Here is a 144,179-nt window from a genome sequence, read left to right as displayed (position 1 = left end):
TTTGCTGCAGTACACATTGTAGATGGTGCATATTGCAGCAACAGTGTTACAGAGGGTGGCTATTAAGCCCAGCAGCAGGGGTGCCCATCAACTGAACTGCCCTGGATGGTGTTGAGTTTCTTGAGTGATGTGGCTGCACCCATCCGGGATATTAGAGACTATTCCATTGCACTTGTGATTTAAAACTTGTAGATGGTGGAGAGGCTTTGAGGGGTCAGACTCAGGAGGTGAGCAGAGTACCCAGATTCTGCTTTTCTATTTTAGTCCCTGTGTTAATATGGCTGGTCCAGTTAAGCTTCTGGTCACTGTTGATGGTGCGGATCTTGGTGATTGTGATGCTGTTGAAGGTCAGAAGGAGGTGGTTTTCTCTTGTTGGTGATGGTCACTGCCTAGTATTTATGTGACACAAAGCTTACTTACCATTTGTCAGGTCAGGCATTGCCTGCATCTTTGTGTGAGCTAAACTGACAATGTGGAAAATTGCCCAGGTATATCCTGTCCACAAAAAGCAGGACAAATCCAATCTGGCCAATTACCACCCCATCAGTCTACTCTCAAAGTGATGGAAGGTGTCGTAGACAATGTTATCAAGCAGCACTTACCAATAACGAGCTCACTGATGCTCAGTTTGGTTTCTGCCATGATCACTCGACTACAGACCTCATTACAGCCTTGGTTCAAATATGGTCAAAAGAGCTGAATCCCAGAGGTGAGGTGAGAGTGACTGCCCTTGACATCAAGGCAGCATTTGACCAAATTGTAGCATCAAGCAGCCCTAGTAAAATTGAAGTAAATGGAAATCAGGGGTAAAACTCTCCACTGGTTGGAGTCATACCTAGCACAAAGGAAGGTGGTTGTTGGAGGCCAATCCTCTCGGCCCCAGGACATTGCTGCAGGAGTTCCTCGAGGCAGTGTCCTAGGCCCAACCATCTTCAGCTGCTTCATCAATGACCTTCCCTCCATCATAGGGTCAGCAGTGGGGGTGTTCGCTGGTGATTGCACAGTGTTCAGTTCCATTTGCAACTCCTCAGATAATGAAGCAGTCCGGCCGGCATGCAGCAAGACCTGGACAACATTCAGGCTTGGGCTGATAAGTGGAAAGTAACATTTGTGCCACACAAGTGCCAGGCAATTACTATCTCCAAGAGATGTCTAATCACCACCGCTTGACATTCAACGGCATTACCATTGACTAATCCCCCACCATCAACATCCTGGGGGTCACCGTTGACCAGAAACTTAACTGGATCAGCCACATGGACCAGCACATAAATACTGTGGCTACAAGAGTAGGTTAGAGGCTGGGTATTCTGCGGCGAGTGTCTCGTCTCCTGATTCCCCAAAGTCTTTACACCATCTACAAGGCACAAGTCAGGAATGTGATGAAATACTCTGTACTTGCCTGGATGAGTGTAGCTCCAAGAACACTCGAAGCTTGACACCATCCAGGACAAAGCAGCCTGCTTGATTGGCACCCCATTCTTCATCTTAAACATTCACTCCCTCTACCACCGGTGTACCGTGGCTGCAGTGTACCATCTACAAATGCACTGCATCAACTCGCCAAGGCTTCGTCGACAGCACTTCTCAAACCTGTGACCGCTACCAACTAGAAGGACAAAGGCAGCAGGGACCTGGGAACATCATCCCCTCCCAAGTTCCCCTCCAAGTCATACGCCATCCTGACTTGGAAATATTATCGCGATTCCTTCATTGTCACTGGGTCAAACTCCTGGAACTTCCTCCCTAACAACACTATGGGAGTACCTTCACCACACGGACTGCAGTGGTTCAAGAAGGAAGCTCACCACCACCTTGAGGGCAATTAGGGATGGGCAATAAATGCCTTGTCGGCGATGCTCACATCCCATGAATGAATAAAAAAAACACTGGAATTGTCAGCAAAGGGCCCATTCTGGACCTGATGATGGAATGTGATCAATGAATCAGGTGAAGATGGTTGGGCCAAGAATGCTGTTCTGAAGAACTGTTAACAATGTTGTGGGTTTGCATTGATTAGCCTCCAACAATCATGACCACCTTCCTTTGTGTTGAGTATGATTCCATCACTGGAGAATATTGCCCTTAATCACCATTGACCTCAGTTTTGCTGAGGACTTCTTTGTGCCACACTGTCAAATGCTGCCTTGATGTCAAGGGCAGCTATTCTCATCTTTCCTCTGATGTTCGGCTCTTGTTATCACGTCTGGATCTAGGTTGTGATGAGGTTGGAGCTGAGAGGTTCTGTCCACACGAGCTGAGCATCAGTGAGCAGGTATTTGGAAATTGTTGCCATTTGATTGCATTATTGAGGACTCTTGATTACTTTGGGAGGAGGCTGATAGTGCAGTATTTGGCTGAGTTAGAATTGTTCCTTTTTTGCGGATGCGAGATAACTGCATTTGTCATGTAGATGACCATGTCGTAACTGGATAGAAACGGTGGAGCAGCTACTTTTGGTGTGCAAGTCTGTAGCGCAACAGCCTGGATATTGCCTTCACTTACATACATATAGGCATTTCGAAAACTTGCATCGTTTTAAAGAAATAGCTAAATGTGTCCATGTTCAGTTTAAGGCTATATTACATTGAGTGGTTCTGTAAATAAAGCTGAAACCTTTAAGAAGATATTCTGCATTAATACAACATTCACACAGCTAGGTAAATTTAGTAAGAATTGTAAAATATCACACAATGACACTCAACCTTTTTCTAGGCTTGGAGATGCAAAACTAGAGCTTTGTAGTTTGGAAAAGTTAATTGTGTGTTCTATTGTCACTGCCCAATTTTAAACAATATTCTTTTACAAATAAAAACTACTCCCATACTACTACAACAAAAAAACTACAGTGAGCATGTTTAAGGTTACATAGATTGAAATGATCATTATGTTGCTAATGACACCTCATTGACCTCTGCAGCTTTCAACACTGCCAACCACACCACCCTGCCTAACTGTTCTCCTTTGTTATCGAGCTCCATGAATCTGCTTCGCATTATCTGATTGTAGCCAGCCCATTTCTAGCAGTGGCTTCATTTCCCACCCAGACCCCACCATCATCATCTGCAGACTGTCTGAAGCACCTATCCTTGGCTTCTTCATCTTTGGTGGTAATATCCACAGACATGGGGTCAGCTGATCACTAGTGATACACAGTTTTCTTGCCTTTTGACTGTCTCCAACCTCCAGTCTTGGGTGAATCTTAACTTTCTCCAGCTAAATATTGAATTGACTGAAGCAATCAACTATGGTCCCCACCACAAATTCTGCTTCCTCAACACTGCCGATGTCTCTCTCCTCAACCATTGTTTCATGCTGAACTAGATTGTTTGTTTGCAAGCTGAGTATCCGGTCGACTCCGAACTGAGTTTCTGACCCTGTAACCTTTCCATCACTGAGACCGCCAACTTCTGTCTTTGTAACATAATCTGTCTCCACCTAAACGTCAGTCCACCTGCCGTAAAAGCCCTCATGTTCATTTGTTACCCTCGGACTCGATTACAGCAGTGTTCTCCTTGCTGGTCTCTGAACCACCACACTCCTTAAAATCCATCAAATCTCGTATTTTACCCCGCACCAAATCCCATTTGCTCATCTGCTCCTGTCACTCACCTTTATCGGCTCTCCAAAATCATCCAATTTGTTTTGAATACTATGTACCTTGCTGTACGAACAGTTTAAATTGTTTTTATTTGTTATTCCTGTATTTCTTTTAAGTAGTTATTGTACCTTAATTCTCCAAGACATTATGCAATCTCTGGCCATTCGTGTTATCCTTATTCCTTCCTTTATATTTTCCTTTACTCTTTTCCTGAGAGTATATTTCCACAGCTTCCAGCTGACCCAGCTATGGTGACGCCAGAGTCTTATGACTTTATGACTGCTCAATATGTCAACATCACTAATTACGTCTTGGCAATGAACATCAGAACCCTCCCCTTACAGCAGTTTACCATTGAAATTTACATTCCCAACACTATTTTCCTAATCACCGAACAATTCTCCCTTGGGCTCCATTTGCAACAGGTACTTAACCCTCCGCATTCATTTCACAAAGCTCAAACTGGACCCTGTCTACCTGTAGTTAGTTTTTTTTATTCGCTCATGGGATGTGGGCATCGCTGGCAAGGCCAGCATTTATTGCCCATCCCTAATTGCCCTTGAGAAGGTGGTGGTGAGCCGCCTTCTTGAACCGCTGCAGTCTGTGTGGTGAAGGTATTCTCTCAGTGCTGTTAGGGAGGGAGTTCTGGGATTTTGACCCAGCGACGATGAAGGAACGGCGATATATTTCCAAGTCGGGATGGTGTGTGACTTGGAGGGGATGGTGTCCCCATGCGCCTGCTGCCCTTGTCCTTCTAGGTGGTAGAGGTCGCAGGTTTGGGAGGTGCTGTTGAAGAAGCCTTGGCGAGTTGCTGCAGTGCATCTTGTAGATTGTACACACTGCAGGCACGGTACGCCAGTGGTGGAGGGAGTGAATGTTTAAGGTGTTGGATGGGGTGCCAATCAAGTGGGCTGCTTTGTCCTGAATGGTGTTGAGCTTCTTGAGTGTTCTTGGAGCTGCACTCATCCAGACAAGTGGAGAGTATTCCTTTACACTCCTGACTTGTAGATGGCGTAAAGGCTTTGGGGAGTCAGGAGATAAGACACTCACCGCAGAATACCCAGCCTCTGACCTGCTCTTGTAGCCACAGTATTTATGTGGCTAGTCCCATTAAGTTTCTGGTCAATGGTGAGCCCCAGGATGTGGATGGTGGGGGGGGAATCTGCAGCACTTCCTCCCCTGCAGCCTCTACTACCAAGGAGGGCAAAAGCGGCTTTTTCATGAGAACTGACATTAAGGAAACATAGAAACATAGAAGATAGGAGCAGGAGTAGGCCATTCGGCCCTTCGAGCCTGCTCCGCCATTCAATGAGATCATGGCTGATCATCCAAATTCAGTACCCTGTCCCTGCCTTCTCCCCATATCCCTTGATCCCTTTAGCCTCAAGAAATATATCCAACTCTTTCTTGAATATATTTAATGAACTAGCCTCCACCGCCCTCTGTGGCAGAGAATTCCACAGGTTCACCACTCTCTGGGTGAAGAAATTCCTCCTCATTTCAGTTCTAAATGGCTTACCCCTTATCCTTAGACTATGACCCCTGGTTCTGGACTCCCCGGCCATCAGAAACATCCTTCCTGCATCTAGTCTGTCCAGGCCTGACAGAATTTTATAGGTTTCGCTGAGATCCCCTCTCAATCTTCTAAACTCCAGTGAGTATAAGCCCAATTGACACAATCTCTCCTCATACGTCATTCCTGCCATCCCAGGTATCAGCCTGGTGAATCTTCGCTGCACTCCTTCCATGGCAAGAACGTCCTTCCTCAGGTAAGGCGACCAAAACTGCACACCGTACTCAAGGTGCGGTCTCACCAAGGCCCTGTACAACTGTAGCAAGACATCCTTGTTTCTGTACTCAAACCCTCTCGCTACGAAGGCCAACATACCATTTGCTTTCTTAACTGCCTGCTGCACCTGCATGCTTACCTTCAGCGACTGGTGCACAAGAACACCCAGGTCTCTTTGCACTTCCCCTTCTCCCAATCTATTGCCATTCAAATAATAATCTGCCTTCCTGTTTTTGCCACCAAAGTGGATAACCTCACATTTATCCACATTATAGTGCATTTGCCATGTTACTGCCCAGTCACCCAACCTGTCCAAATCATACTGGAGTTGCACGACATCCTCCTCACAGCATACCCTCCCACCTAGCTTTGTGTCATCTGCAAATTTGGAGATATTACATCCAATTCCCTCGTCCAGATCATTAATATATATTGTGAACAGCTGGGGTCCTAGGACCGATCCTTGCGGTACCCCACTAGTCACTGCCTGCCACTCGGAAAACGACCCGTTTATTCCAACTCTTTGCTTTCTGTCCGCCAACCAGTTCTCTATCCAAGTCAATACCTTGCCCCCAATCCCATGTGCCTTAATTTTGCACGCTAATCTCTTATGCGGGACCTTATCGAAAGCCTTCTGAAAGTCCAAATACACCACATCCACTGGTTCTCCCTTATCTATTTTACCAGTTACATCCTCAAAAAATTCCAGTAGATTAGCCAAGCATGATTTACCTTTTGTAAATCCATGTTGACTTTGTCCGATCCTGTCACTGCTTTCCAAGTGCTCTGCTATTACATCTTTTATAATGGACTCTAGCATTTTCCCCACTACCGATGTCAGGCTTACCGGTCTATAATTCCCCGCTTTTTCTTTACCACCTTTTTTGAATAGTGGGGTAACATTAGCTACCCTCCAATCCATGGGTACTGTTCCAGAGTCTATTGAGTTCTGGAAGATGACCAGCAATGCATCTACTATTTCTAGGGCCACTTCCTTAAGTACCCTGGGATGTAGATTATCAGGCCCTGGAGATTTATCGGCCTTCAGTCCCATCAATTTTCCTAACACCATTTCCCGACAAATACTGATTTCTTTCAGTTCCACCCTTTCATCAGACCCTATGTTCCCCGGCATCTCTGGGAGGTTATTTGTGTCCTCCTTTGTGAAGACAGAACCAAAATATGTATTTAGTTGGTCTGCCATTTCTTTGTTCCCCATTATAAATTCCCCTGATTCTGACTGCAAGGGACCTACGCTTGACTTCACCAATCTTTTTCTCTTCACATATCTATAAAAGCTTTTACAGTCAGTTTTTATGTTCCCTGCAAGCTTACTCTCATATTCTATTTTCCCTTTCTTAATTAATCCCTTTGTCCTCCTTTGTTGAATCCTAAACTGCTCCCAATCCTCAGGATTATTGCTTTTTCTGGCCAATTTATATGTCCTCTCCTTGGATCTTATGCTATCCCTAATTTCCCTTGTTAGCCACTTGAGTCACCTTTTTTGTTTTATTTTTGTGCCAAACTGGGATGAACAAATTCTGTAGCTCATCCATTCGGTCTTTGAATGTTTGCCATTGCCTATCCACCGTCAACCCTTTGAGTGCCATTCCCCACTCAATCCTACCCAATTCGCTCCTCAGACCATCGTAGTTTCCTTTATTTAAATTGAGGACCCTAGTCTCTGAGTCAACTACTTCATTCTCCATCTTAATGAAGAATTCGATCATATTATGACCGCTCCGACCCAAGGGGTCTCGTACAACAAGATTGCTAATTAATCCTTTCTCGTTACATAATACCTAGTCTAAGATGGCCTGATCTCTGGTTGGTTCCTCAACATATTGGAAATTGAAAACTTTCTAAATTATTTGACAATATTGAAGGGGAAATGTTGTATCACAATGGGCAGTGTACCACAATGGTTTTGAATAAAATTTTGGACAGAGAGAGTACTGACTCGTTTGCACAAAGATTATAAGGACTATTGAATGGGAAATAGAAGCGCTCGTCTGAGTTCCACGTTAAGGCGCGTCATTGGGCAGAGGATAGTGAACGTTATTCTCCCTATGGAAGTGTTTGATGGTGACACTGTGGTCAAAGTGGACAATTCCTTTGCATTAATGTCTTTCACCTTTGTGAATACGAAGAAAAAGTGAATGATTGTTGTCTGGTAAATCTTGACTGAGAAAAGGTGTCCATAGTATGTGATTGTTGGCAATAATGGCACATTTGTGAGAACAGGAAAATGCCCTCATTATCTGAATTTCGGTCAGATTCCATGCCTTTGGAGACAGCAGATAGAAGGAAATCCCCACTGTCCCTGAGAATTCTATGGATACAACCAATTAGAATCCAGGTTATCCCGTTTATCAGAGAAAGCTAGCCAGTCAGGTACCTTCGATGTTACAATAAAGGGAGCATGGAACCCACGTTAAAACCAAGGAAAATAAAAGTAAAAGTAAACTTGGATATTAAGGGAACCAAGGGATATGGGGATAGTGTGGGAAAGTGGAGTTGAGGTAGAAGATCGGCTATGATCTTAATGAATGGCAGAGCAGGCTTGAAGGGCCAAATGGCCTACTCCTGCTCCTATATCTTATGTTCTTATAAGCAGAACTTGCATTTATGAAGCACTTCATAATTTCCTCAGGATGTCTCAAACTGCTTCATCGCCAATTAATTACTTTTGAAGTGTAGTCACTGTTAGGTTGGCTAATGTAGAAAGATCCCACAAATCAAAAATGAGGTAAACGAACAATTAATCTGTTTTTTGTGTAGTCATGTTGGTTAGGCCAGGAGAACACGCTGTCTTAAAATAGTGCATGGGATCTTTTTCTAAGGTGAGTGCTATCCAGTGAACCTAGCCGATACCTAACTGGTTCTTTATTTGTGTGCCAAGTCATCAGATAGATATGGATGAGGAAGGCTATTTGGCCTATCCAGGGAAAAAAACAAACTCCTCACATCGGAGTATCCAGCTGTTTCTTAATTTCAGAGTATTTGCCTCCACCACCATACCTGGAAATCCAGTCAAGAGGCCTTAACTCTGTGAGGAAGTATGTCCTCATTGTCCTAAATTAGGCTTTCTCTAGTTTAACCTGTGCTCCTTATCTTAATTTAAAGTTGAGTTCTGAATTTGCCTCTTTTTTAAAATTAGGTTCTCAAGAAATACATTCACATTTTATGAAGGTCTTGTACATATGTACATTCATACATATATTTTATGAAGCTTTTATAGGAGTACATTCACTCTCTCTCTCTCTCTCTCTCTCACACACACACACACACACACACACACACACACACACACACACACACACACACACACACACACATATTCTATAAAGCCATTGTATGATTTAAGGATGCATGCAGGCTCACATTTTATGAAGCCAATGTATATTTAGGTGTACAATTACACATATATTTTATGTGTACATTCCATACATAGTTTATGGAGTCGCTGCGTACTGACTACACAGTGATTGCAGGAAGAATGTATTGCATCAGGCTGCTTGCATTGGGAGCACTGAAAGTCAGGGGGCTGAGGAAGCTTCTTTGGCCTAAGGTTTTGTAGTAGGTTAGGCTTGGGAACAGTGGGAAAAGGGTTCTGCCCACTGGTGGTCACGTTGGTTGGGGTTGGTGACCCCAGTGGGCAGATTGCTGTGCAGAGTGGATAATTTTGCTCAATGGGTCCCAGACTGCCTGGTATTTTCCCAGCTCCAGGTAGAGGGCAAAAAATGACTTATTCTGACATGTTTTAGCCACATGTTTGTTGTGGGTGGGGCTGCATTCTGTCAGAGAGGGAGAAAGCATAATCTTACAGCTAGTAACATCATCTTGTTGCAGAGATCCTTTCCCTCCAAGGTGCAGGCCCAAGGAGCACTGAGCTGGGTTCTCTGGGATTGTGAGACCAGTCATCTAAGCAATCTCCCAGACTGCTGTCCAGAATGGCTAGATGAGGGGCATGGCCAGAGTATTTGCAGGAGGATGACACCCTCTCAAAGATTTTTGGTATGGATGGATAGAATTTGTGGAGTATGTATGGGTGCAGTGTACGCAATGTATGGTTTTTATATTGGCCTTCGTGCATTTTTCTGAAAATGTGGAGTTTCGTGTCTGACTCCACACATTTTGCCACTTCTGCTCCTTTAACCATCGGCCTGAGTTATTTTCCCAGGCATCCTTCAAACTTTCAGTTCCATCCTTAATCATTGAGTTAAGAATGGGACAGAGTGGAGATGTATCTACAAGAGGCTGTTGGGGAGTGGCTCATGCTGAAGTCTCCAAAGTATCGCAGGGTTCTGGAGTTAATGCTTCATCTGGAGATAGTTGTTCATGTCAGACAAGGTCACATTTGTTAGCTGGTGGATGGCCATAACTGGCCCTCATGGAAGAGCTGGCGTAATGTGGTAATCCTTTTCTCATGCCAGGTTCTGCATCCAGCTGAGTTAAGTCCTTCTGGGAACTCCCCATTCTTCCATATTGGGGAGAAAGCTGATAGACCCTATGCGATCTTTAGAGAGGCACAAACCTGATTCCAGGCTGAATTGTAGTGATAGTGCTTCCTGCTTTCGGGTTTCATTGGCGGGAATATTAATTGTCCTGACTTCCATAGGTTATGTTGGCTAGGGAAGAGATCAGGCCAAAATCACTGGTCTGAGCTGCCCAATAGCAGTATTTGACATTTGGAAGACTTGAGTCCTCCCTCTTGTTTTGGGAGCTAGAGGCTTTTGAGGTGTATTTGTGGCCTTTCTCCACCCAAAGGAACTTGGAAATGCAACTGTCCAAGTTGTGGACTATTTGGGCTGGACCCTTGACAGCAGCAGGTGAAGTAGGTCGAGGATGTTTATCTATACTGTGTTCATTTCAAGAGTAACATCAGCAGGTTGTTCCATCTGGTTAGGTCAATGTATATACTAATGGGGGGGGTGGTGGGTGGAAGAGTTAAGGGTTGAAAGAGTTCCTTTGGTTCAGGAGTTTTGGTATGATGTGTATGCCAAGGTATCTGAAGCCAGCTGCTGAATATGCAGAGGGATGGGATTCCAGTCACTGCCTGGGAAAATCTTGGGTAAGGGAAATGTCCCCTTTTTTATTGTAGTTAAGTTAGTAATGGAGAATTGTCCAAATTCTTTGATTTGGATGATGTTCAGGAGAAAGATAGTTGGGTTGATTACACAGCACTATCTCGTCAACATACAGGAATATTTGTTTACAGTCCTTTGTTTTTCCTTTGGTGTCCTTACCCCTCTTTGCTGCATGATCGTGTTGCTTGGTGACATGGAGTGGGCCAAGGGTCATGTTCCAGGAGGGAGATCATGGACCTTCGCATGGGGAGTGAGAGATTGTGAATCACGAGATGTCAGGATGTCTGCCTTTTCATAACAAAAAAAACGTTGTTTTGGGGACACCTTCAGCTGCTGAGGGTGTGGGAGAATTGGGACTGCAGAGTTTATCATGGCAGGTCAGATGGAGGGGGTGACACACCAGAGGCTAAATAGCGCCGGACCAGATTTCTCTTCAAAATGTTTTTATATTTAAAAAAAATAAAGCAAGTCACCTTTCCGCTGAGCTACTGGCATGTTGCTTACCGAACAGGAAGGCAGAGTGCTTGCTGTCAGGCCCTGGATTCTGGTGTTTCCCTATGAAAATCCTAAGAGTTTGGAGACCAACAAAAATCATCAGTGTATAGGTTGTGATGTCAGCAGAAGTCTCCAGATTTACTTATTCTGTACTGCTCGCTATCTTCTGTACTGCTATAAGATTATCTGTCATCTCTTGTGAATGCTGAAAAACCCAAGTTTCTCCAGTCTTTCCTCATGACTCAGATCTCTAATGCTAGGGATCAGTGTTGTGGTGCGTCTCTGCACTGCTTCCAGGGTTTCAGTGTCTCTGTTGCATCTCAGTGACCAGAACTGGACCCTGCACTCAAGGTGTGGTCTGACCAGAACACTATACAGTTTATGTATCACTTCATCCCACTTATACTCTACTTTTTGGCTACAAGATAAAGTGGTTGTTTTCTAATCAAGAGAGGAAGATTGGAGTAAAAAAGCTTGGAACTAAAGTCTAGGTGAACAGAAGTAGCCCCTTTGCTCAAATTAAGCTGATTTCCTGGGCAATTCTGGACTGCTAATGGACAAGGGAAAATAAGATTAAGTGAATGAGTTTGGCCTTGTAAAAGAGCAGGGTGTGTTTGAACTTCATTGCTTCTCGTCGGCTCTATAAATTCAACTGTTGTGAAAGCTAGAATACCAAAGCAGGAATGACTATACCCGAGACTTGAAAGGACCCATGAAACCAAATATTGCCACTCTGAGTAGAAGATTCAGGTACAAGGTTTGCTGTCTGCCTTGTTATATAGGTGTACTTTGTATCAACTCAACTTAGAAGATTGTGGGTTCAAGCTGTACTTCAGGTCTTCATCTATGCAAACAATGCAGTGCAGTATTAAGGGAATATTGCACTGTTGGAGGCACCATGTTTCAAAGGAGCCATTAAACCGAGGCCCTATCCGCCATTCAAATGCATGTTCAAGATCCCTCGGACCTATTTGAAAAAGAACAGCAAGTTGTCCTCGTGTCCAGACTAACATTCCCTCAATCAGCAGCACCAAAACTAGATAAACAGGTCATTCGTCCTATTGCTGTTTGTGGAAGTTGCTGTGTGCAAATGGCTGTCGTGTTCACCTACATAATATGTGAAATGTTTTGGAATGTTATGTTGCAATGTGATAAAGCACTATGTTAATGCTACTTCCAAAACTCCAGAAGTAGAGACCAGGAGAAATAAATAAAAGTAGGAAATAGATAAGGAATCCATTGCCTTTTTGGCTGCAGAAGTCCAATGTAACATAGGAGTATTTGACACCCTTAATAAGAGAAAAAGGATTTTGATTGATTTTAGAAGAACATAAAAGGAGCAGTTCACGGTTGTAGGTAATAGCTGATGTATTTATCATATTATTGATGATTATTAATCATCTGGCAGTGCTCTCTGACTATATACGCTGTGCCTATATACATCTCTTCACTTCACCTGACGAAGGAGCAGCGCTCCGAAAGCTTGTGATTTCAAATAAAGCTGTTGGACTATAACCTGGTGTTGTGTGACTTCTCATATTATTGAGATAGACACAGGCACAATCTCTGAATATTTCCGGCCAGCTTAACTGTACAGACAGTTTAATAATCTGTCAGGTAACCATGGCAGTAGAAATTAGATCAATTTATTTAATGTGCAGCATGCTAGAGTGAATTTCTGCTTGCACTTTCAGCCTTAAATCTAATAACAGCATGAATACAGTGCTGCCTCAGAATTGAGATGTGATTGATGACCTGAAGAAACAGTCAGAACCAGGGTTACTTCCAGTGTTTCCTTTAAGCTGCACAGCCGTGCAGAGCTCTGCAGCACTCACACAGCTGGTTCACCAGCTTTTAAATAGGAAAAAACATACATGCGTGGTATTTTGAATGGGCCACGCACCCAAAAATAAAATTAACGGGAACATTGGTTACTACCCCTCGAAGAAGTAAAACTGGCAAGGGTGTAATAGTTACTGTATAAATCTAAGATTGAATTAAAGCTAATAAGGGGTCATGCAGTTAAGAACAACATTTGTATTAATTGGCTGTATTGAGGACCAGGGTTTTCTGTGCTATAATTTGGGAACGGCACTGGACAAATATATACTGACCGGTATGGGGAAGTCCTGCTTTTTGTACCACGGTGATCATTAATTTTGCTTCCTATGGCCGCCATCCAAGAATCTTTTACATCTGGGTGATTATTGTAAGACTTTAATATGTAGCCAAAAATGAGATGCACACTGCAGGGTTCCAGGTGCACAGATTCCTCCTAAGGTCTGTAACTCTTTCAGAAGTTCCAATGCCACTGCTATGGACTCGGTCAAGGGAAGTTAACCTAAAACTGAAGAGTACAATAGACTAATCTTGATTCTAATATAAAGCACTAAATTACCAAACGGCTGGGTTACTTAGGTGGCTTTATTCAGATTATTGGATAATTCATTTTTTTTCAAAGAAAAGGCGACCAAGACTGATCAGTAGATTTGATTTGGAGGGATTCTGGAAATGGCCTTCTCATCCTGTGCACACATCTCTCATTATGTCATGTGGACTCTTGCATGTTGGTATTTATGTTACAGTAAAGTTGAAAGGACTGAGGTTGGTCCTAGTGGAAGTATTTAGGTATAGATCGAGCCGTTATTTAAAACAAAAATGTGTTCATGGAAGAAAGGAAATGGCAAACTTTGCTTTGGCAGCTCTACTGTAACCTACCCCGAGATTGTTTGCCACAAACTCTGTTTACTTCAATGTTGGAGTGCAGCAGAAACTGGTGTGTTATGGACTGTGAAGAGCTTTTGGTATGATGTTGTTCTGGTACATCCAGTACTGTGTGTGTGTGTGTTTCCCCCCTCTCCATAGATGCACGCCACAATGCTTAGTTTAAATTTAGAAAATTGAGCAATATCTCTGCAATTTATGACAGCAATTTGGCTTTCAGTCCGTCACATGTAAAATACATCTATTGCTCCACTCTGTTTCTTTTTAAGAAAAGGCAAATCTTCAGTTGCAAAGCTTTTTAAAATACTTGTATCAACTTTCCCGCCATAATGTCAACAAAGAATTATTAAATGTACCAGGTAAGTCAGCCATTGGCTTTAGATATATTGGTCTTGGAGGGGGAGCAATGCAGATTCATCCAGAATGATACTGGGGATAAAAGGGTTAAATTATGTGGACAGGTTGCATAGACTAGGCTTGTATTTCCTTGAATATCGAAGATTAAGGGGTGATCTAATTGAGGTGTTGTAAGATGATCAAAGGATTTGATCGGGTAGATGGAGAGAAACGATTTCCTCGCGTGGAGGAGTCCCGAACAAGGGGGCATAAACTTAACATTAGAGCTGGGCCATTCAGGGGTAATGTCAGAAAGCACTTCTTCACACACAGGGTAGTGGAAATCTGGAACTCCTTCCTCCGCCCCCAAAAAAGCTGTTGAGGCTAGGTCAGTTGAAAATGTCAAAACTGATTTTTGTTAGACAGGAGTATTAAGGTTTACGGACCCAAGGCGGGTAGAAAGGGTGAAGATACAGATCAACCATGATCTAATTGAATGGCACAACAGTTTCGAGGGGCTGAATGGCCTATGCCTGTTCCTATGTACCTGTGACATTGGCATTGAACAAGTTGGGTGTTTCATTAGGTTGTGATGATAAAACACTATGCGCATTACAGCATTTTTATTATTGTATTCATTTGAATCTCCATCTCATCTTGCCCTCTGATTCCACTGTCCTCTTATCCTCTCTAAATCTCTCCCTCCATGTAAACTCTCCTGCCCGTATTCATGACCACTCCCTCGATGTTGCCATGTCCTCTATTTACATGGTATTGATCACAGACATGGCCATCTCCGACCACTTTATTGTATCCCTTACCACTCTCATTCCCTTACCCTCTCTTCAAAACCCATTACCTTCTGCGTCTGCCCCTGGAAATGCCCCCCCCCCCCCCCCCCCCAAGTTAGTTACAGCTGCACTAACAATTTGAGCTGCCTAGCCTTTAGCTCAACATCACCATGATACTTATACAGCTGTCGATCTGCTCGAACACTTGATTTTCTCCACCTTGCTCTCTCTCATCCTGGTTGTTAACTCTAGTATGGTCCACCTGTTTGCTCCCTTAAGTCCAAGGATCGTGGGCTTGAGCGTATCTGGTGCTCAGCTGCTTTAGCTGTCCAATCCAAATCTGTGGCCCACATCAAGTGCTATCGGGCCTCGCTGTCCTCTGCCAGAAGTGCCCACCACTCCAGGATCACCCTGGAGGACAACGAACCATCAGTTTCCTTTCTCCATTACCAACCGTCTCCTGAAACCCCTCTCCCCTGCCCCCTCCACCCTATCCTCCACTAACAAGTGTGAGAAGTTCATGGACTTCTTTGTCACTAAGATTGAGACTGTTTGTTTAGCTGCCTCTGCTGCTTCTACCCCTGAGCCCATATCTGTCTCTAGTTTCTTTCTCAAGCCCTCTCTAAGCTCCCTGAGATCCACCTCCTGCTCACCCCCCCGCCATTCCCACTAAACTGCTGGCCACCCAGCTTCATTTCCTAGCCCTTATGCTAACAGACATTGTAAATGGTTCCCTCCCTTTCAAAACTGTCATCAGAAACCCTTCCTCATTAAACCCATCCTTGACCAATGTTCCCTCTAATTTTTTTTGGCCGGCACTGCCCTTTTAACGGGCTGGGCAGGCCATTCTAAATTCCGCACATGCGTGGTTTTTCTATTTAAAAGCCGACCCACAGGCTGTGCGGGACCTGCAGAGTGCTGCGTAACCACGCAGCTTAAAGGGAACATTGCCCTTGACCCTCTGTTTTTGCAAACTACCATTCCATCTCCAACCTCCCTTTTCTTTTCAATCTTTGAACGATTGTCACATCCCAAATCTGTGCCCATCTTTCCACAATTCCATGTTTGAATCGTTCCAATCAGCTTTCCATCCCTGCCACAGCACTGAAATTTACACTATCCCATCCTTTCCTCCTTGACCTCTGTGCAACCTTTGACACGATCGATCACAGCATCCTCCTTCAGCTCCTCTCTGTGGAGCAGCTCAGTGGGATTACCCTCGTTTGGTTCCACTCTTAGCAATCCAATTGTAGCCAGTGCACCTCCATCAATGGCTTCTCCTCCAACCTCTGAAATGTGACCTCGGTGTCCCACAAAGATCTATCTTTGACCCTTCCTCTTCCTCATGTTGCTCCTTAGTGGCATCATCTAAAAACATGGGTTCAACGTTCAAATATACACTCACAGCACCCAGCACTACCTCCACCACCTCTCGCGACTGTCTGCGCTGTCAGACGTGTGTGTGATATCCAGTCTTGAATGAGCCACAGTTTTCTCCAGTTAAACACAGGGAGGACCAAATCAATCATCTTTGGCTGCCGCCATAAACTTTGTCTACTTGCTACCAATTCCATCCCCCTCTCCAGCCGTTGTCTCATGCTGAACCAGACCAACCTTGGCGTCCTATTCAGCGCCAAGCTGAGTTTCTATGTCCCATATGCTCTCCATCACAAAGACCATCCAATTCCACTTCTGTAACATCACCCACCTCCGCTCCGGCCTCAGCCTATCTGCTGCTGAAACCCTCATCCATGCCTTTGTCACTTGCAGACTTGACTATTCCAATGTGTTCCAGGTTGGGCTCCCATCCTCTGCATTCTGCAAGCTTTAGCTCAGAAGGGGAGAGGATGTTTGGGGTGATTGAGGAGTGGACCAGGATGGCGGAGGGAAGGGTCCCTTTGGAATGCTGAAAGGGATGGGGAAGATGTGTTTGGTGGTGGGATCACACTGGAGGTGGCGGAAAATTATCTGTTGAATGTGGAGGCTGGTGGAATGAAAGGTGAGGACAAGGGGAACTCTATTGTGGTTCTGGGAGGGAGGGGAAGGGGTGAGAGCAGAAGTGCAGGAAATGGAACGGACACGGTCGAGGGCCCTGTCAACCATAGTAGAGGGGAAACCTTGGTTGAGGAAAAAGACATATCTGAAGCACTAGTATGGAAGGTGTGCGGCCTGTACAGGTCCCACCTCCCCAGAACCGGTCTCAATGTCCCAGGGATCTAAAGCCCTCCCTCCTGCACCATCTCTCCAGCCACGCATTCATCTGCTCTATCCTATTTCTATACCCACTAGCTCGTGGCACCAGGAGTAACCCGGAGATTACTACCTTTTGAGGTCCTGCTTTTTAATCTCTTTTAAGCTCCCTAAAATCTGCCTGCAGGACCTCCTCCCTCTTTCTACCTATGTCATTGATACCGATTTAGACCACGACCTCTGGCTGTTCACCCTCACCCCTCAGAATGTTCTGCAGCTGCTTAGTGACATCCTTGACCGTGACACCAAGGAGGCAACATACCATCCAGGAATCACATCTGTGGCCGCACAAACGCTTGTCGGTTCCCCTAACTATCAAATCTCCTATCACTATTGCTTTCCTGATCTTCCTCCTCGCCCTCTCTTCTACCCCCCCGCCACCCCATTTACAGCTGAGCCACCCATGGTGCTGTGGAATTGGCTCTGGCTGTACCCCCAGAGGAACCATTACCCTCACCAGTATTTGTACTGAATACTGGTTAAGAGAGTGAGATGGATTCAGGGGACTCCTGCACTACCTGTCTGTCTGACAGTCACCCATTCCCTCTCTGCCTGCACACACTTGCGCTGCGGGGTGACCACCTCCTGAAACGTGCTATCCATGAAGCTCTCAGACTCACGGATACACCGCAATGACGCCAGCTGCCGCTCAAGCTCCGAAACCTGGAACTTGAGCTCCTCCAGCAAATGACACTTCCTACACATGTGTTTGTCCAGGATACGGGAAACATCCTGGAGTTTCCACATGGCACAAGATGTCCATTCCATGGGACCAAGGTGCCCTGCCATGCCTCTACTTAAGTAACTTTAACAGAAATAAACTTAAAACAAAAAACAGTCACCAGCTACTCGCCAATCAGCTCCTTCCTTTGTGCTGATGTCCTCCACTCTGCTTGCGATCCACTCCATTTGCGATTTACCCAGCTCTGTCTCCAAGCTCTCTTGAAGCTTCATGGTGATACATATATATTTTTCTTTTATAACTTTAATTGCAGTAGAAAAAGGTTTCGCAGCTATCAGCAAGACAAAAATAAATCCATATGGATAGAGATAAAAGATAATAAAGGATCAATCACACTAATAGGTGTAGTCTACAGACTAGTATGTTAATAGTGGAAGGGAGATGGAGGAAGAAATATGCAGACAAATTAGGGAAATGAGTAAAAAAACATAGACTAATATTCATGGGGGATTTCAACTACCCCAATATTAATTGGACAGAAGAGGTAGGTAAAGGGGATAAGGGAATGGAGTTCCTACAATGTGTACAGGACTCCTTTCTAACACAATATGTAAAAAGCCCAACAAGGGCAGATTCGCTATTGGATCTAGTAATGGGGAATGAACCAGAGCAGATAAGGGAAGTAAAAGTAGGGGAACATCTAGGCAATAGTGACCATAATATAATATGCTTTAAGATGATAATTGGGAAGGACATAAGTATGACGAAAACCAGGGTAACAGATTGGAGAAAAGCTGATTTTGAGGGGCTGAGAGTAGAACTTGGGAAAATGAAATGGGCAACAATTTTGGCAAACAACGATGTAGAACAGCAATGGGAAACATTTAAAACCGCGTTCAACAGAGTGCAGGAAAAATATATTCCGCTAAAAGGAAAAATCAAACTAAACACTAATGAGACTCCATGGATGAATAAAGCCATAAGGGAACAATTGAGGGAAAGGAAAGAGGCATACATTAAGTACATAGACAGCAGGGGAGTGCATGATAAGGGAGAATACGAAGAGATTAGGAGAGGTAAAAAAAACCAATTAGGAAGGCAAAGAGGAACAATTAAATTACCAAGGAACATAAAACAAAATAATAAAATATTTTACAGGCACATCAATAAAAAAGGGAGGTTGGGATGGGAATAGGGCCTTTAAGGGATAGATAAGATAATACCACAGGTAACGATAGAGAGATGGTAGAGATATTAAATAATTATTTTGCTTCAGTATTTACCAGGGAGATAGAACAGGTGGACATGACATTGGATGATGAGATTAGTAATGAGATAAGTAGATTTAAAATAAAACGGGATATATTAAATTAACTAATCAAACTCCGAAGATAAAACAACAGAAAATGCTGGAAAAACTCAGCAGGCCAGGCAACATCCGTGGAGAGAAATTAGAGTCGACGTTTCGGGTCTAACCCTTTTTCAAAACTGGAAAGGAAATGAAATAGATCGAAAGGTAGGGCTGGGACAGAACAAAAGAAGTGAAGAGACATTAAGAGGTATTCAAAACGAGACGAGATGGTAATAGGACTAGTGGAGACAAAAGACGGCTCAGATTAGGTGTGAAATGTACTGGCAGAATGAGACAGCTGCCATGTGGGAGAGAGGAAAAAAAAGGAAGGGGGCGGGAGGAAGGGAGAAACCGCAAAGGGGTGGATAAAAAATATAAGTAAAAATGTAATAGGGGCCGAGGTTATGATCTGAAATTACAATTTTTACTTATCTTTTTTATCCACCCCTTTGCGGTTTCTCCCTTCCTCCCGCCCCCTTCCTTTTTTTTCCTCTCTCCCACATGGCAGCTGTCTCTCATTCTGCCAGTACATTTCACACCTAATCTGAGCCGTCTTTTGTCTCCACTAGTCCTATTACCATCTCGTCTCGTTTTGAATACCTCTTAATGTCTCTTCACTTCTTTTGTTCTGTCCCAGCCCTACCTTTCGATCTATTTCATTTCCTTTCCAGTTTTGAAAAAGGGTTAGACCCGAAACGTCGACTCTAATTTCTCTCCACGGATGTTGCCTGGCCTGCTGAGTTTTTCCAGCATTTTCTGTTATTTAGGATTTCCCGCATCTGCAGTACAGGAAACTTTGTTATATCCGGCACCGACGGGACCGAGCTGTTGCCGATCTATCAAAACTGCCGGACATACAAAGTTAATGTTGAAGCATACGGAGATTTTCATCTCCGTATCTGACAACAAGCACTGTTGCTGAGCAACAGCTTCAAACAGTCGGCCCGTACCTTGGAAGCATCTCTGTAGCTTAGCAACAGCTTCAGAGAGACTTTCCAAAGCCTGACTGTTGGGGAAAAAAAAGCCACGAGAAGAAAAACAACCTAACAGAACGGCTCCTGATTTCTGCTGGTAGATCGAGGTTTCCGGACATACAACCTCCGGATAAACCAAAGTCTCCTGTATTTTGCTATCAGAAGATAAAACCCTTGGTCCGGATGGATTGCATCCATACATTTTAAAATAATCTAGGGAAGAGATAGCAGAGGCATTACTACACATATTTAATAATTTGTTAAAAAAGGTGTAGTGCCAGAGGACTGGCAGATAGCTAACAATACCTATATTTAAGAAGGGGATAGAACATGTCCAGGGAATTATAGACCAGTCAGCTTAACATCGGTGGTAGGAAAAATAATGGAATCCCTACTGAAGGAGAAAATAGAAGAACATCTAGAAACCAAAACCATAGTAATGAATAGTCAGCATGGATTTCAAAAGGGAAAGTCTTTCTTGACCAACCTCATTGAATTTTTTGAAGAGGTAACAGAGGGAGTAGACAATGGTAATGCAGTAGATGTAATTTATCTCGATTTTCAAAAGGCCTTCGATAAGGTACCTCATAATAGACTGATGAACAAGTTGAGAATGCAGAGTCAGAGGACAAGTAGCAGCTGGCTTTAAGACAGAAAGAAGAGAGTGGGGTAAAAGGTAGCTATTCACAGTGGCAGAAGGTGGTTAGTGCTGGGACAACTGTTCACAATTTACATTAACGATTTAGACTTTGGAATCAAAAACACACTTTCTAAATTTGCGGATGATACCAAATTGGGGGAGATAGTCAATGCTGAGGAGGACTGCAACAAATTACAGGTGGACATTAATAAACTTACAGAATGGGCATATAATTGACTAATGACGTTCAACACAGATAAATGTGAGGTAATACAATTTGGTAGGAAGAATAGGGAGGTCACTTATTACGTCTAGGTGGGGTAGAGGAACAAAGGGATCTCGGAGTAAAATACACAAATCACTAAAAGTTGCGACGCAGGTTAGCAAGGCCATAAAAAAGCAAACCAAGCACTAGGGTTTATTTCTAGAGGTATAGAATTGAAAAGTAGGGAAGTTATGCTAAACCTGTATTGAACCTTGGTTAGACCACACTTAGAGTACTGCGTACAGTTCTGGTCGCCATATTATAAAAAGGATATAGAGGCACTGGAGAGGGTGCAGAGAAGGTTTCCAAGGATGATACCAGAAATGCGAGGGTATACATATCAGGAAAGGATGAACAGGCTGGGTCTCTTTTTTCTCTTGAAAAAAGAAGGCTGCGGGGTGACCTAATAGAGGTCTTTAAAATTATGAAAGGTTTTGATAGAGTGGATACAGAGAGAATGTTTCCACTTGTGGGGAAGAACATAACCAGAGGCCATCAATATAAGATAGTCACCAAGAAATCCAATAGAGAATTCAGAAGAAGCTTATTTACCCAAAGAGTGGTGAGAATGTGGAACTCGCTACCACAGGGACTGGTTGAAGCGAATAGTATAGATGCATTTAAGGGGAGGCTGGACAAGCATATGAGGGAGAAGTGAATAATGGGTTATGTTGATAGATTTAGATGAGGAAAGATGACAGGATGCTCGAGTGGAGCATAAACACCAGCATGGACTGGTTGGGCCAAATGGCCTGTTTCTGTGCCATATATCCTATGTAATCCTCTAAAAATGGCCTTATCTGTGATTCACATGTTGGGAGTAGCGAGTCCACTTACACGTGCTTACAGGGAAATGAGAGAGTTTGAACTAACTTGTGTTAGAATGCTAACTATTCCCTCAAAGCCATCAACTGGGAATGGAAACAGAAAATGCTGGAAATAATCAGCGTGTTAGACAGTGTCTGTCGAGAGAGAAACAAGGTTAATATTTCAGGTCGATGATCTTTCATCAGAACTCTGAAGATGTGAGAGATGAACAGCTTTTAAGCAAACACTAATACGATAGTAAAATACTGCGGATGCTGGAAATCCGAAATAACAACAGAAAATGCTGGAAAAACTCAGCAGGCCAGGCAACATCCGTGGAGAGAGAAACAGAGTTAATGTTTCAGGTCGAAACCCTTCAGAACTGAGAAAAAAGCAGGAAATGAAACAGATTAAAAGGCCAGTTTGAGGGCTGGGAAATGGGGGAGGGGATGAAAGAACAAAAGGGAAGATCTGAGAGGTGAAGAGACATTGAGATATTCAAGGTGAGACGAGATGGTAATAGGACAGGTAAAGAGACAAAAGATGGCTCTCGATGAAGTGTGAAATGCACTGGCAGAATGAGAGACAGCTGCCATGTGGGAGAGAAAAAAAGGAAAAGGCACAAACCAAAAGTGTGGATAAAAAATATATAAAAATATAATAGGGGCTGAGGCTATGATCTGAAATTGTTGAACTCGATATTGAGTCCAGAAGGCTATAAAGTGCCTAATCGGAAGATGAGGTGCTGTTCCTAGAGCTTACGCTGAGCTTCCGTGGAACAATGCAAGAGGCCGCGGACGGTGAGGTCTGAGTAGGAATGGAGCGGTGAATTGAAATGACAGGCGACCGGAAGCTCGGGGTCACCCTTACGGACTGAACGGAGGTGTTCCGCAAAGCGGTCACCCAATCTGCGTTTGGTCTCCCCAATGTAGAGGAGACCGCATCGTGAGCAGCGAATACAGTATACTAGATTGCGAGAAGTACAAGTAAATCGCTGTTTCACCTGGAAGGGGTGTTTGGGGCCCTGGACAGTGGGAAAGGAGGAGGTATAAGGGCATGTGTTGCATATCCTGCGCTTGCACAGGAAGGTGCCGGGCGAAGGGGAAGGGGTGCTGGGGGTGATAGAGGAGCGGACTAGGGTGTCTCGGAGGGAGCGGTCCCTACGGAATGCTGAAAGGGGAGGGGAGGGGAAGATGCGTTTGGTGGCGGAAATGGCGGAGGATGATCCGTTGAATGTGGAGGCTGGTGGGGTGAAAGGTGAGGACAAGGGGAACCCTATCATGGTTCTGGGAGGGAGGGGCAGGGGTGAGGGCAGAAGTGCGAGAGATAGAACGGACATGGTCGAGGGCCGTGTCAACCACGGTAGAGGGGAATCCTCGGTTGAGGAAAAAGGAAGACCTGTCAGAAGCACTGGTGTGGAAGGTGGCATCGTCGGAGCAGATGCAGCGGAGACGGAGAAACTGGGAGAATGGAATAGAGTCCTTACAGGAGGCGGGGTGGGAGGAAGTGTAGTCCAGGTAGCTGTGGGAGTCAGTGGGCTTGTAGTGAATGTTTGTCAATAACCTATCCCCAGAGAGATGGAGACGGAGAAGTCGAGGAAGGGAAGGGAAGAGTCGGAGATGGACCATGTGAAGGTGAGAGAAGGGTGGAAATTGGAGGCAAAGTGAATGAAATTGCCTAGTTCAGGGCGAGAGCAGGAAACGGCACCGATACAGTCATCAATGTACCGGAAAAAGAGGTGAGGGAGGGGACCCGAGTAGGACTGGAACAAAGAGTGTTCCACATATCCCACGAAAAGGCAGGCATAGCTAGGACCCATGCGGGTACTCATAGCAACACCTTTTAATGTGGAGGAAATGAGTGGATTCAAAGGAGAAGTTGTTCAATGTGAGAACAAGTTCAGCCAGGCAGAGGAGAGTGATGGTGGATGGGGACGGTTGGGCCTCTGTTCAAGGAAGAAGCGGAGTGCCCTCAGGCCATCCTGGTGGGGGATGGAGGTGTAGAGGGATTGTACGTCCATGGTGAAAAGGAGGCAGTTGGGGCCAGGAAACTGGAAACTGTTAAAGTGGCGGAGGGCGTCAGAAGAGTCGCGGATGTTGGTGGGAAGAGACTGGACAAGGGGAGAAAAGATAGAGTCGAGATGGGAAGAGATAAGTTCCGTGGGGCAAGAACAGGCTGAAATGATGGGTCTACCAGGGCAGTCCTGTTTGTGGATCTTGGGAAGGAGGTAGAAGCGGGCTGTGCGGGGTTGGGGAACTATGAGGTTGGTGGCAGCGGGGGGAAGATCTCCAGAGGAGATGAGCATTTAAGCAAATACAGATTCGGAAAAGTGGGGGTGGGGTGGTGGTGGCGGCAGGAAAAGAACAAAAGGGAAAGGTCTGTGATGGGATTAAGGGGAGGAGTGATTAAATGACGAAAGATTATGGTGCAAGGCTAAAGGAGGTGATAATGAGACAAGTATAGAAACAAAAAATGGAGGAGGTGTAAATGGTTACAGCAGAATAGCAGAGGAGGTAAGAAGCATGGAAAATCTGGCAAAGAGAAGGCTTCCATGGCCCAGGAATGTGACGGACAAAAGGCTGGTAGACTCCAGGGGTCTGGACTACCTTGCCGAAAGGGGATTCACCACCCACCAGCCCACGCCTCCACTTCCAGTGGCTCTGGTGCAACCATCCTACATTTCTAGCACTTGCTGTCAGAATGGAGTCAGGCTGTTTGCAAGGAAGAAGAGCAGATTGTTTAATGTGATGATCAGTCACATCCTTTAGCAGTTCCTGGCTGTGCGAGATCTGGATTGGGTGTGAGCTCCTGTGCTCCGAATGGTGTCTTGTTGAATGTGCTGCTTTGTGTCTTTTGAAACCAGCTGTACTGACAGTTGGTTTGAAGACCTATTAATAGTTGGGTAGTTTTTTCGCTACTTGTTTGACCAGTGTATCCAAGTCACAGGAGCAAGATGAAACTCCATGGGGCTTGGTGCTCATTAGGGTTGCAAAATTTCAGGAATTTTTAAAAGAGGAAACTTTCCATGGGAATTTTCAGGAATTTATGGGAATTTTGAGCTTTTTGCACACTGATGGTTTTTGTCGCTGATCCTTATATTATTTTTGTCACCTAAATAGACATACTGTTCCATACAAATAAAAACAAGCTTTCAAAACTTTATTTAGGTTATAATTTTGTACTTTATTGAACCCCCACAAAAAGACCCATCTAAAATAAAATAAACATCTGACAAGACAGCGTCATCTCCTTCAATCTGAGCAATTGCAGATGCTACTGGTGAGAGTAGTTTAAGGCTGCTAACCACTCTCTCCCAAAACACATCATCCAGCAGTATTTTCTTGATGGTGGTTTCCATATCCCCAGGCTGGGATATTGCCATTTCTTGCAGCGACTCCTTACCCTCCAGAAGGCTGTTGTACATTATGACAACGCCATCCCATCTAGTGTTGCTGGGCAGCTTCAGTGTGGTGTTCTTGTTCTTTGTCATTTGCTTGGAGTTGTAGGTTGCTGCAACTACCTGTTTTCTCCTGACATACTTAACAACTTGCTTGGCTCTTGTACAGCGTCTCCATGGTTCTCAAACCCATGATGTACTTGAGGAGCAGGTTGAGCCCATGAGCTGCGCACCCAATAGATGTAATATGAGGGTAGGCCTCCTCCACTTGAGCCCAAGCAGCCTTCGTATTCGCAGCATTGTCAGTAACTACTGCAAAGACTTTTTGTGATCCAAGATCGTTGATGACCGCTTTCAGCTCATCCGCAATGTATGTGCCTGTGTGTCTGTTGTCCTTCGTGTCTGTGTTCTTGAAGAACACTGGGAGAGGAGTGGAGACGATGTAGTTTATGATGCCCTCCCCTCGTACATTTGACCACTCATCTGAGATAACTGCAACACAGTCTGCCATCTCTATCGTTTCTTTGAGCTTTCCTTGGACTCTGTTATACTCAGCCTCCAGCAAATAAGTAGACAAAGCATGTCTGGTGGGAGGACAGTATGCAGTGCGAATAACATTGAAAAATCTCTTCCAGTACACATTGGCGGTGAGCCTGTCGCATATACAGCTTGAGCAAGGCACTCATCTGCATTCTTCTGGCTATGGTTATCCATTATATCAAAGAACCTTCCAAGTGGGCCAGGAGTTGCTGATGATAAGGAGCCTGATGCTGAATGTGAACCATCGTCTTCTTGAATGGAAGCAGAGGAACTCTGGGCTGACTGCTGTGAGCTTTGAGTGAAGTTGTTGCATTTGGATAAATGCTGCTGCATCTTTGTGGCATTCTTTACATATGGCTTTGTACAGTGTTTGCACATGTACACAGTCTTTCCATCTTTAATGCCTAGGATAAAATGCTTCCACACATCCGACGGTAAACGTGGCATTGTTCTATGCAGAGAAATAAAGGGCATTCGTCTCTGTGTCGAACTGCGGTCGATCAGCACGATTGCAACCGGGTGAGTAAATTTTTCCTGATCCTCCATGTGATGGAAGCATGACCTATGCACGCAGGATGCTACATCACCAATAGAGGGAGCTAATCGCTCATCCACTCATCCAACCAATCAGGACACATTTGTTCACAGTCACACACAAAACTTGTAATTATTAAAACAAGCCAAGTAAGAAGATAAACATATATTGATTAAGATCTTCCTTAATAATTAAGATCCCATCTCTGTTAATTTTAAGAGGGGACCTGTGGGGGAAAAAAAAATGAAAGAAACACAAAAAAAATACAATATTATGCTAGCATGTGCTTTTTTGGGCAAAATTCCCAAGCTAAACTTCCCGTGGAAATTTACCGGAAACTTTCCACCCCTTCGCAACCCTAGTGCTCATGTCCATCCAAAGTTAGTTAAAGCATTCTGAAAGGAAAGGGACCCTATACGAACTCTGACATGGTTTATTTTGCACTTGGAAGATATTACATTTGATTAGAAATTAGTAGTTTTACCCTGATTTATATGGCCTGTCAGTGTGGTGTTATTTTCTTTGGCTATTGGAGAGATCTAAATTGGATATTGGACAACCTGTATTTATTCCGGTATAAGCCACTGGTGAATGCATGGATTGTCCGCCCTGAGACACTGTATCCCATTCACAACCTGCATATGGTCAACTTTAGATTCAAAAGAGGTTGCGGGCCTGCCTATGGAACTTTATTTTTAAGGTGGACGTGAATAAAGAGTGTTGGAGAAAAGCCCCGTGCATAAGAGGCAAAGCTGGAGCTGAAGGAATTGGGATTCTTGTTGCCTGCTTATCAATATCCTCAGAGCCTTGTTTAATTTAAGAATGTATGTGTTTCTTAATCTAATAATTGTTCTTTTAACACTTTTTTACAGATTCCCAAGGCGTGTCTTCAGTTCAAACATAGCCTGATATTGTAGTTGGTCCATTATATTGTGACAACAATGGAGGCTGACTCTAAGAAACCTGCCACTGATTCCCTGAGACTTAAGAAGGATATCTCCTTGCTGCATGGAGTTTGCCTGATTGTCGGAAATATGATTGGATCAGGAATTTTTGTTTCTCCCAAAGGAGTTTTGATACACAGTGGTTCCTACGGCCTTTCATTGATTATCTGGGCAGTGGGAGGAATATTCTCGGTGATTGGAGCACTATGCTATGCAGAACTTGGAACAACTATAAAGAAATCTGGAGCAAGCTATGCTTACATACTGGAGTCGTTTGGCGGTTTTCTGGCATTTCTGCGCCTCTGGACATCTCTGCTAATTGTTGAACCAGCATGCCAAGCTGTCATCGCTATCACATTTGCCAATTACCTGATTCAGCCATTCTTTCCTTCCTGTGACCCACCTTATTCCGCTGTGCGATTGATGGCTGCCTTTTGTATAGGTGAGGAGCAAATACTGAATCAAGTACAGGAAACTTTGGTTTATCCGGAGGTTATATGTCCGGAATACTCGATCTAACGGCAAAAATCAGGAGCCGTTTTTTTTAGTTCTCGTTGCTTTTTTTTCCCCAGTCAGGCACTGCAAGGTCTGTAGCTATAGCAACAGCTTCAGCTAGAGATGCTTGCAGCTGCCTGTTTAGAAGCTGTTGCTAAGCAACAGTGTTTGTTGTCAGATATGGAGATGAAAACCTCCGTATGCTTCAACATTAACTTTGTATGTCCGGCAGTTTTGATAGATCAGCAACAGCTCAGTCCCGTCGGTGCCGGATATCACAAAGTTTCCTGTATGTTGTGAAACTGAATTCAGTGAATATGATAACTTGTGGGCTGGCATCAGAAAAAAACGACCATTAAACCTGCTAGATTGTCGCAAAAACACAACTAGTTTATTCATGTCCGTCAGGAAGGGGAACCTGCCTCCCCAGTCCTGTCTGGGCTACATGTGATTGCAGTCCCATTCACTATGTAGTTGACTTTTAATGCCCTCTGACGTGACCTAGTAATCCACTTAGTTGTAAAAATATAATTGTTACCAGGAAAACGAGGGCTGGTCAAAACTGCGGCCTTGCCAACATCGCCCATATCCTGAAATAATTTTTTATTTAAGTGATCATTCTTTGTAATTAAATATGGACTTGTCACTGAATTATATTTTGTAAAATAACATGAACTTGCATTAGGTCAGAAAATCTAATGATTTCACCCAGGGATTTTATAGGATGTAAGGATCAAAACATTAAGGGTAAGAAATTTATAGACTGACAGTATTTCAATGTAGGAGTTCTTATAAATGTTGTAGTAAAGCCTAACAAGAGCATTGTCCTATTGTCAAATAATAATCCATTATTTTGTGTTTTATATATGCTTACTGGTTGCTTCCAAATTTGTTCCTCTATCTCTATTTGGTGGCTTATAGTATACACCCAGCAGCGTAATAGCTCCTCTATTGTTCCTTAATTCTAACCAACTAGATTCTGGGCTAGAAATTAGTTATAGCCAAGAAATGAGCAGAGTTTAGACTAAAAATGGTTAAGTAGCGCCACCTGAAAATCGTCTAGAATGCACGCAAAATTCGATTGCAGTCATGATTCTAGTCTAAAAACTCAAGCTCATTGGCGTTGCACTGTAAAGCTGGACCAATATCGGGGGCAGTCTAATTGCAAGTCATGATTGCCACGGGCTTTTTTCACTACTTAAAGGGGAGGTTCATTGATGCTGCAGCACCTCATTCTCATCATTGTTGGGTGTGCAGCTGCCCCAACAATCCTAAGAAGAAGCAGAAGGAGAAGGATCAGTTACTAACAAATCGTGATGGCAGATCGTCGCCCCAGGGAGAGAGCCCGGTGGTTCTCCGATGAAGGTTTGGAGGCTTTGGTTTTCGCAGTTGAGAGAAGGTGGGTGGTCCGTACCCGCCAACTGGCAGGAGGCCCTCGCCACAAGTGTCCCGCACTACGTGGAGGGAGGTGGCACAACACGTGACGGGCAGCACTGTGGTCCCCAGGACCCGCACACAGTGCAGGAAGAAGTTTAACGACCTCACACGGGTGGTCAGGGTGAGTGAAGGCTTCAACAAATGCTACATACCACCATCTCTACCACAAGCTTCACACACTGCCCAAAGCACCACACCCCCAGCATCAATCTCTCTACCAACACTCACACCCACATCTCATACCTTGCACACAGTGACAGTTGTTCAACTATGGCAGGCACATCACCCAAGCACATTGCTCCACACTTACACACTTTCCTTTCTCTTGCAGGCCAAGGTGGCTCACAACTGGAGGGAGCAGACAGGCGAGGGCCAAGTCCACATTGAACAGCTGAGCCAGCTGAAGAGTTGAGTGCTGGAGATCATTGCGCGCCAGGTCGTCGGCACCGTGGCCACCGGTGACGTTGACCCCCTTGGGGACAACAAGGTATGTTCATCCCTACTCCTTCTCACATCCCACTTCCCTCTCAGCCCAAAAACATTTCTCACTTTCAAGCTACTCGTGCTTTATGCATGCATTTCTGCCTTCCTGCCCCCCTCTCCTCACCATAACCCGACTCTTGTGTCTTTCTGCTTTCCGATAATCCGCAAGCACCTGAGTAGTCTGTCCCTGAGGGCACTGCAGAGAGGGAGGAGGAAGACGACACCGTGTCACTACACCTGTCACTCGCAGACACCAGCTCAGATACGGGGACTACACGTTCTTTAGAGGCTAGCATAGTAGCTGGATCTGCACAGGGTGAGGCACCAGGCACGAGTGGGCTGCAGCAAGCCCAGGGGGAAAAGGGTAGCTCGGGGCCAGCTCCCCGGAGGGCGAGTTCTGCTCCACAGGACTCGGATGAGGATCTCGATGGGAAGGCCTTTAGAAGAACGGTGATGGGCATGCACACGGAGATTATAGGTGCAATGGCAAGGCTGCTGGTGACCCTCTCGGTAATGGTAAGGAGCGTGGAGAAATCTGCCTCCAACATTGCATGGGGCTCTGCGCAGAGCATGGAGCCCATCATTTCCAGTCTGCAAATGATGGTATCCTTCCAGAGAGGTGATGGCGCACATGATGAGCGATGTCGCAGCTCCATTGCCGTACAAGTGGAAGCGACCCAACATCTTAGTGCTGCAGCGGAAGCTCAGACTGCTCTCATGCAGTCTCTGCTTGCTGCCACCCAAGCTCTGACTGTTGCCATTGTGGCTGGGTCTACCACCATCGACTGGGGCTTTCATGGTGTTGCAGCAGGCCAACAATCTGTGCTCCAACAGATTGCTAGGAATAGAGTTCTGACGAAGTGTCATCGACCTAAAACGATAACTCTGTTTCTCTCTCCACTGATGCTGCCTGACCTGCTGAATATTTCCAGCATTTTCTGTTTTTATTTTTATTATTTATTATTGCTAGGAATGCTGAGGTGCCACCCCAGGGAAGTGGCAGTGGGCCAGTGGAGCAGGAACCTGCTGTCCTCTCTCAGGGTGAGAGCATTCCGGTTCCCACCATTGCCACTCCGCCATTGTCCTTGCTGTTGCCTGTCATCCAGCCAACCCAGACTGCTGCCGCATATGCCGAGGTGGTGCAGTGAACAGGCGGGCCTTCGAGGTCCAGAGCTGATCGAGGTCGTCCTGCAAGGCCATTTGGAGTCTCCCACATGGAAGCTCAGCAGCCTTCCACCAGCTGTGCTGGAGCCACTGGGGGTGCACTGCGTAGGAGCACTAGAGTATGAAAAGGCGCACGAATGATCGGCACTAATGGATTGTACAAGGGTGATTAGTTAATAGTGGTTTATTAATCGTGTTTGGAATCTTTTGTGGTCTCTGTCATTGCACCCAGGAGGATGCGGTGATACGGCCTGTGACCGCGATGGTATGATGGGGATGTGGTGAGCAACAGGGATTTGGGGTTTCATTCATTCGAATCGGAGTCTGATAAGCTGGTCACGGACCGCCCGTCCAGAAGGCCGATTATCTGGCTGCCTCCTCCACCTCCTCCTCCGGTGGTCCGCAACCCCTGGTGGCAAGGGCTGCGCCCTCTTGATGGCCAAGTTGTGCAGCATGCAGCAGACCACCACGAAATGGGACACCTGCTCTGGCGAGCACTTGAGGGCTCCTCCTGAGCGGTCAATACAGCGGAACCGTTGCATCAGTAGGCCGATGCTCTGCTCTCATAGGAGTGCTGGGCACGAATGTTGGGATGGGGGGTGGTGGTGGCGGTGCGGAGTCATGAGCCAGGTGGAGAGCGGATAGCTCTCCTCTCCGAGCAGCCGGTGCGGTGCAGGATGAAGGCATCGTGGCTGCTACCAGAATAGCAGGCATTGACATTGAGGATTCGCTGTGTGTGGTCACACACCAACTGCACATTAAGTGAGTGGTAGCCTTTGTGGTTACAGAAAATCTCAGGATTGTTATGCGGTGCCCGCAAAGCTACATGGGTGCAGTCGATGGCGCCCTGCACCATGGGGAAGGCTGCTATCCTGGCAAAGCTGCATTTACGCTCGTCCTGCTTCTCTCTGGTGATTGGGAAGCCAATGTAGTCCCTTCTGGTGTAGAGAACCTCCGTGACCTCCTGGATGCAATGATGGATGGCAAATTGAGAGATGTTAGCTATGTCTCCTGCTGCAGACTGGAAGGATTCGCTGGCGAAGAAATTGAGGGCCACGGTGACCTTGATTGCCACTGGGAGAGCTGTGGTCACCCTGGTCTGAGGCTGGAGGTCTGGTTGCAGGAGGTGGATGAGTTCTGTGACCACCTCCTTAGTGAAGCGGAGCCTCCTAATACACTGCTCCTTGCTTGATTGGAGGTAGGAGAAGTGCTGTTGGAAGACCCTCGGAGGGTAAGGCCTCCGTTGAGCCCTGATGGCCCTCCTTGTCCTTCTGCGCACATGTTCCCGTCTTTCTCGCTGCCTTCGCTTCCTTCACTGTTGATCCTGGAGGGCGACTGCCAGTACAGCCCCCTTGACTTTTAGCAAGTGTTGTAGCTTGAAGTGTTTCAAACATAATGAGGGAGTTTCGTACTTGCCAGTGCACTCCCTGATACTAAATAACCTTGAAAGTAACCTCTTGCAGTAGCAGGAATTAGCACACAGCCACTCAAACTTCAAAACCTTGTCAGGTCCCAGTGATTGGTGAGGATCCCTGACGTAATAAAGACTCACTATGCACTTGGTTGTACATAAAGCAAGGCTTTAATCGACTTGTAACAAAACATGGAGGTCTAGTTAGTAGTCACTAGCTTCCTGTTTCCAGATTGTCTCTGGCCAAGTTGGGCCCACGTCCGAGTATTTATACTCCTCGGATGGTGCCCTCAGCTGGCCGTTCAGTAGTACTTCCTGAGTTACTTCTTGTAGAAGTTGCGATTTGTGACAATCCCTTTAAATAGTGTTGCTGGAGCCGGCTTCCTGCTGCTGCACGCCATCTCAATCTGTCATTGCTTTCTCCAGCCGGTAAGTTCAATGGCCAAAGCGAAGTTGGGAGATCGGGCATCAAGTGAGCGTTGCACACTCACTGACGTCATGAGCTCCGTGATTGTGATGTCCCTGGTGATTGAGTTTACCGGTAGCGCTACCGGCAAGATGGATGTGGTGTGCTGCTCTGGAACTGCCATCAGCTGGCAGTAGAGCTCTGAACGGCATTTTAGCGCCATCTTGTGGCTCTAAACACATGAATTTCTACCCCTGTCTTTGAACCCTCAAGTACATCATCCCTTTGCATTGCTGTAACAGTATCTTTGCTTAATACTGCCACCCGGTCTCCTTTTTTTCCTGCCCTCTCTTCCCTGAATACATTGTAGCCAGGAATATTAAGTGTCCATTCCTCCCCTTGTTTGAGCTCGGTCTCCGTTGTTGTCACTATATCATAATCCCAATAGGCTACTCGTGCCTGCAGCTCACCAACCTTATTTACCACTCTCTGCAATTACACACATGCACTCTAAACCCATTTTAGTCTGCCTCACATTTCCCCCCCCCCCTCCCCCGTCTGATCCCTCCTATTTCTGAACTACTCTTTATTCTAATGCTGTTTGTGTCTCCCAATCCTCTGTACAGCTTGTATCTCTTCTCTAATGCTTCATCCTGGTGCCCTTCCCGCTGCCAAATTGGTCAATGGCAATAATAATGTCAGTGGTTTAATCTATCAACAGCAAAATTGTGCACTTAGTATGCAACAGAAATCTTAAATGGTGAAGAAAAGTTTTAATTTTTTTGAAATGCTGCTGTTCAAAAAGAGGCATGTACATTGTCGATATTGGAAAAAAAACAGCTACATGCAGTTTAAATTTTGACAACTGCGCTGAAAATCTAATATGTCAGTGATTTAAAATTATGTTCTCATTTCTTTCCACTCAACCACGTTGTTCTTCTCGCCTCCTTTCTCCAACTCTTCACCCTACTGGGGTTGACAACACCAACTCCCAGCATCCTCCTCGCTAAGGGTGAACCCATGGTATGGAACCACGGTGCGGTTTGACCCCAAGCTGATCTTCAGACCCCATATCCTAACCATCACCAAAGCCACTTGCATCCACCTTCGCAACATTTCCTGTCTCTGCCCTTACCTCACCCTCACTGCCATTGAAACTCTCTTTTGTGCTTAATTTCAGTGTTTTTTGAATGCTCCTGAATTAGAACATATAAGAACATAAGAAATAGGAGCAGGAATAGGCCCCTTGGCCCCTCGAACCTGCTCCACCATTCAATAAGATCATGGCTGATCTTGGGCTCAAAGCCATTTCCCTGCCCGCTCCCCATAACCCTTCACTCCCTTATCTTGCAAAAATCTGTCTATCTCCACTTTATATGTATTTAGTGACCCAGCCTCCACGGCTCTCTGGAGCAGAGAATTCCACAGATTTACGACCCTCGGAGGAAATTCCTCCTCATCTCAGTTCTAAAAGAGTGACCCTTTATTCTGAAACTATGCCCCTGGGTTCTAGATTTCCCCACGAGGGGAAACATCCTCTCTGCACCTACCTTGTCGAGCCCCCTCAGTATCTTATATGTTTCAATAAGATCACCTCTCATTCTTCTAAATCCCAATGAGTATAGGCCCAACCTGCTCAACCTTTCTTCATAAGTCAATCCCCTCATCTCTGGAATTAACCTAGTGAATCGTCTCTGAACTGCCTCCAATGCAAGTATATCCTTCCTTAAATAAGGAGACCAAAACTGTGCGCAGTACTCAAGGTGTGGTCTCACCAATACCCTGTACAGTTGTAACAGGACTTCCCTGCTTTTATACTCCAACCCCCTTGAAATAAAGACCAACATTCCATTTGCCTTTTTGATTACTTGCTGTACCTGCATGCTAACCTTTTGTGTTTCATGCACAAGGACCCCCAGGTCCCTCTGAACTGTAGCATTTTGTAATCTCTCTCCATTTAAATAATAATTTGCTTTTTTATTTTTCCTGCCAAAGTGAATAACCTCGCACTTTCCCCACATTATACTCCATCTGCCAAATGTTTGCCCACTCACTTAGCCTGTCTATATCCCTTTGCAGATTCTTTGAGTCCTCTGCACAATTTGCTTTCCCACCCATCTTTGTATCATCCGCAAACTTGGCTACATTACACTCGGTCCCTTCATCCAAGTCATTAATGTAGACAGTAAATAGTTGAGGTCCCAGCACCAATCCCTTTGGCACCCCACTAGTTACTGTTTGCCAACCGGAAAATGACCCATTTATCCCGACTCTGCTTTCTGTTAGTTAGCCAATTCTCTATCCATGCTAATATATTACCCCCAATTCCGTGAGCTCTTATCTTATGCAGTAACCTTTTATGTGGCACCTTATCGAATGCTTTCTGGAAATCCAAATGCACCACATCCACTGGCTCACCTTTGTCCACCCTGCTCGTTACATCCTCAAAGAACTCTAGCAAATTTATTAAACATGATTTCCCTTTCATAAAACCATGCTGACTCTGCTTGACTCACAGACTCTCCTGCTCCCCCCTGCCCTGTACTAAGTCCTGCCCATCATCCCTTTTGCTGCCAACCTTGATATGTTCCCTGTTCCCAAACGCATTGGATTCAAAATCGTTGTCCTTGTTTTTGAATCCCTCCATAGTGTTACTTCACCCTACGTCCAATGCACGTTCCAGTCTTTGCCTTTTCGTCATCTGTCTCTAGCTTCTTGTGCATTCCCCTAACCCCCACCCCAGTTCCTTCAACCCTCTCTCCCTTGCTCTCTTAAACCTCTTCACCTTACAATCTGCCTCCTCAAAGTCTACCTGTTTGAGTATGCTTTAGGTCATCATCTTTAACCTTTTCAGTATTGCTCAGCATCTGTTTCTCCTTTTGTGAAATGTCTGGGACATTTACAAAGTTAAAGATGGTATATAAATACAAGTTGTAGATTTTTAGGATACTTCTGCGGCTAGGAGCTAGATTTGGGATGGCTTGACCATAAAACTTCATGTCCCTGACTCGCCAAGTTTTTTTTTTACAGGAAGGTGCCCAGTGTTGCCTTTTTGTGGGCTGCCCACATTTGACGAATTGTAGACAGGACCTTGCATTCAACCACTCCATCAACAAGCTGCACAGTGTTTTAATGTTATGTTAGAAAATATTCCATTATGAGGGCTTTGATTTGTTATCGCCAAGATCTGCTTGACAGCTTGCATTTTTGCTGCCTCCGTGACATTTTATGCAAAATTGCAATACTATGTTGGAAAATGGCCTGGGCTTGGGATGGAGAATTTGTTTGAAAAGAAGCCCAAGATGGAGTCAAGCTTATTTTTATATTTATGGAAAAAACAGCATTGTGATCTGTTGATGCAGTCTTCTCTCTTCACACTGTGCCCTCGCACACCCCCGCCCCAATTTTTTTTTAAATGTTGCTGCTTACTGCCAAAACATCTAAATGCAATCTAACAGTACGGCACAACAAAGCAATTGTTGTTTTACCTAATGAGAAATATTGTTTCATGGGTAATAGTTATTCAGTTAATTTATAGTGAAACACCTTCCTTCCAGCTAATGCAATGTTCCAGAGGTATAGTGCTGGCATTGGCTGCTAAATTGGGGAAAACAGTACTTCGAAATTCCTTTTCTGAGAAAATGTTATGATGTTTGAGAGCTATATGCAACAGCATTCTTTGGACTGCCTTATTCTATTGAAATTCAATTAGGTTGGGTTAATCTAATGGCTGGGACTAAGAGTTCCAGCATTGAGGCTGACATTTGCACTTGATCTTTTTCCCAGATGGCTTGCCATTGGTATTTTTCTGATCCTGGTAGAGCTGATGAGGGAAAGACTATTTTAGCTAGTAATGCTTCCACACTTGTGCCACATTTCATCTCTTACTGAATGGCTATCGAGACATTACAGCTGATTTTCCAAATTCATGTTGCTTGGGAGCTCTGCCTGCTGGCAAGGCATGTATGGAAATCAGGGACAGCAAGTTATGGACAGTATGCCAATTAGTTCTCTAGGCACAGCGAGCATGTGAGTTCCTCCTTCAGCAGTCCAAGCTCAGAAAATGCTCTCTTCTTGCTCTTTTAGAAGGATAGCCCCGCAAGGTATAAAGGGGTAGAAATTAGTATGCGTTGTGCCTGTATTTTGGGCGTATTACCGGTGCAATGTGTACCATTTTAGCAGTGGGACGGCCTGTGACCAATGTGCGCAAACATCAGTCCCACAGCTAAATTAGTGTGGACAGTTTTTTTTTTTTTTTAGGAGTCTCAGGCAGATGCCTGAAACAGTCGTCAGCAATGTTTCTTGTAGTTTTTGTGTGTGCGCGGTCCCTTTAACTGGCTGTGCGGCCCATTCAAGTTTTCGCGCGCACGGTTATTTCCATTGAAAAGCCAGTGAGCAGCCTGCGCAGGACCTCGACCAATGTGCAGCTTAGCATAATCGTTAGTCGTCGGGCTCCTTAAATATGTTAATGAGGGGCCCGTTGATGGCCCTCTCTGTAAAATCTGTTCCCGATGACCAGGGCAGCTGTGGGGTCTGCTGTTCTCGGGAATCTTCAACAGCAGCCAACAAAAGGTAAGTGTAAGGTGTATCATTTTTTTAAATTATATTTTCTGTGGAGACAGGAAGAGCAGGTGTGCTCCCCCCCTTACTCTACTGTCCTGGCGATCATCCACCCCTGCCCCATTGCCCGATCCAATTCCCCATGAGGGTCGCTGCCAGTGGCCCGACATTAACTTGTCACGTGGGGCGTGCTGGCTGTGGAGGAGTGACCGGCACTGACATCTTGCCCCGAAGGTGTAGATGAGGCCAGAGTTCGATTTTTGGGATGCCCTATGGCCTGTCTGTTCAGCCAGGTGCTGCTTATGCAGCGCTGAGTCTGGGCCCAAAAGCAGGCCCAGATTAATTTCTACTGCAAAAGTACAGGACCAAAAAAATTTGCCAATTTAAGGCCATGGAGCATGTTAATTGAAATAAAAACAGAAAATGTTGGAAATACTTAACAGGTCAGGCAGCATCTGTGGAGAGGAAAATAAGGTTAACGTTTGAGGTCAATGACCATTCATCAGAACTGTTGTGTTTGGGGCTCTGGATGGTGGGAAATGAGGAGGTGAAAGGGCAGGTGTTGTTGTATTTCCTGTGCTGGCATGGAAAGGTGCCAGGGGAAGGGGAGTGAGTGTTGGGGTTGATTGAAGAGTGGACTAAGGTGTCACGGGAGTGCATTCAGGCCCTGGACGGTGGCAAGAGAGAAGAGTGTTTGGGGTTCTAGGAAGGAAGGAGAGTGTTTAGGGCCCTGGGAGGTGGGAAGGGAGGATTAACAGAAAATGTTGGAAACAATTGCTTTTGTTTGTGTGAGCATGCAATTGAATTGAGCTGTAGCTGCAACAAAAAAGGAAATATTCATTGCTAAGTATGTTCTGTTACCTCTTAGGCAGTCTTGGGGTTGTCCATGAGGGTCCCGAACTTCATTTTAAAGGGTGGAAGATGCCTGTGCGTGAATTCTTTTAACGTGGGGTGGCCGTTGCACACCAGCTACCACACAGGCTTGACAGAGCAAGGTCTTGGTCCAATGGCAAGGGGATCCAAGACGATTGGAGACCAGGCTCTGCTACAACGGCCTAGCACACACACACAAACATAATGCTACTGTCCTCCTCCCTCCTTCCCGCAGGTCCTCTCTGCCTGAGTTTCGTAGGATGCATTGTGGTCCTCCCAACCTCGCTATTGGCCCATGCCGCACTTTCCCTGGGCCCCGACCCCGCTGCTGGTTCACGCTGCGCCACTCCTGGACCTTGACCTCGCTGCTGGGCTCGTCCTCGCTCCTGGCCTCGGACATGAATGATGTCTCTCACAGGATCAAATTAGCACTGATATTCTTGCGATCCCTGGCCCCGAGCTCCACTCGCGATCCACTAGTCACTAGATCACTAGTCTAGTGGAGAAGTGTAGTCTTGACAGCAGAGAGGTCTGGGAATTTGGGAGCTCAGTTTAAGTGAAGAGCCAGTGCTCACTGAGAAGAAAGAACAGGCATGGTCAGGGGATGGGCAGTGGGCTCAGGTAACTTTAACCTTGCAGTATGAACTTGCAGTTAGGGATAAAATGCACCCACTATTAGAGCCAGGGGAACTTAAAGAGCAGAAGAGAGGAGACTGGGGGGGAAAAGAGCAAAGGATGGCAACGGATGGCAAAGGAGCTCCCTAGGGAGCTGCCAGCACAGGAGCCATCTTGAAAAACCATCTTGCAATAAGTGATCTTGCAATAAGTAACAGCAATGGAAAGGTTCCAGCAGAGTGTGTTCACTGGCCTAACAAAGCTAATCCCTTTCTGGGTATTCAGTTAACATGTCACTTGTAATGTGCCCTTTCACAAAGTTATGGATAATACCCTCTTATTAACCTCTTTCTAAAGGAAGAAAGGGTAATTTTGTGAGCTTTCCCCCACTCAGCGTGAGAAGCCTCGCTAGATGGGGATCGAACACTAGAGCGGGTTCAGCGACCCAGTGTTCCTGTCTAGTGAGATTCCAAGTCAAGAGCAGAAACACTCAATGTTTTCCTTAATAATTAACAATTAGATTCCAGAGCTGCATAAAAGTTAGAGGGATATATTTTCCTTTGTGCATAAGGTTAAGGAAAAATTCTTCTGAACTGTTATTATATACCAGTGATAATCTGTCAACAGAATATTTCTTTAATTTTAAATATACAGAGAAAAATAATACCCCAAAGGAAATCCAATTAACTTCCTCAAAAAACAAAAGCTGCCTGAGAACGCTGTCATTGCATGTGTCTATTTGAGTTGCATCTATATCGCGCTTCATGATCTAAGGACGTCCCAAAGTTCTATATAGTCAAGGAAGTACTTTTGAAGTGCAGTCACTATTGTATTGTAGGGAAACACAGCAGCTAATTTGCGCACAGCAAGGACCTAGAAACAGCAATGAGATGAAGACCAGATAATCGGTTTTAGTGATGTTGTTTGAGGGATAAATATTGGCCAGAAGACTGGGAGAACTCTCATGCTCTTCTTTGAATATTGCAGTGGGATCTTTTACATCCACCTGACAAGGCAGTTTAATGTCTCATCCAAATATATGATAATCTGAGTGTGGAGTGGACACATTACAAGGGAATCCTTTTACTCAGTCATTGTGGCACCTATTAACAACAACTTCTAATGTAGAAAAAATCCCAAGGTACTTGATAGATAGATATTGGGCTCTGTGAAGCCTGGTAATTATAATTTTTTTTTTTTTTTTTTAAATCAATGAATGGGTCCTTTTAATACATCAGTTGGCTAAGGTAGTGAGCAACTGTGCCCAGGTAAGTCCCAGGATCAATCCCAGGCCTGTGTTGTGTTGGCTGATATTGGCTCGGAGCAGCACTTATAGCCTCTATAATTGGCCTTGATGCTCCAGTTTAGGGCATGGAAAGATTTTGCACAACTGATCATTAACCAGTGACCTCCCTGTTGGAAGTATGTGTGCATTTTGGGTGAAGACGGGATTGGTCTGGGCTATGATGCCGTGGATGCTTGAATCACCTGCCAACGCTCACTGTCTAGGCTTATGCATGTATGCCAACTTGGGCAAGGTACCAGGTGGAACTGTACCCCAGCATGAGATTAGCACCTTCAAGAGAACAGGAGAGAGAAGAACATTGATGAAAAACGGAGGGAAGAACCCTCCCACCACCCCATCAAAAGAAAAAGTTGTCTTTATCTTTAAATGGAGCGCCACGATTGGTAAAGGCAGAATTTCTTCATGATACACCATTACAGTTGAGCTTTTGTGATCCGTTGATGGGAAGTAATGATACTATGATTGACAAGCTAGAGTGACTTTTATCCAAGCAAATTCAGCCAAATTTCCATCCTAGAAGGTAATTGCAGGATAATCAATGTGTGTGTCGGGGGGGGGGGGGGGGGGGTGGGTGGTTGCGGAGAGGGGGGGGGGGGGGTGGTGGTTGCGGAGGGGGGGGGGGGGGTGGTTGCGGAGGGGGGGGGGGGGGGGGGTTGCGGAAATTCCACCACCTAATATCCAACTTTATTTTATTTTTTTAAACTTTAGTTTAATAAAGAGACACATTACTCACTATCTCTAACCTTCTCCAGCCTTGCAAACCACAGAGAACTGTACATTCTTTCAACTCTGGCCTCTTGTGCATCCCCCACTGCCTTCACCTCACCATTGGTGGCCGTGCCTTCAGCCGTCTAGGCCCTATACTCTGGAATTACCTCCCTAAACCTCTCCACTTCCCCCTCCTCCTTTAGGACCCTCTTTAAAATGCACCAAGCTTTTAGTCACCACTCCTAATATCTCCTAATTTGGCTTAGTGTTGATTTTTGCCTGATTACGTTTCTTTGAAGCCCCTTGGGATGTTTTTATATGTTAAAGGTGTTTTATAAAATGTAAGTTGTTGCTGTGAAGAATTATGACGTAGTTCTGGTTATAAAGTCATTAACAGAATACTCAAGTAGTCCCTTTTCTCATCCTTTCAGTGGTTTTATCCTGAAGTATTTTTCTGTAAAGTCCACCATGTATATAATAATTTAAATGAAAAGAACTAGACAAGAGTTTTGAAGGGCAAGGTTTGGCAACGAGCCTTTGGTTTTGATTTCTGATCCTTGTCATTGTGATGAAGATGACAGATAAGGTCAAAAAAACTTGTCACTTAAGGCAAATTATTTCACTGTGTCTATTTTCTTAGGACTGGAGAATGAACAATCTTCCACCTGTCATGTTGTGTGTTTGTTCCACTGGTAAAAATGTAGCTGTTTAACAGATTAAAAGTTTCCTTTTAGTGTGTTAATGCTGAAGGTAGTTTGGTACTAGTGTTCATTAGTTAGTTAGTTAGTTAATTAGTTAGTTAATATATGTTACAAATTGAATGTGCACTAGATACTGTCTTGGGTTCAGTTTCTCTGATCACTCTTGTAAGTGGACCCTATGATCAGGGGTATACTTTTACTGCCCAATATCTGGCCGTACAATAGCATTACCTGCGGGTTGTAACAGTAAAACCTCTCCTGTATTTTGAAATGGCTGGCACTCATTTAGAAAATGAATAACCGTTTCAATGGCTAACCCATTTCACTTTCAGAGAGCCCATCAAACTCCGAACCACTCTTTGTTTTAGCAGCTCCAAGCTCCAGAAAGGTATGCTGGAACTCTTGGGAATTAACCCTTGGTAATCTGAACCTAACTTTATATCAGAAAAATATTATAATTTACATCAAAATTACCTCCCAGGTCAAATAGGTGAAAGTACCAAAATGTCACCATTCTGAAGATAGTTTGGTAATCTATGTTCATTAGTTAGTATGTTAGCTTTCATGGTAGTTTGAGGTGTAGTGTTAATTATCAGCCACTTTATATGAAGAAGCTACTGTAATATCCGAGTAGTTATCGGGCCTGCAAACCACAGTGCAAGTGCTTTCTAAATGTACAAGAATTATAGTTAATGGCCCTGACTGCTTTCAGGAACACGAGATCATTTTTTGATTCTGAATCTGAGAGATAGGGGATGTGATGCGGATGGTTTTTAATGATTTGGCTTCATCATTAATATAATTATGCCAAAACCAGCCTCTCAGTTTGGCAGTAAGCCTCAAGAAAATAATGGAAGTTCTTCAACTTATGAAGGAACAGAGTAACAGTTGGAGGCAAGGAAGCCAGATTCAATTTGTTCAGATTCATTTTGATTTGGGCTTTAGTGCCTTAAACTCTTTGATCTCTCACCCAGTCTGATGTTTTTGTGTACATTCACTCTACATAAGGAGAGCTTTGAAGGAATAGGTTCCCTGACTGCTGTGGAAATGGACACCAGCAGGTCACTAGAGTAACTAGTCGGATCAAATTCATGCACCAGTGCAGAATAAAAATAAAATGCTTATGTTACTAGGTCTCTTCCAGCTACTGACATCAGGAGCTATCAAACATTTGCCATGTCATGATCCATAGGCCTGCACAGAATTGACAAAAAGTAACCAAATCATCATCTGTTCATCTTCCAAAATTTTCCAGCTAAGGTACAGCAAATCTGTCTGCATTGGACCAAAATTATCTGATTATTAAAGACGAAATCTCAGTGGGCCCAACATGGTTTAGGGTATAACCCTTTCAGCTCATATTTGTTGTAAGCTGCTGGTGGGTTGTTTCTTGCTCCAGTCCAAAGCTGTTCTGCACAGTGATCTATGCATCAGATGTTGTTTCCCCAGGCCTTAGAGCTTCATTGGGTATTGGCCTCAAATGGGAGTTTTTTCTCCTTTTTCTGGAAATGTTCTCCAATCCCTTTTTTACCCCCCTTATTGAATTTTTGGGAAAAATCTGTTTTGGAAGATATCCTTTCTAATTTAAAAAAAAAAAACCTGGATAGTATGTTAGCAATGCAGTAATGAAGTAGGAGGAAGCACTAATACAAACAGTAAGCGGGGACTCGCGCTTACAGATGTATGCCTATGCTGCTGGATTGATAGTGTAGATGGAATGGATGGCTGTTTCTACTGTGAATATTGATATATATATATATAGCTACATTCAGGATTAACTATGTCCCTGATGTGCCTTGCTTCCCTAATCATGGCATTATCTCTAGCATATTGGAGGAGCCTTTCACCACCCACTACGAAGAATGGTGTCTGACATGAATCTTGTCATTCATGTGGAAATGACTTATGAAATGATACTGGGTGGCCTGCTGGTGGCGCTGTCCAGGGAGAGTATAAATACTCTGGCATGGGCCCAGCTTCCTCAGGACATTCTTTAACAGGAACTAGTGAAGGGCACAACTAGATCTCCATGTTGAAAAACAGTTGATTAAAGCCTTGTTTAATACTCAGACCAAGTGCCTAGTAGTTTTCTTACGTCAGTGTCCTCTGTCATCTATCAGGACCGTTTCAGTCTTGTGTTGTTTCTATCTCTTATCTTTCACTCTGGGTGTCCAACTTTACGTTCCCCTCGGCTCCTTGGCATGGGTGAAGTTGATGATGTGGTCCTTAATGACTATTGGTGATCTCCTGAAGTAATAAGGGGGAGGGGCCAGGGCCCTCATTCTCAGCTATACAGCAGGCGAGTCCTGCCTGCAAGAAGAATATGAATTCTGGATCACTCAAGGGGGCTAGGTTGAGGAGGAAAGTTAGTGAGGATGAGATGGAGGAATTGGAGCATTATCATAAAATTATAGAATGATACAGCACAGAAGGAGGCCATTCACCCACTGTGCCTGTGCCGGCTTTTGGTAAAGCCTGTCCACCTAGTCCCACTCCCTTGCTGTTTCTCCCTAGCCCTGCAGTTTTTTTCCCCTTCAAGTATTTATTCAATTTCTCTTGAAAGTTACTGTTGAATCTGCTTCCACCACCCTTTCAGGCAGTGCATTCTAGATCTCAACAGCTCGTTGTGTAAAAATAAAGTTTCCTCCTGTCACCTCTGGTTCTTTAACCAATCACCTTAAATTTGTGTCCTCTGGTTGCCAACCCTTCTGCTATTGGAAACAGTTTCTCCTTATTTACTCTATCAAAATCATGATTTTGAACACCGTTATCAAATCTCTTCAGCTTCTCTGCTCTAAGGGAAACAATCCCAGCTTCTCCAGATAACTGAAATCCCTCATCCCTGGTACCAGTAAAGGGAGACAGCCACCATCCTAAAGATTGCCATCTATCGGAAGGAAGGTGACACATAAACCACAGCAACTTCCTCCACTTCCCTGCCCCCAACCAACCGTATTGAAACGAGAAGCAGCAGGGAATGCTGCAAGTGCAACTGGGACGTTGAGGAACAGAGCGTAACCACTGATCGCAACATGAATAGAGTGCATCATAAACAGAGTAGGAAGTTGAGAATTTGGAAAGTGGGACTCTTGAGTACGTCAAACTGAAATTTATAACATTTAGAAGTTAACTTAGAACTTTAAAAACTGCAAGGCAGTTAGCAGTTAAGCAGGTAACAGTCAATCAGCTGTAAGTGATTGCCTGATGGGTGTTAATTATTGTGAGCTGGAAGATGACTGAGCAGTTGTAACTTGGGTGTGACTCGGAAGGTGTCTGCTAAGACACAGAGTAACCACAGGTCACAACGTGAATGGAGTGCATCAGAAACGGAGTGGGTAGTTGAAAATTTGAGTAGGAAGGAGGTGCTCCTTTTACTTAAACTCACTTGGTTTATTTTAAACAAATTAATTTATTACATAAAACTTTAATTAATTAAAATATATAAAACAAAAATATATAGAGATGGAAGTGCAGGAGGTGTGCCGCATCTGCAGCATGTGGGAGTTTGTGGAGAGCAGAGTGATCCCAGGCAACCATATCTGCAGTAAGTGTCTGCAACTCAAGGAACTTCGGCTCAGAGTTGGTGAGGTGGTGACATTGCGATACATCAGGGAGGGGGAAGAGTTAGTTGGACATTTTGACCCAGGAGGCAGTCACACCCCTTACATTAAAGTAGTGGTTTAGATTTGGTTAGTGGTCAGGGACAGGAGGATGTGACCGAGACTCCGGCAGGTAAGGGGACCGCATATGCAGTGGTGGAGGAGTCTCTGCCTTTGCCATTGTCCAACAGGTACGAGGTACTTGCTACCGGTGTGGATGAGAACAAAGACAGGGGAGGTGGGGGAATGGGCAAATTGTCAATGGCACCGTTGTACAGGAGGCCTTTCAAATGGGTGGAGCGAAAAGGAATGTTGTAGTGCTAGGGGGACAGTATAGTCAGGGGATAGATACTGTTCTCTACAACCATGACCGAGAGTCCCGAAGGCTGTATTGCTTGCCCAGTGCCAGGGTTGAGGACATCTCCTCGTGGCTGGAGAAGAATTTTGAGAAGGAGGGGGAGGATCCAGATGTGGTTCACGTAGGAACCAACGACAAAGGTAGAACTAGGAATGAGGTTCTGCTGAGGGGGTTTGAGGAGCTAGGTTACAAATTAAAAAGCAGAACCTCAAAGGTAATAATCTCTGGATTACTATCTGAGCCACACGCAAATTGGCATAGAATCATAGAATGGTTATAGCACAGAAGGAGGCCATTCAGCCCGTCGAGCCCGTGCCGGCTCTCTGCAAAAGCACTTCAGCTAGTCCCACTCCCCCACCCTTTCCCCGTAGCACTGCAAAAGTTTTTCTCTCGGGTACTTATCCAATTCCCTTTTGAAGGCTACAATTGAATCTGCCTCCACCACCCTTTCAGGCAGTGAATTCCAGATCCTAACCACTCGCTGCGTAAAAACCTTTTTCCTCATGTCGCCATTGGTTCTTCTGCCCATCACCTTAAATCTGTGTCCTCTGGTTCTCAACCCATCCGCCAATGGGAACAGTTTCTCTCTATCTACTCTGTCTAGACCTCTCATGATTTTGAGCACCTCTATCAAATCTCCTCTCAACCTTCTCTGCTCTAAGGAGAACAACCCCAGCTTCTCCAGTCTATTCACATAACTGAAGTCCATCATCCCTGGAACCATTCTTGTAAATCTTTTCTGCACCCTCTCTTAGGCCTTCACTTCCTTCCTAAAGTGCAGTGCCCAGAATTGGACACAATACTCCAGTTGAGGCCAAACCAGTGTTTTATAAAGGTTCATCATAACTTCCTTGCTTTTGCACTCTATGCCTCTATTTATGAAGCCCAGGATCCCGTATGCTATTTTAACTGCTTTCTCATCCTGCCCTGCCACTTTCAACGTTTTGTGCACATATACCCCATGGTCTCTGTTCATGCAGCTCCTTTAGTTTATATTGCCTCTCCTCATTCTTCCTACCAAAATGTATCACTTCACACTTTCCTGCCACGTGTCCGCCCATTCCACCAGCATGTCTATGTCCTCCTGACGTCTATCACTATCCTCCTCACTGTTCACTATACTTCCATGTTTTGTGTCATGTGCAAATTTTGAAATTGTACCCTGTACACCCAAGTCCAGGTCATTAATATAGATCAAGAAAAGCAGTGGTCCTAGTACTGACTCCTGGGGAACACCACTGTATACCTTCCTCCAGTCCAGTAAAGAACCGTTCACCACTACTCTGTTTCTTGTCACTTAGCCAATTTTGTATCCATGCTGCCACTGTCCCTTTTATTCCATGGGCTTCAACTTTGCTGGCAAGCCTATTATGTGGCACTTTATCAAACTCCTTTTGGAAGTCTATGTACACCACATCAACTGCATTACCCTAATCAACCCTCTATGTTACCTCATCAAAAACTCATTCAAGTTAGTTGAACATGATTTGCCTTGAACAAATCCGTACTGGCTTTCCTTATCCATACTTGTCCACGTGACTTAATTTTGTCCCAGATTATCGTTTCTAAAAGCGTCCCCACCACCGAGGTTAAACTGACTGGCCTGTAGTTGCTGGGTTTATCCTTACACTAGCTGAAGTAGTTGAAGTCCCCCATTATCACTACCTTTTTGAGGTCCTGCCTTTTAATCTCTTGCCTAGCTCCCTAAAATCTGCCTGCAGGACTTCATCCCTCTTTCTACCCATGTCATTGATACTGATATGGACCACGACCTCTGGCTGTTCACCCTCCCCCCCCTCAGAATGGCCTGCAGCCACTCAGTGACATCCTTGACCCTGGAACCAGGGAGGCAACCTACCATCCTGGAATCACGTCTGCGGCCGCAGAAACACCTGTCTGTTCCTCTATCGAATCTCCTATCATTGCTTTCCCGATGATCCTCCTCCCCCCTGTACAGAAGAGCCACCGTGGTGCTGTGGACTTGGCTCTGGCTGTATGCCCTAGAGGAACTATTGCCCTCACCAGTATTCAGTACTGGTTGGAGAGTGAGATGTATTCAAGGGACTCCTGCACTACCTGCCTGGTCCTCCTTGTCTGTATGATGGTCACCCATTCCCTCTCTGCCTGCACACTCTTGCACTAAGGGCGACCACCTCCTGAAACATGTTATCCACGTAGCTCTCAGCCTCATGGATGCACTGCAGTGACACCCACTGCTGCTCAAATTCTGAAACCTGGAACTTGAGCCCCTCCAGCTAACGACACTTCCTGCACATGTGGTTGTCCAGGACACGGGAAATGTCCTGGAGTTCCCACATGGCACAAGATGTGTATTCCATGAGACCAAGGTGCCCTGCCTCTACTTAATAGACTAATAAGTTTATTTCTGTTAAGTTACTTAACTTAAAAAAAAATAATCAATCACCAGCTACTAATGGGACTAAAAGCTGACAAATCCCCTGGACCTGATGGCCTACATCCTAGGGTTCCAAATGAGGTGGCTGAAGAGATAGTGAATGCATTGGTTTTGATCTTCCAAAATTCCCTAGATTCTGGAGAGGTCCCAGCGGATTGGAAGGTTGTAAATGTAACACCGCTATTCAAGAAAGGAGGGAGAGAAAAAACAGGGAACTACAGGCAAGTTAGCCTGACATCAGTCATCGGGAAAATGCTGGAATCCATTGTTAAGGAAGTGGTATCAAGTCACTTACAAAATTATAACCTGATTAGGCAGAGTCAACATGGTTTTATGAAAGGGAAATCATGTTTGACAAATTTTAGCGTTTTGAGGATGTAACTAGCAGGGTAGATAAAGGGGAACCAGTGATTGTAGTATATTTGGGTTTCCAAAAGGCATTCGAAAAGGTGCCACATATAAGATTATTACACAAGATTAGGGCTCATGGGGTTGGGGGTAATATAGTAGCATAGATGGGTAACTGACAAAAAACAGAGAGTAGGGATAAACGGATCTTTTTCAGGTTGGCAGGCTGTAACTGGTAGGGTACCGCAAGGATCAGTGTTGGGGCCTCAGCTGTTTACAATCTATATTAATGACTTAGATGAAGGAACCGAGTGTAATGTATCCAAGTTTGCTGATCATACAAAGCTAGGTGGGACAGTAAGCTGGAGAGCTTACAGGTAGTTAACAGGCAGTTAAGAGGCTTTTCCCCCATTTTGCGCCTACTGCTGCGGGCTTCCCGATGTTGGGAAACCCCGCCAGGGTAAGTGAGGCGAGCTGTGGGTCTGTTGTACTGTAACTGTAGAAATGACAGCTGCAGAGGTAGTGTGAAGGCTGCAATGGGACACTGGTAAGTATGACAGGTGAGAGAATGTTGGGGAATTTTTTTTTACTATAGTTCGATGCTTTTGCAGGTGACAAGCTGTGATGTGTTTGTGCCGCCTCATCTCATGCAGATGGCTTCTGCAATCTCGCATGCAGCTGACATCTGTTTCATCCTAAGGAAAGAGTCATTAGAGAGCCTGATGCAAGGGCTCACCTTTGGACAGTGATTGTCAGTGTTTGACAGCACTTCAATGCTGTCAAATCATGTCAAAAAATGATGGTGCCTGTCACTTTAACAAAACCGGCAGATGAAGCGTCATGCACTGACGTCATCTGATACCGGCTTTCCCTTAATTGGCTGGCAAGCCCGCAGGGCGGGCTTAACGAGGCCAATCGAGGGAAAATAGTGTCTGTTCATCAGATGTCGCTGGAGGCGGGACAGAAACCCGAAAACCAGCAGTCCCGCCCCGACCTCTGGATCTAAGGTAAAATCCAGCCCAGAGAGTCTGCAAAGGAATATAGATCGACTGAGTGAGACGGCAGTAAGGTGGCAGATGGAGTATATAATGTAGGGAAATGTGAGGTTATTCACTTTGGTAGGAAGAATAGAAAAACAGAATATTTTTTTAAATGGTGAGAAACTATTAAATGTTGGTGTTCAGAAAGATTTGGGTGTCCTCGTGCAAGAAACGCAGAAAGCTAGCATGTAGGTACAACAAGCAATAAGGGAGGCAAATAGCATGTTGGCCTTTATTGCAAGGGGGTTGGAGTATCGGAGTAAGGAAGTCTTGCTACAATTGTACAGGGCCTTGGTGAGACCACACCTGAAGTACTGTGCACAGTTCTGGTCTCCTTATCTGAGGAAGGATATACTTGCCTTTGAGGCGGTGCAGCGAAGGTTCACTAGATTGATTCCTGGGATGAGAGGGCTGTCCTATGATGAGAGATTGTGTAGAATGGGCCTATACTCTCTGGAGTTTAGAAGAATGAGAGGTGATCTCATTGAAACATACAAGATTCTGAAGGGGATTGACAGGATAGATGATGAGAAGTTGTTTCCCCTGGCTGGAGTGTCTAGAACTAGGGGGCATCGTCTCAGGATAAGGGGTAGGCCATTTAAGACTGAGATGAGGAGGCATTTCTTCACTGAGGGTTGTGAATCTTTGGAATTCTCTGCCCCAGAGGGCTGTGAATGCTGAGTCTTTGAGTATATTCAAGGCAGATACATTTTTGGACTCTAGGGGAATCAAGGGATATGGAGATCGGGCATGAAAGTGGAGTTGAGGTCGATGATCAGCCATGATCTTATTGAGTGGCGGAGCAGGCTTGAAGGGCCATATGGCCTACTCCTGCTCTTGCTTCTTATGTTCTTACTCACCAATCAGCTGCTTCCCTTGTGCTGACATCACTTACCTCGCTCCCTGACGGTCACATTCCATCTGGCTGCTCCTCTCGCTCTCCCGCAGGTCCGTTCACATGTCTGTTACCTTAGAGACCTTGGGTTTTGTGGCTCCACTCCTCCTTTTCAGTCAGACGTCTCGACCACCTTCCTCCTCCACCAATTCCTGCACTCACCAAATTCCTCTACTCTGCTTGCGATCCACTCTGCATTCTCCCAGCTCTCTGCTTTTGAAAACTAATGCCTAATATATACCTTTTGAGTGTCAAACAATCTACAACTGCTTAATCAGCTTCTAGCTCACAGCTTTTACTATCTACTGTTAACTGTTAACTGCCACTGACCATGCAGTTTCTTTTCTGTTAGAAGACAAAGCCAAATTCCAATCTGATGATTACTTACCTTGTACTTACCAGTGAATATCTCCTCTCCACTGATTCCTGCGCTGACCAAATTCCTCCACTCTGCTTGCGATCCACTCCGTTTGCGTTCTCCCAGCTCTGTCTCCAAGCTCTGTGCTTTTGCAATAATAAACTAAACCTATAGGAATCCAGGATAGAATGCATGACTAAACAAAAAATAGGAAGATGAGTGATGTCATGTCAGACTAAAGAGAAGTGATGAGTACAATAGGGCTTGTTTCTACTTTGCTTTCTTGACTATGTTGCAACTCATTTCTGCTCGCAGGATATTTATTTAGATGACCATAAAATAGGGACTGCAGTAGGGATAGAAAATTTTAAGTGGAATTGATGGCACATTCTTTGTGGGGCTACGTATAAATCTGATCCCCAGCTTCTCTAGGCATAGGTCTGCCTGACCGCTCCCTACATGCCAATGTGGAAAACTAGCAAAAGCTAAGCAGCAATGTAAAAATAAATGGACAGTTCAGCTCTGAATATAGGCCTATCGCCATTAGTTAGACTGAATATGCAGGGTTTATTCACCCAACATTTATCACTTGTTTAGTGGAAGGCTAGCAAAAATTGTAGGGTTTCCCTCTTTTTGCAAAGAAATTACAAGTTATTGTGGATCTCTATTATTCTCTTTCTAAATCTCATTGTTAACTACTTCATACAGTTCTTGGTGACATTGAGGCACTGTTCTCTCCTTCCTCACTTCACATTATGCACACTTACAGTATCTGATGCAATACCCTGAAGGGAAACTAGGTGTATACACCAACTATTTTATGCCTAATTAAGTTGGATGGGTGGTTGCTATGGATAAATTGTTGATCACATTTCTCTTCCATCAAGTGGAAATCATTTTATGGAGAATCATTATATATATTTTTAGAATAATTAAAGGTAAAATGGAACGTTTCTTTAAGCTTGGTTGTAACCCACAACTTCCCCACTTAGAACTACTTCCTGCAGAGGTACATCAGAGGGAACCCACAGAAATAAACAACTTCAAATAAACTGCAACAAAACACATTTTGACTTAGTTTGACTCTCTTTGACTTGGGGGGGGGGGGGGATTTTTCCCAGCCCTGGGGAGGCAGGTTTGGAGGTGGGACTGCCAGGAAAATAGCAGAATCTGGGGGCGGGTACCCATTCCGCCCCCAACTCGCCTCCGTGCCATCTTCCCAGGAGGTGGGTAGTCGACCCGCACTGGGAGCCGCCTCCCCGAGGCGGTAAGGGGTTTACAGCCACTTAACTGCCTGTTAACAGGCAGTTAAGAGGATTATCCCCATTTTACCCCTGCAAGTGTGGATTTCCCAACGTCTGGAAACCCCGCCAGGGTCACCGAGGCGAGCAGTGGGTCTGAGGGGTGCAAAAGTGCGCTGTAGAGGTGAGTGATGGGTGCAAGTGTGGAGAGGCAAGTGTGTGAGGTGAGTGTAAAATGATAGAAAATGTTTACTTACCTTTGGTTCTTCCTACAGGCTTCAACAGTTGGGGAACCGGCATCTCACCGGCAGAGATGACAGATGGCTGCTGCATTCTCCGATGCAGCAGCCATCTGATTTCTGCTCAGCAGATAGGTTTGATGAGTCTTGAATACACGGACTCATCAAACAACAGAGATTGTCAGTGTTTGACAGCTTCACAGAGCTGTCAAACGATGAGAATTCATCTGTCAAAAATACGCTGACGTCCTCTGTAACCAGCTTTTCCTTAATTGGCCTGCTAAGCCTGCTGGGCGGGCTTAACAAGGTCAATCAAGGGAATATAGCGTGGGTTGGCCAGAAGTCGATGGAGGCGGGACTGAAACCCAACAAGTGGGAGTCCCGCCTCCAAAAGCTCCCCATTGGCAAACTCCTCTGTCAATTTTAATCTGATCACGCTCCTGTGAAGCGCCTTTGGAAGTTTTACTACGTTAAAGGTACTTTATAAATGCACGTTTAACCTTGTTATAGTTGGGTTAAAATATTTGATTGAGTCATGTATTAGGAAAGCAAATACAAGATAAAAGAACAATTATTGGAATTCAGCTGCCTTAGCTTACATTTAAAAAAAAAAAGAGGGCTTAACCTCACCAAGTTCATATTAAAATATACAATGTTGAAATTCTTAGAACTTGATAGCAATAAACCAGCATAAAATTTCCAAATGAGATATAATGGGAAAATTTGTATAATGACCAAGATAAGTGTTGAAGTGTTAGATTCATTTCATTGGCCCGGATCTTGCGGTTGTAATGATAGTGAAACTGTCAGCGTTCACCGTCATTTCCCTGTGAAACTGATAGCAATTTCTGGCGTCCGCACATGCACAGTTAAACACAGAAATCCAGAATTTGCTGTCCATGATTCCCTGCTCCTCCACAGGGCATGCTGTTGAAGACGCCCCCGCCACCCCAGAAGGCAATCTTTAGAAATCACTGAGCTGACGATCATTTTTTCTTTTACGCTGTAATATCATGGTTAAAAAAACACCTGAAAAAGTTGAGCCTTGTTCAATAAGGTGTAACTGGGTTTTTAATGGTGCCATAATTACTGCTGAGCAACCTCTCTGGCCCGGAAAAGCTAATTTTATATTTGTGGAATGTCAAATTTTTCCATTATGATAAAATTATATTTTAAAATATTTTTTAAAAGTTTGATATTTCAGCTTCTACCTTAACCCCATGTGTATATCCCAATCTTTATTTTGCTCTCTATAAAATTTATAAAAAGTGAAGTCAGTGCATTTTACTTCCTGCTTTGCTGTCTGTGAGAATTATTTAATGTGATTGACTGCTTGACCTGCTTGATGACATCACTGTTGCGGGATGCTGGAGATTCCTTAGAGTTGGCACCGGAATCAAATTAACGTCTGGAAAGATGAAATCGACGCCACAGAGATTGCGAGATCTTTGTGGGACGTTTTCTTCGAGGTGAGTGGCGAGTGTCGTCACTTCGCTGCTGAACGAAAAATCTGGACCAATACCTTAGCTTCCACTTCATACGTTGTGGTGGATGCAGCTATCTGGGTAATAGTGATAGGCAGGAGTACTGGAGAGTGAGTGAACCAGGAACAAATGGTTGGAGAAGATAATGCAATAAACAGTCACCATATATTTGACCTGCTTTAATCGTTTTTAAAAATTCATTACAATGAGGGAGTGGGGGCGCGGTATTCAAAGTTACACAATTATTTTTATCAAAATATTTACTTAAAATCCTATGTTCCAACACGACTTTTTTTACAGGTTACAGGAAATAAAATTTAAAAATTGCTTTTTGCACATTCAACTCAGACTATGCATTAAAATAGGAGAACTATGTCCAAGATTATAATGGGGAATTGCTGTGCATTATAATAGGGATCACTGTGTGTTATAATAGGGATCACTGTGTAAATGTTAATGGGCCAAATGTTGCTGTAGTAGGGCATCTAACGGCACCTGCCGTTCGTTAGACTTGCCCTTGCATGTTTAGGTTTGTACAGTTTTTGCATGGCAAGTGTGAGCTGATAATGTGGCAGCGAGGAGAAACTAGGCATCTGGGACCTGAGTGAATAGGGAAAGCAACTGTGTATCTCCTTAACCAATCAGATTGAAGGTTTGTGAAATAAACAGTGCAAGGACTGAGAAGGAAGTGTAAATTAGAATGGGTGAATTCAGTGTCAAATCAAGTACAGCAAGAGAAATAGAGACGGAAAGAAAGATTGATTAAGAGAGAAAGTAAAAAATTTAAACTTTACATTTTTTAAAATCTCCCACAACAATTAAAACCTGAAGGAATGGCACTCCATACTTGTAATAGTTAATTTTCAGTGCCAAAGAGGTTGTTTGGCAGTAGTTAACACTTATAACTCGTGTTCCCTGTAATTTTTTTTGGGGGGTGGGGGGGGGGGCGTGTGGCCCGTTCAAAATGCTGCGTATGTGCGGGTTATTTATTGAAAGGCCGGCAAACTGGCTGCGCGGGACCCCTGGAGCACCGCGTGGCCGCACAGTTTACAGGGAACATTCCTTATAACGTTGTTAAAAGGGTGCTTAGACTGGAATAGACAAGACTTAGCTTTCTCTGGTGAGTTTGTACATGATCAAAACGTTTTGACACTAATTAAACCTTGAAAAGGAAAAATAATTCCTTTGAGAACCTGTGCACAGTGCAATTATTACTTTGCTTAGAAAAGGCACGCTATGATTTAATCTGTAATGCTTGTTTGCCGTAACATTCCTCTCTCACAATGAGTGCCTGTATAAGGCCAGTAACAGCAGCAGAGGACCTTGAACTGCACTGAAGCTTGGCAGGGGTAGCAGATGACCAACAAAGACCAAAGATAACTGAAAGGTCATTGACCTGAACCGTTAGCTCTGTTTCTCTCTCCACAGATGCTGCCTGACCTGAGTATTTCCAGCATTTTCTGTTTTTATTTCAGATTTCCAGCATCCACAGCATTTTGCTTTTGTACCAAAGATAAAACTTGTCTTTTATAAAAAGCTGGTTGGATTAATTGGACCTGAACCGCTTGGTTGAGTTATTATTGTTATTATGTAAATGTTTAGAAGTAGACCTTAACGAGGTGCAAACTACTTCCTGAACACCTGGTCCTGCCTGAAATAGCCAGCGAGTTTAACATGCTGGAAGAGCCGACATTGTAATTAACAATGGTAATGGCAATTTGTTAGTGCTATTTGCCTAACTTAAATGTGGGCTGTTGTATTAAATTTGTACAAAATATTTTTAGGTAACAGTTAAAGTACAGTGTGCAAGTTTTGCGTATTCCGTTCTAGAAAGGACCTTTTAAAGCCATAGTGTGCCCATTGTGGATTCAACAGGTGATGCCATGATGGGCAACCGTAGTTATTAGAAGACAATTAAAATGCTGGGACTGTTTCCACTGGATCAGAGAAAGCGAACAGGATATTTAATAAGAGATTTTCCATATTTGTGAAGGCTTTTGATGGAGTGAATAGGTGAAGACTATTTCCTCTGCTGGGGAGTCAGTGATAATGGGTCATATTTTAAATGGTCACTAAGAGGATGAGGAGAAAAGTTGGGGGAATTTTTTTTACGCAGCAGTTTGTTGATGTGGCTGAGGCAGACACTATTGATTTTAAGAGAAAATTGAATAAATATTTGAAGCAGAGACAGATACAGAACTACGGGGAGAGAGTAGGCAAGTAGGATTAGTTTTGAATCTCTCTAGCATAACGACATGTTTTGAATCCAAAGGTCTACTGACGTTGGTAAACTGTGCCAAAGTGAAATGGGGAACTACTGTGCAGGTGGTGTCCACCTTCGCTAAAGTGATTGCCTTGATCATCATCATCATAGCTGGGATGGTGAAGCTATGTCAAGGTAAATACCCATAACTTGTTAACACATTTCTAATTGTGTTAAAACCACTAGAGTTATGACAAAACCAAATACTGTTTTTTGTGTTTGTAATGTAAGTAAATGTTCATAAAGATTCCAACACTGTTTAAATTCTCTGACATACCAAAGACAAATTGCAGTTACAAGTTACACTGACAGCTGAAGTGTATGTGTCGCTTTCTGTCTGTCTCTGTCTCTCTCTGACTGTCTGTCCCTCTCTGTCTGTCTGTCTCTTTCTGCCTCTCTGTCGCCCTCTCTCCGGGGGAACTTTAACCCCAAAAAATGGGTGGGTTGGGGGCTGCTGGAAAGTTAGTGTTAATAAACTGAATTCCGACCAGAACCTGCCTCCAACCCGCTCATTTCCGGTTTTAATTGAGGCGGGATGGAGGGGTGGGCAGCCAACCCGCTCCCAGAAGGCCGGGTGACCATTTAAATATTAAAATGAGGCTGGCGTGCCTCCGATTTAACCACCATTTTAAATTTAACTGTGGCTGGTCAGGTTTCGCAGGCCTTGGGGAAACCCAATAGCTAATGGAAGGCGCGGACGGCTGGATCCAGGAGGTAAGTGCCTTTACACTTACCTCCTTGATCCTGCGTCTTTGCCTAACCCGCGCGGCCCCCCCCCCCCCCTCATGATCGGAGATGCCCTGTGAGGCTTCTGATCACCTTCCCGCCGGTCCCCCAGCCCCCATGCTATCCAGGAGGCCTCGGATCACTTCTTAGCCTCCTGCAACACCAATGATCTTCAGGCCGCTACCGATGTTCCATATCCCCCCCCCCCCCCCCCCACCCACAATTGTTCTCCAGGCCCCCCCATGTTCGAGTTCGGCCCCCAGCCCTACCTAATCCCTCCTCTCTGCGGCCTAGTACCGCAAGTCTACCCACCCGCAACCAGCCAGCTTTTCCATCTGGCTGGCTGCGGGTGGAAATCAGAGGCCGCGATTTTCCTTACCTCGGTGCGGCTGGGGTCGGTGGCGGGTCTCGGCCCTGCTGCTTGCTCCATTCTGCTCTGGAAAATCAATTTCCGTTGATAGGGCTTGTTAAGCCCGCCCAGCGTGTTTCCCGGTCCAATTAGAGGAAGCGGGTCTGATGACATCATTCATGACGCATCCTCAGCCGGTTTCCTTACAGGGACTATGGCCAACTTTCTTTTGACATTTGTGCCGTCAGTGTTCTACAGCATTGGAGTACTGCAAACACTGACAATCAGTGCACAGAGGAACAGGGCTGCGCCCAGGTCCTCCAATGACTCCCTCCATATGCTTATGGAGGGAGTCCGAGCAAGCAAGGAGGGCCTCTTCCCTTCCCATGGATGGAAGAGACCTCCCCAGAAGACCAACACAGCCTGGTTGCACATTGCAGAGGAGGACACAAGCAGGGATGTGGTCAGGAGGACCTGGGTGCAGTGCCGCAAATCTTTCAATGATCTCAGTAAATCACGAAACATTAGTACAAAGCCACACTCCCCTTCATCACATCCCCATCACTCTGCCTTCCCTACCCTACTCTTGTACATCCTTACTCACACCAACATACCTTGCACCTCCACCCATCCCCTTTTTCTCTCTCTGCATTATCACATCCCCATCTCACTAGCCAGCCCCCTCACTCACCCTCATCATAGTGCAATCATACCAACTAACAACACACAAGGGTAGCCACTTAGGTGTTTTATCCAATGTTCATGTAAAGTTTCTGTTAATGTGCTGTCAAACATTGAAACCTTTATTTTCAACACTTTTTGCGTTCTTGGACAGATTTGTGTGCACCTTTGGAAGTGGCTTAGTGAGTTGCAGTGAATGGTGAAACATAATGGTTCCCCCGCCAACGGCCCCCCAACCACCCCCCCCCCCCCCCCCCCCCCACTGGCAATTGTGGTGAGTGTGAAAGGAATGGCTTGGGTATTGTAGGGATGCTTTATGGTGTTAGTGTGGGGTGGTGCCAACCTGGCACATTATGTGGCAGCCAAGGTGTACAGCATCAAGTGAAGTAAATCTGGCCATGGTGAGGCCTCCCGGGCGGCAAGTGGTCGGGTGCTGATGCCCTGTGTCCTGTGCAGCATCAGTTGATTGTGGAGAAGGGTGGTGCTGGTGTGCCTGGTGCTGTCGGTGTTGGGGCTCATCATGGTCGGATTCTGAGCACCAACGTGAGACAGTATAACGGCACCCATGTTGATGGAATAGATGGCAGGTGAAGTAGAGATGACAGATGCATTCTGTCAATGAGGTGAGAGTGGAAATTGGAAAGCCTGCAGAATCTGTGCTGGAAATGGACTGAGAAACAGCTTGTGGCTGAGGAAAGTGGGAGCTTTTACTGTACATTTGAAGCTGTCAAATAATCAGCTGGAGCAATGGCCATTCAACTCCCGCCTTGGGTTCACAGACGTGGCCCTCGAGCTGTGTGGACCCCGTCGGCGAGCAGTTAAAGTTAAACAGTAAGATTAAAAGCATTATTAAGGGTCTGTCAACAACCTAATAATTGGTTTAATTGGGTCGCCCGCCTCTATGGGTCAGGTCGGATCAGAGATCTCACATTCGTCTGTGGGATAGGCGTGTTGTGGCGGTTTGACAGTGGGTGTCCCGATCCGCTGTCAAGAAAAATCAAATTTCCCACCCGACCTGCCACTGACTGCCCTGGAGAATTCCCACATGAGGTTCCAAATGAAAACCAGGCCCCGCTGTTCAATTCGGCAGGGCCTGCTGGAAACTCATTCGCCTGGGTTTCCCCAACACTTCCTAGACCGCCCCCCCCGCCCCACCCCCTCCCACCCCAGTCCCCGGCCTGCTCCCAATCTGCCTCCCGATTTAAAATTCTGGCCTCTGCGTGTCTCTCGCTCCCGCTCTGTCTCGCTCGCTCGCTCCCTCCTCTGGCTCGCGCTTGTGCTCGCTCCCTCCTCTCTGGCTCGCATTCACTCGCTCCCTCCCTCTGGCTCGCACTCGCCCCCCCTCCCCCTGGCTCGCGCTCGCCCCCCCCCTCCCTCTGGCTCGCGCCCGCCCCCCCCTCCCTCTGGCTCGCGCCCGCCCCCCCCTCCCTCTGGCTCGCGCCCGCCCCCCCCTCCCTCTGGCTCGCGCCCGCCCCCCCCCTCCCTCTGGCTCGCGCCCGCCCCCCCCTCCCTCTGGCTCGCGCCCGCCCCCCCCCTCCCTCTGGCTCGCGCCCGCCCCCCCCTCCCTCCGGCTCGCGCCCGCCCCCCCCTCCCTCCGGCTCGCGCCCGCCCCCCCCTCCCTCCGGCTCGCGCCCGCCCCCCCCTCCCTCCGGCTCGCGCCCGCCCCCCCCTCCCTCCGGCTCGCGCCCGCCCCCCCCTCCCTCCGGCTCGCGCCCGCCCCCCCCCTCCCTCCGGCTCGCGCCCGCCCCCCCCTCCCTCCGGCTCGCGCCCGCCCCCCCCTCCCTCCGGCTCGCGCCCGCCCCCCCCTCCCTCCGGCTCGCGCCCGCCCCCCCCCTCCCTCCGGCTCGCGCCCGCCCCCCCCTCCCTCCGGCTCGCGCCCGCCCCCCCCTCCCTCCGGCTCGCGCCCGCCCCCCCCTCCCTCCGGCTCGCGCCCGCCCCCCCCTCCCTCCGGCTCGCGCCCGCCCCCCCCTCCCTCCGGCTCGCGCCCGCCCCCCCCCTCCCTCCGGCTCGCGCCCGCCCCCCCCCTCCCTCCGGCTCGCGCCCGCCCCCCCCCTCCCTCCGGCTCGCGCCCGCCCCCCCCCTCCCTCCGGCTCGCGCCCCGCCCCCCCCCTCCCTCCGGCTCGCGCCCCGCCCCCCCCTCCCTCCGGCTCGCGCCCCCGCCCCCCCCCTCCCTCCGGCTCGCGCCCGCCCCCCCCCTCCCTCCGGCTCGCGCCCGCCCCCCCCCCTCCCTCCGGCTCGCGCCCCGCCCCCCCCCTCCCTCCGGCTCGCGCCCGCCCCCCCCTCCCTCCGGCTCGCGCCCGCCCCCCCCCTCCCTCCGGCTCGCGCCCGCCCCCCCCTCCCTCCGGCTCGCGCCCGCCCCCCCCTCCCTCCGGCTCGCGCCCGCCCCCCCTCCCTCCGGCTCGCGCCCGCCCCCCCCTCCCTCCGGCTCGCGCCCGCCCCCCCCTCCCTCCGGCTCGCGCCCGCCCCCCCCTCCCTCCGGCTCGCGCCCGCCCCCCCCCTCCCTCCGGCTCGCGCCCGCCCCGCCCTCCCTCCGGCTCGCGCCCGCCCCGCCCTCCCTCCGGCTCGCGCCCGCCCCGCCCTCCCTCCGGCTCGCGCCCCGCCCCGCCCTCCCTCCGGCTCGCGCCCGCCCCGCCCTCCCTCCGGCTCGCGCCCGCCCCGCCCTCCCTCCGGCTCGCGCCCGCCCCGCCCCTCCCTCCGGCTCGCGCCCGCCCCCGCCCTCCCTCCGGCTCGCGCCCGCCCCGCCCTCCCTCCGGCTCGCGCCCGCCCCGCCCTCCCTCCGGCTCGCGCCCCGCCCCGCCCTCCCTCCGGCTCGCGCCCGCCCCGCCCTCCCTCCGGCTCGCGCCCGCCCCGCCCTCCCTCCGGCTCGCGCCCGCCCCGCCCTCCCTCCGGCTCGCGCCCCGCCCCGCCCTCCCTCCGGCTCGCGCCCCGCCCCGCCCTCCCTCCGGCTCGCGCCCGCCCCGCCCTCCCTCCGGCTCGCGCCCGCCCCGCCCTCCCTCCGGCTCGCGCCCGCCCCGCCCTCCCTCCGGCTCGCGCCCGCCCCGCCCTCCCTCCGGCTCGCGCCCGCCCCGCCCTCCCTCCGGCTCGCGCCCGCCCCCGCCCTCCCTCCGGCTCGCGCCCGCCCCGCCCTCCCTCCGGCTCGCGCCCGCCCCGCCCTCCCTCCGGCTCGCGCCCGCCCCCGCCCTCCCTCCGGCTCGCGCCCCGCCCCGCCCTCCCTCCGGCTCGCGCCCGCCCCGCCCTCCCTCCGGCTCGCGCCCGCCCCGCCCTCCCTCCGGCTCGCGCCCGCCCCGCCCTCCCTCCGGCTCGCGCCCGCCCCGCCCTCCCTCCGGCTCGCGCCCGCCCCGCCCTCCCTCCGGCTCGCGCCCGCCCCGCCCTCCCTCCGGCTCGCGCCCGCCCCGCCCTCCCTCCGGCTCGCGCCCAGCCCCCGCCCTCCCTCCGGCTCGCGCCCGCCCCGCCCTCCTCCTCCGGCTCGCGCCCCGCCCCGCCCTCCCTCCGGCTCGCGCCCGACCCCGCCCTCCCTCCGGCTCGCGCCCCGACCCCGCCCTCCCTCCGGCTCGCGCCCGACCCGCCCTCCCTCCGGCTCGCGCCCCGACCCGCCCTCCCTCCGGCTCGCGCCCGACCCGCCCTCCCTCCGGCTCGCGCCCGACCCGCCCTCCCTCCGGCTCGCGCCCCGACCCGCCCTCCCTCCGGCTCGCGCCCGACCCGCCCTCCCTCCGGCTCGCGCTCCGACCCGCCCCTCCCCTCCGGCTCGCGCCCGCCCCGCCCTCCCCTCCGTCTCTCGCTCTCGCCGCTCCTTCCCCCTCTCTCTCTCTCTCTCGGCGCTCCCTCCCCCTCATTCTCTCTCTCGCGCCGCTCCCTCCCCCTCTCTCTCTCTCTCTCTCTCTCTCTCTCTCTCTCTCTCTCTCTCGTGCGCTCCCTCCCCCTCTCGCGCTCTCTCTCTCGCGCTCCCTCCCTCTCTCTCTCTCGCGCTCCCTCCCTCTCTCTCTCTCGCGCTCCCCTCCCCCTCTCTCTCGCGCTCCCTCCCCCTCTCTCTCGCGCTCCCTCCCCCTCTCTCGCGCTCCCTCTCCCTCTCTCTCTCTCGCGCTCCCTCCCTCCCTCTCCCTCTCTCTCTCTCGCGCTCCCTCCCTCTCTCGCACGCTCCCTCCCCCCTCTCTCTCTCTCTCTCTCGCGCTCCCTCCCCCTCATTCTCTCGCGCGCTCCCCTCCCCCCTCTCTCTCTCTCTCTTCTCTCTCTCTCTCTCTCTCTCTCTCTCTCTCTCCCTCCCCCCTCTCTCTCTCTCTCTCGCGCTCCCTCCCTCTCTCTCTCTCGCGCTCCCTCCCCCTCTCTCTCGCGCTCCCTCCCCCTCTCTCTCGCGCTCCCTCCCCCTCTCTCGCGCTCCCTCCCTCTCTCTCTCTCTCGCGCTCCCTCCCTCCCTCTCCCTCTCTCTCTCTCGCGCTCCCTCCCTCTCTCTCGCGCTCCCTCCCTCTCTCTCGAGCTCCCTCCCTCCCTCTCTCTCTCGCGCTCCCTCTCTCCCTCCCTCTCTCTCGCGCTCCCTCCCTCTCTCTCTCTCTCTCGCGCTCCCTCCCTCCCTCTCCCTCTCTCTCGCGCTCCCTCCCTCTCCTCTCTCTCTCTCTCGCGCTCCCTCCCTCTCTCTCTCTCGCGCTCCCTCCCTCTCTCTCTCTCTCACGCTCCTCCCTCTCTCTCTCTCGCGCTCCCTCCCTCTCTCTCGCGCTCCCTCCCTCTCTCTCTCGCGCTCCCTCCCTCTCTCTCTCGCGCTCCCTCCCTCTCTCTCTCGCGCTCCCTCCCTCTCTCTCTCGCGCTCCCTCCCTCTCTCTCTCGCGCTCCCTCCCTCTCTCTCTCGCGCTCCCTCCCTCTCTCTCTCGCGCTCCCTCCCTCTCTCTCGCGCGCTCCCTCCCTCTCTCTCTCGCGCTCCCTCCCTCTCTCTCTCGCGCTCCCTCCCTCTCTCTCTCTCGCGCTCCCTCCCTCGCTCTCTCGTGCTCCCTCCCTCTCGCGCTCCCTCCCTCTCTCTCTCGCGCTCCCTCCCTCTCTCTCTCGCGCTCCCTCCCTCTCTCTCTCGCGCTCCCTCCCTCTCTCTCTCGCGCTCCCTCCCTCTCTCTCTCGCGCTCCCTCCTCTCTCTCTCGCGCTCCCTCCCTCTCTCTCTCGCGCTCCCTCCCTCTCTCTCTCGCGCTCCCTCCCTCTCTCTCTCGCGCTCCCTCCCTCTCTCTCTCGCGCTCCCTCCCTCTCTCTCTCGCGCTCCCTCCCTCTCTCGCTCCCTCCCTCTCTCTCGCGCTCCCTCCTCTCTCTCTCGCGCTCCCTCCTCTCTCTCTCGCGCTCCCTCCCTCCCTCTCTCGCGCTCCCTCCCTCCCTCTCTCGCGCTCCCTCCCTCTCTCTCTCGCGCTCCCTCCCTCTCTCTCTCGCCGCCTCTCTCTCTCTCGCGCTCCCTCCCTCTCTCTCTCGCGCTCCCTCCCTCTCTCTCTCGCGCTCCCTCCCTCTCTCTCTCGCGCTCCCTCCCTCTCTCTCTCGCGCTCCCTCCCTCTCTCTCTCGCGCTCCCTCCCTCTCTCTCTCGCGCTCCCTCCCTCTCTCTCTCGCGCTCCCTCCCTCTCTCTCTCGCGCTCCCTCCCTCTCTCTCTCGCGCTCCCTCCCTCTCTCTCTCGCGCTCCCTCCCTCTCTCTCTCGCGCTCCCTCCCTCTCTCTCTCGCGCTCCCTCCCTCTCTCTCTCGCGCTCCCTCCCTCTCTCTCTCGCGCCCCCTCCCTCTCTCTCTCGCGCCCCCTCCCTCTCTCTCTCGCGCTCCCTCCCTCTCTCGCGCTCCCTCCCTCTCTCTCTCGCGCTCCCTCCCTCTCTCTCTCGCGCTCCCTCCCTCCCTCTCTCTCGCGCTCCCTCCCTCCCTCTCTCTCGCGCTCCCTCCCTCTCTCTCTCGCCCTCTCGCGCTCCCTCCCTCCCTCTCTCTCGCGCTCCCTCTCCCTCTCTCTCTCTCTCTCGCGCTCCCTCCCTCCCTCCCTCTCTCTCGCCCTCCCTCCCTCCCTCTCTCGCCCTCCCTCCCTCCCTCTCTCTCTCTCGCCCTCTCGCGCTCCCTCCCTCCCTCTCTCTCGCGCTCCCTCTCCCTCTCTCTCTCTCTCTCTCTCTCTCTCTATCTCTATCTCTCTCTCTCTCTCGCGCTCCCTCCCTCCCTCCCTCCCTCTCGCCCTCCCTCCCTCCCTCTCCCTCCCTCTCTCGCCCTCCCTCCCTCCCTCTCTCTCTCGCGCTCCCTCCCTCCCTCTCTCTCGCGCGCAGCGCGCGCTCTCTCTCTCTCTCTCTCGCTCCCTCCCTCCCTCCCTCTCTCTCTCGCGCTCCCTCTCTCTCTCCCCTCCCTCCCTCCCTCTCTCTCTCGCGCTCCCTCCCTCTCTCTCTCTCTCTCTCTCACTCTCTCTCGCGCGCAGCGCTCGCTCCCCGTCTCTCTCTCTCTCTCTCGCCCCCTCCCTCCCTCTCTCTCTCTCGCGCTCCCTCTCTCTCTCTCTCTCTCGCGCGCTACCTTTTTCTCTCTCTCTCTCTCTCTCTCGCGCGCTCCCTCCCTCTCCCTCCCTCTCTCTCGCGCTCCCTCCCTCCCTTTCTCTCTCTCTCTCTCTCTCTCCCTCTTGCGCGCTCCCTCCCTTTCTCTCTCGCGCGCTCCCTCCCTTTTTCTCTCTCTCTCTCTCTCTCTCTCTCTCTCTCTCGCACTCCCTCCCTCTCTCTCTCGCGCTCCCTCCCCCTCTCTCTCTCTCTCTCTCTCTCGCGCTCCCTCCCTCTCTCTCTCTCTCTCTCTCTCTCTCTCTCTCTCTCTCTCTCGCGCGCGCTCGCTCCCCGTCTCTCTCTCTTGTGCTCGCACCCCGTCTCTCTCGCGCTCGCTCGCTCTTTCTCGCGCGCGCTTGCTCCCCGTCTCTCTCTCGCGCTCGCTCCGTCTCTCTCACAAGACATAATTGGCTATAATAATCTGCTTTAGCTTAACTTGGACTCTTGCCTGAGTCAGAAGGTTGTGGGTTTAAGTACCCCTCCAGGGAGCATGTAACCTAGGCTGACCCTTTAGTGCTGTACTGAGATAGTGCTGCACTGTTCAAAGAGCTGTCTTTTGGATGAGACATTAAACCAAGTCCCTTTCTACCTGTTCAGGTGAAAGTAAAAGATCCATGGCATTAATTGAAAAGAGCAGTTGGCTATTCTTCCTCAACTAACACCACCACAAACTATCTGGTTATTAATTCATTCATTTGCTTTTCATAGGACTTTGTTTTATTCAAATTCACTGCTCCCTTTGCACCTCAAAAGTTGGTTATAAAGTGCTTTGGGACATGTTGAGGATGTGCGAAGTGCTTTATGATTGTAACTTAATTCCTTTCTTCCTTCTTGATATTGGATGTTTAGGAACTCTGCATAGCACATAAGGATAGATTTTGTCAGGCAAGGCTCTGAGTGCAGAGCTTTGCTCAACTGGAGTTATGGGACTTATTGGCAGTCCTCCCAATCTTCCAGTGATTTTAATCGCCGGAATATTCTAAGTACCACTGATCGGGTTAGCTGACCCCTTGACTTAAGCTGAAAGACAGCCGCTTGCATAGTGCAGTCCTGCACCTGCCTCACCAACTTGCAACCCCATCGCGTCAGGTGCTACGCTATGGGCCTCATCTTGCAAAATTGACCTTGTGGTTCTGAGGCTGGGAAGTGTAACTGTCTCTCAGAAAAACATTGTTTTGTCTTGCTAAAAAGCACATTTAACCGCAAAGGTTTCAGAATCTTTGCCTTGGGGAAGGCTTACTCACCGAATGTGCTGGTTTCCATTTCCTTATACTGGAATTATCTATTGCAGGTCAAACGGGCAATTTCCAAAATTCCTTTCAAGGCTCCAAACTGGATGGTGGAGATATGGCCCTAGCTCTGTATTCGGCATTATATTCCTACTCCGGTTGGGACACTCTTAACTTTGTGACTGAAGAGATCCAAAACCCTGAAAGGTGAGTATCAAGACTTCTTCACAGTTTGTGAAAGCAGGAGCTGGAATTTTCTTTATTATCCCACCTCAAATCAGGCAAAATAGCGACAGAAATGGCTTGAAAATAGAGCAGTGAGGAACTGCTGCACTTCCTTCCCCTGATACGGATTTTGTTGCCTGGTCCATCGCTAGCCGCCTCTTCCGCACCTACTGCCTGTAAATTCCGACAGTGAGGCAGAGCCCAGCTTCCTGGCCCATTTTCTTCCAGCCCGCCTCTCTAATCACAAATTCCCAGGACCACATTTATTGTATTTTTTTTAACGAGACAACTTACCATTTGGTGCCAGTTGCCCTTAGACTGCTTCAGATCCCAAGTGGGACAGGCCCGGCTCCTGCACCACTCTGCAACATCGACTATCGGCGAGAGGGCCTGAAACAGAAGTTTGACTCCTTATTTCCATATACAAGAGGCCTACCTATTTTAGGGGGACGCCTAAAATATTATCCGACCCAGTATCGGTCGGATGTCTTTCAGGCATCCTTTGGGGGCATTAGTCCCTGAAATTGTCCCTTGTTGAACCCGTTTTATGCCTGAAAATGACTACAATGAGGTCCAATTTCTGCTCCAATAGCTGCTGTAGTCTGTAGTGCTTTATCTTGCCTTTTTTTCCCCCATAGGTCAACAAAGGTTAATCACAATGAATTATATTTTTTTAACTCTGTTTGCATTTTGTAGATTTTTATAGCTTGGCTGCATTTCCCACCATTTCTATGTTGGGATCAATGGACATCAGATCCTGTGCTCCTGAGCCCAACTACGTTTGAACCTCCCATCTATCATTCAGATATATCGCTATTTAAAGCAAGCTGTTCATCTTGGGGGAGGCCTGGGGGGGGGGGGAATAGGAAGAAAATAATTAAAAACAGTTTTGAACTTCTTAAATGTATTTTTCGTTCTTTAACATTTTAAGAATATCTAAAATCATATCAACAAAAGCGCCTTCTAAATTTGCAAACCGTTTTTAAGTATTTTTTGGAATTGTAAATTTCAACACTATCAGCTGAAATTTGCAGTGGGTAATAACGGTGAACTAATAGTATTCGCCGTCATTACCCCTCTGAAACTGACTGCAACTTCAGGATGTAGTGCATCTAAACGCAGAAATCTTGAAGTTGCAGTCAATCATTCACTACTCCGACGCAGGCTGCGCTCTGGACACTGCCACCGCCGCCCCGGCCACACCCCTCCTAATAACTGGCCATTGGTGAAATCAGTGAAACTGATGAAAACTTGTGCTTTACTGCGGTAATATCGTTGTTAAATACCCGATTAAATGCGAAGTCTTGTTGGATTAGCTGTAACTGGGGTTTTAACAGTGTATTGACTGCTAAACAAATTTTAGTTTTGTAGAGTGTCAAATTTCTACATTATGGTAAAAAATTGCAATTGTTAAGAAACTTTAAAAAAATTAAAAAATTTTTAAAGTTTGATCATGATTATTTTAAGTTCGACCATGTCCCCATGTGATCGCCTCAATCTTTATTTTGCTCTCTAACATTTTTAAAAAGTTGGGATAAAAGCAGGTTCGCATTTCCTGCTTCCCTGTCTGAGAATTCTGCAATGTGATTGACTGCTCAGACAGCTTGTTGACATCACAGCAGATCACGCAAGGCACTCCCCGTTATATTGCACAGAAATCTCTTGCGCATCAAAAGAGGCAAAAAGCACCTTTGCTTCGCCGCTGACTGCAAATTCTGGGCCTATGTGATTTCACCAAGAACATGTAACTGTTAGTTCCCCTCCCCTTGAATTCCCACGGACATTTTTCCAATAAAAGCTAAAAATGACATGAAAAATTGAACTATTTAAGTAGTTTGATAATATTACCCATGGAGCAATAAGTTTTAGATTTGTTTCTAGGGTTTATGTGTAGTGTGTATTGTGGCTCTTTAGTAGTTTGATGTAAGCAAACTCAAATTACAAGGATCTAAATATATAAAGGACTACACAGGACACAGTCTGATGTACAACTAATAATTACTTTATTACACTGCTACCAAATCAAGGATGAGACAATTTTCAACTTAATCATCATAAAGATCGCAATAATTTGGTTTCTGAGTTCCAATAACTTCATTCTAGTAAAACTGAAGTCAGTGGGAATCTGGGTGGCGGGGGGGGATCTCTCCACTGTCATATCTAGCACAAAGGAAGATGGTTGTGGTGGTTGAAGGTCAATCATCACAGCCCCAGGACATCGCTGCAGGAGTTCCTCAGGGCAGTGTCCTAGGCCCAACCATTTTCAGCTGCTTCATCAATGACCTTCCCTCCAACATAAGGTCAGAAAGGGGGATGTTCACTGATGACTGCAGTGTTCAGTGCCATTTACAACTCCTCAGACAATGAAGCAGTCCATGCCCGCATGCAACAAGACCTGGACGACGTTCAGACTTGGGCTGATATGTGGCAGGTAACATTTGCGCCACAGAAGTGCCAGGCAATGACTATCTCCAACAAGCGAGAGTCTAACCACTGCCCCTTGACATTCAACGGCATGACCATCGCCGAATCCCCCCACCATCAACTTCCTGAGGGGTCACCATTGACCAGAAACTTAACTGGACCAGCTACATAAATACTGTAGGAACAAGAGCAGGTCAGAGGCTAAGTATTCTGTGGCGAGTGTCTCACCTCCTGACTCCCCAAAGCCTTTCCACCACCTACAAGGCACAAGTAAGGAGTGTGATGGAATACACTCCACTTGCCTGGATGAGTGCAGCTCCAACAACACTCGAGAAGCTCGACACCATCCAGGACAAAGCAGCCCGCTTGATTGGCACCCCATTCACCACTTTAAACATTCACTCCCTCCACCACCGACATACTATGGCTGCAATGTGTACCATTTACAAGATGCACTGCAGCAACTCACCAAGGCTTCTTCAGCAGCACCTCCCAAACCTGTGACCCCTTCCACCTAGAAGGACAAGGGCAGCAGGTGCATGGGAACACCACCACCTCCAAGTTCCCCTCCAAGTCACACACCATCCTGACTTAGAAGTATATCGCCGATCCTTCATCGTCACTGGGTCAAAATCCTGGAACTCCCTACCTAAGCACTGTGGGAGTACCTTCACCACACGGACTGCAGCGGTTCAAGAAGGCGGCTCACCACCACCTTCTCAAGGGCAATTGGGGATGGGCAATAAATGCTGGCCTTGCCAGCGACGCCCACATCCCATAAACAAATAAAAATTAAAAAATTCTACATTCAGTTGAACATAGCATGTTACTTAGATAATTAGAGTATCACAACTTTAGCCGATTCAACTTAATTTTGAGGATTACAGTACATGCTTGGCAAAGTTGGCTCTTTTGCAATTTAGACTGCAAACTAATTGATAAATTGTGCTTTTCTTTTTTAAGTCCATCTCAGATAATCTAAAAACCGCCTCTGATCATTATGTTCAATTGCTGTACCTGAACAGTTATCCTCTTCTGCAGTGTGCTTGTTCTGGTTTCTGGGGTGCATCTTCAATGAATCGTCTGAAGTTTTTTTTTTCCTCTTGTCCAATAGCAGTCTTCTTCAAGCTAACCCCTTTCACATACTTTTATGGCTAGACTGTACTTCTTAAACTGTCCCAGCAGTTGGTGGTTTGAACATCTTAATGGGTATAAATTTGCTATTCTCAACTTGTCTTCCAATGGGTGTTGCTTCAGGGTAAACTGATACTACTTCCTGGGCACTTTTGCTGACAGCCATCTGATGAAGACTGCAAAAAACATGCTGATGGAAGGTTTTTGAGTGTTGGCAGATATCTCTCATCCACTATTGTGGTTGCAACCAAGTTCCTATCAAACTCTGGCCTCCCATATCGATCGGCAAATCTATATTTTGCTGCTGGGAATACCCTGTTTATTTAAATCAAGGATACATCATGTTCTGTCTATAGGGAAACTGAAGACAATTTGAGAGAAATATGAGGTGTCAATTGATATACCTCTTACCGTATCTAAAAAAATAACGAGTGGTATCACAGCCACTTAAGGTGTAGGCACTGAGAAGAACAGATATGAGGCCAGAAGGATTAGCCTCTCACAATTTCAGCAGAAACATGATGACAATGAGTGGGTATGAATGTGTCTGTGCTTGGCTTAGTTGTTAGCACTCGCTCCTTTGAGTCAGCAGTTGTGGATTCAAACCCCACTCCAGGATCAGTGCATATATTCTACCAATTGCCCAAATAGGTTGTCAGAGAATTGAAGATATCCACTTTGTTGCCTTTCCATGCAGCATAGGCTACTTCTAGGTTGGAAACCAGCTGAAACAAAGATGGAGAGTATGCTTTTACGTCTAAAGTGTTTTCCATGTTTGACCTTCAACAAAGTACAAGATGATAAGGACTGCAATCCCTTCAAATACTGTCTGCTTTGAATGTTGAAGAACTTTTTCAACTTGGTACAGATGCTTGTAATTTAACTGGTGCTAACTTTGAGTCAGTCATTCTTTGAGCTGCGTGCAAAGCGTTTTTTGAGGTTTACTAGTTCTGAGATGCAGCTTCTGAACAATAAAATAGTGAACAAGCCCTTTGCCCAGCAATTAAATGGATTACAAAAGCAAAATGCTGCGGATGCTGGAAATTTCAAAGATAAACAGAAAATGCTGGAAATACTCAGCCGGTCAGGCAGCATCTGTGGAGAGAGAAACAGTTAACGTTTCAGGCTGATGACCCTTCATCAGGACCCATGTTCTGTAACTATCGGGTACAGGATCAATAGTCTATGGAGGTTTCCACCACTTTAATGATTGGGTATGTTACAATCAACTACAATCATTGTCTCAAAAGTACTTAATTGGCTGCAAATCGCTTTGAGACGTCCGGTGGTCGTGAAAGGCGCTATATAAATGCAAGTCTTTTCTTCGTGAGTATTTTTCTGTGATCAGGAAGTCCTCTTTCAAATGTAGGTTCTGATGAAAGGTCATTTACCTGAAATGTTAACTCTGTTTCTCTCTCCTCAGATGCTGCCTGACCTGCTGAGTATTTCCAGCATTTTCTGTTTTTAATTAAATGGATTGATCAGTTTCAATTCACTCAGATCTTTGATATTTTGAGTGCCTCAGAATCATTTTTTGCAATTTGTATGGAGTCCTAGGGTGTTTATGGTCCATATTTACCATCACTTTTGTTTGCTCTGAGATTGCTGTTATTGGTAAAGCCCATAAATATTTCTCTTCAGTAGAGTGGTTTTGACTTGTGGCATGAAAGAGCCATGCTTTTGATCATCACTGTACATTTGTTCTAGTGTCAAGCCAGACCAAAAACAATTGATTTCCTGTAGGGTTGATGGACAGGGAACTGATTTGTCTTGGATGTACATCAGGTGCCATTGTTGGCCACTCTTGCATTGCTTTCAAATAAGGTGAAAGGCAGGAGCCATGTTGTGTAACTACTGAATCAACAGTCCATGGAGTTTTCCACCACAGTATTGATTGTAACATACCTAATCAACCACAATCATTGTCTCCTAAGTGTTTTTCTGTGATCAGAAAGTCCTCTTTCAAATGTAGCGAATTACATGGCTCTAGCACTAAAACTACTGGAGACTACATGGGATGCCAACCGAATAACGAAGGAAAGTATCTGAGTTATAAGGGTGTTTTTCTTTTGAAGTTTGGAAAAATGATTTGGATGATGTCACCTATCAGCATCATTACATGTCAAAGTGAAAGGTTAATTGCCCTGTGACAATGATGCCCAACAAAAACCATTGTGTAAAATGGAGCTCCCTTTGCTTAGCAATTTTATAGCATAGAAACAGACCATTTGGTGCAACAGGTCTATGCTGCTGTTTATGCTCCATATGAGACTCCTGCTACCTTACTTCATCTCGCCTATCAACATATCCTTCTGTTCCTTTCTCATGTGCTTATCTAGCACCCCCTTAAATGCATCTATGCTATTCACCACAACCACTCCCATTTGGTAGCAAGTTCCACATCCTAACCACTCTTTGGGTAAAGAAGTTTCTTCTGAATTCCTTACTGGATTTATTAGTGACTATCTTCTATTTATGGCCCCTAGTTTAGGACTCTCCTACAAGTGGAAATATCTTCTCTATGTCTACCCTATTGAACCCCTTCATGGTTTCAAAGACCTCTGTCAATTATGAGAATAAAGGAGTGTATGTACCCTGTGGTTAATTCACAAAAGCAGGAACACCCATCATGCTTAAATTATTGACACTAATTGCAAACAACATACCTACCTGGAGGCTGATCATGGAATTGGCATTAAAAATGTTACTTCTTCTCTCCAAGGTAGTCTTTAACTTTATTAAATCTCAATCAAAGCTTTTTGGGGGCTCCAATACAGATAGTTGAAATGCCATTTTAGTTTGAAGTAATATTCTGAATTTGTGTTTGCCGTACTATTTGCTATTCTATACACACCTCTAATATCACCTCTTTTCCTTTTATGGCTGAAAATGCCAAGATTCTCCAGTCTTTATTCATAATTCACATCTCTGACACCAAGGTCATTTTGGCGGCTGTTCTCTAAACTCCATCAATGTTTGGACTCCTTTGTGTCGGACCTGGACAGCACTTGAGGTGTGGTCTGTACAATTTGATTTCCTCTGACTTCACAGTTTTAGGTAAGTAGTTCAGCATTCTGTTCTGTTGATTGCTGTTCTGCAGTGGTCGATGTGTTGAGCATTGAGTCGACCAAGAGTCTTCGATTTCATCAAACTTCATCCTTCATTATTTCAACATCCTTCATTATTTCAACACCCTTCATGGAGTATGTATGCCACCCATTTTTCTTCCCATGTGCAGTACTTGTCTATAACGAATTTCATCTCCTATCGTTTTGCTCATTTACAGATATGCCAAATGACATAAAATAATGAAAACTACTGTAAAACGTAGATAGGAGGATACCCGTAATGCAATGATTCAGTAACGAAAGGCTGCGTGGTTCTATAAGGGAACAATCCTCCCAGACAAACCCCCTTGATTTCTTTTGAGGACATTTCAAATAAAGTAGCTAAATGAACTAACTATAACATGGTCCATTTGGGCTCTCTCCTCTGAGTTCACTGCCCTCCTATCCATCCTTAATCTCTCCCTCCATATAAACTCACCTACCCATATTCACGGCCACCCCCTCAATCTGGCCATGTCAGTGGACTCTACTCCCAACGTGTTAATCACAGATAAGGCCATCTTTACATAAGATTACATAGGATATATGGCACAGAAACAGGCCATTCAGCCCAACCAGTCCATGCCAGTGTTTATGCTCCACTCGAGCCTCCTCCCGTCTTTCCTCATCTAAATCTATCAGCATAGCCCTCTATTCCCTTTTCCCTCATGCTTGTCTAGCCTCCCCTTTAATGCCCTGTGGTAGCGAGTTCCACATTCTCACCACTCTTTGGGTAAAGAAGTTTCTTCTGAATTCCCTATTGGATTTCTTGGTGACTATCTTATATTGATGGCCTCTAGTTTTGCTCTTCCCCACAGTGGAAACATTCTCTCTCTATCCACTCTATCAAAATGTCTCATAATTTTAAAGACCTCTATTAGGTCACCCCTCAGCCGCCTTTTTTCAAGAGAAAAGAGACCCAGCCTGTTCCTCCTTTCCATATATGTATACCCTCGCATTTCTGGTATCATCCTTGAAAATCTTCTCTGCACCCTCTCCTGTGCCTCTATATCCTTTTTATAATATGGTGACCAGAACTGTACACAGTACTAAGTGTGGTCCAACCAAGGTTTGATACAGGTTTAGCATAACTTCCCAACTTTTCAATTCTATACCTCTAGAAATAAACCCTAGTGCTTGGTTTGCTTTTGTTATGGCCTCCTCCTGTCTTTCCTCATCTAAATCTATCAGCATAACCCTCTATTCCCTTCTCCCTCATATGTTTGTCCAGCCTCCCCTTAAATACATCTATACTATTCGCTTCAACCACTCCCTGTGGTAGCGAGTTCCACATTCTCACCACTCTTTGGGGTAAAGAAGTTTCTTCTGAATTCCCTATTGAATTTCTTGGTGACTATCTTATATTGATGACCTCTGGTTATGCTCTTCCCCACAAGTGGAAACATTCTCTCTATACCCACTCTATCAAAACCTTTCATAATTTTAAAGACCTCTATTAGGTCACCCCTCAGCCTTTTTTCAAGAGGAAAGAGACCCAGCAGGTTCATCGTTTCCCTCGCATTTCTGGTATCGCTCTTGTAAATCTTCTCTGCACCCTCTCCAGTGTCTCTATATCCTTTTTTATAATATGGTGACCAGAACTGTACGCAGTACTGCAAGTGTGGTCTAACCAAGGTTCGATGCAGGTTTAGCATAACTTCCCTACTTTTCAATTCTATACCTCTAGGAATAAACCCTAGTGCTTGGTTTGCTTTTTTTATGGCCTTGCTAACCTGCGTCGCAACTTTTAGTGATTTGTGTATTTGTACTCCTAGATCCCTTTGTTCCTCTACCCCACCTAGACTCGCACCCTCCAAGTGATAAATGATCTCCCTATTCTTCCTACCAAAGTGTAATACCTCACATTTATCTGTGTTGAACTTCATTTGCCAATTATATGCCCATTCTGCAAGTTTATTAATGTCCTCCTGTAATTTGTTGCAGTCCGCCTCAGTTGACTATCTCCTCCAATTTGGTATCATCCGCAAATTTAGAAATTGTGTTTTTGATTCCTAAGTCTAAATCGTTAATGTAAATTGTGAACAGCATCTTGATCACTTCCTTGTATCCATCGCGACTCGCATTTCCCTTCTGTGTCTGCCCCTGGAAAAACTCTCTCCCAAGTCATTTACTCTATTTCCCAACTGTCTAAGCTTTGACTCTCCATTCACCACGCCATTTCTGCAGCTGCTGATTTGCTCAATCACACCCTCATCTCCAACTTGGATGCCCTTGTCCCCATTACTCTCTCTCACCCTGGTCGTTCCCCCTGGTGTGGCCCTATCTCCACTCCCTTAAGTTCAAGAGACACAGACTTCAATTTTTATGGTGGACAACTTCATCGCCAGATCTAGCTGGACCATATAAAGCACAATTTTGTCCTTTTCTCCTTGGCCAAAACTGCTTGATATTCCAGGATCATCCTGGAATGCAAAGATAACTCCAACTTCACTCCTCCACTACACACCATCGTAAACCCCCGTCCACTGCACCCTGCCTCCACCCTCCTTTCCAACAACAAGTACGAGGAGCAATGTTTCCTTAAGCTGCGCAGCGCTCTGCAGGTCCCACGCAGCCGGCTCACCGCCTTTTAATTAGGAAAAACTACGCATGTGCGGTATTTTGAATGGGCCGCGCAGTCCCTTAAAACCCCCCAAAAAATGAAAGGGAACATTGGCGAGGAGCTCATGGACTTCTTTATCACTAAGATGGAAACCATTTGTTCAGCTCCCTTCCTCTAGCCCACCAAGTCAAACTTTCCCTAAGTTTCTCTGCCCTAGCCCTGAACTCGTATCTTTCTCTAGTTTCTCTCCTATCTCATCTTGTCCATGAGACCCACCTCCTGCTTCCTTGACCCTAGTCCCACCAAACTGCTGATTACCTAACTTTCTTTCTTGGCCCCCATGTTAGCTGATATTGTTGACGGTTCCCTCTTCTCAGGTACTGTCCCCTCCCCTTCAAATCTGCCGTCATCACACCCCTCCTCAGAAACCCACCCTTGACCCCTCTGACCTTGCAAACTATTACCCCCATCTCCAACCTCCCTTTCTGCTCCAAAGTCCTTGAGCGTGCTGTTGCCCCCCAAATCCCTGCCTATATATTCCAGCAACTCCATGCTTGAACCCCTTCAATCATGTTTCTGCCCCTGCCACAGCACTGAAACGGCCCTTATCAAAGTCACAAATGACATCCTATGTTACTATGACTGTGGTGAGCTATGCCTCCTCATCCTCCTCGACCTGTCTGCAGCCTTTGACACAGTTGACCACACCATCTTCCTCCAATGCCTCTCTGGTGTCCAGCTGGGTGGGACTGTCCTCACCTGGTTCAATTTCTATCTATCCAGTCATAGGCAGAAAATGACCTGCAATGGCTTCTCTTCCCACTCCCGCACCATTACCTCTGGAATCCCTCAAAGATCTATACTTGACCCCCTCCTACTACCCATCTACATGCTGCCTCTCCACCACATCATCTGAAAACCAACATCAGGTTCCACGTATACGCTGATAATACCTAGCTCTACCTCACCACCTCTCTCAACCCCTCCACTGTGTCTGATTGGTCACGCTGCTTGTTCGCCATCCAGTATTGGATGAACAGAAATTTCGTCAAATTAAATATTGGAAAGACCAGAGCCAATGTTTTCGGTCCCCGCACAAACTCTGTTCCCTAGCCACCGACTCAATCCCTTTCCCTGGCCACTGTCTGAGGCTGAAACAGACAGTTTGTAACTTTGGTGTCATATTTGATACTGAGCTGAGCTTCCAACCTCATATCCTCTCCATCATTAAGACCTCCGACTTCCACCTCCGTAACATCACCCTTCTCTGTCTCTGCCTCAGCTCATCTGCTGCTGAAACCCTCATCCTTGCCTTTGTTACCTTTAGACTTGACTGCCAATGCTCTTCTGGCCGGCTATCACTTGGGACCCTCCGTAACTTGAGCTCATCCAAAACTCCACTGCACTTATTCTAACTTGCACAAGTCTCATTCACCCATCGCCCTTGTGCTCACTGACCTACATCAGTTCCTGGTCCGGCAATGCCTTGATTTTTAAAACTCTCAGCCTTGTTTTCAAATCCCTCCATGGCCTTGTCCCTCCCTATCTCTGTAACTTCCTACAGCCCTACTGCCCTCCAAGAGCTCTGTGCTCCTCCAATTCTGGCCTCTTGTGCATTCCTGATTTTCTTTGCTCCGCCATTGACGGCCGTGCCTTCAGCTGCCTGGGCCCTAAACTCTGGAATTCCCTCCCTAAACCTCTCTCTCACTCCTCCTTTAAGCTGCTCCTTAAAAGCTACTTCTACTATCTCCTTGTGTGGCTCTGTGTCAAATTTTGTTTGGTAACGCTCCTGTGAAGCAGTTGGGATGTTTTATTATGTTAAAGGCACTATAAATGCAAGTTGTTTTGGCAAAGTTCCTTCTGAAAGGCTTATAATTACACTAAAACTACAGGACACCAGGATACAACATAAGTGGATAAGAAGTCATTTTAAAAATAAAAACACGAACAGGATACTTGTGAGGGGTATAATGTTAGTTTGGGTGGGAGGAGACTGAAGTCTGGCAAAGGTCAGTGCTTGAACCCCTATTCTTTTGAATTTTAAATGGCCTGGCTTCCGAAGGAGATTGCAGACTGTTCAAACTTACAGACAATACAAAAATAGGGAGAGCAGTAGGGACCAAGGATGTAGTTGAAGATTTACAGAAGAATTGAGACCAGTTGGGTAGGCAAATGAGATTGTCCTACCAGAAGATATTGCACATTGGTTGATAAAAAGAGCAACAATAATGTACAATAAACAGAATAGAATTAGCTTAGAGAAGGAAAAGAATGAGCATGGGGAGACTTGGAAAGGGTCACTTGCAATATCTATATGGTAACAAAATAATTTTAGAAAACAAAGCATATGTAATTTTAGGCCATGTAATCAGCGATTAAGGGGAGAATTTTAAGATGAAAAATGGGTGGGGTAGTTAAAGTTTAAAAAATCTAAATCCCAAATCCAATCCGCCCACTTTCAACTTTTACTTGGGCAGGAAGGGGGGGGCGGGCAGCCAACCCGCTGCCAGGAGGTGGATTAGCATTTTAAATATGATTGAGGTCCTGAAGCCACTGCTTTAGCCTGTTGTGAAGGTTTTATTGGAGCCAGACAGGAATCCCAGGCCTCGGGATTCCTGGTAGCTGCAGCGAGGCGAGCACAGCCTCGGGGAGCAATACTTCTGGGCCAGGAGGAGCGGGAGTGCTTCCTCGCGGACACCCAAGCTCACCCATCAGCAGCCCGCACCCCCCAGGGTCGGGGATCGGATCCCTCCCCCCTTGGACCCCACACCTACCTGTTGCTGCGGCGTCCTGTCCTGTCCAGCCAGCGTTCTCCACCCGACTGGTAGCCAGCCTATCAATTTAGACCAGTTATGTAGTTGGGTAGACAAATGAGATTCAATTCTACCAGAAGATCTTGCACATTGTTAAAACTTCACAGCTACCCAGACATCCCGTGGTCTACCGGCCCCCTACCCCAGCCCTGGGCGGGTCGGAAATTTCAAAATCCAGCCCTAAGTCACAGAAATTATACTGTGGCTTTACAGTGCAGTACTATGTTCAATTCTGGTCTCCATGTCACACAAAAAAATATATTTGGTCTCCATGTCATAAAAAGAACATGTATGGATTGGAACGAATGCAGAGAAGAGAAAAAAGATGTATCTCAAGTGTGAAGGAGATGAGCTGTGCAAAGGTTTGGGAAGTTCAAGCTCTACAGCCTGAGAAAATCAGTGAGGCCAGACCTCACTGAGGTATAGATAAGGTAAACCCAAAATATTATTTGAAAGTAAGTCAGGGTATTGGGACTTGAGGACATGCATTTAAATCAGTGAAAATAAACATTGGACAGATGTTGGGAATAACTTCTTTACTCAAACATTGACAAAATGTTCCTCCCAACCAGGTTACTGGAGTCAAATATTGAAGGCATTCAAAATGCAGTGTTTTGCTAGGATGGGGGAGTCAGGGTACCAGATTGTGCTTCAGTGGTCCTTACGAGCCATACTTCTCTATTTTTAATGTTCTGACACAGATCCGGGGTTAATCCAGGAGCATTCCTGAAATTTGTTGCCCAGTTCCATGGTGAGCAGTGCCTTTACTAACTGAAGTAACTGGGAACCAAATGTACGTTTTAAAAGTTAGCATGCAGAAGCTGCGAAGTGCCCTCATATGGCACAGCAAATAAGCTCTGATAGCACTTCTGACTGATCTTGTGGTATACTGTAATAACAGTTATAACCATTGAAGTTTATAGCGAGGAAGGTGGCCAATTGACCCATTTTGTTTGTGGTGGCTCTTTGCTAGAGCAGTTGAAAATTAACACTAATGCCTTGCTCTCTCCTGCCGTGTATCTTTTATCTGATTCAAATGTTTATTGGCTCTGCCCTTAAATGTAATGGTGTCTGCCTCAACTACTCCCCATTGCAAAGCTTTCCATGCTTTAACAGCTCTCTGTGTAAAGAAACTTCTAACTTCTCTCCTTACTTTCATAGTAATAACTTTTAATTGATCCCTTGCCACTGACTCCCAGCTGGAGCAATTAGTCTTTCCCTAGTCACCCTGCCAAAACTCCTCATAATTTTGAAAATTTCTATTAAATCGCCTCTTGGCCTTCTCTGCTTCTTTGGAAATAGTCTAAATAGCTCAAGCCTCTCCTCATAAGGTCAGTAGCAAAGATGAGAAACTACACAAGGTAAAATATCACGGGGGAAACTGCAATATAAGCACCATAGATTATTTCTGCAGAGTATTTCGCATCTAATTAAGGGGTTCTAGCTTAACTTTACCTTCAGTAACTAACTACTGCAAACAGCTGAGGGACTGGGCGCAAGATGGATGATGAGAGCAGAAGTGGCATGAAAGCTGATGCCTGATGTAAGGACCAATCTAAATAAATTTCATCCCTATAATAAAGATAAGATAAAACAGGAAATTTGAGATTCCAGTGAACTGAGGAATCTTACATAATCTAACATGCTTAATGAGTTTTTTGTCTTGAACAACTTATCTAACCATCTTATTGATCTGCTGTCAGTTAGCTGTTTACAGTAAAGTTAAAGTAGGAATTGTTACGTTATATCACAATAATGTATAAGATTACTTTTTGTAACATATGACACAACATTTCAGCTCGACTGTCAACAGCTTATTTGAGTTGATCGCGTGGACACGTGAAGGTTGTGAGTTCAAACCCATCTTCAGGATTGATTCACAAAATCTAGAATGGCACTCCAGTCCAGCACTGAGGGAGTGCTGTATTGTTGGAAGTGAAGCTCTTTGGATGAGACATTCAATCAACATGGGCATTAAAGATCCCAAGGCACGATTCGAAGAAGATGAGGGCATTCTTGGCTGACATTCATCCATTGACCAACCCCACCAAATGCAGATTAATAGTCGTTGATCTGTTTGTGGGATCTTGCTGTATGCAAAATGACAACCACATTTGCTTAGATAACAGTTGCTCCACTTCAAACAAATTCACAGTACGTGGATCAGTTAATGACTAAGATGTGACAAGGTGCTATATAAATACCAGCCATTCCTTCCTCACAGTACTCCAACTCTGGTTGGGGGCAATCCTGGAGGTTTGATCATGTGACATTCTGACCATGACACTTGATCACATGACATCCGATCATGTGACATCTGATCACATGAATTCTACAAATGTTACTGCATTTAGCTTATAAAGGTTGGATCCCTTGTAGTTGAGTAATATTGCTTGTGGTTACGCAACAGCAGCTGTTATGCAACTGGTTCCAAGAACCAGGAGGTCACCTGTGAGCAGGTGAAGAGGGGAAACCGAGGGGCCACCCCACTGAATGCTGAAATCTGCGATTTCTGAGCCCGCCCAACTTCTGACTCTCCAGCCTCCTCCTTGCTGTCGTGGCTCTCTGCGGGTAAAGTCACTGAGCAGGAGGCTTCTCCAACAGCAGCTGGTGACATCACAAAGTGGGTGGGGGGTTGGGGGACGCACTGCGGCAGGAAATTTAAATCGCTGAATCTCCCGGGCTGCTGGAGGCAGCGCTCGCACCCCCGATTCTGGGAAACTCCCGGTCATTCCAGGAGGGTTGGAAACCCTAATATCTGCATTGACTTTAGGCAGGGTTATCCTACAGCTCTTTTCAGCTGTCATAAATTAGATCGAATTGAGATGAATGAAGCATTTACTGTTCTCTTGCTGTGCTTTTGAATTGCTGTAATTGACAATGAATTTGTTTGCTTTGTGACAGGAACCTGCCCTTAGCTATTGCTATTTCTATGCCTCTTGTAACGGGTATCTACATCCTGACAAACGTGGCTTATTATACTGTCCTGGATATTCCTACCATCCTCCACAGTGATGCTGTGGCTGTGGTAAGTCTTTGTACCGAGTTATTGAGATACATTGAAATATGCCTTTAACAAACATCTTTGGGACTCACGTTAGGTACTGTTATATAGTTAAGTGTTTTTTTTTAATCCATTGGGTTTCTTAAAGAGGGATGTAAGTTTAGTGGTGTTTTCTTAACAAAAGTATGGCTGCATTTTAAAGAAATATATAACTGCTAAAATCAGATTTGTTTTTTTTTTTAAAAACAAATGTCAAAACTTGCCTGCATGTAGACTCTAGTCAAGCCTCCCTCCCTGCTAGGCACTGCCAACACTCAGCATCCTTGTGCGTTGCTGAATGTCTCCATTGCAAATGATGGGGCCTGCATCTAGTCTGGGAGCAACTCTGGAAGTCAAGCTATAGCCTGGGAAATCTGCATCTCCAGCCAGTAGTACAGTTTTTTGAGATCCCATGGCTGCAGATGCACTCTGAATAGTTCGAAGTTATAGCCCCCACTATCTGCAACAGATTGGTCTTCAGAAACTCCTATTGACAACAGCCTAGCAAGATGACAAACAAGGTTACAGTTTTTCACCTTGTAATAAAGAAGGGCATAGACATTAGAAGCAAAATCCAGAGGGACACAGGGGCACTACAGTAGTTATCAATTTGTTATTCATATTGTGTCATCTTTGAGGACCCCAATACTGTATGGCATTTTGACAATTGCTGCTGCGTACTTTCAACTGCTACATCACTATTTTTATTTCCTTTCACCTACTGTACAGTGGGAAAGTAAAATGAACATTTATTTTAAATAAGCTACACAATACCTTATTAAAAATCTTGCATATGGCATGCAGTTACCCATATATATTAACCTTATTTGCTGTGTCATGTCTTTATAATGGAAAACTCATATGCTAAAGTGCCACTGGAAAAGCCTCTAAACATTTTATAATGGGAAAAATCATATATAAATATGTCAACATTTCACCATTGCAGTTTATTGATGAACTAATCCAGTAACTCAAAATGCTTCGTTAGAAATTTTCATCTGCCTTTTATTCCCCTCAGTAACTGAAACTTCGGATATGCAAGATATGGTTTTACAATTTCAAAATAACATTCACAATAATATGATTAAACATATCAACTGATTTTTTTTTGTGTGGTAAAGGAATATCTAATCATTTACAGAATAATGGACAGAATTGTGGAATTCAATCCAAAGCACCAATAAAAATCACAGATAAAAATTAAATTCTTATTCAGCCACTATAAAACATTGGTGTTGATGTACATGAACAGCCCAAACTCTGCATCCTCTGACTATTACATTGTTAAAATATAAGTCCTACCTATAGGTTCATGTGAAATATGGAATTTTCCTAAGAATTGAAACTGGACAGGTCCTAGAATTCACGACAGCCAGCACAGTCTCCTCCGAGTGAAGAAACTGCAGGAAAACCATGATAAATACAGACAGGGAAGAAATAGTGGCAGGGAATCAAATACCGTACCATAAAAAGAGGAAGAGAAATACTGAGGAGAGAAAAGAAAGAAACTGAGAACACTAAACAGTGAATGAGAAATAAAAATATTTAGAAATAAGTACATATGATATAGAGAGAAATTTAAATTAAGGAGAGGCAACAGGAGGAGGAGAAGAAACAGGTGTGATGTAAGAGAGAAAAAATAATTTATATTGAAGAACACAAATCAAGGGAGTGAGACTTTTTTGCAGGCTGTCCAGTGCTAGTGTCCATGTTTCGTTAAGTGTTGGAGTCTGAGCCTTTCTTGGTATGCCCTGGCCCAAAAATACTTTTGAGAACTGCTAATGTGACCAGTGATATTCCCCAAATGTACATACACAGTCCTGTAAACACTCATCTGACTACCTTTTTCTCTAGACAGTAGAGATTATGCTTGCTTTTCTTTGCATCCTCTTCAATGCTTGTACTCCTGAGGTGAAGTCTGCCTAATGCATTACAACACCCCAGCATAACTTCTGTAGACTTCTACTCTCCTATTCTGTCTATATATCCCAGCATTCTATTTGCTTTTTTAATTGCTTCTCCTTATTGTCTTGACATTGGAAGTGATGAGACCACGGTCACGCCAATTGTTAATTCTATTCTCTTCATGGTATCTCTGCATACCTCTTTTTTTGTTCTTGTATTTGTTGCTTTACAGCTGTCCGTATTAAATTTCACTTGCCATTTGAAAACTAATGTAACAGGGATTCATGAAACTAGTATTAATTTCCAGGTCATTTATGTGGATAATAAGCACTGACCCACGCAGCCCTCCGCTAACACCTTCTGACACTACAGCTCCCATGAGTACAATTCTGTTCACTTTTTCATGCAGCCCCATATTCTGCACTGGATTCCTGTGGTTTTTAGTTTGATTAGTAGTCCCTCATATATGACATTGTTACGAAGGCTTTCTGAAAACATCAATAAATTATATCATGAGGAATTTAACTATCTGCTTTATTTGTGACATTTTCAAAGAAGTTGAGGAGAATTGTCTGGCAGGATCTTCCCTTCCTGCATGTATCCTGGCTGCTTTTTAAAAAAATTAAGCCTACTCATTCGAACTAGTGTGCGGTTATGAGTATAGTCAGAAATGGGGATGTTTGCTGATGATTGCACAGCGTTCAGAGCCATTCACAACTCCTCAGATAATGAAGCTGTCCATGCCCGCATGCAACCAAGATCTGGACGACGTTTAGGCTTGGGCTGGTAAGTGGCAGGTAACATTCGTGCAACAGAAGTGCCAAGCAATGACTATCTCCAACAAGCGAGAGTCTAACATCCTCCCCTTGACATTCAATGGTATTACCATCGCCGAATCCCCCACCATCAACATCCTGGGAGTCACCATTGACCAGAAATTTAACTGGACCAACCACATAAATACTGTGGCAACAAGAGCAGGTCAGAGGCTAGGTATTCTGCAGTGAGTGTCTCACCTCCTGACTCCCCAAAGCCTTTCCACCATCTACAAGGCACAAGTAAGGAGTGTGATGGAATACTCTCCACTTGCCTGGATGAGTGCAGCTCCAACAACACTCGAGAAGCTCGACACCATCCAGGACAAAGCAGCCCGCTTGATTGGCACCCCATCCACCACTTTAAACATTCACTCCCTCCGCCACCGGCGTACCGTGGCTGCAATGTGTACTATCTACAAGATGCACTGCAGCAACTCGCCAAGGCTTCTTCACCCGTGACCTCTTCCACCTAGAAGGACAAGGGCAGTAGACGCATGGGAACACCACCACCTCCAAGTTCTCCTCCAAGTCACACACCATCCTGACTTAGAAGTATATTGCCGATCCTTCATCGTCGCTGGATCAAAATCCTGAAACTCCATACCTAACAGCACTGTAGGAGTACCTTCACCACATGGAGTGCAGTGGTTCAAGAAGGCGGCTCACCACCACCACCACCACCTCTGGGGCAATTAGGGATGAGCAATAAATGCTGGCCTTGCCAGCGACGCCCACATCCCATAAACGAATAAAAAAAAAGTATTTCTTGCAATAAATAATGACCTGTCAAACCTGTAAGAATGTTGGGTGTAGATTCTTGGCCCTTGTCAGAACACTGTTGCCATTATTAATAGTTCAAATGAAGCCATTACATTTATAGGTCTTCACATATCAATAATTTATCATGAGTTACAATTATTTTGCAAGAAATGAGGTGACTGAATGATCATAAGGAAGGCTTTTTTTCTGTGTATTACGGGCTTTTTTTATACTGAACACTTAGTACAGAAAATGCTGCCTTTATTTTTTTTTAAAGTACTTCAACCTCCTTCAGTTATCATCATTAGCCCTTCCAAAGAGCCAGCACAGACATGATGGGCTGAATGGCCTCCTTCTTTGCTGTGTGATTGAGTGGCACACACACAGCAGCAAGTACATTATTAATTACAGTAATGCATTCAGTTTTATCCGCGTGGCTTTGGAATTTATGGAATGAAACTGCATTAGATTGAAAACCAAATGATCGACAGGGTAGGTTGTAGCATTGAAACCATAGCCACAGCAGCATGAATTACCTTCTATTGGATATATTACGGAACATACTGTGAATCATGCTGCACTTCATCCTTAGTCCCATGCTAATGTACATATCCGTATATCTTGTATGCCATAGCTCCTTTATAGTCTCATAGGTTTTCTTCTGCTTTTAGTCACACCCTGTTGCTATAGATACTCTGAGGATTTGCAAGTACCTTCAATTAGGTGTATCATCAAGCCACAAACAGTACACTAGCTTTGTGCAGTTTAAAAAAACTGACTAGTGTCATCCTTCACTGCACGGGAGGAGTGTGGAAACAAAAGTGATGTACGACACCCGCCCCACCCCCATTTCAAACTGCTGCAGACCAACCGATTCAGCTGCACCCATGCTGCATCAACAGGCCACAAACAGAACACTAGCTTTGTGCAGTTTTTAAAAAATTGGCAAACCTCCTGTGCACTAAAAGATAAAATATTATATCGGACACCTTGAACCTAAAGTCATGTGGAGGTAGTCAGGAGGTTTCCCAATTTTTTTTTAAAACTGCACAAAGCTAGTGTACTGTTTGTGGTTTGATGATGCACCTAATTGAAGGTTAAAGTACTTGCAAATCCTCTGAGAAAGACTGACATTGAGACTGAGGGTTTGGTCCTAATACTTAGTCGCCCTTGGTTTGTTGGAGCTTAGCCTTGGACTGTGACCCAAAATCTTAGTTCTAACAGTGTTAGAAGGTTTTTTTTTCCTTACTAAGGGCTAGGAAAGCTCATCATAGTTTTATTGGGCAAGAATTTGCGGTGGGTCTGACTGCGTACTCAGAGTATGGCGTCATACCGCCTTTGAAATGGCCCGCAAATTAGGGATTTCTGCATGCGCTTACGCAAGGGCTAAATCCCAAACTTGCGATCTGTTGTTTGCCCAGCAATTGCGTATGGAAAATGTTATGGTTGCTGCAAACAGGCGCAGGGCCTGTTTGAATCAGCGTAAGGGGATACCTCAGGCATGTTTTAACCATTTTCATCTTGGAAATCAGATAGTTTAAATGTATCAAATTAGTTTTTCTTGATTCTGCAAAGGTTGGAGTTTTAATGATGTCGATAATTAATGGCCCAGAAATTCGGGTCTCCACGGGTGAGTACGCACGGGGTACTCACCCATAGGCCCGATGGAAGTGCCGGTTTCCTGCATGCACTGCGCATGCGCGGGAAACCGGCACTTCCGTTCCTCTGAACGAAGGGGTTCAGTGGTCGAACACGTGCGCGGGGGAGTCTGCGCGTGCGCTTTGAACTTACGTTTTTTTACAGGTTTTTCCGTGAGGGTAAGTCTTTAGAATTTAGAAATTTAAAAAGCAGGCGTAAGGCCTGCTTTTTACAAGGTAAGTGGTCAATTAATTAAAATTAAAACATTTTTTCCACAGGTTTATTATTTTTAAATACTTTAAAGCAAGGTAAGTTTATTTTTAGCCCCGTTAGAATATAAAATTATTTTTTTCAAAAATTTTAATTATTGTTTAAAATAGTTATTTAATGTAATTTATAGTTTGTGATTTTTAAAAAATTTATTTGAACGTTTACTGCTATTTTGGGGCCGTAGTATTTATAAGTCTTGACAGCTCTTCCTGTCAAGACTTATGAATGGGCATTTCCCTGCTTCGATTGGCTGCCCGTGGCCCACGTGATCCCAGGGGACGCATCGAACTAACTGCGCCCCTGGGATACGCAAGCACTGCGCGCCGGCAGCTGGGCCAGGCCCCGGACCGGAATTCCACGGGGCCCTACAGCTCAACTGCCGGCGCGCAAGGTAAGTGCAGGTTGGGGGCTTGCACCTGCGGGAAGCCCCCGACCCGAATTTCTGGGCCATTATCAGCTAAATTAAATTTTTACTAACAGAAATAAGATGTAGTGGAGTTGATGGAATAAAACTAATTAGGAATCCTGTAAATTTTAATTCCGTCTGATTACAAGATTCCATTAAATCTGATTACGGGATTAACTTCTGAAATTATGTAAAATCGAATTCTGTTTTCTAATTGGAGGCCCACGTGACCCCAGGTACTCTTCCGCACAGGTGGGATCCGTGGGCCATTCTGCTGCCCTCCAACATGCAGTCAGAGTGCAAGTTTACGAAGGAGGGCCGCCATCACGTAGGTGCATATTCTTTTCACAAGTCTGTGGAGTAGTCCGGAGGTACGCCGCGGACTACAATTTTTGGGCCATTACTTATAAAGATATTCAACAATTTGCTTTTATTCCTGCATGGGTCGGTTCTGTAGGATGTTTTTATTCTAGAACTAAGCATTATTCTAATGGATAAAAGTCACCAAAGGATGTGTTAAGATTGTAACTTCAATGAAAGCCGGTGATTTGTTTCTGTTTCTTGAGCATTGAACTTTTGCAAACAGAAGGTGAAATTCAAAATTACTGATGGCAATATTACTTCAGACTTTTGCAGATCAAGTTCTGGGTTATGTGAAGTGGCTCATACCATTATCGGTGGCAATATCGTGTTACGGTGGCCTTAATTCATCGATCATTGCAGCCTCCAGGTAATTCTGAAGTCAATGGAATTTAAGTTAGGGTGGTGGGCGAAGGATTGCAAACTCAACAACTTGAGAGATAAGAGGTCATTCCTTTCATTTGTTGAGAAACACTTTATATATAAAGAAAGTCTGGCTGTTCAATGAGTTGGACATTGGCCCTTTAAAAGAAAAAAAAAGAAAGACTTGCATATATATCATCTTTCATGACCGCAGGATATCCCAAATTGCTTTACAGCCAATGAATTACTTTTGAAGTGTGGTCACTGTTGTAATGTAGGAAATGCAGCAGCCAATTTGTGCACAACAAGGCCCCACAAACGACAACATGATAATGACCAGATAATCTTTACCCTTTGGATCTGGATTCAAATTCAAACCAAACTTTTACTCTCGAGGACATGAGTGACACTGGCAGGGCAGCATTTATCGTCCATCCCTAGGTGCTTTGGGCTGGTGGTGATGGTGGGTCACTGCTTTCAAATAGCAACTGTTTTTATAACTGAATGGCTTGCTGGGCCATTTCAGAGCACATTGAGTTAATTATATTTCAAATGAAAGTTTCTTTTGCTGCCCGAAGGATCATCTTGAGCAGTCTCAATCCAGTTTCCACAAGTCACATATTAAAAAAAAAAAAGACACTAAATGTTTTTGGTAAATTATGAAGTGATATGATCAAGGATTTAAGATGATATCCTCCCCTTCCCCACGCCCCCACCCACCGCAAAATGTTTTCATCAAATACTAGATGTATTTTGATTACAGGCACACAGTTACTGGATTTGACTAATGTTTCCTAAACTGGGAAGATAAATGTAGAGTAAAGCTCTTCCTCAGTTCTGTACCTTAGGCCCGTACTCAGTAGAGCACCTGTCCACCAGACCAGTGAAACTGTTGCTTGCTTTCAACATTAGCCATCCCACTGGCCTCTCTGACCAATTTATGCCAGATTGTGAGCAATCTTGAGCATGGACTCTTCCTCCCACTCCCTAGTTTAGAGACCCAGACTGGCTGTGTGTCTGTAGTGTATCTTGGAAATGTCTGAATTACAGGGTTGCCCTGCAACGATCATGAAATTGATTGTTTAATCAGTGTTATAGATGCACCGTGAAGTGTTTAAGGTCAGAATGTGCGTTTCTCAAAAACAAAGCAGGATTAGTTAATGAGCTGAAGTCAGAGATGATGATTGTTCTCCATCTGCTGCCAGTTTAATCAAATGAGCTGCACTTTCCATTGATGTGAAAGGAACAGGAAATTAACACTAAAAGATTATTTGGATAAACTCTGTTGGCTGGCTTTATTACTAAATATATCAGTGATACTGGAATTAACTTGGGTACCAGGCAATGTATTTGTGTGTTTGAAGTATTTACCTGAATCTTAAACTTTTTAATATGCAATTAGCAGGTGTATTTCTGGCACATTTATACTGTAAGTTACATCCTTAGTGCATCTTAAGCCCAAGAAAACATTCAATTTTCCATCTCTCACTCGCTCTGGAGATCTGTGTGGCAATGCCTTGTATATTGTGGGTCGGTTGTTGACAGTGGTGCAGGACCTGTCTAGTGCCAATGCAGGTATAGGGTCAACTCAGTTTAGTCCTAATGGTCCCAACTCACCCTAGGCAGCAACTGCACTATCGACCAACAGGTGGAGTGTGGGCTGCTGGGTTGCTCAGTTGGGGGGGGGGGGCGGTGGCGGAATGGGGTTAGAGTTGTAGGTTGCATCCCAGACTGCATCATGGCTGTATACGTGGAAACTTTCTGTATTGGTGTGGAGTGAAGTGTGTGACTTGAGATAAGTAAATATAACAACAACTTGCATTTATATAGCGCCTGTAATGTAGAAAAATGTCCCAAGGCACTTCGCTGAAGCGTAAACAGACAAAAATGGACACTGAGCCAAAGGAGATACTAGGAAGGGTCACTAAAAGTTTGGTTGAAGTAGTGGGTGTAGTGGGTTTTATGGCACAGGGCTTAAACGGCTGAAGATATGGCCACCGATGGTGTGGCAAAGGCAGTGGGCGATGCACAAGCGGCCAGAGTTGAAGAAATACAGAATTCTTGGAAGGTTGTAGGGCTGGAGGAGATGAGGAGGGGTGAGGCCAAGAAGGGTTTTAAACACAATGAAAATTTAAAATTTGAGCTTTTTGGGAAACCGAGGTCAATGAGGGTTAGTGAGCATTGGAGGAGGATGATGGCCATGCTCCTGGTTCTGATCCCACTGCCAATCCTCATCTGGCTCAGGTGGCCAGACTCACTGCCATTTCCACCATCCTGTGGCAGTTTGTGAGAGTAGCCCTCGAGTAGGTCACTGGTCCTCAGCTAAGTGTTAGTGAATATTCCTGTTGTAAGGTAACAGAAAATGGGGGGTGGTGGGGGGGGAGGCACTATATTTTATTTTGTGATGGGTCAATGAGAACAGGGAGCTGAAGAAATGCAAATCCTGTGCAGACACTAATGCAACTGGAATCAGCTCATCCAAATATCAAGCCTTCATATTTTGTATTTCAGTACGGACTACAGATTGATCTACAGCATTTATACAATCTACACAAATAAAAGGAAAACAAACAAACTGCGGATGCTAGAAATCTGAAACCAAAGCCCAAAATGTAGAAAAGATCCAACAGAACATCATACCTGAAATATTAACCTGCCCTTTCTCTTTACAGATGCTAACGGACCTGTTTTGTATTTGCAGCGTTTTCTGATTTTGTTTTGCAATCTATAGTTGTAGTTTGAATGTTACATTTGAATGTTGTTGCTTTTTAATTAAGATAGTGGTGGGGGGGAAATCAATTCCAACAAAGAAGCTTTAATTTTTACAAGTTCGTGACCCTAAAAGAAAATGGCCGTGTGTCAGCTTTTTTAAACTATTGGCTGGTTTTCCAGGCTAGTATATATCAGATTAGAATGGCCCAGCTTCCTACTACCAGCTGTCAGCCTTGACTCAGTGGTAGCCCTCCTGCCTCTGAGTCAGAAGGTCGTGGGTTCAAGTCTCACTCCACAGACTTGAGCACTAGGCTAACACTTCGGTGCAGTACTGAGGGAGTGCTGAGGTATCATCCTTTCGATGAGGCGATAAGTCGAGGCCCCGTCTTCCCTCTCGGGTGGATATAAAAAAATCCCATGGCACTATTTGAAAAAGAGCAGGGGAGTTCTCCCGGTGTCCCAACATCATCTAAAATAGATTATCTGGTCATTTATCTCTTGCTGTTTGTGGGACCTTGCTGTGTGTAAATTGGCTGCCGCATTTCCTACAACAGTGACTGCGCCTCAAAAAATTGTACTTCATTGGCTGCAAAGCGCCTTGGAACATCCTACGGTTGTGAAAGGTGCTATACAAATGAAAGTTCTTTTTTGATCTTTGAAGCTATCAGCTGTGAAATAATTGATTTAAACCTTCTGTAGTTCATTTGGCATTACAGGTGCATGGTAAAACTAGTTTGTGATGTGAAGTCCAGTACTATATTCAAAATACTGCCCTCTTGCTGAATTACATTTTTCTGCATGTGGTTTCTTTGTGCTGTAGGTTAAGTAGGTCATTAAATTGTGGTAAAGCCTGTGTTGGTAGTGTGACACCGGCCCTTATGTCCAAATTGTTGTATTACAGGCTTTACTTTGTTGCTTCACGTGAACGCCACCTTCCCAGTGTTCTGTGTATGATCCATGTTTTTAGATACACTCCAATCCCAGCCCTGTGTTTTAATGTAAGTACAATTTTGAAAATTATTTTTTCATGCTTTATTATTTATAAATGTCAATGGAACTTGTTTGATGCTGTCCAACTGTTAAGTGTGGTAATGGTGATAGAGGCGAAGGGCAGAACGAAACTGAGGTTGAGTCAACCCAAGTTTTTGTCCTGCGCAGCCTCACTACCTGGTTCAGAGGCACACAGACAGAGGAATGGAAGGAGCTGGCCCGCTGCCCTCTAATAATTTAATGCAATGGACCTTACACATTGCTCCTGGTTCTTATGAAAGTCCTGGGCCTAGAAATTCAGTTGTTTGCGCCAGCCGCTAGCGCCTTAGGAGGAGGAGATGTGGGGCGCTAGGCGGCTAGCGGCCGGGCGCAGCGCGATCTGCGCCTCTCCCCAACTTCAGTAAAGATTTAGCGGCGGCGCAAAGCCTTTGCGCGCGCTCAGCTGCGCGCGCAGATCCTGACGTCATTTCATCGTGCAACGCCCTTTGTGCGCCCCAAACCGGAAATTCAGTGGCGCTGGCCTATTGTGCGCCTGGCGCCCCTAGCGACTGGTAGAGGGGAGCGGTTCCCAGTCGCTGCGGGGCGCGGGGGGCGCAAATTAAAGGGCACTCCTCCTGCAGTAGAAAAGGCAGCCATTTTGCAACACTCCTTCTTTGTGAGAGACGGATCTTTGCAGAGAGACAAAGGTAGAGAGCTTTCTGGTTTGGCTCAACACTCGCACAGGTACTTGTGGCTTCAGGCCACAGCTTTGCACTTGTCTTTAACTTCAGAGCCATCTCATTGATTGGAAACATATAATGGGGGCTGCAATGGGTGCAAACGTTGGCCTTCTCCATTGCATTCAAAGGGCTCAGAGACGCCGTGAGAGAGTGGCAGTCATGGCCAGACGGAGAGGGGGCAACAGGCGTCGGCAAAGGAGGCCTTACCCACCCAGGGTATACCGCCAGCAGTTCTCATATCTGCACATGTCTGACGAGCAGTGTGTTCGGAGGCTGCGATTCCGAAGGGCGGTGGTCACTGAGATCTGCCACCTGCTTCGCGGAGATCTGCAGCCACATCTGAGGAGCAGGACGTCTCTGTCGGTGGCAGTGAAGGTGACGGTGTCTCTCAACTTCTATGCCACCGGCTCCTTCCAATCCGCTACTGGGGACATTTCCAACATCTCCCAGTTTGCCGTACATTGCTGCATCCGCCAGGTGACTAATGCCCTTTTCAGAAGGAGACGTCAGTTCATCTCCTTCTCCATGGCCCTTGTCAAGCAGCAACAGCGTGCAATGGGCTTTGCAGCATTAGCGGGCTTCCCCATGGTGCAGGGCGCCATTGACTGCACGCATGTGGCTTTGCGGGCGCCTCTAGAGAATGCCGAGGATTACCGCAACCGAAAGGGCTACCATTCGCTCAACGTGCAGTTGGTGTGTGACCACAGGCAGCTCATCCTAGCTGTCAATGCCCGCTTTCCAGGCAGCAGGCACGATGCCTTCATCCTGCGCCAGACTTCTGTGGCAGACATGTTCCAGGCCCAGCCTCACCCACGAGGATGGCTTCTCGGGGACAAAGGCTATCCTTTGTGCACCTGGCTGCTGACCCCGCTCCGTGCGCCCAGCACCCCTGCTGAAGAGGGATACAATGACAGCCATCAAGCAACCAGGAACATCATTGAGCAAACAATCGGCGTCCTGAAGCAACGGTTCCGCTGTCTGGATCGTTCCAGAGGAGCCCTGCAGTATTCGCCTGAGCGAGTCTCCCATTTCGTGGTCGTGTGCTGCACGCTGCACAACCTGGCTATCCGCAGGACTCAGCCACTGCCACCAGACATTGGAGGACCACCAGAGGAGGAGGAGGAGGAGGACCAGCACAGGAGGGAGGCAGAAAGTGCAAGGGCCACCCGTCGGCGGCTTATTGAACGTCGGTTCTAGGCCCCCTCTCAGGGAATGGCTTGTGCTGGCACAAGATGAATGTAGCCGCTCCACAATCCCTCAGCCGAGCAGGGCAACCAGGACTTCCAAAAGAAAGCATGGACAGTGCGATTTAAGAACATTTATTACTTTGATACCTCTGTGCCCTTCCCACATAACAAACTAATGGAGAGAAGCCCCCCCCCCCCCAAAAACACAAATCGAGCAGTCTCGGCCTTTCCAAAAACACAAATACACCAGTCTCGGCCTTTCAAAAAAACAAATCCACCCTCCCCCTTTAAGAGCTCACAGGCGCCAGAGTGTCTGCCGTCAATCAGCAGCTCGCCGCACCTGCGCTGCGCCCGCCCTCGGGGGTTTCGCCCCGGGCCGCCGGCTTAGCGCCTAATGATAGTCGTGCATCGCCTGTTTTAGCGCAGCAGCAACCTCTTGGGGCGATGCCACTGAATATCGGCGAAGGTGGCGCGAAGTTGCGCCGGGCGCAAACTTTAGCGGCCGCCCGGCTGTGGCGCCCCAAACGTGGCTATACTGAATTTCTAGGCCCTGGTGTTTAAAACAAGTTCTACAATTTTGATAACATTATGACCAAGTCTCATGAAGACATTCTCCTTTTTTTCTCTTTCGTTTTGTTCCACCCCCCACTCTCGCCATCTATTTGACATCCCAATGTCACTGTTCCTCTGCCTAATGCCCTGTGTGTGCCATATCTGTGGCATTGGGGAGGGGCATTAAAAAAAACTGTGGACACCCATAACTCTGGCATCCACTCAGTTTGTACTTGTTTCCTGGGGCGTCCCCGGTGTAGCCAGGAAGGTCCCACCTGACATAGGCATAAGCATTTGAATAGAATGTGAATGAGGCAGGGGTGCAGGCGTAGTCCCTCACACGTCATTTTGCTATTTGGCTCCTGTTTCTGATAGCAAGTCCATATTTCAACCCAAGTTTGGCCTGCGCAGAGCTTCCTGGCTCTTATTTTGAGCAAGCGCTGATTCCCAGGTGGTCACCTCACCTGGCACTCTCCCATTTATATTTAAAACAACTGAACCAGGTAATGAGGCCTGCTTCGGCTGAGGATAAGCCAGACATTTGTGAAAAACATGTACCTGACTTGGGTGGGGGGCGTGCATTTCCTTTTCATTTTATATTGTAAAAGTAGAACCTACAAAATCACAAGTACTTGGGGTGGGTGGCAGTCTAATATTAAGTGGATTTGATGCTTTTAGCAAGTTTAAGTTTCATGTTTGTAAAGTTAATGCTTTTTATTTAGATTGGGTCTATAAGATTGGTGGCAGTCAGAGATACACTATGGTGATGGCCTCACTCCACCCACGTTTATAATTTTTTTCTTTGCATTTTCTCCCAACCCTTTATCTTGGGCTGTGCATTTTCTCCCAACCCTTTATCTTGGACTGCACAATGTGATGTGCTCCAGACCTCTGTCAGTGCCACTGTCTGACTGGTTGCTGGAGAGAGCGCAGGAACAGTCTTTGAGGAATTGCCTTCTGACGGATCCTCCTTCCCTCTGGGATGGACTTGGGCCTCTGCTCCGCACCTCCCCCTGACCCCATTGTTGAGATAGAAAACTTGCCAGGAGGAAAATTGCAGGTGCACATTCTATTGCTGTTGCTTTCACACTTTGCTGTGTGGGAGATACCTGCAAACATTCAGGCACTCCTGGAGACCCTTTGCAAAATGGACACACTCCCAGGCACCCTTGCAAAATGGACACACTCCCAGGCACCCTTGCAAATTTGGCACACTTCTGATGACCCACTGTTTTAACTTCCAAAAGGTGATGCCAGTATTTCAAAGGTAATCTGTGCACTCATTGCAGATCTTCATTACTATACAGCAACAGAAGTTATGTGCTAACAAGCCAACAAACACCGAAAGTACACAAATCTGATAACCTTCTGAGTTCCATCCCTGTTTTGTAAACGTACTGTATTGCTCTGCAGTACACTGTACCATCAGAGGGATATGCTTATGTAATGTGATACAAAATTAGTGAAAATATTTACCTATTTAAAGGAAATAAGTGAATTGTTATCTAACTGTAGAGGACTAACTGATATGGTCTTTACTCCCTGCTTGTCCTTTTTATATTGACTATCATGGTTTTCTTTTGTTATTCAGGGAGCGATGACTTTAATCTATCTCTGCGTAGAAGATATTTACAAACTCATTAATTACTTCAGTTTTAACTACTGGCTCTTCATTGGCCTATCTGTTGCCAGCCAGATTTATCTGAGATGGAAATTCCCAGATCTGCCAAGACCTGTAAAGGTAAGAACATTAGTTAAAAAGGCACTTGCTAATGAAAACCTCTTACTGTTTAGAATACTTTGTCATTATATCCACGATTTTATTTTTAAATTTATTTCCCCACATTTCTCCATCTGTGTGAGTAGCAGAGAACTACTCCAAGGTGCTACCAATGTTACAACGTAACTGGCCAGGCAAAGGCATGTTCCCAGGTACTACCAATGTCGCATTGTAATTTAGCAGCAGAATGTCTATTCCCAAATACTACCAGTGTTACATCATAACTGTCTTGGAGAAGATCTGTTCCCAAATACGACCAGTATTGTAACTGGCCGGGAGAAGATCTGTTTGCAGGTACTATAAATATTACATTGTAACTGCAGGAAGATCTGTTCCCAAATACGACCAGTGTTAAATTGTAACTGGCCAAGTGAGGGTCTGTTCGTAGGCACTACCAATGTTACATCATCAACTTGACACCTTGGCTGAAGGTGGTTGAGAATGATTCAGCCTGGTCATTTGGACTCACGAGCTGGGCTCTGCCACCATTGAGGATGGGATGTTCAGGGAGCCTCCTCCTCCCGTTGTATAGAGTCAACGTTGAGGACTCCCAGACAATGTTCCCCTTAATTTTTTGCAGCCAATTCATAGTTTTGCACATGCGCAAAATTTAATACTGGAAAAGTCGGTCCCGGGCTGCGTAGGACCGGCAGAGAGCTGTGCCTGTGCAGCTTAGAGTGAACGTTGCTCCCAGGGTCCCTCCCCTCTGCCCTCGATTGGTGGGTCTCTCTGCTGGTGGGACAGGACATACCCTGGGATGTTGATGAGAAGTCTGGGATGTTGGCTGAAAGGTATGATTCTGTGAGTATGACTGTGACAGGCTGTTGCTTGACTAGTCTGTGACCGCTCTCCCAACTTTTGCTGGGACTGGTTGCAGCTGAATGGTCCATCTGGTTTTATTTTTTCCCCTTTCTTGCAGTTTCATATAACTGAGTGGCTTGCTAGGTCACTTCAGAGTGCAGTTAAGAGTCAAACACATTGATATGGGACTGGAGTCCCATATAGGTCAGACCGGGTAGGGTACAGATGGCTGGTTTCCTTCCCTCAAGGACATTAGTAAACTCGTTGGATTTTTACATTTCAGCAGCTTCATGGCCACTTTTACTGATACTAGTTTATTATTTCCAGATTTTTTAAAACTGAATTCAAATCCCCAAACTACCGTTGTGGGATTTGAACTTGTGCTCCCTGGATGATTATAGAGTCATAATGGCACAGAAGGAGGTCATTCGGCCCATTGCGTCCATGCCGGCTCTCCGTAGAGCAATCCAGTCAGTCCCATTCCCCCGCTCTATCCCTGTAGCCCTGCAAGTTTATTTCCCTCAAGTGCCTATCCAGTCTCCCCTTGAAAAGATTGAGTGTGTCCGCTTCCACCACGTCCGTCGGCAGCGAATTTCATGTCATAACCACTCGCTGTATAAAAAAGTTTTTCCTCACATCCCCCCTGTATCTCTTGCCCAAAACCTTAACTCTGTGTCCCCTAGTCCTTGTGCCATCAACTAGTGGGAACAACTTTTCCCTGTCTAGCCTATCCAAACCCGTCATAATCTTGTACACCTCTATCAAATCACCCCTCAACCTCCTTTGCTCTAATGAAAACAAATCCAGCTTCTCCAACCTGTCCTTGTAGCTAAGATCCCCCATCCCCAGAACCATTCTGGTAAATCTCCTCTGCACCCTCTCGAGGGCCTTCACATCCTTCCTAAAGTGGTGACCAGAACTGTACGCAATACTCCAGTTGTGGCTTAACCAGAGCACTTTATAAAGATTCAGCATAACTTCTCTACTTTTGTACTCAATACCTCTATTTATGAAGCCCAGGATCCCATATGCTTTGTTAACGACTTTCTCAATATGTCCTGTCACCTTCAGGGACCTATGCACATTAACTCCCAGGTCCCTCTCCCTGCACACTCTTTAAAATGGTGCCATTAAGTGTATATTGCCTCTCCCTGTTCCTTCTGCCAAAATGCACCACCTCACACTTCTCTGTATTAAATTCCATCTGCCACTTGTCTGCCCATTCTGCTAGCCTGTCTATGTCCAATTGCAGTCGATTGATATCATCACTGTTTGCCACACCCCTAAGTTTGGTGTCATTGGTAAATTTAGAAATTCTACTTTGTATTCCAATATCCAGGTCATTTGTGTATATCAAAAAAAGCAGTGGCCCCAGCACTGACCCTTGAGGAACACCACTGTCTACCATCCTCCAGTCTGGAAAAACAGCCATTTACCACAACTTGCTGTTTCTGTCCTTAAGCCAATTCCTTATCCAAGCTGTCACTGATATACCTATTCCATGAGCCTCAATTTTGTTAACCAGCCTTCTATGTGGTACTTTGTCAAACGCCTTCCGAAAATCCATGTAGACAACATCCATTGCATTCCTTCATCAATCCTCTCTGTTACTTCATCAAAAAATTCAACAAGGACACCCAGGTCCCTCTGGACACCAACATTTCCCAATCTTTCACCTTTTTAAAAAAAACTCTGCTTTTCTATTTTTCCTACCAAAGTGGATAACTTCACATTTCTCCACATTATCTTCCATTTACCATGTTCTTGCCCACTCACTTAGCCTGTCTATATCCCCTTGAAGCCTCTTTGCATCCTCCTCACAACTTACATTCCCACCTAGCTTTGTATCATCAGCAAACTTGGATATATTACATTTGGTCCCCTCTTCCAAATCACTGATATATATTGTGAATAGCTGAGGCCCAAGCACTGATCCTTGCAGACCCCACTAGTTACAGACTGCCAACCCAAAAATGACCCGTTTATTCCTACTCTCTGTTTTCTGTCCATTAACCAAACCTCAATCCATGCTAGTATATTACCCCCAATCTCATGAGCCCTAAGTTTGTTTAATAACCTCTTGTGTGGCACCTTATTGAATGCCTTCTGTAAATCCAAATACACTGGTTCCCCCTTATCTATTCTGCTAGTTACAACCTCAAAAAACTCTAACTGAGTCGTCAAACACAATTTCCCTTTCATAAATCCATGTTGACTCTGCCCAATCCTATTATTATTTTCTAAGTGCCCTGTTACCACGTCCTTAATAATAGATTCTAGCATTTTCCCTACTACTGATGTCAGGCTAACTGGTCTGTAGTTCCCCATTTTCTCTGTCCCTCCTTTCTTAAATAGTGGGGTTGCATTTGCTACCTTCCAATCCATGGGAACCATTTTAGAATCTATGGAATTTTGTGATAGAGCAGACCATTGGCATGCTGAAACAACACTTCCGCTGCCTGGACCACTCTGGAGGAGCCCTGCAGTACTCGGCAGAGCGGGTGTCAAGATTCATGGTGGTCTGCTGCATGCTGCACAACCTTGCCATCATGAGGGTATAGCCTTGCTACCAGCTATATGGCAAGCAGCTGAGGAGCAGGAGCATGAGGAGGAGGAGGAGGAAGAGGAAGTGAGGAGGCAATGTAGACAGCCCCTTTCTGGCTGGCCTGTCCCTGAAGAACTCATCCAAGTGCGACACCAGTAACCGCAACCCCGATTCCCCATTCACCAACAGTCCCACACTGTACCTTCCCTTTGTCACAATGGCCACAATGCAAAAATAAAATCCACCACAAAATAAACATACCAAACCAAATTTATAAGTCAAATCATGCCATATTGCATACAAATGTAAACTAATCACCCTTGTGCATTCCTTTAGTGCCTGTCTTCCATGTGCCTTTGCCTTTCCTAGTGCTCCTATGCAATGCTACCCCAGTGGCTGCAGCATGGCTGGTGGAAGACTGCTGACTTTCAGTGGAGAACTCTGCAGATGGCCTTGGAGGATGACCTCAAGTAGTTCTGGGCCTAAAAGGCCCAGCTATGGACTGCGCCATCTCTGGGCGGAAGCACTCTGGGCTGGCTGGCTGACGGACAACAGTAAGAGCACTGGTGAAGTAGCAATGTGGGAGGACGAATGCTATTGTCCTGAGAGAGGACAGCCAGTTTGCGCTCCATGGAGCCACTGCCACTCCCCTGGGGTGGCGCCTCAGCAATCCTGGTAATCTGTTGGAGGACAGATTGCTGGACATTGCACTCAGACATTGGGTGGCTTCTGCTTGTGCTTCAATGGAAGCTGAGACATCAGCCATCAGTCGCTGCATCATGGTTGGGTCCACAAGTGCACTAATGGAATTGCCTATCACTTCAATGCTGGAAATCATGATCTGCAAGCTCTGTGCAAAGCACTATGCCAAGTTAGTACTAGATGCCTCCATGCTCCTTGACATTGCACGCAGGCTTTCTGGCAGACCTGCTAATGCACCAAGCAGTTCATTGTACACACCCATCGGCATTCTTCTGTTGCCTGCCCCTTCGAAGTTCTCATCTGAGTCCTCTGCAGCAGAACCCGTGTGCGACCTCGCTCTTCGGCGAGCTGGCACCTACGCTATCCTTGCTCTGGCTGCAGGCCACTCGTGCCTGGTTACTCACCACATGCAGATCACGCCTTTATCCTATCCTCTCAATTACGCACAGTGTCAGTATCGGAGCTGGTGGCTGCGAGTGTGAAATCAAGTGACAGTGTCTCTTCATCATCACTGTCTTCTTGCTCTTTCACCACTGCCTGGACAGGTTGCAGTTCTTGGGTCTCTGAAAGGAGAACGGCACATGGGTAAGGTTGTGGTGAGGGGAGAGGAGAAAGTAAGAGGTGCGTGCCTGTAAATCAGAAGAGATTGTTGGATGAGGAGGAAGTGGGATGCGAGGAGGAGGATTACGTATGAAGATTCCATCATCGTCAGTGGTTTCAGCCCCACCGTTGGCCACAGCCTCAGCAATGGGCTGCTCCAATAATGACCAGCACCGTCTCTTCCATGGGGGTTAGGACATGCAGGTGCACCTGTCTCCCTCTTGTTAGCTTCTGCTGTCTCTGGTTGTGCGCCACCTTATCCTATAAGGGAGAGGGAAGTGTGTCAGTGAGTGTAGTGCAATGTGTTTGAATGATATGCCTGTCGTGGTTGAATAGCTGGCGGTGTGTGCAAGCTGTGAGATGTGGGTGTGAGGCTTGCAGCAGTGCTAAGTGTGTGAGGGTGAGGTGAAGCTATGAATGTGAGGTGTGAGTCCTGATTGATAGAGATTGTTGGTAAGTGAGTGATGGGGGTGTGGTGAATTGACCAGTGGCTGAGGCTAGTGGTGCAGTTGGTAAGATATGACATTTGGAAAATGCATTCACTGACCTTGACCACTTCTGTGAGGTCATTGAACTTTTTGCGGCACTGCATCCAGGTCCCCAGGGCTTGACTCCTGGCATTGACCTCCACTGCCTTCTGAGCATGTGTCTGGTGGGCCTGCTGGCCCCCTGCAGTTATAAGACATCTTTTCTACTTTCCACCTCCACCACCAAGGCCTCCAATGCAGCATCTGAAAACCTCCCATGTTGTCCCATTCCTCACTGTTTCCCAGGTCAGATTCACTTCCTGCACCACTCCCAGCAGCAGCTCCAGCCACAATAGGTGCAGACTAGCTTTAAGCAGTGCAGGCTAACTTTAACTAGTGGTAGCAAGTTACGGTATTGGCCCACTGCTGATGCATCCAGCCAATGAACAGCGCGGTTAGCGCTGGCTGGACACTAATCTTGCTAATGAGCAGGCAGCACAAAGTTGGCATGCCGCCTGCATTTCAATCAATAGGCACTGGTTAATCGTGCATCGCAATCCCCATGGCGGCTTTCCGGGGTTAGCCAACTTATCCCCCTTGGTGTCTTGCGCTGGTGTTTTTTTGCCATGTGTATCTTTGTGTAACACTAACTAGCGTGTCCAAAAACTGCTGCCATTTGGACTTGTTTACTCCCAGCATAAAAATTCAGGCAGTGACTTCAGGGGAAATGAACTTCAAGTAGCCAGCCTCTGAATTCACCCAGTGCCCATCTTGTTTGAAGTTTTTGTAAATGATCATTTGAAGTGGGCACAGTAATTGCTTGATAAATGATAGCTTGGATCAGTGGGGGCACACCTGCTTTTGAATCAGAAGGTTGTGGGTTTATGTCCCACTCCAAGACTCGAGCACGTAATCTCAGCTGACGCTATTATAGTACTGTAGGAGTACTGCTTTCTTGGTGGTGCTGTCTTTTGGATGCACCATTAAACCGTGGCACCTTCAACCTTAACCAATGTAAAGGATAAGAACATAAGAAATAGGAGCAGGAGTAGGCCAATCGGCCCCTCGAGCCTGCTCCACCATTCAATAAGATCATGGCTGATCTGATCCTAACCTCAAATCTTCTATCACTCTGCATCCACCCGAACCCATGTGATCTCCCGGGAGAGGCGAAAAACCAGATAAAGACCCAATGGCCAATTTGGGAGAAAAAAATCTGGGAAATTCCTCTCCGACCCATCTAGGCGATCGAAATTCTTCCAGGAGATCACTCTGTCCCTATATTTTCTACAGTACTTACCTTCTGTAAAGGCGATCTCCACCCCAGCCAGGAACAGGAATAAAACCATCTCCTGAAATCTAACACAGAATTAGAACACAGTAGGAGCAGAACCAGGCTACACGGCCCCTGGGCCCACTCCACTACCCACAGGGCCATGACCATTCCGAACCTAGACTCATGTCCAATTTCCTGCCCGCTCCCCGTAACCCTTAATTCCCTTTACTTCTAGGAAACTATCTATTTCTGTTTTAAATTTATTTAATGATGTAGCTTCCACAGCTTTCTGGGGCAGCAAATTCCACAAACCTACCACCCTCTGAGTGAAGAAGTTTCTCCTCATCTCAGTTTTGAAAGAGCAGCCCCTTATTTTAAGATTATGCCCCCTAGTTCTAGTTTCACCCATCATTGGGAACATCCTCACCGCATCCACCCGATCAAGCCCCTTCACAATCTTATATGTTTCAATAAGATCGCCTCTCATTCTTCTGAACTCCAATGAGTAGAGTCCCAATCTACTCAACCTCTCCTCATATGACCACCCCCTCATCCCCGGGATTAACCGAGTGAACCTTCTTTGTACTGACTCGAGAGCAAGTATGTCTTTTCTTAAGTATGGACACCAAAACTGTATGCAGTATTCCAGGTGCGGTCTCACCAATACCTTGTACAACTGCAGCAATACCTCCCTGTTTTTATATTCCATCCCCCTAGCAATAAAAGCCAACATTCCATTGGCCTTCTTGATCACTTGCTGCACCTGCATACTAACTTTTTGAGTTTCGTGCACCAGGACCCCCAGATCCCTTTGTACTACAGTACTTTCCAGTTTCTTGCCATTAAGATAATAACTTGCTCCCATGACACTGTTTGGCAGAACTTCCCTGCTCTTCTTCAATGACCTGGCCAATTTTCCTCATTTGACCAACATCACCAAAAATAAAATAACTGGTCATTCATCTCATTTGATGTTAGTGAGATCTTGCTGTGTAGAAATGGCAGCTGCACTTAGTGGCAACGACTACACTTCAGTGATGTGAAACACTGGGATTTCTTGAGGACATAAGGCACTGTATAAATGGGAGTTCTTACTAAAATCTCAGGTTATTTTGTGACTTTAAGAGTTAGTTGCTTATTGGTCATTTAAAATAAAAGGACCGTGTGTGTGGTAAACCACTGTCATACCTGTCTGTGTCTGTATGTGTATTCCACTAGGTACAGGTCTGGACATGCCTCGGCTGACTCCTCCCACTATTCCAGGTATATAAGTGACTACCTCCCAGTCCCTTAGTATTCTGGACGGGTCGACCACTCGAGACAAGACCTTCATTCTTTAGTTAATAAAAGCCTGATTGTTACTCGCTCAACTTCAGTCTTTTGAGTAATTGATGGCGCATCAATTTTATTAACTAAATTTTTTATAATGGAGAAGATCCTCACACCAGCATGCCTGGACCTGGACAGTCGGGAAGCGGACGCTTCCACCAAGTTTGCTCACTGGCTCACGTGCTTCGAGACATTCCTGACTGCCTCCACTGCGGTCGAAACGGATGCGGACAAACTGTCTGTCCTGATCTCCAAGGTGAACCACCGAGTGTACTCAGTCATCCGGGACGCGACCTCGTACACAGCCGCCCTCCAGCTCCTCAAGACCCAGTACACGCGCCCTGTGAACGAAGTATACGCTAGGCACCTTCTGGGGAGTCGCAAGCAACAACCTGGGGAATCGACTGAGGAATACCTCCAAGCACTGTCCGTGCTTGGCCGGGCCTGTGGGTGTAAGGCGGTAACGCCCACTAAGTACACGGAGGAACTGATCCGGGATGCCTTCGTAGCGGGCCACAGGTCCAACTACACCCGACAGCGACTGCTGGAGCAGAGTGACCTCACCCTCGACAAAGCCTCCGACATCGCACTAACGCTGGACGCAGCCTTCCGGGGCATGGATGCCTACTCCTCTGCACCGTGGACGCCGCGGGGAACGACAACCTGGGACACGGTAGGACAGCCCCATAGCACCGTGCCACCCCAGCCACAGCCCAACAACGGCCCAACTGCCGCAGCAGTGTCCCAAAGCCAGACAGCAGTATCCCAAGGCCAGAAATGCTACTTCTGTGGCCAGGCCAAACACCCCAGAGTGCGCTGCCCGGCGAAGAATGCAACCTGCTCGGGCTGCGGGAAAAAGGGACACTACGCCAGCGTCTGCAAGGCCAAAGCCACCCCGAACGCCAGCAGCGCCGCGTGTGGGCCGTGCGAGCCGCCATCTTGGGCCTCCCCAGCCATGTGCGAACCACCGCAGCAGCAGCCATCTTGGACGACTCCAGCCACATGGGAATCATGGGCGCCGCCATCTTGGACACCAGCCGGGACGCAGCAGACCGCCAACCCCCACCCATCTGATACTCGCAGCGACACACCGACCCCTACGCTGGCCTCTGTGACGCTGGACCAAACGAGACCGCACCAGTTAGCTCGGTCCAAAATGGACGTTAAGGTAAACGGCCATGCAATAAACTGCCTTTTTGACTCCGGGAGCACAGAGAGCTTCATCCACCCCGACACGGTGCGGCGTTGCTCTCTCCCAGTCCTGCCTGCGCACCAGCGGATTTCTATGGCCTCCGAGTCCCAGTCAGCGGACATTGGCGGCTACTGCGTGGTGACACTAGTAGTAGACGGGACTGTGTTCAATAATTTTAAACTCCTGGTCCTGCCCGACCTCTGCGCTGCCGTTCTACTGGGGTTGGATTTCCAGTGCCACCTCAAAAGCGTTACGATGGCGTACGGTGGCCCCCTCCCCCCACTCACAGTCCGCAGCCAGCAGCCTCCAAATTGCCCGCCGCGCACTAGATGCAACCTCTCCACACTCAGAGTCCCACCCCCCCCACTGTTTGCTAACCTCACCCCTGACTGTAAGCCCATCGCCACAAAGAGCAGGCGATACAGTGCCGGGGACAGGGTTTTCATCAAAACCGAAGTGGAACGGCTCCTGAAGGAGGGGATTATTGAGGGCAGCTCCAGCCCCTGGCGAGCCCAGGTTGTGGTCGTTAAGACCGGCGAGAAACAACGCCTGGTCATCGACTACAGCCAAACAATAAACCGCTACACCCTGCTGGACGCCTACCCACTCCCCCGCATAGCTGACATGGTCAACCAGATCGCGCAGTACCGCGTCTTTTCGACCATTGACCTGAAATCAGCGTACCACCAGCTCCCCATCAGCCCTGAAGACCGCCAGTATACTGCTTTTGAGGCAAACGGCCGCCTCTATCACTTCCTTAGGGTTCCCTTCGGCGTTACCAACGGGGTCTCCGTCTTCCAAAGGGAGATGGACCGGATGGTCGATCAAAACGAGCTGCAGGCCACTTTCCCTTACCTAGATAATGTGACCATCTGCGGCCATGACTTGCAGGACCATGACGCAAACCTCGAGAAATTCCTCCGCACCGCCCAACTCCTGAACCTGACATATAACAAGGAGAAGTGCATATTCCGCACAGACCGCCTCGCCATCCTTGGCTGTGTTGTAGAACACGGGGTCATCGGTCCCGACCCGGACCGGATGCGTCCCCTTATGGAACTCCCACTGCCCCACTGCCTAAAAGCTCTGAAGAGGTGCCTAGGGTTTTTTTCCTACTACGCTCAGTGGGTCCCCTACTATGCAGACAAAGCCCGTCCGCTGATCAAGTCCACCTCTTTTCCCGTGACGGCAGAGGCCCGCTTAGCCTTCCACCGTATCAAGGAAGACATTGCCAAAGCCACCATGCACGCAGTGGACGAATCCATCCCCTTCCAGGTGGAAAGCGATGCGTCCGACTTCGCTCTGGCCGCCACCCTTAATCAGGCGGGGAGACCTGTGGCATTCTTCTCACGAACCCTCCAGGGCCCGGAGACCAGACACTCCGCGGTCGAGAAGGAGGCCCAGGCTATCGTGGAGGCTGTGCGTCATTGGAGGCACTACCTGGCCGGAAAACGATTTACCCTGCTCACTGACCAGCGTTCAGTTGCTTTTATGTTCAACAACAAGCAGAGGGGCAAAATCAAAAATGACAAGATCTTGAGGTGGAGAATCGAACTTTCCACCTACAATTACGAGATCTTGTACCGGCCTGGGAAGCTCAATGAACCCCCAGATGCCCTATCGCGTGGCACCTGCGCCAGCGCGCAGATCGATAGGCTGAGGGCCCTCCACAATGACCTCTGCCACCCGGGGGTCACCAGGTTCTTCCACTTCATCAAGGCCCGCAACCTGCCTTACTCCATTGAGGAGGTCAGGACCATGACCAAGAACTGCCAAGTCTGCGCTGAGTGCAAACCGCACTTTTATAGACCAGACAGAGCCCACCTGATAAAAGCCACTCGCCCTTTCGAACGCCTGAGCGTCGATTTTAAAGGGCCTCTCCCCTCCTCCGACCGCAATGTGTACTTCCTCAACATCATTGATGAGTACTCCCGTTTCCCGTTCGCTATCCCCTGCTCGGACATGACCAGTGCCACGGTCATTAAATCTCTGAACAGCCTCTTCACCCTGTTCGGTTTCCCCAGCTATATCCATAGCGACCGGGGCTCGTCGTTTATGAGCGACGAACTCCGCCAGTACCTGCTCGCTAGGGGTATAGCCACAAGCAGGACCACCAGTTACAACCCCCGGGGGAACGGACAGGTGGAAAGAGAGAATGCAACAGTTTGGAAGGCCGCCCTACTAGCCTTAAAGTCTAGGGGCCTTCCGACCTCCCGCTGGCAGGAGGTGCTCCCCGATGCGCTCCACTCGATTCGGTCACTGCTCTGCACTGCCACCAATGCCACCCCTCACGAGAAAATGTTTGTCTTCCCAAGGAAGTCCACATCGGGGACATCGTTACCGCCATGGCTGACGTCCCCAGGGCCGGTACTACTGAGAAGACACGTGAGGGCCAATAAAACGGACCCCCTGGTCGAGAGGGTCGACCTCCTCCACGCCAACCCCCAGTACGCTTACATTGCGTACCCGGACGGGCGGGAGGACACAGTCTCCATACGAGACCTCGCACCCTCGGGGACCGCTGTAACCCACTACCCATTACCACCCCCCCCCACGACCCGATATCCAACCCCAGCAGCCGGCTCGCCTTGGACCGTCACCCATGAGGACTACACTCCAGGGCCCCAGCCTACACGGGACGCGACGCCGGAAGCTCCACCACCCCTGCCGTCGCCACGTCGATCACAGCGGCAGACAAGACCTCCGGAGAGACTCCAATACACGAACTTTTAAATACACTTCACCCCGCCGGACTCATTTTTAAACAAGGGGTGAATGTGGTAAACCACTGTCATACCTGTCTGTGTCTGTATGTGTATTCCACTAGGTACAGGTCTGGACATGCCTCGGCTGACTCCTCCCACTATTCCAGGTATATAAGTGACTACCTCCCAGTCCCTTAGTATTCTGGACGGGTCGACCACTCGAGACAAGACCTTCATTCTTTAGTTAATAAAAGCCTGATTGTTACTCGCTCAACTTCAGTCTTTTGAGTAATTGATGGCGCATCAGTGTGAAATTGATGATGTGAAGAATTGCATGGGGGAAATTAATGATTTTTTTTGGAAAAGGGACACAAAGCAAAAAAAAATTAGATAAAGCAGTACTTGTTAAGAGATATATAATATAAAATACATAGTGTGCATCTTTTTCTTTAGCTATCATTTAAAATTTAATCACTTGTAATTTATTTTCCAGCTCAGCTTGTTTTTCCCAATTGTGTACTGCCTGTGCAGCTTGTTTCTCGTGGTGATGCCCCTCTACAGCGACACCATTAACTCCCTAATTGGGATTGCAGTCGCACTCTCGGGAGCTCCAGTCTACTTTTTCTGTGTTTACCTCCCCCCTGAGAAGCGACCCAAGTGTCTTGAAAAACTACTAGGTAAGTTCCACAGATGATTACTGCTTCTCGTGTCCACGTAGTAGGAAGTCTTGTGTCTAATGTGCTTCGTAAACTCTCATTTTGCTATTGTGTAGCCTGATTGGGAGAATCTGACATGGTTGGGTAATGGAGCTTTTGGAATGTGTGTGGGAATGGGTATCTTTAAGTTTAAGTTGTATGTCATTACTAATGAACTCAGGTTATTGTGCACTATGATTCCAAATTTTAATGTGTAATGTCTGTTTTAAAATAGTGCACTTTTCTGTGTGTGTGTGTAATATTTAGTAGTGGATGGTTACCAATAATACAGTACTGAGGAATTCAGATTGAGTGCTAATCTGAAGGATGAAGTCACGGGTAAGTCCCTCAGTTTCTCTATGTGCTAGGTTGATGTAGCAGAGCCTGGTCTCCAGTCGTCTTGGATCCCCTTGCCATTGGACCAAGACCTTGCTCTGTCAAGCCCGTGTGGTAGCTGGTGTGCAACGGCCACCCCACGTTAAAAGAATTCACGCACAGGCATCTTCCACCCTTTAAAATGAAGTTCGGGACCTGGAATGTCAGGACCCTCATGGACAACCCCAACAGCGACAGACCGGAACGCCGTACTGCTATTGTTGCCCGGGAGCTCAGACATTTCGACATAGACATCACCGCCCTAAGCGAGACCCGGCGGGCAGGGGAAGGCCAGCTCAAGGAGCAAGGCGGTGGTTACACCTTCTGGAAAGGCAAACCTGAAGAAGAACGCCGCCTCCATGGGGTAGGCTTCCCCATAAAAAATTAGCTAGTTGGACGTCACAGAGACTCCCCTTGCGGAATAAACGAATGCCTCATGACTCTTCGGTTCACCCTAGCCCAGAACCAGTGCGTACACCCCAACACCGGAAGCCACAGACGACACAATCCCTGTCCCAATTCCCAACGGGTGACAAGCTCATCCTCCTTGGCGATTTTAACGCCAGAGTTGGAAAGGACACAGACCTCTGGGGAGGTGTGATCGGCAGAGAGGGGGTAGGGAAAGCCAACTCCAACGGTACCTTCCTCCTGACAAAATGCTTAGAACATGGCATTGTCATAACCAACACCTTGCTCCGTCGGAGAGACAAGTACAAGGCTTCATGGCAACACCCTCGCTCCAAGCACTGGCATCTGCTGGACCACGTCATCGTCCAAGCGAGAGACCGCAAGGACGTCCGCATCACCTGCGCCATGACAGGAGCTGACGACTGCTGGACAGACCACCGCCTAATCCGCTCTTTCATCTCCATCAATGTAGCCCCAAAACAGCGGTGGCAGCAGAAACAATGCCGCAGGAAAATCAACGCTGGAGCACTCAAAGACCCTGCTAAAAAAAGCCCTATTCAGCCTGCACTTCACAGCCAACCTAACGACTCCCAGTGATTCAGAGACACGGAGTGTCCACAGCGCCTGGTCTGCACTCAAGGCCTCCATAATCAGCACCTGTGAAGGGACACTCGGTCACTCGACCAGGAAACACCAAGACTGGTTCGACGAGAACAAGTAGGAGATCCAGGAGCTAATGAGCTGCAAGCGCAAGGCATCTCTGATCTGGAAACAGCAACACAACTCGAGAGCAAGAAAGCAGCTCTACAGACGCCTGAAGGCTGAGTTCCAACAAAAAACTCGCGACCTAAAGAACAGATGGTGGGTGGAGAAAGCGCAGGAGATCCAGCAGCTAGCCGACAACCACGACGTGCGTGGATTCTTTAGCGCAGTCAAGACCACCTACAGCCCAAGCACCATAGGTCCCACCCCATTGCGGGCCAAGAATGGAGAGGTACTCATCAAGGACAGAGAGGCAGTCAGTGCCCGCTGGAGGGACCACTTCAAAGATCTCCTTAACCGAGACTCTGTCTTCGATGCGAGTGTCCTCAACTCCATCCCACAGCATGCTATCCGCCACCATCTCCGCACAACCCCAGCCCGGCATGAGGTTGAAAAGGCCATCCAACAACTGAAGAACAACAAGGCCTCAGGAGCAGATGGAATCCCCACCGAGGCACTAAAGCATGGCGGAGAAGCACTATTGGCACGAATACATGAACTCTTTTCTCTTATTTGGAAGGAGGAGAGGGGATGCCAGGGGATTTCAGAGATGCTGTAATTGTGATCATCTTCAAGAAAGGTGACGAGTCTGATTGTGGTAATTACAGAGGAGTTTCCCTGCTGTCTGCCACAGAGAAAGTCATCACAAGAATCCTCCCAGTGGCCGACCAGCTCCTCCCAGATTCGCAATGTGGATTCTGCCCAATAAGGGGCACAATGGACATGATCTTCACCGCGCGTCAATTACAAGAGAAATGCAGGGAACAGCACCAACCGCTGTACACAGCCTTCTTTGACCTCACAAAGGCCTTCGACACTGTCAATCGTGAGGGATTATGGAGTGTCCTCCTCAAATTCGGCTGCCCTCAAAAGTTTGTCACCATTCTCCGCCTGCTTCACGATGACATGCAAGCTGTGATCCTGACCAATGGATCCACCACAGACCCAATTCCCATACGGACCAGGGTCAAGCAAGGCTGTGTCATCGCACCAACGCTCTTCTCGATCTTCCTTGCTGCAATGCTTCATTTCACCCTCGTAAGCTCCCCACTGGAGTGGAGCTAATCTACAGAACAAATGGGAAACTGTTCAACCTCCGTCACCTCCAGTCCAGATCCAAGGTCGTCCCACCCTCTGTCATTGAATTATAGTACGCAGACGACGCTTGCGTCTGCGCACACTCGGAGGTTGAACTCCAAACCATCGTCAACACCTTCACCGAAGTATACGAGAGCATGGGCCTTACACTAAACATCCGTAAGACAAAGGTCCTCTACCAACCTGCCCCCACCACACAGTACTGCCCCCCGCTTATCAAAGTCCACAACGAGGCCTTGGACAACGTGGACCACTTTCCATACCTCGGGAGCCTACTGTCAACAAGGGCAGACATCGATGACTAAGTTCAACGCCGCCTTCAGTGTGCCAGTGCAGCCTTCGGTCGCCTGAGGAAGAGAGTGTTTGAAGACCAGAGCCTCAAACCCAGCACCAAGCTCGTGGTCTACAGAGCAGCAATGATACCCGCCCTCCTGTATGCTTCAGAGACATGGACCATGTACAGCATGCACCTCAAAGCACTGGAGAGCTACCACCAACGCTGCCTCCGCAAGATCCTGCAAATCCATTGGCAAGATAGGCACACCAACATCAGTGTTCTTGCTCAGGCCATCATCCCCAGCATCGAAGCTTTGACCACACTCGATCAGCTCCGATGGACGGGCCACATCGTCCGCATGCCCGATACAAGACTCCCAAAACAAGCGCTCTACTCGGAGCTCCGACATGGCAAGAGAGCCCCAGGTGGGCAGAGGAAATGCTTCAAGGACACCCTCACAGCCTCCTTGGAAAAAGTGCAAAAGCCCCACCAACACTTGGGAATCCCTGGCCCAAGACTGCACAAAGTGGACGAGAAGCATCCGGGAAGGCGCCGAACACCTCGAGTCTCATCGCCGGGAGCAAGCAGAAGCCAAGTGCAAACAGCGGAAGGAGCGCACGTCAACCCAAGCACCCCACCCGCCCCTTCAACCACCGTCTGCCCACCTGTGACAGAGACTGTAGGTCCCGCATTGGACTCATCAGTCACCTGAGAACTAATTTTTAGTGTGGAAGCAAGTCATCCTCGGTTCCAAGGGACTGCCTAAGAAGAGAAGAAGTAGTACAAGCTCATCTGCTGAAACCCTGACGCATAGGAACTAGGAGCAGAAATAGACCTTACGGGCCCTCGAGCCTGCTCCGCCATTCAATAAGATCATGGTTGATCTTCTCCCTCAAGTCCACTTTCCCGCCAAATTCCCATATCCCTTGATTCCCTTAGGCCGCGATTTTGCTGGGGCTCAGAGGGCGGGTTTGGAGGCGGGTCAGAGGTTAAAATCGTTTTGATTGATGGCGGATTCCGACCCCCGCCGTCAACCCGCCTCCACACAACTTTGCCAAGTGCCGGCTCTGGGAGTCCCGATCGGACCTGGCACCAAGCGGCGGGAGAGGCACTTCAGGCAGTTAACAGCTTGTTAATTGCCTACATAATCTGATTTTAGCAGGGTCTTGCCATTTTAATACATTTTCAGCGTGTTCCATGCCATTCGCAAAACACACCAGCATATTGCGTCGGGTTCAGCAAGTACCTGACTTCTTGACAGCTGCAGCTCCAGCATAAAAGTGGACCTCTAACATGGCTGACTTTCAGATGACAAAACTTTGTTTTTTGAGGTGTTGGAACACGTTTTGCAGGTCAACTGAGCTTGTAAGTGGTGAAGCTGAGATCCATTTGCACTGTGACCTCCTTGGAAAACCCTCTCCCCACATTTACTGAGCACTTATAACTTTTAGTCCTCAACTGCAATATATACCAGCAGCATGGGAACCATTTATACCCTCTGATCCTGGTCCTCCGATTCGGAGGAAGAGCAGCCGCAGCAGCAGCAGAACCAGGCACAGCAGCAGCACCAACAACAGGAGCGCCAACCTTCTCCTCAGCCACCTGATGCTGTACAGGGCAGAGGGCGTCAGCGCAGGGCTGCACCTCGCTGCAGGTGATACCCCCAACACCGGGTTTACAGGCCGAGAATGAGCTTCCTCAACCTGACTGAGCAGCAGTGCCAAAGGAGGCTGAGACTTTCGCAAGAGGTAGTGGGTGACATCTACACAATGCTGCAGCAACACCTGGAGCCCCGAGGAGCGGGTGGACACCCCTTACCAGTGGCTGTCAATGTCACCACCGCCCTCAATTTTTATGCTTCGGGGTCCTTCCAGGGATCATCAGCAGACATCAGCGGCATTTCCCAATCGGCTACACACATTTGCATCACACAGTTTACCGATGCCCTCTTTGCAAAGGCGCACAATTACATCCACTTCTCCACGGATCAAGCAAGTGTTACCACGCGTGTGGTTGGCTTTGCAAAGATGGCAGGCTTGCCAAGGGTGCAGGGCGTCGTAGACTGCTCACATGTGGCCATTAGGGCACCCGATTACAACCCAGCTGTATTTGTCAACCACAAGGGCTTCCATTCCCTTAACGTCCAGCTGGTATGTAACCACAGGAAGAACATTATGCATGTTTGCGCGAGTTCCCTGGCAGTTGCCATGACTCGTTCATCCTGCAGCAGTCTACTGTGCCTCAGCTCTTCAATCCGCCAACCCAACTTTCCAGATGGCTACTTGGAGACCGGGGCTAGCCCCTGAAGACGTGGCTAATGACTCCGTTGAGGAGGCCATTAAACGAAGCTGAGGAACGCTACAATGACTGCCACATTTCGACCAGAGCCATCATCGAGCAAACCATCGGCTTGCTCAAAATGCGATTCAGAGGCCTCGACAGATCAGGTGGAACCCTACAGTACTCGCTAGCCAAGGGTGTCTGCGCCTCCTGCAGCTGTGCAGGGGCTGAGACGGCCATCTCAGTTGGGTGAGGAATCTGGTGGGGTTCTGACCGAGGGCTTCGCAGTGGCATGCGAGTGTGAGCACTTGGAGAGGAGCCCACACTTCCTTGTTGCTTGCCACCAACATCCCCCTCATGAGTCAGCCGCACTTCAGTGCTAGCAAGTGGCTGGACAGCACCTTGCTGCACATCAGGGGGGCCATGAGGACCCGTCTCTGTACTGACAGTCCTCATAACAAGGACGTCCATGAACCTTTGGTGTCTCTTCTCAATAAATGTCCATCTCTCCTTCATAGCAGACAATCTATTTTGAAGAGTGACCATTTTTTCGTTAGTCTGGCAAATTATGTCCTCCATGGCGGTTGCCACCCTCTCCATGGCGGAACGTTCATGCGCCATTGCTTCCACAATGGCAGTGCTCATGTTAGAGATGGACTGTTCCATCCACTCCACACTTGCAGTTACCCTGGATGCAAAACCTGTCAGAGACTCCTGCACTTGTTCCTGGAGTTCCAGCACCGCTCTCTTTCTGGATGGCCCCAGAGGCACAGGGTCCACATGCAGCTGAGCAGAGCTAGGAGCGCCCTACGTCCTCTGACGAGGACTCTCCACTGCTGTCTCTGTCTCCACCATCTGCTGATGCTCACTTGTGAGCTGTGATACACCAGGTGACAACATTACTCTATCTCGCGAAGGGCCCACCAAGGTGTGCGTATCTCTGCTGGTGTTGGGTGCGCTCAATTCTGCTGACACTGCGCCCTCAGAGGTTGCAGCTTCCTCTGAGGAGTCTTCGGCTCTTCCTCCTGGACAGTGGGGAGGGGGGCTCTCGATGGTCCTGTGGGGGAGTAAAGGCATGAGTTAGACATGTGATATTAACGTAGCAGGCACATCGACTTGTGCAGATGGTCATATGGCATCTGATGGTCATACAGATTGAGTTATCAGTTACTCATGCAATGTAAATGAGAGGGCTGCAAATCTATTCTGTCACCAGCTTGCTCTACTGCACCCGTCTGACCGTCCCCCACTTCCAGATCCTCAGCACCTCCGACGATGTCCAGAGCAGCCTCCTCAGCGGTGGTCAAGTGGGCAATCCAAGGTGGCCCTCCTCCTGTCCTGGTCCTCTCCCTCTTATTGTGGGCTTTCTTTTCCTGCAATGAGGGACACAAGTGGAGTTTGGGTGAGAATATGGAGTGAGTGTAGAGAATCTATAACATAGATGCTTAGAGAGAGACAAAGATGGAATGAGGTGCCAATACCAAGGGCCCTCCCTGTGCGTTGTTAGTTGTTGGTATTGCATAACAGTGAGTGTGAGGGGTGCATAGTAGAATAGTCAAGTGATTCTGTACATAGAGAGAGAGTGATAGTTAAGGGTGCAAGGGATGTAAGGGTAAATTGGAATGTGCAGCAGTAGGTTGACAATGCAGACTGCTGGTGATGAGAGGAGATGGGGAGCAGATTGAAGGTAAGTATGATGTTATACTCACTTTTGCTGAACGTGGCAGATCATTGATCCTTTTCCTGCACTGAACCCAGGTGCGACCACACAAAGACCTGGCGCTCACCTCCTCAGCAATTTGCAGCCAGGCTGCTTTGCTTTGCTGGGGAGGCTTCCTCCATCCGGATGAGGGGAACAGTACCTCTTGGCGCTCTCTCACTCCCTTCACAAGAGCATGGAGGGAGTCATCATCAAATCGGGGAGAGGCCTTGGCTCTTGTAGCAGTCATTTTCACAAGTGGTACACCGAGAAGTAGCAGGAAAGGTTGGGTCCCTTAAATACAGCTGGTTGACAGACATCAGCAGAGGCGAGCAGCAACCCACTGATTGTGCGCGCTACCCGGCCCAGAGACCTTAATCAGGCCACTTAAGGGAAAATCTTAATCCCTGGGCGGCTGAAAGCGGCAGCGGGAATGGAACTCGCCGAACATCAAAGCCGCCTCCACTGAGAAAATCGCGGCCTTAATGTCCAAAAATCTGTCGATCTCTGTCTTGAATATATTCAACGACTGAGCCTCCACAGTCCTCTGGGGTAGAGAATTCCAAAGATTCACAACCCTCTGTGAAGAAATGTCTCCTCATCTCAGTCCTAAATGGCTGCCCCCTTTTCCTGAGATTATAACCTCTAGTTCTATACTCTCCAGCCAGGGGAACCGCCTCTCCGCATCTACCCTGTCAAGCTGTCTAAGAAGTTTAGACTTTTCAATGCGATCACCTCTCATTTTTCTAAACTCCAGAGACTTTAGGCCCATTCATTCTCCGCCATGCCTTTGTTACCTCTAGACTCGACTATCCAGTGCTCACCTGACAGGTCTCCCACCCTTCACCCTCCATGAACTTGAGCTCATCCAAAACTCTGCTGTCCATATCATAACTTGCACCAAGTCCCGTTGGCTCATCACCCCTGTGCTCGCAGACCTACATTGACTCCCAGTCTGGCAAAGCCTCGAGTTTAAAATTCTCATCCTTGTTTTCAAATCCCTCCAAGGCCTCGCCCCTCCCTATCTCTTTAACCTTCTCCAGCCCTACAACCCTCTGAGATCTCTGAGCTCCTCCAATTCTGACCTCTTGTGCATCTCCGATTTTCATCACTCCACCATTGGCGGCCGTGCCTTCAGCCACCCAAGTCCTAAGCTCTGAAATTCCCTCCCTAAACCTCTCCACCTCTACCTCTCGCTCCTTCTTTAAGATGCTCTTTAAATCCTACCTCTTTGACCAAGCTTTTGGTCACCTCTCCTAATATCTCTTTATGTAGCTCGGTGTTAAATTTTGTTTGACAACGCTCCTGTGAAGTGCCTTGGGATGTTTTTACTACATTAAAGATCCTATATAAATGTAAGTTGTTGTTGCACGGTATTGTTGCTATTTAATCAGTTTGAGCCAATACTGTCAGTTTTTTTTGCAGCTTCTGTTGATCACTACCTGAGCTCTGACTGACTGCAAGGTGCTAGTCGGTTGTTACCCCATCAATTGTTCATGTATTGTGTGGGTATCCTGAATCACATCCAACTATGCACCATCACGATGCAGCCAATCAGAATGCTTTTTCACAGGCATTGTGATTGAATTGCAAATTAGTTAATGAAAGGACCCTCTGTGCTGAGGGTTAGCAAAGTGTGCACACTAACTGGAGAAAGCTGCTTCTGTAGATTTGAAACTGCAAGTATGATCCTGTAAGTAAACCCTATAATTAACCAGGTGCAACCCTCTCTCTTATCTATTGCTGTTGATATTTTCTCTCTTTGTTGCTTAAATATGAACCTGATGCACATTTGTTAGAATTACATGTGGCAGGCTGATTTTTTCAAGATAATGGCCCAGAAATTCGGGTCTCCACGGGTGAGTACGCACGGGGTACTCACCCGTAGGCCCAATGGAAGTGCCGGTTTCCTGCATGCACTGCGCATGCGCGGGAAACCAGCACTTCCGTTCCCCTGAAAGCAGGGGTTCAGAGGTCGAACGCGTGCGCGGGAGAGGCTGCGCGTGCACATCGAACTTCGGTTTTCTTTACAGGTTTTCCCGGGGGGATAAGTCTCCAGAAGTTAGACATGTAAAAAGCAGGCGTAAGGCCTGCTTTTTACAAGGTAAGTGGTGAATTAATTAAAATTAAAACATTTTTTCCACAGGTTTATTATTTTTAAATACTTTAAAGAAAGGTAAGTTTATTTTTAGCCCTGTTAGAAAATTAAAAAAAATTAAAAAATTTAAATTATTGTTTAAAATAGTTATTTCATGTAATTTATAGTTTATTTAAAAAATGTGATTTAAAAAAAAAAAAAAAAATTATTTGAAGATTTAGTGATGTTTTGGGGCCCGTAGTATTTCTAAGTTTGACAGCACTTCCTGTCAGACTTATGAATGGAGCATTCCCTGCTCTGATTGGCTCTCCATGGCCCACGTGATCCCAGGGGACGCATCGAACTAACTGCGCCCCTGGGATACGCAAGCACTGCGCGCCAGCAGCTGGACCAGGCTCCGGATCGGAATTCCACGGGGGCCCACAGCTCAACGGCCGGCATGCAAGGTAAGTGCAGGTCAGGGGCTTGCACCCGCGGGAAGCCCCCGACCCGAATTTCTGGGCCATTAGTCCAAAATGAAAATGGTTCCAATTTGTTATTTTTAAGATACTTGCTGTGCAGATACAAAGTTTATGTATTTAGTAACTTAATATGTTTCTGGGATTGAGATCAAACCCTGCTATTAAAAACTGCTGGTTGGTTGATTGATTATTTTTTTTCTAGGTCTCTTCTCTTTGCACACTCAGAAGTTGGCAATGTGCTGTCTAACAGAAAACGATTTTGAAGATGACAAGAAATCATAAACAAAATCTACCTTAAAAACTTCCAGATACATGGCACAAGACATCGTTCATGCAGATACCCAACTCCTATCATTAAAACAACGTGACACAGCACTTGAATTTGATAGACTTAAAACTTGACGATCAAAATGCTGGAGCCTCCACGATGGGAATATTTCTCTTGTATTAATGCAGCTTTTTTTTGCGTACTTCTCCCTCCCCTTTTTATAGAAGAAAATAATAGATTATAATAAGAATAAATATTGGTGCTTTTATTCTTAATTGTCCATTTTCCTCCTGCCATGGAGACTGTTGACTTTGGTCACTCTTTGCTGGGCTGTTAGTGATGTCAGTGACGGTGGCTCTGCAGCAGGTAGTGTGGATGTAGCCTAAAAGCCCAGTGTTGGGAAACCACAGTAAAGCTGGGATCGCAGCCCTGCCTTCGATCTAGTTCCTTTTCTCTCCAGTTTTGAAGAAGGGTCAAACCCGAAACGTCAACTCAAATTTCTCTCCACGGATGTTGCCTGACTTGCTGAGTTTTTCCAGCATTTTCTGTTGTTAATACAGAATCCTTAGTCTGCTGCATGGTTTGTAGGAGTCAGGAAAGTCTGGATTAACTCCTCTGCCTTTTTGAAGTTGCACCCATTGTTGATTTGAGGTGGCACTCCTCTGGGACATTTCGGGACACTCTCCATAATTCACACCATTAGAGTGACCCAACTCGAGGGTCTCAATAGCCACATGAATATTGGCATTTTGGGGAAAAAAAACAGAAGTCCCATTGAATGGTGGCTTTTTAAAATATAAAATAAGGAATGCTTGGCACAACTTTCTTTTTATTGTTTAAACAAATGAACCTACCATTGATTAAATTCTGAATCTATTCAGTCTGGCGTGGTTCTCACTGCGTTTTCCAGAAAGCTTTGTTGAAATAATTACCTGTGTTAGAAGAAGCTACAGCTAGACTATTCTAGAATAATGCCACAGAATGTGAAACGCTAGAAAATTCTGGTTCAATAACCAGAGGAAGAGGTGCAAATAGCAGAGCACCAAATTTGCACAAATATTATGTGACCAGTGGGTTTTAATACATTCCAATATAAAAGAGGGGGATTATATGTAGTGATCAGAGGTTGCTAGTTAGAAGAAAAAGATAAATGTTTACAATGAGCAAATTTCTGACGGTTGAAGTTTCTAAGTAAACTTAAATGCTTTTAAATTGTGACACATCTCTTGATGATCACAGCCTGATCCTGTCCCAATACCCACATAAGTACACTTTCCCCAAGGAGTCACTGCAGTTTGATCAGGACAAGGAGCCTTGGCTGCCTTTTCCTTTCCTTAGCCCAGGGGCACTGAGGGATATTATAGTGTCAACCCCGCTGAGGTCTGCTAATTTAGCACCCTGACTGAACCTATTTATTATAGGATAATCAAACAACGGAAGCTACTCAGAACATCTTGTTTCGCGTTTGATAGGACCTGTATATGTGTAGGGGCTAAAATTTCTCTGCTTAATACAGTAGCAATTGTGTTTATGAAGCTGTCAGGAATGTTGCAGTGGAAGGGCCCAAGCAATTATGGACTATATTGATTTAGTTCAGTATTTTCTGCTGACCTGTTGAGGAATATAGTAGCATTATTACATCTGAAATAAAGTGAGTTTTTTTTTTTAAAGTCCTGTGATGCCATTGCTCAAATAATTCTATATTTTTATATTCAGATTTTACACTGTTTACAGATCCATTTGTACGTATTCTGTAACTGGCCACAGACAGAGATCTTATAAGCGACAATGGAAATCTGTTACTTGGAGTGAATTGTTTTATCGTTCGGAGAGCTTTGTAATAATAGCTTTCGGACCAAATTGGCTATTCATTTATCGTGTGTTCATGTCACAATTCTACAACTTGGGTAAAGTGGAGCAATGGCTAACACCCATTTCCTTATTGTGGGATCCAGTTATGGTACACCCCTCCCCCATTCCCTCCAATCTACTTCTGTATAGTGTTGATGCAAGTTGGTTTTACTGACCTTGCGACAATGAACCACCTGTTGGTTTGGAGATTCATGTGTGCTTGCCGTTGTCCTGTTTGTGCACCTTGGCCAAATTTAGTCCTTGACTTCACATACCAACCTTGGTAATACATCGTCTAATCATGCATTTTCTATTGATCCAAAAGAGAAGTGGCTTTGATTTGTCACCCCATCCAATCCCATCATCACCAGAAATGTGTGTAAAATGGGGACATTCAGTTTGAGTTCAGTGGGCTTCTGCCTGTTTAGGAAATATCGCTGCTGGTGTCTTGAGCTGTATAGATACTGCCACGCATTAGAGTGGTGAATTGTGTGGCATTTAACTATGTGAGTCATGAGGTAAAGCGGAGATTCTTCTCGAGCTGTTTGCAGGTAACTTTTCAAACACAAATGGTCTCTCTGGTTTTCTATCTTATCTTGATGTATAAATTGTAGTTTGAAATATAAAGTGTGAACCAGTGGTGCTACTGCTGTTTGTATTGTAATGCATTCACTTTACTGACACTTGTTCAGAATCCAGGAAAAGGAGACAAGATTATCATTGGTTGTTAATGGTTTTAAGAATTTAGTGCTATTTTTGCTATGTAATTGTATCTTCATGTAGGTTTATCTGATTGCTGTTTGTTATAAAATAATGTTTTTGCTGACTAATCACTTTCTGTAGATGTGTACAAATAGTAGTAAAAGACTGGAGCAGCGTACAACTGCATTGTGTCTTGAGTATTGAAATGGTACTAGCTTTCCTAAAGGGTTATGGTCTTAAAAGTTCTCACTATGGCCCAAGTTTTGACTCCAATGCCAAACTGTTGATATTTAATACAAGTGTTAACTGCTGCCTTTCTCTCTACAGTAATTTTTGAATGTGATTTTCAATTATGGAAATGTAAAATTACAATGGTTCATGCTGGCTGGCTTGCAATTGCTTGCCTTGGCTTTTCCCCTTCCTTGTTTCCTTTCTCCACTATCTTCTCTTGTCCCCTTCTAGCTTTCCATTTTCAGTTGCTTTGTAGACCAGAGTTGAATGTTGTGTTGAGAGGTGAGATGGGCACACAGTCCTTGAATTTGGTGGAGATTAGGGTTGCAAAATTCCAGGAATTTTTAAAAGAGGAAACTTTCCATGGGAATTTTGAGTTTTTTTGCACACTGATGGTTTTGTCTCTGACCCTTATTATCTTTGTCATCAAAATAGACATACTGCTCCATACATATAAAAACAGGCTTTCAAAACGAAATTTAGGTTATAATTTTGAACTTTATTGAACCCCCACAAAAAAGACCCATCTAAAATAAAATAAAATAAAAAGAGCGTCAGCTTATTTAGCCTGTAATTTGTCCTTATTTTGTCCCTTTGAGTCTTCTACTCATTATTGCTCCTCCTGATCCTCTGCAGTGACTCCTTACCCTCCAGAAGGCTGTTGTACATTATGACAACTCCACCCCATCTAGTGTTGCTGGGCAGCTTCAGTGTGGTGTTCTTGTTCTTTGTCGTTTGCTTGGAGTTGTAGGTTGCTGCAACTATCTGTTTTCCCCTGACATACTTAACAACTTGCTTGGCTCTCTTGTACAGTGTCTCCATGGTTCTCAAACCCATGATGTCCTTGAGGAGCAGGTTGAGCCCATGAGCTGCGCACCCAATAGACGTAATATGAGGGAAAGCCGCCTCCACTTGAGCCCAAGCAGCCTTCATATTCGCAGCATTGTCAGTAACTACTGCAAAGACCTTTTGTGTGATCCAAGATCGTTGATGATCGCTTTCAGCTCATCAGCAATGTATGTGCCTGTGTGTTTGTTGTCCTTCGTGTCTGTGTTCTTGAAGAACACTGGGAGAGGAGTGGAGACGATGTAGTTTATGATGCCCTCCCCTCTTACATTTGACCACCCATCTGAGATAACTGCAACACAGTCTGCCATCTCTATCGTTTGAGCTTTCCTTGGACTCTGTTATACTCCGCCTCCAGCAAATAAGTAGACAAAGCGTGGGAGGACAGTATGCAGGGCGAATAACATTGAAAAATCTCTTCCAGTACACATTGGCTGTGAGCATGAGGGGTGAGCCTGTTGCATATACAGCTCGAGCAAGGCACTCATCTGCATTCTTCTGGCTATGGTTATCCATTGTATCAAAGAACCTTCCAAGTGAGCCAGGAGTTGCTGCTGATAAGGAGCCTGATGCTGAATGTGAACCATCATCTTGAATGGAAGCAGAGGAACTCTGGGCTGACTGCTGTGAGCTTTGAGTGAAGTTGTTGCATTTGGATAAATGCCACTGCATCTTTGTGGCATTATTTACATATGGCTTTGTACAGTGTTTGCACATGTACACAGTCTTTCCATCTTTAATACCTGGGGTAAAATGCTTCCACACATCCGACGGTAAACGTGGCATTGTTCTATGCAGAGAAATAAAGGGCATTCGTCTCTGTGTTGAACTGCGGTCGATCAGCACGATTGCAACAGGGTGAGTACATTTTTCCTGATGCTCCATGTGATGTAGCGCGTGCGTGCACAGGTCATGCTTCCATCACCAATAGAGGGAGCTAATCGCTCATCCAACCAATCAGGACACATTTGTTCACAGTCACACACAAAACTTGTAGTTATTAAAACAAGCCAAGTAAGAAGATAAACATATATTGATTAAGATCTTCCTTAATAATTAAGATTCCATCTCTCTTAGTAATTTTAAGAGAGGACCTGTGGGGGGAAAAAATGAAATACAAAAAAAAACAATATTATGCTAGCATGTGCTTTTTTGGGCAAAATTCCCACGCTAAACTTCCCGTGGAAAATTTCCAGAAATTTACCAGACACTTTCCACCCCTTCACAACTCTAGTGGAGATGACTTAGAGACTGAGGAGCATTGGAGTAATGCAACTCTGACCCTCACCTGGCTAGTAAACAAAAGCAGAAACCTTATGTAAGAGGTGGGATGAACCAGTGAGAGATGAGATGAAAGAAGCACTGAATGTGGAGTTAGGGTAGGAGATGCAGGTAGAGACCTCCCTCTCTGTATTAGCACAGGCAACTTGCTTGTATGCAAGTCTTTCCAAAGGAGTTCTGAGGTACACCTCAAGTGTAAGCGGACATTGCTCCATCAGTACAAAATGTTTTTGTATGGGCTCCAGTTTCTGCATCAAATGTTATTGGGAGGAAGATAAGAACATAAGAAATAGGAGCAGCGGTAGGCCATTCGGCCCTTGGAGCCTGCTCCGCCATTCAATGAGATCATGGCTGATCTTCTGCCTTAACTCCATTCACCGGCCCTATCGCCATATCCCTTGCTGCCCTTGCTAGTCAGAAATCTATCGACTTCTGTTTTGAATATACCCAATGACTGAGCCTCCACAGCCCTCTCGGGTAGAGAATTCCAAAGATTCACCAACCTCTGTGTGAAGAAATTTCTTCTCATCTCAGTCCTGAATGGCCTACCCTTTATCCTGAGGCTATGGCCCCTGGTTCTAGACTCCCCAGCCAAGGGAAACATTCTCCCAGCATCCACCCTATCAAGCCCTGTAATAATTTTGTATGCTTCAATGAGACCGCCTCATTCTTCTGAAATCAAGAGAATACAGGCCTAGTTTACTCAATCTCTTCTCATATGACAGTCCCGCCATCCCAGGAATCAATCTTGTGAACCTTCATTGCACTCCCTCTTTAGCAAGTATATCCTTCCTTAGGTAAGGAGAGTCTCACCAAGGTCCTATATAATTGGAGTAAGACTTCTTTACTCCTGTACTCCAATCCTCTTGTAATGAAGCCATTTGCCTTCCTAATGGCTTGCTGCACCTGCACGTTCACTTTCAGTGACTCATGTACAAGGACATCCCAGGTCCCTTTGAGCATCTGCATTCCCCAATCTTTCACCAGTTAGGAAATCTTCTGCCTTTCTGTTTTTTCTACCAAAGTGGATAACTTCACATTTATCCACATTATATTTCATCTGCCATGTTCTCGCCCACTCACTGAACCTGTCGAGATCCCCTTGAAGCCTCTTCGCAACTGACACTGCCACCTAGCTTTGTATCATCAGCAAATTTGGAAATGTTACATTTAGTCCCCTCATCCAAATCATTGATATAGATTGTGAATAGCTGGGGCCCAAGCACCGATCCTTGCGTTACCCCACTAGTCACAGCCTGCCATCCTGAAAAAGACCCGTTTATCCCGACTCTTTGTTTTCTGTCTGTTAACCAATTCTCAATCCATGCTAGTATATTACCCCCAATTCCATGTGCCCTAATTTTGTTCACCAACCTCTTGTGTGGGACCTTATCGAAGGCCTTCTGAAAATCCAAATACACTACATCTACTGGTTCCCCCTTTGTCTACTCCACTAGTAACATCCTGAAAGAACTCCAATAGGTTTATCAATCAGGATTTCCCTTTCATAAATCGATGTTGACTCTGCCCAATCTTACTATTAGTTTCTAAGTGCCCAGTTATTGCATCCTTTATAATAGATTCCAGCATTTTCCCAACTACTGATGTGAGGCTAACAGGTCTGTAGTTCCCTGTTTTCTCTCCCTCCTTTCTTAAATAGTGGGGTTACATTTGGTATCCTCCAATCTGCAGGAACTGTTCCAGGATCTATAGAATTTTGGAAGATGACAACCAATGCGTCCACTATTCCAATGGCCACCTCTTTCAAAATCCTAGATGCTCAAAAAATCCTGTGAAAAGGGCCAAAATTTCATTTCTAAATCCCCAACAAAAGTGGATCTTGAGCACCTAGCACATTGAACATTTTGAGATCACTCTTAAGGTTACATTGGTTTTCTCTTTGGCCACTTAGTGCCTGAAGACATTTGTGTGGTTTGATTGTTTGATTGTGAATCTTACCATGCGTTTAGGTTAGCTCCTTTATTACCACCTGCTAAGGTTGAACATTTGGAGCATCCAGATGTGGATGTCTCCAAACCTCTTCTGTTATTTTTGTTATAAATGTAGACAGAGCCCAATTTTCTGTCACACCAAATGTTTGACATTAAGACTCTACTGGGTGTTGGTGTCTGGGAGTGACTTACGAGGAAATTGTATTTTTCTTGTTTTATTTGTGATGTTCAGTTTCCATGACAGTTTAATGTATGATTGGCCATTTAGTTAGGGTGATACTTTTGATTCTGACAATAGTAAGGTGGTAGAGATTTGGTGAGAGAAGGATGGAGAATAGAAACACACTGGATGCAGGCAGCGAGAGTGAGATTGTGCTAAGACGGGAAAACTGCAAGTTTTGCAGGGAGGATCCGAGTTTCACAGAGATGGGTTTTCTAACAATACAAAAATATTTTTTTGTGCGAGTTTTGATGCTGATGTGTCGGAGTTACTACCAGTTCTGGGAAAGGGATGGAATACATCCTAGTTCCCAGGTAGTCTGATGTAGAATGTGCCCACCTGCTATGAGAGATTAGAGCAAGGGTGTCTAAGCTTCTGCCTTTGTAAGCTATGTAGGTGCATACCATGGAGCCCCTGAGGGCTGCATGTAAAGTTTAAATCCACGTTCCGTTAATTTGTCTATATCTCAAGTTGCTGATGTTAAAAGACCTTGGTGTTCTGATTTAGAATTGATCCACCGACGTCGGTAAGAACATCCATTTCCAAACCTCCAGTCTCTTAAAATTCAAATGGTACAAACCAGTGAATAAGAAATATAACCGCAAATAGGACTGGATTTCCTGAGCTTTGGAGGCTGAGTTGCAATTCATAAAATTGTAATTTTGAGGGGTCCGAAGTCTAAATGCTCAACCCTACCATGTATATTTATGCTAAAACAATTTTCTAGTTCAGTATTAGCCAGTTAGCATTAGCCAGTTAGCATGTAAGTGTAGCAATCTCAGCAGGGTGACTTGGGTCTTCTCTGATCTACAAATAGAAATAACAACAGAAAATGCTGGAAAAACTCAGCAGGCCAGGCAACATCCGTGGAGAGAAATTAGAGTCAACGTTTCGGGTCAAAACCCTATTTGTTATCGTACAAATAGAAATATGCTGCTGCAAAATCTTTTTACTTTATTTCTTAGTAAATGCTTGGAATTATATGGGACTTCAAATTATTGACACGAGGTGGTGGTTTCAGAACGATTTAGAATGTAAACTGCTGCAGTAATTTTCAGTACAAACAGTCCTGTCAATTACTGTAATAGTTTTGTAATGTAGTGGTGTGCTGTTACATGCTGTAGTCCTGCATCAAATAAACCTTTAAACACACATAACGGTGTAACATTTACTGCATATTTTTGTAAAATATTTTAATTTGACAATGAAGATTATATGAATATAAGAACATGCAAGGACAGTGTTGCTAGAATGTTTTATAACTAATCTAATACAATGACTGGATGGTGTGAAGCCAAAGGGCAGGTATTTGGTATTCGTGAGATCCTGATTCAAATTGACAAGGACGGAAACTCCATACTGTCTGGAATTGTCATATTGCATTGTGCGTTGTTGGATACATTGAGAAATGTTGGCTTTCAATTTTCTAGTCCATATTCCATAGGAATAAACAGGCGCCTTTTGGAGTCTCGACCAAGGGTCCTGCGTGGTGTGTAGCCTCCCACGTGCTAGACACAGCTCCAGAATGTGTTGAGTGACTTCTACTTGTCTCAAACTGATTGGATTAACAATTCTTAAATGGCTGATATTCCAAATAATTCATCCTAAACAACATACCAGCTAGCTTGTCTGTCTCTGAGAGGTGGCCCTTTGTTTACCAAATCAAACTTCATAGCGACCACATAATAAACTAAAATCCTTTCCAGGTCAAATAGGTAAAAATCTCAATGTTACAGATCTAAAGCTGTGGGGAACATGAGAGACCGAGACGTAGCTTAGGCTCGGACTAGGTTTGCCAACTCTAGTTAGAGATGTTTCTGGAGGATTCATCGGATGACCTTCCTCCAACCACTCTGGCCCACATTCCCACCATGCCCATCCTCATATCACACTGCCTTCAAATGTCAGTGGGAAAGCAAATAGAGTTCATTACCCGATTGGATAATTCTTGACTGTCAGTCAAAGTCTTTTTTTTCCCCCATGTCCAATATTTTTATAACTAGTAAACAAAAGTACTCAGAAAATTAAATAAAAACACAATTTTTTATTGCCCTTATCATTTCTCTCTTGGGTTGCTTAGAGCAGTGTCCTAGACATTAGTCTTTAATTTCTGGAGACTCCAGGGTAATCCTGGAAGGTTGGCAACCCTAGCTGGGGCAGGACTGGAAGCTGAACAAAGATAAAGGTACTTGACTGGAAGGGAAAGAAAAAAATTACAAATAAGACTATACAAAACAATGGGAAATGCTCAAACAGGAGCTAATTATGATATGGAATAGAAATAGTCCCACAAGAAGAAAAGATGGTGCAGCAAAAACTGGAGCTTCTTTGAAGAATAGAGAAATTAAAATGAGACACAAAAAGCAACTGGAAAATCTAGGGCTAACAACAAAAATAAATCAAATGGAATAGAGAAAAGATAGAGGAGAAATAAAAAGATTAGAAAGGTTCTGGTTTGGGATTCTGGCCACTTTTTTCTACAAATAGGACCCAGCCATGAGCTATATATAAGTGGTGTTTTGGGCAGAAACTTGGCTAAACATGGTAATCTGCCCCAGATAGTCCATTCCAAGTTGTCAAGCCAGTGTTTTTTGTGAGGTGTTTTAAACGTGGGATGGGCTGATTTTTGAAGAGTTCGCGAACAGTGCCCCATTTGTTAGCAATATCTGGTCATTCAGGAGACGTAGCACCTTGGTGATGAGACGTTTCTTTGATTTCTGTTGGTCTTTAAAGAAAGGCATTTTAAGAATCAACACAGGCATCAGAAGCTAGTAAAGCAGCAAGAAGGCTGGGAAAGGAATTACGGCAGAGAAAGGTTGCAAGAGGGGGAAATAACCTTTGCACTCTTGGTAGGACAGATAGCAGAGCGAAGCTACCTTTTTACATTAAGGTACGATTTCTCAAAGTAAGCTAGTGGACTGTGTACTCTTTATTTTTTTGTGACCGTACACAAACAGAAATTGTACCAATTACATCGACTGAATTTTATCGTGTGAGGCGGCACATTTCGGAACAACCGTATATTTATATCACGCTTTTAACACAGTAAAACTTCACAGGAGTGTGATCAAACAAAGTTGGACACTGACACACATGGTGGCTGGAATTTTCCGGGGTGGTAGCAGGCACGACCGATGGCGGGTTGGGTGGGAAAGTTGTTATTTTTGACAGCGGGTCAGGAATCGCAAGAGAAATTTGCTTTCCCACTAGATGGGAAACAATATACTTGGACGAGGGTCCTTCAAGGGCTCCATAATAGTCCAGCTATATTCCACCGACACATGGCCAAGGCCCTGGAGGAAGTAGAATTAGAGGAGGATGGCAGTACGGTGTTGCAGTATGTCGATGATCTACTGATAGCCTCCAAGAACACTCGGGCATGTTAAAGTATTGTCCAAAATTCTGAAAGCACTCCGGGATGCAGGATTTAAAGTAAACCCCACCAAAGCTCAAGTAGGGAAATCAGAGGTAACCTATCTGGGCTATAATATCAGCATAGGCAAGAGGGCCATGCCAGAGGATCGAAAATGGGCCATAAACGATATGCCCAAACCTGTAAATGTAAGGGGAGTGCGACAAGTCCTGGGCCTATTTAATTACAGCAGAAATTTTATTGAAGGGTTCTCACCACTAGCTGCACCCTGAATTGACCAAAGGGGGAAAAGCTGCAGAAGAACCCATTGAATGGACAGATTTACAGGCGGAAGCCTTTACTAAACTAAAACAAGCACTGACTGCCGCACCAGCTTTGGGATTACCCGACATGGGGAGGCCATATATCTTCTGTCACAATCATGGGGGACATTACAGTGCAGTGGTGGCACAAAAGCATGGGGATTACATGAGACCCGTAGCCTACTATTCGACACGAAGATCCCCAATAGTGGCCGGCATGCCAAGATGCGTTGCTGCGATTGATTGTGCACGGTGGTCAGTAAAAGTGAGTGAACCTGTCGTAATGACGGGGGATATTGTGTTACATACACAACACACCTTACACACACAACACCGGACGATTAAAAACCGTCTCAAACAGTCGGAAGGCTGCTTGGGAGGCTGTCCTGTTACCCAAAGATAAATCTATACAGATAATTAGAGACATGAGCCAGAACCCCGCATCTATGATGGAAATGGAAGGAGAGGAGCACTGTTGCACCAGTGAAGAGGAATTAGAGTATCTAGACAGGATCAGGGAATTACCTTTGACGGAAGCAGACGGGGACGGGTCCCGTAAATATGTTAACGGAACACCACGGACAGGTTGGGCCATGGTGACGGGAGACGGCACCGTCCAGAGGGAAGGAAGATTACCAGGGGATAGTTCAGCAGAAGTTGCCGAGTTAACGGCATTGACAGAGGCATTAAAATTGGCAGAAGGAAAACGGGTGAACATCTATACCGATAGCCGCTATGCTTTTGGCATAGTACATGATTATATGGCAGCTTGGAGTAGAAGGGGGTACATCGCCTCGGGGGGCAAACGCATACAGCATGAGGACTTAGTAAAGAAATTGGTAGCCGCCTCAGGGTTACCCACTGAAACAGCTGTAGTGAAGGTAAAAGCCCATCAGCGGGGGAATTCCCCCACAGAAAAGGGAAATAGAGCCGCAGATCGTGCAGCCAGAAAGGCGGTAGAGCAACAGATTGCAGCGGTAAACAAGATCGAAACAGAGCCCGAAACGCAGATAGACATAGCTGCTATTACTGCATTGCCAGAGGATATAGACATATCCAAATTACATAAGGAAGTCTCCCAGGAGGAGAAGCAGCTGTGGGAACGAAGAGGTGCAAGAGAAAGGGCGGGGGGAATATGGAGGAAAGAGCAGCAAATATGTACACCAAGCTGTATACAACAATAATTAATGGAATTGTACCATGGCAGACAACACACAGGTATATCCAATATGTTAAACAACCTCCAGAGATGCTGGTGGTGGCCCGGAATGGACCAAGCTGGGGGCAGATTCTGTAAGCACTGCCACATGTGTGCGCGGTATAACATAGGGAAACCTGTCGAGGTAAAGTGGGGACATCAGCCGAGACCAAGAGGCCCATGGGAGAAGTTGCAGATAGACTTTACTGGACCCTTACCAAAATCAAAGGGAAAAACTTACTGCTTGGTAATAATAGGTGGGTCGAAGCGTTTGCCACTCGAGATTGTACAGCTACAACAGTGGCACAAATAATGGCCGAAGAAGTAGTGCCACGATGGGGGGTCCCGTTACAAATTGATTCAGGCCAAGGGACGCACTTTACGGGAAAAGTCATAAAGGAGACATGTGCCTTATTAGGTGTCAGACAGAGGTTTCACATACCATCACCCTGAGTTCAGGGATGGTAGGAAGAATGAATCGAACGTTGAAACTATCCTTAGCTAAGGCAATAGAGGACACAGGAAAAGGGTGGGCAGAACTACTCCCAAGTATACTAATGAGACTTAGGGCAACTCCGAATAAAACTACGGGGCTGACACCATTTGAACTGATGACCAGACGAGCAATGACACTGCCAGAAGGAGTCGTTACCAGGGGAGAGAATGTAGGGCCCCTGAAAGACAGAATCAAGAGATTTATTAAACAATTATGTACGCAATTACACGCTCTCAGACATGAGGCCAAGGACCAACAGATTATATGGGATCTAGAACAGGATACACGGGACGACCAGAAGGAGGTCCCAGCAATAGGTAGCAAGGTGATGGCAAAAATAATACCAACCAAACCAGGGCTAGCACCCAGATGGTCAGGACCGTACGAAGTATTAATGAACAGTGACGCATGCGCTTGTATAGATGAGTCTGGAACAGGTAAAGCAAGGTATATAAGGGAGCCAATGAGTAGGCCAGAGATGGTGCCTTTGAGGAGAATGAGGAATATGCTCAAGGGTATGAGGAATGGGAAAGGAATCTTAAGAATGGATTCCTGATAGGACTATGTGGAATGATGATGATATGCATCATAATATGCATCTTCAGGCATGTCTGGAGGCAGAGCCACAGACCAAGAGATGAACCAGAGGTACAGCATATTGAATTGATAGAACAAGTAAGAATGGAATAATTCTAACTGACTGGTGACAGTCCATTTCTAGCACAGATTCTGCAGGCTGCAAGTCTTTCCAGCAAAGTCTCCATCCAGTGTCACCTCATTGGAAGAACACTCTCACCATTGACGGAATGCTTCTGTCATCTGTACTTCACCTGCCATCTATTCCATCAACATGGGTGGCCATTTATACTGTCTCAACTTGGTCCTCAAAATCAGACCACAATGAGCCCCAACACCAGCAGCACCAACAACAACACCACCAACCTTTTCCGCAATCACCTGATGCCGCACAGGACACAGGGCATCAGCACCCGACCACATTGCTGCCTGGGAGGCCAGGGATGGCCTCATCGTGGCCAGATTTAGTTAACTTTACGCTGTACACACTGGCTGCCACATGATGCACCAGGTTGGCACCACCCCACACCAACACCATAAAGCATCCCTACAGTGACCTAGCCATTCCTTTCACACTCATCACCATTGTGGGGGGTACCGTTATGTCTCACCATTCACTGCAACTCACTAAGCCACTTCCAAAGGTGCACACCAATCTGTCCAAGACCGGAAAGTGTTGAAAATAAAGATTTTTATATTTGACACCACATTAGCAGAAACTTTACATAAACATTGGACAAAACATCAAACTGCCTACCCTTGTGTGTTGTTAGTTGGTATGTTTGCACTAGGGTGAGTGTGAGGGGTGGCTAGTGAGATGGGGATGTGATAGAGAGAGAGGGATGGGTGGAGGTGCAAGGTATGTTGGTGTGAGTAAGGATGTGCAGGAGTAGGGTAGGGGAGGCAGAGTGATGGGAATGTGATAGAGAGAGAGGGATGGGTGGAGGTGCAAGGTGTGTTGGTGTGAGTAAGGATGTGCGGGAGTAGGGTAGGGAAGGCAGAGTGATGGGGATGTGATGAGTGGCACAGCAGGATACAGTTAAGTGTGGCTTTGTACTAACGTTTCCTGACCTAACGAGGCCATTAAAACATTTGAGACACTGCACCCAGGTCCTCCTGAACACATCCCTGCTTGGGACCTCCTCTGCAATCTGCAACCAGGCTGTGTTGATCTCCTGGGGAGGTCTCTTCCGCCCATCGGAAGGGAAGAGGACCTCCCTGCGTGCTCTGACTCCATAAGCATATGGAGGGAGTCACTGGAGAACCTGGGTGCAGCCCTCTGCCTCTGTGCAGTCATTGTCAGTGTTTGCAGCATTCCAATGCTGTAGTGCACTGACAACACTATGTTAGATGAAACTTCAAATCTAATGTGACCATGATCCCTTGAAAGATCCCGGCTGAAAACGCGTCATGAATTACATCACCAGACCCGCTCCATCTCATTAGGCCGGGTAATGCACTGGGCGTGCTTAATAGGCCCCATTAAGGTAAGTTCATTTTCAACAGTAGGATGGAGCCAGCAGCGGGGTCACGACCTGACATGGACACCGCCCGCACCAGACCCACCCAGGTAGGCAAAATTTCAACCGGTGTATTAGGACAGGTGACAGGTAGTTTTAAGGAGAGTCTTAAAGGAGGAGGGAGAGGTGGAGAGAATTAGGGAGGGAATTCCAGATCTTAGAGCCTAGGCAGCTTGTAGAGAGTTGTAGAGTTGGAGGAGGTTACAGAGATAGGGTGAAGCGAGGCAATGGAAGGATTTGAAAACTAGGATGAGAATTTTAAACTCAAGGCATTGCTGGACCAGTAGCCAGTGTATGTCAGTGAGCACAGGGGTGATGGTTAAACAGGATTTGGTGTGAGCTAGGATATGGGTAGCAGAGTTTTAGATGAGCTCAGGTTCACGGAGGGTGCAAGATGTGAGGTTAAATCCAGAGATAACAAAGGCATGGGTGAGGGTTTCAGCAGCAGATGAGCTGAGGGAGGGGTGGCGACGAGTGATGTTATGGAGGTGGAAGTAGACGGTCTTGGTTATGGAGAGGATATGGGGTTGGATGCCCAGCTCAAGGTCAAATAGAAGGCCAAGGTTGCGAACAGTCTGGTTCAGCCTCAGACAGTGGCCAGGGAGAGGGATGTCATCAGTGGCTATAGAACAGAGTCATGGTGGGCTCCAAAGACAATGGCTTCAGTCTTCCCAATATTTAATTAGAGGAAATTTCTGCTTATCCAATACTGGATGCTGGAGAAGCAGCGTCACAAATCAGAGGCAGCGGAGGGGTTGAGAGAGGTGGTGGTGAGGTTGAGATGGGTGTCGTCAGCGTACGCAAAGGAAGAATAAGTTTTACCATTTAATTCAGCAAAACAGCAAAGGGAAAGGTTAGGATAATTTGTAGAGTGTTTCAGGACACGGAATGACCATTCGGAAACAGTGGTGGAAGCAGAATCCATAATAGCTTTTAAAAGGGATGTGGGTAAACATTTGAAAAAGAGATAATTAAAGGACTCGGGGGAATGGGACTAAATGGATAGCTGATTCAAAAAACTGAGACATGTAGTGGACTGAATGGCTTCCTTCTGTGCTGATAAAATCTATGGGCTGAATTTTCAGCCCTTCCGCCCTGAAAATGGTGGGCAATGACCATCGTTGTGGCCGCAACAATGTTCACCAGGGCCAGCGCTGGCCAGTCGGAGTGGCTCCCGGAGTCAGGTGGTAGAACCATTAAAGAAAAACTTACATTTATAAAGCACATTGCACGACCTCAGGATGTTCCAAAGTGCTTTACGGACAATTAAGTACTTTTTGAAGTGTAGTCACTGTTGTAATGTAGGAGATGTAGCAGACAATTTGTGCATAGCAAAGCCCCACAAACATAATGAGAAATGATTCAGTGACGTTGGTTGAGGGATAAATATTAGCAGGACACTGGGGAGAACTCCCCTGCTCTTCTTCGAAATAGAATCTTTTACACCCACCTGAGAGGGCCGACGGGGCCTCGGTTTAATGTCTCATCTGAAAGATGGCACATTCTGCAGTGCAGCACTCCTTCAGTACTGCGCTGGAGTGTCAGCCTAGATTATGTGCTCAACTGTCTGGAGTTGGATTATGAACCCACAATCTTCTGACTCAGAAGCGAGAGTGCTACCACTGAGCCAAAGCTGACACCATAGGAATTAAAATGGAAATGGGGGTCTGATGTAAGCCAAAGCGGGCCAAGTGATATACAAGGTCGACGCTTAGTTGGGTACAGATGATAGACTTCGAGTGATGGTTCAAAATGGTCCTTTATTCACAGGCCTGGGGAGAACCTTCTGAGACTGCTCTCAGATCCGACTCCACCGATACCTTGGTTCAAGTTTACATTTATACACACAAATTGCATCCCGCCCTCAGGACGGTTGCAAAGCTATCAACGTCTGAATGACAAATATAAAGCATGACATTAATCACATTTCTGTTATCAGTTGGTTCCGGGACCTTCTATGATTGCGGCCTTGGCTTAGTCAACAATCGCCCTTTGTCTCTGGCCCGATGGTTTGTTCAGTAACACGTTTTCTTAAGATAACAGTTCCTGTTCTCGTAACAAGCTCAAGTTACTTCTTTTCTACAAGCGAGTAGATTGTGATTAGTTCCAATCACCCCTGTCTAGACAGCCATTTTAGTTTTGTATATTACAAACTTCCTTTAACCTTGTCTTTCATGTCTTGTTTCTCAACTTTTTGATAGTGGTTAAACATATACAACCTTTTGTACAAGCAAGTCCTTTTAATCGCAACTACGGAGCGGGCGTCCGACATTTTGATCAATTTACTACCTCCTGTTAACGTAATACACATGAACAAAACCTTAAACACAAATTTTAGTTACTTCAGGGTCCTAGGTGCACCGTACATGCTCCAGCCAGTATCAACTGGTGACCCAGCTGAAGAGGACCCAAAAGGTGAGTTGCAATTTATTTTTGCAAGACCAGGAGGAGCACTCCTGCTCCTCCCGGCCACAACTATGCCAGCCTGGGCCGCTGCCGCTCTGGCTTGCCCCCTCTGCAAATCGGGGCTGCCCCCAGGAACCTACCTCCCTCTAGACCAGGGGTCGGCCAGACCGCCTGATCAAATCAAATCAACTTTTATTGTCATTGTTAGTGCACAAGTGCAGTACAACGAAATGTAGGCTTGCGGCTCCCGAGAGTGTACATTTGGATTAAGACATTTAAACATTCAACATACATTTGGCTTGTAGTATATTAACATAAATAAAACCATAATAAAGTGCATTGGCAGATGTGCAGGCTTTAGAGTTTATTTGTGGAGTTCAGTAGGATGACAGCCCTGGGAAAGAAGCTGTTCCTAAATCTGGTCGTACGGGTGCAAATGCATCTGTAGCATCTCCCAGATGGCAGGAGGGTGAACAGACTGTGGCTGGGGTGGGTAGGGTCTTTGATGATGGACCGTGACCTCCGTAGACAGCGTTTCTGGTATATGTGCTCTATGGTCGGTAGCCGGGTGCCGGTAATGTGTTGGGCAGTTTTGACTACCCGCTGCAGGGCTTTCCGGTCATAGTAGCTACAGCTGCCATACCATACTGTGATACAGTTTGTCAGGATGCTCTCTATAGTGCAGCGGTAAAAGTTAGAGAGGATCAGGGGTGACAGATTACATCCCTTCAGCCTCCTTAGGAAATATAGGCGCTGCTGGGCCTTCTTCACCAGAGAGGAGGTGTTGAGGGACCAGGAGAGGTCTTCCGTGATGTGGACTCCGAGGACCTTAAAGCTGTCCACCCTTTCCACCACAGCCCCATTGATGTGGATATTGCATCTGTTCCATCAGTTTACAATGGTGAAAATGCCTCATGTTTGCCATCTTTCCAATCTGACCTGCTCTGCACCTGGTCTCATCTTTCCCAGTTTCTGATCGTTTCTGATTTACTGTATCTACTTTCTCATCATTCAGTACAAAAAATGGACCAGGTTTCCTAAAGTAATTCCTAAAGTTAACACTGAGTATAAAAGGCTTTTGTTTTCACCTTATTCCTCCCTAGTTTCATTGCTTACTCCCCTAAAGGCACTGACTTGTGCTTTGATATTTTTTCATGTGTACTGGCTGCTCTCCAGTATCTCTCCCAAAATGGGCATTCTTTGCAAACGAATCAAGGCAGTGAATCCTTTTCCCACCCGCTGTGCTTGAGCTTTTTTAGTAGAGATCCTTGGGTAGCGACAAGCAGCTTGAACCCCAGCAGACTTTTTCCCTCTCTCTAACCTAATGGCAGCAAGGCCAGCTGTGCTGCACTTATACTTGCCCCATCTATGATCAGCTAGCTTGAACAAGAAAAATGAAGTAATCGAAAGAAGTGCATAGTGGTTGTGCTTTGAGTCATATGTAGACCAGACCAGGTATGGGGTTGCCAATACTCCAGGATTGCCCTGGATTCTTTAGGAATTTAAGACTAATTTCCAGGATACTGCTGCGAGCAACCCAGGAGAAAAAAATAATTGGGGCATTAAAAAAATTGTTTTTTTTAAATGTTCTTTGAAAGCTTTTGTTTCATTAGCTATAGCTATTGGACTTGGGGGGGTGGGGGAAGCAGTTTGACTGACAGTCAAGAATCATCCAATCAGGTAATGAAGTCTATTCACTTTCCAATGGGTGTGGAAAGGCGGTGCGCCGTGAGGATGGTCGTGGTGGGCGACCAATGGAAGGAATGTGGGGGTGGGGCGGTTGGTGCCAGGAGGTCATGTGATGACACCTCCAGGAATACATCCAACAGAGTTGGCAACCCTAACCAGGTAGGATCCTTTAACTGAAGAACATTAATGAATTAGTTGGGTTGTCACAAAATCCAGCTGCTTTCATGGTCATTTTCTGGTGCTTGCCCACAAATTACCAGATTTTTTAAATTCAATTTCACAACTTGTGATGGTGCGATTTGGTTTGCTATGCAGTGCCATAACTATTAGGCTACTGTAGCAATTTTATACATTAGAAGAGATTGAGAAGTAACCAATCTCTTGAGGATAGATTGCATCTATCCCAGGGTGCTGAAGGAGGCTAGGTGTAATGTATGTACCTTTAAGGGGGAGAACTACTTTTTACAGCTCCTGTATCCTGTAGTACCGGCAGTGACCACACCTGTATATAAACCCTGAGTAGTGATCTGTACAGTCAGTTGCAGTTTGAACCCTCATTCAGTAAACACCTGTTGATCGTTCCCTGCAGTCTGTTGTCTGATTATTGAAGGACACAACATTAAGATACACGGATATAACATTGGCGACGACACAGATTCGAACCTACCTGCAACTCTGCATCAACTCCCAGGGATTTGCTCCTGGAGAACAGTGGAAGGAGGTCGAGTCCAGAAGCACGGGCGTCGACCACGGGCAACCGCCCAGTCATCCAGCGGAGATTTGAGCATCGCAGGGGAGGCTGTCGAGAGCCAGGCTTGGCTTTCCAGTCACGGTGGTCCAGCGAAACGGGCTGGCAACAAGTACTGCGCAGACCCTTCCCGGACAGCGGCGGCTAGAGCCGACCGAGCGGCACAGAAAAAGGCCAAGCAGCGTCGATGGGGGAGAGAGAGAGGGCAGAGCGCACAGGGCGCAGCCGGTGTTCAGGACCGAGCGGCGTCAACGGGGAGAGAGACGAGAGAGCAGAGCGCAGCCGGTGTTCAAGGGCCGAGCAGCGTCAACGGGGGAGAGAGGCGCGCAGGAAAACATGAGGTGCTGCCATTGCCATGAGGACCGCAGAGAGCGGCATTGGCAGCAGCGCAGGAGCAGCGCACGAAACCCACAGGGCGTCGCCATTTGCCACGAGGACCGCCGAGAGCGGCGTTGGCAGCGGCGCGGGAGACACCATTTTAAGCCGCAGCGGGGAAGAAAGGAAAGCATGGGAGACGCCATTTTAAGCCGCAGCAGGGAAGAAAGGAAAGCGCGGGAGACGCCATTTTAAACCAGTATAACCACACCCATAAATGCCGAAGAGTGGCAGTATCACAGCGTTCAACAATGAAGTCGAAGATTGGACGACATATGTCGAACACATAGAAGTATACTGCAAGGAGAATGAAGTGCCAGATGACAAGAAAGCGCTGGTATTGTTGAATTCAATGGGTGCAAAAACGTATGGCTTACTACGAAACCTAGTAACCCCAGAGAAGCCAGTAGAAAAGGATTTTAAAAACATAGTGTCAATCCCACAGGACCACTTAAACCCCACACCGCTGCTGATAGCAGAAAGATTTAAGTTTCACAAAAGGGACCAGCATAAAGATGAAAGTAATGCTGAGTATTTAACGGAACTGCGCAAGCTATCGAAACACTGCCAGTTTGGAACGGGACTAGCAGATACTTTAAGGGACAAGTTTGTGTGTGGGCTTCAAAGTGAAGGAACCCAGAAACGGCTTCTATCAGAAAAGGATCTTACGCTGGACAAGGCTTTCAGCATGGCAGTATCACACGAAGCAGCTGCACGGGGCGCTGCAGAGATACAACGGAGACCGCAAGAATATGGCACAAATGAAATGTCATACGGAACAGTGAAGTGCTATCGCTGCGGCAGAACAACACACGACCATAATGATTGCTGGTTCAAGGACAAAGTGTGCAGACAGTGTGGAAAAGTAGGACACATAGCAAGAGTCTGCAGGTCGGGAAAGAAAACCAGCAGCAAGAAATCTCCACAGGAGAAGTACAAGAAGGTACATAAGGTGACGGAGAGTAGTTCAGACGAACAGAAGAGTGATACAGACTCCGGAAGCAAGGAGCTGGGTTGTCTGAAACTACATAATGTGATCAAAACAGAGGATCACCAAACTATCTGGGTCATGCTCAAGATAGCAGGAGTCCAAGTGAAAATGGAATTGGACACAGGATCAGCCCTAACAGTCATAAACCGAAGGGACTACAAGCGGCTATTCTCACATATATCCTTGAGAGATACAAAGATTGTCTTGAAGACGTACACGGGGCAAAAAGTCTACCCCAAAGGAAAAAATGGACCTATATGTATTGCCAGATGGAGGACCACCATTACTAGGACGTGAATGGATCCGGAAGATACAGCTAGATTGGCATTCCATACAAGCACTGACTGTAGATGCCAAAAAGGATGACGACGTCACACCTGGACGACTGTCAAAAATGCTAACTGACGCACAAGAAGTGTTCCAGCAGGGACTCGGAACACTAAAAGGCATAACAGCGACGATCAAAATAGAGGAAAATGCAAGCCCAAAGTTTTTTAAGGCCAGACCGGTACCTTATGTGATCCGCCCAGCCGTCGAAGCAGAGTTGGAAGGTTTGGAACGTTCAGGAGTACTGTCCAAAGTGGACTGGAGCGAGTGGGCTACACCCATTGTTCCTGTAATGAAGAGGTCGTTGAGTAATACGCCTGGGGAACCAAAGAAGGTTCGCATCTGTGGGGACTTTAAGGTGACAGTGAACCCAATCCTTCACACTGTACAATATCCGCTTCCGCGGATTGAAGATATTTTCGCCTCGCTATCTGGAGGGAAATGCTTCACTAAGATTGATCTGGCCCAGGCATACCTGCAAATGGAGGTAGAAGAAGCCTCGAAACAGTACCTCACGATCAACACTCATAAAGGTCTCTACCAATACAACCGGCTGGTGTTCGGGGTAGCATCAGCTCCGGCTATTTGGCAAAGGGCAATGGAACAAGTCCTGCAAGGGATTCCAGGGACCCAGTGTTATTTGGACGACATCCTGGTCACGGGCGAAAATGACAGTGATCAACACGCCAACCTGGAGCAGGTGCTCACTAGATTGAAGGAATATGGGCGCCGAGCTAATCGCCACAAATGCGAATTTTTCCAGAAGCAGATCTCGTATTGTGGCCATGTTATTGATAAAGAGGGGTTACATAAGTCCCCTGAAAAGATTGAGGCAGTAGTCAAGGCTCCAGCACCGGAAAATGTGTCACAACTGAGGTCGTTCCTCGGGCTGGTGAACTACTACCATAAGTTCTTGCCGAATTTGTCTACCGTACTACACCCACTGAACACCCTACTGCAAACGGGGGTACCATGGAAGTGGAGTGACGAATGTAAACGAGCTTTCCAGAAGAGCAAAGCATTGATCACATCAAAAGAGGTGTTGGCTCATTTCAACCCAGCACTACCAATTCGGTTGGCGTGTGATGCATCACCCTATGGCATTGGAGCGGTGCTGTCGCACAAATTCCCGGACGGCTCGGAGAGGCCAGTAGCCTTTGCATCTCGGTCACTAACCTCAGCCGAGCGTAACTACGCCCAGATTGACAGGGAGGCCCTCAGCCTAGTGTGGGGAGTGAAAAAGTTCAATCACTATCTGCATGGGCAGAAGTTCACCTTGCTGACTGACCACCAACCACTTGTCTCCATCTTTAATCCAAAGAAGGGCGTTCCGGTGATGACTGCGCAACGGCTACAAAGATGGTCCCTTTTTCTAGGGGCGTACCAATATGAAATCGAGTATAAGGGCACGAAACAGCATGGAAACGCTGATGGGCTATCACGCCTGGCACTGCCTACTGTGGAGGAAGCACCAGCAGTGGATCCTGTCGAAATATTTCATTCGACTATAATTGAATGCTTGCCAGTAACTAACGCTGGTATAGAGAAGGAGACCCGAAATGACCCGACACTGTCTCGGGTATATGATTTGACGGTGAAGGGATGGCCAGCACATGGCGACTCACTGTTGCCAGCATTCTTATCCAGAAGAGAACATCTGTCAGTATGCCAGGGGACCTTGATGTGTGGATCCCGAGTGGTAATTCCACCCAAGTTAAGGGAGAGAGTGCTCAATGAGCTTCACGAAGGTCATCTGGGAGGGGTGAAAATGAAAAGCCTTGCTAGGGCTTATGTGTGGTGGCCGGGGATCGATCAGCAAATTGAGGACCTGACAAAGAGCTGCTCAGGATGCCAGAAGATCCAAAATGCACCACCACATGCCCCTCTACACCCATGGGAGTGGCCCTCATCTCCATGGCAACGGGTGCATATTGATTTTGCTGGTCCATTCATGGACTCAATGTTTTTAATAGCCGTGGATGCGCACTCGAAATGGCCTGAGGTGATCAAAATGTCCTCCACCACCACGGAGAAAACTATTGCAGTCCTACGGACCATTTTTGCCAGGAACGGCTTGCCAGAGCAGATTTGCTCTGATAACGGACCACAGTTTGTGTCCGAAGAGTTTCGAAGATTTATGAAAAGGAATGGGGTAAGGCATTACACATCCGCCCCGCATCATCCAGCCACAAATGGATTGGCTGAGAGGTTCGTACAAACCTTTAAAAAAGCAGTAAAGGCCATGTGCGATGACGACATTCCACTGCAGCATAAGGTGGACAATTTCCTGTTAGCCTACAGAAATGCGACACATGCAGTCACCAACCAGGCCCTGGCCATGATGTTCTTTAACCGAAGGTTGAGATCTCATCTGGATTTGCTCAGACCAAATGTACGAAGAGATGTTGAGAGTAAGCAATTCAAGCACATCAATGAGAAGCCGACAAGGAGCTTCAATGTAGGGCAACCAGTCTTGGCCCACGACTACCGAACAGAGAAATGGCAACCAGGAACGATATGCACACGGCAGGGGCCACTAATGTACACAGTGGATGTTGGGGAGAACATTGTAAGACGCCATGCTGACCAGATCCGAGAGTCACAGGAACGAGTCAACCCCATGTCTCGGCCATACGTACCTGGTGAGGAACCCAACGTACAGGTCGCATCTACCTCAGAAACAATAGCATTGGAAGCTGATGAATCAACTGACGACAGGGTGTTAGAATCGCCTCCGCACCAAGAGCGAGACACTCGGGAAAGGCGTTATCCAGAAAGAATCAGGAAGCCTCCCCAAAGACTGAATTTATAAATAGACTATTTTCAGTTAATGTTGCATGTTACAAGTGTTAATTGTAATTAGTTTGATATTTAATTGTTAAATGAGTGTTATGGTACTGTTAATCTAAAAGGGGAGGAATTGTAATGTATGTACCTTTAAGGGGGAGAACTACTTTTTACAGCTCCTGTATCCTGTAGTACCGGCAGTGACCACACCTGTATATAAACCCTGAGTAGTGATCTGTACAGTTAGTTGCAGTTTGAATCCTCATTCAGTAAACACCTGTTGATCGTTCCCTGCAGTCTGTTGTCTGATTATTGAAGGACACAACATTAAGATACACGGATATAACACTAGGGAGCAAAATTGTGGACACTGACTATTGAGTCTGAGCGAGCGGGCTACCTGGGAGGGAAACTGTTGGCAAGCAACACAACGAAGGAGAGATGTCAGAATTCAAAGGTGTCACTGGCACAAGGGAGCTGAGAGGTGAGAATCGGGTGAGTATTTGTGGTAAGTTTTTTTTTGTTCTGGTTCAAGTATATTTCTGCTAAGTAGTTCATAGCCTATCTAATAGAAGGAAGTGCTGATTGGTGGGCAGCTGTTGAGTGTTTCTTGTTAAGTTTTAAGTTTATTTCTGCTAAATTACCTCCATAGTCTGGTAAATAGAGGTATGGCAGGGCAGCTAAGTCCTGTGATTTGCACATCCTGTGCCATGTGGGAAATCCTGGACACTTCTTGCGGCCTGGACGACCACGTGTGCAGGAAGTGTCGCCAAATGCAGCAACTCAAGCTCTGGGTTTCGGAGCTTGAGCGGCAGCTGGCATCACTACAGTGCATCCGTGAGGCTGAGGAATACTTGGAAAGCACGTTTCTAGATGTGGTCACCCCACAGCCTCAGAATGTGCTGGCAGAGAGGGAATGGGTGACCACCAGACAGAGAAGGAGGATCAGGCAGGTAGGGCAGGAATCCCCAGAGTGCATCTCGCTCGTTAACTGGTTCACAGTTCTGGAAACTGGTGGGCGTGATCGTTCCTCTGGTGAGTGCAGCCAAAGCCAAGACCACGGCACCACGGGTGGCTCAGCTGCACAGGGGGGTAGGAAGAAGAGTGGAAGAGCAATAGTGATAGAGGAGTCATTGGTTAGGGAAACAGATTGGCGTTTCTGTGGACGTAGATGTGACTCCAGGATGGTATGTTGCCTCCCTGGTGCCAGGGTCAAGGATGTCACTGAGCGACTGCAAGACACTCTGAGGGGGGAGGATGAACAGCCAGAGGTCGTTGTCCATATCGGTACCAATGACATCGGCAGAAAGAGGGATGAGGTCCTGCAGGCAGACTATAGGGAGCTAGGAAAGAGATTAAAAAGCAGGATCTTAAAGGTAGTAATCTCTGGATTACTCCCAGTGCCACATGCTAGTCAGTACATAATAGGAGGATAGAACAGATGAATGCGTGGCTGAAGAGATGGTGCAGGAGGGAGGGCTTTTCGATTCCTGAGGCATTGGGACCATTTGTGGGGAAGGTGGGACCTGTACAAGCCGGATGGGTTACACCTCAACAGAGCCGGGACCAATATTCTCGCGGGGAGGTTTGTTAGTGCTGTTGGGGAGGGTTTAAACTAGCTTGGCAGGCGGATGGGCACCAGCATATAGGAGTAAAAAAGAGGAATAAGGTGCATAAAAGATTGAGTGTGTTGGATAGTACTAGAGAAGAAAGTATTACTAGAGGCGGAAGTAGTATCATATTAGATAGGGACAGACTAAGAAAGACTACGAAAAATTCAAAAATGGGTTTAGAATGCATGCACATAAATGCACAAATGTGGTGAATAAGGTTGGTGAGCTACAAGCACAATTAGCTGTGTGGCAATATGATGTTGTGGCAATAAGGGAAACGTGGCTTAAAAACGTTGAGGACTGATCACTTAATATTCAAGGGTACAAGGTGTTCAGAAAAGATAGGGAAGGAAAAAAGGGAGGTCGGGTGTCAGTGCTGATTAAGGAAGACATTGTAGTGTTGGAAAGGGAGGATGTTCTTGAGGGGACAAGGACAGAATCCATTTGGTTAGAGTTGAGGAGCAAAAAGGGTATGATCACACTATTGGGGGTATTCTACAGGCCTCCAAATTGTGAGAGGGAGGTAGAGGAGTAAATCTGCAGGGAAATCGCAGGGATATGCAAGAGCTATAGGGCTAGAAATTCAGGATCGCCACTTTTGGGGCGGTAAAGTCGGGCGGCTGCTGAAGTTTGCGCCCGGCGCAATGTCGAGGCCACTTCGCCGATATTCAGTTGCATCGCCCTAAGAGGTTGCTGCAGCGCTAAAACTGGCGATGCACGACTATCTTTAGGCGCAAAGCCGGCGGTGCTGAGCGATACCGCCGAGGCCGGGCGCAGCGCAGGTGCGGTCAATTGTTGATTGACGGCAGACACGCTGGCGCCGGCCATCTCTTAAAGGGGGAAGGGTCAAGTTGTTTGGCTGCCACGCCCTGGACACTGCAGCCCTCCAGCTAGGCCTGAGCACTGCTGCTGCACCTATTTAGCGACCAGGACGATGCAGAAGGCCCGGGAAAGAGCGCAGCGCTTTACTGAAGCTGACCTGAGGCTGCTGGTTCGCGCTGTGGAGCGAAGACGCCATATTTTGTTTCCAGACACTGGCAAGAAACCGGTGACCAGCGTCTTCCGCAAAGCCTGGAGGGATGTCTCCAACAGGGTGACATCCAACAGTGTGGTTGGCAGGACTCCTGTACAATGCAGGAAGAAGTTTAATGACCTCACTAGGATTGTCAGGGTGAGTACCCTTTCCAGTGTCCTCCTCATCCTTGCATGTGCACCTCACATTATGGGCAAAGGGACCTGAAAGCCCTAATGGCCAGCCCTCATCCCGCAGCTATGGGACTGGCATGACCATCAATTGCACATTCTGCACTTTACACACTGTGCAAGCTATTCCACCATGGGAGGCTGTGCAGACAAGATCAGGGCTACACACCGTACTTAGAGGCCATCCTTTCTCTTGCAGGCCAAGCTGGCTAACAATAAGCGTAGCCAGCTTGCCACCGGGGGAGGCGGTCCTCGGCACCAGGAGCTGACCGACCTAGACCAGCGCGTGGAGCGCATCATGGGAGTCCGTGTCATTGGCCCCGTTGCCACTGGAGATGCCGACCCTGTTCTGGGCACCAATGGTAAGGACATGACCTTTTGGACCTCTCTCGTTCCACTTGCGCATCAGATCAACATCCTTTGCCACTGTCCGACCAATGCGGTGAATGGCACCACTCATGCTTCCCTCGCAGACGCCCTGTCCTCACTCAAAAGCTACTCTTTTGCCTTCCTGCTTTCAGATGGTGAGGTGCCAGGTGAGGAGGATGTCCCCGAAGCTGCCAGTGTCAGCCCCTCATCGTCGTCG

At 46.7% G+C, this 144,179-nt stretch overlaps 1 protein-coding gene across 1 annotated transcript; it reads left to right on the top strand.

The window, feature by feature from the left end:
- The first annotated feature begins 27,134 nt into the window (after nucleotides 1-27,134).
- LOC147117675 (Y+L amino acid transporter 2-like) lies at nucleotides 27,135-118,567 on the top strand. Its single transcript, XM_085988867.1, has 9 exons — nucleotides 27,135-27,653; nucleotides 55,621-55,746; nucleotides 65,163-65,307; nucleotides 80,271-80,394; nucleotides 86,832-86,935; nucleotides 90,542-90,638; nucleotides 94,680-94,829; nucleotides 106,979-107,162; nucleotides 116,841-118,567. Exons 1-9 carry the CDS (start codon nucleotides 27,209-27,211, stop codon nucleotides 116,918-116,920), a joined length of 1,455 nt encoding a protein of 484 aa, XP_085844993.1. The 5' UTR covers nucleotides 27,135-27,208; the 3' UTR covers nucleotides 116,921-118,567.
- Nucleotides 118,568-144,179: the final 25,612 nt, after the last annotated feature.

Source organism: Somniosus microcephalus, chromosome 5 (genome assembly GCF_052327205.1).
Source record: "Somniosus microcephalus isolate GS21.2 chromosome 5, FLI_Smic_1.0, whole genome shotgun sequence".
Lineage (NCBI taxonomy): Eukaryota > Metazoa > Chordata > Chondrichthyes > Squaliformes > Somniosidae > Somniosus > Somniosus microcephalus.
The sequence above is the reverse complement of the archived record's forward strand: the minus strand, read 5'-3'. Positions and strand labels throughout refer to the sequence as shown.

What these genes read in the sequence shown, in the direction of transcription:
- LOC147117675 (XM_085988867.1), top strand. Translation starts at nt 27,209, where the DNA reads ATGGAGGCTGACTCTAAGAAACCTGCCACTGATTCCCTGAGACTTAAG. An exon ending in GAGATCCAAAACCCTGAAAG is followed by an intron (nt 65,308 to 80,270) that starts GTGAGTATCAAG and finishes GCTTTGTGACAG; the next exon opens with GAACCTGCCCTTAGCTATTG. An exon ending in ACAGTGATGCTGTGGCTGTG is followed by an intron (nt 80,395 to 86,831) that starts GTAAGTCTTTGT and finishes ATATTACTTCAG; the next exon opens with ACTTTTGCAGATCAAGTTCT.